Source organism: Cyrtonyx montezumae, unplaced genomic scaffold, assembly GCF_038088225.1.
Source record: "Cyrtonyx montezumae isolate F1298 unplaced genomic scaffold, pur_monq_1.0 scaffold_16, whole genome shotgun sequence".
Taxonomy (NCBI): Eukaryota; Metazoa; Chordata; class Aves; order Galliformes; family Odontophoridae; genus Cyrtonyx; species Cyrtonyx montezumae.
Genome location: NW_027071892.1, coordinates 6976136 through 7090236, shown reverse-complemented (window position 1 = coordinate 7090236; position 114101 = coordinate 6976136). Strand labels below are relative to the sequence as shown.

Genomic DNA, 114101 nt, shown 5'->3' with positions numbered 1-114101 from the left:
AATGTACTTCTGCATGTTTTGTTGTTCAGAATTTGAATACCTATGAGCTATTATTATGGAGTGGAGGAGGAAGGTGAGAACAAGAACATGGCCCCACATTTTCTGTAGGGTATGTTCCAGCAGTGTTGCATCCAGCCTCCCACCACCCCACAGGCAGCATGGAACAGATTCACAGAAGCTGATAGTGGAAGCAGTAGGCAAACTTGTAAGATAAGGCTTTACCTGACCCATCTTGGAGTTTGTTTTTAAGCTTACCTAACACAATCTCACTATATCAGTTCTACTGCTAAAGTAGAATGACTAAATTGCAACTTCGTCTCGCCAAATACACACTAGCACATAACGTTGCTGGCCTCCACCAAAAAAAGAACAGTAGGTCCCAAATAACATATAATCAATTCACAGTATCTTGCCTCAAGTCCCCTAAATAAGAAACCATACCTAAATAGCCACACAAACTTCATGTCAAATCCTTTCTCAGTACAAAGACATTTATATTTATCCAAAGAAGAGCCTAGTTCATGTGAAAACATGGCATTAACTTCACCAAGCACAGTGCAAGCTGCTATGCTAGCTCTCCACCTCCCTGCCAAAGCAAATTCAGCTAGATTCACTAACTTCATTCTCAGGACTCAAGGAGAGGCTGCCTGTGATAGTGGTCTGGGACTTTTTGTTAATTTTCTACATAGTTACAGGGCTAGATGATCACATGCAAGTCAAAGAAAAGTTTTCTCCTGGTTCTTTGTGAGAAGTACTATACACATTTCTTAGCTCTGTTAATTTGAAGTGGACTAGGAAAACTGTTGTCAGTTTCTGTTCTGGCCAGAAATCAACCATAGTATTAAGTAGCATTGTAGTATTAAGCTACAACATTTGTTTGCTTTATAACCACTAGTTTGTGCAACAGTGCTAAACAACATTACATCTATCACTACATAGGTAGGGGACACTGCTAGTCTAACTAGCTCTTAAACTACGTGACTATGAAATTGAAAACCAATTGAAAACATTCTTTTGGAGTGCTAAAAGAAACATCTGTGCAAGGGGTCTAATGACATTCCTGTGAAGTTTTTCCCTCTTTTTGAACAACAAATTAGTCACCACCAACAGATTAGTCATCAGAACATACAGTGTCATGGCTGAGAAGAGAGGGACTTGTACTTAGATCTGTGCTCATCTATTTCTTCCTTTGTTTTTTTGATACAGCTAAAGATCTCCTTGAAGAGTGCTTTATATTCAGGAAGAGTATTTGTGGAGCTAAGTGATTCTCCCACATTCATGAATTCTTGATTGTTAGCTGAAAGATCATACTGGCTATTTCCCACATTGTCTTTAGAATACTGCTTCAGTGTTTGTACAGCTTTGTGTTTCAGAGAATCTTCATCCATTTGACACTTCTTCAAAAGTTCCTCGTATTTCACTTTCAGAGCATTGTACTGAGCATCAACTTCATTGAGTACAGAGATTCCTCGCTGCTTCACAGCTTCAGCTCTCCTGATACACGTTTCTTCATGGCCCCTTAGGATGTCTCCCCCTGCAGCACTACTCAGGAAATTTTCACTGCTGCTCCGCTTCAGCGCCTTTTTATCAAGTTCAGGGACAGTCAGAAGCCCATCATCAGACAGGTTCTGACCAACCTCCCTTTCTAAAGATTCCTTAAATGAAATGAAAAAGGATTCTGGCACCAATTTCTCTGCATTATGGATTGTGTTTTCAGATTGAAGCATCTGTCGCATTTCAGCCACTTCCACTTCTAACTCCTCTGCACGAGCCCGGTACAAGTCAATATCAACAAGCCTCTGTTCAAGGTCGCAGTTTTCTTTCACCACAAGACTATATTCCTCTTCCATTGTTACCCTCTTCTTTTTTTCTAGGTCGAGTTGGGCTTGCAGAACTGTAACTGCCTTCTTCAGGTTCTCATTTTCTTCTTCCAAAGGAGTTAGCTGACTATCCATTGAAGTAATCTTTTCTGCAAACACGTGATCATAAACAAAATACCTGAGGAAACAGAAGCAAGGATTATTATTGGGAAATACAGCTGACCACACCTAAAGTTTTCCTGCCCTAACTAATAGAAGTTTAAACTCTACATTAACATATCTGAAAGTATAGCAGTCATTTTGCCAACGTAACAGTTCAGTTAATAATCATGATTGGAATCTGTAGATACTTCACACACCATCAAGCCTCTCAGCTCAAGCAGGATGGCAGCTTTTTAACAATCTCAAATTACAGACGAGTTTACTTAATAACAAGATCTATAATTTAAGTTTCAAAGAATACTGCCTTCACTGGTACTCTCTGACCTTCAGGTTTTTACCACATCTCTCTTACAGTATGTTTTACCAATAATTGTAGAAACAAACTTCAGAATGGACAATGAAGTTCTGCAGAGTGGCAATTCCACAAACCTTTCACAGTTCAAAATAATTCCCTTATCTTTTGAATTGTCACCAAGTAACTCCTTGCTTACACTGTTAATTCCTCAGCACTGTGTGTAATTGAGACTGGAAGCCCAGACACAAATCCCATTCTCCCTAGCTGCAGAAGTACTTTACTTCTTTTATTAGCTTCTAGTAGCGAAGATGGAGACCACACCCCAGGTGACTGCTGATGGGCATACAGTGCAGTTCAGCTGGGTAGAACTGCTCTAAATTAGAAAGCAGCCCAAAGCTCCAGACACCGTTTAACCAGCTTAAGCACTGTTTTATCCAGCTTAAAATTAGAAAAGCTACTGGAGCAAGTCCACCTGAAAAGGAGGTGCCCTCAGATGTCCAGGGAAAGAAAGTTAGAGAAAATTTTGTTTAGGATAATTTACTTGGCAGTTATCTGTGTTTGTGCGTTATCTGAGTGAAAAGAAGGAGGTTCAAATTCTTGAAGGCTTTCTAGGCCAGAAGCAATGACACCACCAAACACTGCACAACTGTGCAGATATTTTCTGCTGCCCTGTTACACATCCATGCTTGTATCTAGTTTTTGAAACTTTGATTTAAATTATTTCAATATCATGGTCTGCTGTGCAAGGTAAGTCTCTTACTGGCGAAGGTCATACAGCTCCTTCAAACACGAGAAGCTGTGCATTGATCTCGGCTGCTCAGATCTCTCATGGTTCATCCGGCCTCGTCCAGACTTTTTCAGTTCTTCTACTTGCCTTTGCAGGTCATCTATGTGTGTTTGCAGATTTTCAATAGTCTCTGTCAAGCTAAAAGTGAAGAACTGCTGTTAAAACATTTAACTGTTTAATTGAGGACAGATTAGATCCCATCCCTTCACATTCCAGCTTCTCTGAAGACTGCTCTTCGGCCACAAACCATCTTTAAATAAAACTTTCAATTTAGGAGTGTTGTAGAACAACACTAGCCAAACAGCCATCAAAAAAACTGCACATACACACCAGGATTACTGCTTTTTGTAGTATCTGTTAAGGGGAGGGGAGAAGAGAGGATTGAGCTTAGGTTTGTTACCTTAATATCTTTTGTTGTGACGCTTTGCTCTCTGCAACTAGTTTTTGATTAGTGTCTTCTAGTTCCCTTGCAGTCACATCCAGCTGTTCATAAACTTTTGCATGCTGATCATTCATTTGACGCAGGAGCTCCACTTGCTTTGTGAGATACTGCAAGACAGCACTGCTGTTACAAGTCTATACTAGAAACACAGTGATAGGACTCCTATTCTGCTGTTTTGTTCACATTCATTAAAAAACTGCTATGTTTTAGAAATGTATAGGTTCCAGTGGTTGCTTTGGTTACTACCCAGTTGAAAAGGTGCAATCAGTATCTTAGCTACTTCTCTTACCTTTGTGACTGAGGTCAGGAAAGGCTGATCAACCTGTCCTTTATCCACATGAGTTGGGTTGGTTTGTGCAAACTATGTTTATGTGTTTAGCTATCCTTGCTGCACTTAAGCTATTCCCACTTCTACCACAGACCCATCCGGTCTGAGTTTGTGTTACTGCAGTCACAGCTAACTCAGCCACAAACCTGGATTTCCACATGGTTCTTTATGGAGTCCTTCTAAAAGTTGCAGTGAACACCATCATAAATTTTATAACAATGTTGACCCAACGATTTTAGCGTTTAAACTGAAATATTGGGTGGCACCATCTTGTTTTTTCAGCTTGCCTATGTTTGAATCAGCATCAGGTTCAGCAAAACGTTTTAGGATGTGGTCACACTTGAGATTCTGTGGACTACTATGTGTCAGGAAGTAGAACTAAACTGTTGGATACAATCTTTAATTACCTACAGGGAACTATTCCAGTCGCTGTAGTACTGAACAAAAGTCTCCTGCACTTTTTTTTTCAAATACAGTTCCACACAAAGCCATCTCATTTTAATCCCCTTTAGTTTTATAGTTAACAAAATTGCCTGTTAAGTTTCTAGAATTTTTTCAGAAAGCCTGGAATTCTCCATGCAAAAAGTTAACCATCACCTAAGACTTGGAATACAAGTGTACCCTTGTATCATCCCACCTAGGGTAGCACTGAGCCAGTTTAAAAAATAAATAAAACAACCCAAAGAATTTGTATTAATCAGACTTGAGAACAAAAAAAACAAACCCTTAAATATTAAATACTTGGTTGTTACATAGAATTTAGTTCATAAAGTAAATTCTGTATTACTACATACTAAATGTATGAACATCTATTGGACTTCCAAGCAGAAGTACATGTCAGCATACATACTGTTACATACTCAAAACTTCTAATATTCTACTTAACCTTTTACCTCCTTAAAAGATCGATGTGTTTATATTTTAGGCCATTTAAGAACAGATTATAAGCTAATCTAAGACTAGTAACTGCTGCATAGACTTCCAGAAGATCAACATGATAGCACTTCGCGAGATCCTTCTGCAGCCTGTGCACACGTGGCAGGATTTAACAGAAATAGTACATGGATTAGCAGTAGAATCTCAGCATGACCCACTCCAGATTAAGTTTTCCTCTTGGTCACTCTCAGAAAGAACTAGAGATCTTCATATTTTCTTTAGTAATATAAGAGTGTCTGAACGCAGAAACCAAGGTTTGGGAGGCAGAATTTGATGTCACCACTTCTCACAGTGGGCTTTTGTGGAAGTTTTAGTAGCTGAATGGAAGATGTGAAATGCTCATCTTGCATACTAAGCATCTTCAGTGCTGCTATCAAGTTGGCCTCACGTAACCAGAACACCAAAACAAAGTGTAGCTCTGGCAACACCTTAGGAGTTTGCATTTGTTCATCCTGCACAATTGAGCACCTGCCATGAAGCAGCAGTTGAGACCAGGCACTCTACTGCACAATAAAAGGAGAACCAGTTCTTTTCGCTCAGACCTCAGAAGTACTAAGATGCCGACAGGGATAAAGCTGCCCTTTCAATCCAGCATTTATTACATCTGCTGCAATTAGTTTGTGGAACACGTGTCAGTACAGAGGTCAGATACAGCAATACAAGGCAGTAAAACACTTAATATGTTAACTTTTAATAAATCAACTGTAATCTTCAGCATCCTAAAGCTTTTGACCATTCATTTTTTAGTGCAGACAACATAGAAAAATTAAGAAATCTTTCTGAAATATGGTACTCAGAAAAGTCTGAGAGTTTGCTACCTGTAAGGTATGAATTGGGGGGGGGGAATTGTTTTTTGAAATGAAAACGCTTGTCTAAAATCTGCCACAGTAGCTACAAGAACACCTCACAGAGCACCTGCATTGCAGAGAGAAACACTTTCAAATTAGGAACATCAAGCATAAACCCTGGAAATAGCATTTGCACAGTGAGGAATTCCTGATTTCCATTGGCTAAGCCAAGCAAGTAAAGAGAATAAGTAAGTCTGTCTGAACATATAAGGACATGACCCTGCAACATACCAACTACAGATCACTGCTAGAAGGAAAAACACTTCTGACCGTGTCCTTGTGCTACAACTCTCATGTAGAGAACTGAAAAAAACAAAACACAAAGCCCAAACCAAAATGAAACAAGAAGGTCTTAGTCAAATAAATGGGCTAAAACCAAATGAAGTACCACATCCTTAATAGCACTGGGCTATTTCTGTAATTAAATGCAACCTAGCAATATGTCTTGTTCCTATTTCAAGATGCCATTACAAGACAGCCACTGATGAAGTAGCTCTGCTCAATCATAGAATCACAGGGCTTGGGAGGGACCTCTAGAGATCATCAAGTCCAACCCCCTGCCAAAGCAGTTCCCTACAGCAGGTCACACAGGTAGGTGTCCAGGCAGGTCTTGAATATCTCCAGAGAAGGAGACTCCACAGCCCACCTGGACAACCAGGTTAGTTGTCTACTGCAAAGTTAGGCAGTGTTATTTCAAAATATGATTTAACTGTTAAACACTTCCTTAAACATGGTTCTCATACGGGAGTTGTACCTTGAGTAGAACAGTATTTGTATAACACATCTTCAAGTGTGCTCTCTAGATCTAAAGAATCAATCTTTCCTGTAAAAGCACTCATGGCAATGAGTTAAGTCTCTGCATAAGTGGAAAAAAAAACACCAAAAAACACTATAGGCACTGGTAATAACTACAGGCCTTTCCAACCACTGTGTCATCAAATGAATGTGATGACAAAAAACATAGTTTGATTCTTTCCACTTAGTGGAAACATCAAGGTATAAAACAAAAGTGTTGAATAAAAACATAGCTGCTTATTTGTATCAGTGTGACTATTTTAGGAAACACCTATATATTTCTAAGTCTCAAGTTTAGATTCTTTTAAGCTGCCTATTGCTACAACAATGATAAAGGTTTAAGTCCTAAGCTCCAGCTGTACAAAAATAAATACCGTGACTGTAACCACATAAGCAGTACTTGCACAAATGAATTCAGATTTTGTAAGAATTTAGCATACACCAGTCACAGCCTATTCCCTGTGATTCATACTACAGCCAAACTGAAATGCCAGACTACACTCCCATTACACTGCCAGTGTAATGGAGAAGTACTGAATATTTAATAAATGTGATTATCAGAAGCTGTACATTGCCCTCAGTTGGTAAAAATATCATTATATTGGCAAATGTTGGCTCTGCAAGAAAATACGTACCATTAAAGAAAAGAAATTGCCAAAAATGGCTGGAGTTCTCCATAACAAAGATGAGTGTTTCCAAAAGGGCAGTTCTGATTCTCCCCCCAAAAAGATGTGAGAACACACCCAGAACATTCTGCATGGGTACAGTTACATGTGTTCTTGTTGGGTTTTACTTTTTTAACTGAACTGTAGCTCCCTTTACCCCACTGCAAAGTACATATCCTCAAATTTTACTTATATCTTTATTATGCTTTTTTGTTGAGCATTTAGATTTCAGTGCAGTAATCATTAATGAATAAAATATGAAGATGCTAATTTATTGATCATATAATTTCACATCATTTTTACCCATTAACACCAGCAAAATTTGGCAATAACATTCCTGAAATAGCTTGCATTTATACAAAGAAAAAATATCAGTCGTGTCATTACACAAGCCAAATCCAGCAGGCATTTTGTGCCACAAAGACTCCATTAATGAGACAAATGGGTCTAACAATGATCAAAGCCTGTGTAAGTTTTTGAGGTAGCAGAGGCAGTTAAAGGCTGACACTTTCAAAAGAAACACCGAACAATCAGATGTGAAGAAATCAGATCTCTCTGCTTAGGTGCTGTTCTGCTACATGACTTACACCTGGATATTTACCTCTATCTCCTGCAGTTGCTCTTGATTTGTTGCATACATTTGCTGTAAAGATTCCTCTAGTTCGGTGTTCCGGTCCAGTAGTGTCTTCCCAAGCTCAGCGGCAAGGTGAAGATCTAAACAAAGAAGTCATTTCCACATGAGGTACGAAGCCAATAGCATGATCTATTTTTAAAGTATTTTAACCAATACTGAGTGGAATTTTTTTTTTTAATGACTGTGGTACTTAAAAATGAAGTTAGCTTATAGATGCATTGGCCATTCAGATACCATCTGTAAGTCAAAGTCTAAGTGAGTCCTGAAACCTAGAAGATAGTATTAAGGACTACTTCATGGCCCTTCCTTGGGTCCTGCCTCAGGTCAGACACAGGCAGCCACCTTCTGTTTGCTCCCCTGCACCTGCCCTGCACCTCTAATCCCAGCATCTCTTAACTATTTCACCGTGGCTACAACAGTCGTGCTTTAGAAGAATACACAAAAGGCTCATCAGCTGAGACTCAGGCCAAAGCTGACTGCACCCACATTTACTTGGCTGTTTTTCCCCATTACCCCTTCACCAGAGGGCTCAGGTCACACAGGATCAAGCATGAGATGAACGTTCCAGGCACTTGATGTTGAATTAGTAATATCAAAGACGCAAAACTGTTAAAGAAGTGCAGCTATTCTGCTTTTCAAGCTCATAAACCTAGGAGACAGCAATTGCTTTGCATCATTTTAAGTGTAATTTGTTCTCAGGCACTTAATCTCTATTTCACTTCAGTCACCTCTGGAGTACATAGTTGACTATAGTTGTTTCAAATTAAGAAGTCATCTGAACACCCAGGTTCTTTCTCAAGGGAGGCAGCATGAGTATTGCTGGATGTTTCATATTATGTTTAAAGTCACATGCAGTTTAAAATCTAATGTAATGTGATGAAATCAATCCAGTGTTATTGCTAAAACAGTAATTACTCTGCAGCTATTACATGTTCCAAATCCAACAGATTTCTAACATCTTACTTTTCATCTCCTTCCCATCACCTGGGCCTGACCAGGTTTCTCCTGCATGCAGGACAGCCTTCTCAGTTCTCACATAGGTATGACTAGCATCACTAATGGGAAAGAGACATAAGGAAATTCAAGAGAAACCTAGATTGTCTTCAGGAAGCCTTAACAAATGCATGAGACATACTGCAACACCCACGGTTGTACTTCGGCAAGAAAACATTTTCAGTTTTCATTTGATCAAGATGCCCTTGTTTTAAGGTGTTTCTTGCCTCTTTGCTGCCCTTTCCCAGTCCCCTTATCAGCTGGTTGCTGTGGCAGACAGAAGGCCATTCCCAGACAGCTGTGCTAACCTTCAGTTTGGCAGCAGGTCTGAAATGATCACTTGATCCAAATACATAAACCAAAGACTGAATTCAGACCTAACAGACAAATGCTTCTGCTCACTTGTCTATGTAAGCTGTAAATGTCCAGTTCAGGACAAACAACAGCTGTAGCAGTCATCACACATTCTTTAAGGTAGGAAACAAAGGACTGTAGCTGTCAGACTCTGACTAAATTCCACAAACATTATTTACAAGAAGTCATCATGTACACAAATTCTTGCTGGAACCGGGGCAGCATGGCTCACTGCCTTACACTTAGCAGTTTATCCTCACATAGCTTTCCTGTTATAGCACCCCTTGCTAAGAAACAGCCTACTACAGAGCTTTTTCCCGAGGTTTAAAGTATTTGGATAAAGAAACTTTTAAGTTTTTCCCATTTTAAAACAGAGCTCATGCTTTGCTTATCCATGGATGGATCACCTCCTAAGCAGCCAAACACCAAGCTGTTCAATCACATTACAGAGTACTGGAATCTTCAAACCCACTCAGTCCTGCTGGGAACCAGGACTCTGACTGTCAAAGTTCGCACACTACATAAATTTTCACTGGTACCCACCATCTTTAAAGTGCATCAACAATATCAGAATCACTGAAGACCATTCTTTTATATTAACAGAGTAGAACCTAAAGACCTTTAACATAACCCTCAATCCTTCCCAAGATTGAAAGCATAATGGTGGTATTACTTGCTGCCACTTCCCTTCCCAAAGGGAAAGTTTCTTTTCATGTTTAGATACATTTACAAGTAGATAGTGCCATTCTTAAATGTCCCCACACCTACGAAATTGAGAGTCATATCCACACAGTGCTTTCAATACAATGCAATAACAGAATTCACTACACTGTACTTAAACACTCATTCCGTTCATTAGGATGGCTGAAGCACAGCTGAGTTACCAAAGGAGAAGCATACTGTTTGGTAACGATGGCAGTACAGTAACATGAGGAAACCCTAACTGCTGCCCCTAAAATCTGAACCAATCTGACCCGTTCTGAAGCTAGCAAACTGCACACACATTTCTCTACATCACAGAGCACCTGCACTCCCTATAAAGAACAAATTTTAACTCAAACGTAGAATATGTTCTGATACAAAAGAAGAACTTAATTTGTCTTAAAGTCATTGCAGGATGCTAGAAGCACACAGCACTTTTACGTAAAGTATTTGTTCTATGTCCTGCAACAATTTTGCATTTTCCCTTTACACTGTGAAGATGTAAGCAAAGAGGCTTTTAGTAATGCTGCTCAGTCTTACTCGTGCCATCTAAGAGCTCCATCAGAAAACCAAATCAGACTTTGGTGACAGATCTTCTGTGGTGTTGAGAAGCCCTCACTTACTAGCACTCCTCCACAGCCTTTCAGCAGTGCTTCTGTAGTTGAGAAAAAGATAGAACATGGTACTAAACTCTTATTTCATGCTTTCATAACCCACCTAACAAAGCAATTCAGGTGATTTTTATCCTAAAAATAAGTCAATTCTTTTCAATAGCAGAATGTTGTAGTAGCATAAGATATTTAAGTAAGTTGAAGTTTAACTGTAAAGTTAAACCCTTTGTTTTTTTCCTGATCTCATACTCTGTGTTCAGATTACTCTGCTTCGTTAAAAGTAGCAGCGAGATGTAAAGAGCAGTCCTGTAGAAGAGATCCTTTCCAAAGGTCAGCGTGCTGCTGAAGATGGACCTTGCAGGAAGGAAGGCTGTTCCCATCCTTATAAGAATTCCATAAAATTGTTTTCACTGACACACGCCATAGAAATGCAGCTCTCGCCAAAGCAAAAGCTTTTGCTGCATACAGAGGCGGTGGAGGTGCTGCCCTGCCCTGAGCACCTCGGGCAGGCTGGCACGGGCAGCAGGCTTGCAGTGTGTTCAGTAATGCATTCTCACAAGCACACTCCTCAGTTTCTAAATGTGCACTGATTGTTTGGGTTGTGACAAGTTTCACCAGTGCCTGGTAAACAACCTTGCAGCTCCGTTTCCATGCACTGGTATTGCTTGGTTTTAGAATGAGGAGCACTGTAGGAGCCCAGTGTAACAGCACATTTTGCAGGTGTTCCCTCAAGGAACTTATCTGCGTTTCTGCTCGCCCATCAGTTTTTCTTCCTTTCCCTTCTAGCAGGCTGTCAGTCACTTCCCATCAGGCTCATGGGATAATCCTTTGTAAGAGATGGTTCTGGTGCTGGGAGAGCAGTCAGTGACCTCTTAGCACACCAACCCCTGGCACAGAGCACTGCCTGCCAGCTCTGGCGGAGAGCCAAGGGCGAGTACTCCACTTATTGTAGGAAAAAGTGAAGTTAAAGCAGTAAGAGGGGAGGTCTGTCACCGCGCAGCACGGATGCACCCTGCGGGTCTCCTACCGCACCATCCCTGACATGGTTAAAACAAAAAACAACAACCCAACCTTCAGATTTTCAACTCATCCTTTCGACAGCAAACAATGGCTTCAGGCTCTGACTTAGATGGATCGCTTCATAACCTGTAGCCGCGGCAGCATCCCTGCGCGGCGCGGGGCGGCCGAGCTCGGGCTGCACTCCGGGACGGGCTCCGCCAACACGGAGCGCCGTGCGGGATGCGCCCGCGGCCCGGCTGCCTCCGACAGCGGCTTGCGGGGCAGAGCCCAGACGAAGCGGACACCCGTCCCGCACATCAGCGAGCTCCGAAGGAAACGGCACGCCCTTCCCACGCCGCGCCCGGGGGACTTTTAACGCAGTTCCATCGCCGCGTGCCCGCGACTCCACCGGTGGCGTTTCGCCGTTATGCGGGGCCCCGCCGGGTGCAGACCCTGGAGCCGCCCCGCCGCCTGCAGGGGCTCGGGCACGGCTGCAGCCGCCGCTCCGTCAGACAAAGCCGGCCGCGCCGTGCCGGTACCGGCGCTCCGCACCTCCCGCCCCCGTGTGCGCGCCGCCGCCGCCGCCTCGCGCCCGTCCGGCTGCCCCGGCCCCTCCCGCCCGACCCCTCGGGTCCGCCGCCGCCCCCCTCCTCCCCCGCCGCTCACCTTGCTGCAGGTCCTGCTGGTCGTACCACGGCTCATCCTCACGGATCTCGAACTCCTCCACCAGGCTGTCGGCCAGCATCGCTCCCTTCCCTTGCGGTCAGGGCACGACGCTCACTTCGCACCGGGCGGCAACGGGGCAGGGCGAGCCGGCGGCCGCTCCTCGCCTTAAAAGCCGCCTCCGGCCATTGCCGAGCGTTTCCGGACTTTGCCGAACCTCTCCCCCTTCTGGTCGGGTTGCGCGGAGCCACCGGGGACAACGTGGCACGCTGCAGCCACCCGCCCACCGTCGGCCCGCGATTCAAACGTTACGCCCTCACCTCCTCTGCGGAGAGCCAATGGAGTGCCGTCCGCCGGGCAGATCGAAATGAGGGCCGACCAACTGGGACGCGCGCCCGTGCCGGGCGGCCAATCAGAGACAAGGAGGGGTCGGCCCGCGCTCGCCGGCCCCGCCCCTAACGACCCGCTGCGCAGCCTCCGGGCGGAGGAGGTCGGTCGGTGGCCGCGAGTGGGGCGGTGGTGGCGGGGCTGGGCGGGCTGCCGGTGGGGGGCTGTGGGGCGGCGGCGGCGGCGGCGGCACGGCGTGCCCGGGTGCGGGGAAAGGCGTGGCACATCGGCGTCCACGCCGGGAGTCCTTGCGGTGCGCCGCAAGGCGGTGCCCGGCCCCGCGGCTGTCTCCACACGCGCAGCCCCTCACCGCCTTCCCGCCGCTGCTCGGGAAGCAGAGCGGTGGGCGCGGTCCCCGCGGGTCCGGTGGGCGCTCACTGCGCGCGTCGTCCCAGGGCGGAGAGCCGCGCCCCGCAGCGCCCGTACAGCCGCCAGGCTCGGGAGCCCCGGCCCGGGCAGCCGCGGCATCACGGCGGCCGCGCGTAGGGACGCGGCGGTGCGGTGCCGCCCGGTGGTCCGCTTTCCCCAGACGCGTGCTCCGGGCTCCGGGAGGTGCGGCTCTGTCCGGCACCTGTCAGCTGAGCGTGCCCCGCTGAGGGCTGGCTGCTCGCACGGGTGCTCAGCGTCTCATCCATTGGAGAGCGCCTCCATGGGGAGGTGCGGCCCCTCAGCTTCTCATCGAGCCGCTTCGCGGTGGAGATGCGGGACCCGATGTGCAGTTAGCGCAGGGGGCCGTGGCAGGTCCTGTGTGCTGTTCTGAGTCACGGCTCTGAGTTGCATTGTGAGGCTCCTGCGGGAGAAACGATGCTTGAAGTTTTCTGAGGTTGTGGGAGCAATTTCTTGTTTGTGCGTAGGAAGGAACTGAGTCAGATTGGACGAGAGGAGAATGTAAACGCCGAGCGCGTTTATCGGTGCTCGTGGGTTCTGAGGGAGAGACCCCGCAGTTCCACGCCGGGAACCCACGCAGGGTTACAGCTGGACTGCAGTTCTCCAAAAGCCCCAAGATCTAACACTGAAATCACGAAGTGCATTGGTGAAGGCAGTTTTAAAAAGAACACAATGCTTAGCAATAATAAACCCACCATTTTTGATATTCCCTCTTTTTAAGCATAAGCATTTCACACGGGCTTCTTCTCCATAACCTTGTTCTCCTTTGTAGGTTTCTCAGTTCAGTTTATGAAAACAAACTTGTTACAGAGGTGCAAAGTGTAATCACCTGGAAATGGAAGATTCCATGAAAATTAAACGTGACAACATGCATGACAGCCACACTCAATCATCTGAAATTGAGTCATATTCGTACAAATAAATGGCCTTTAGATGGTTGTTTGAAAATTGCATTTTGGATAAAATTGTTAATGTGCGAGGGAGGAAAGGGTGAGCAGTTGGCAGCAGGTTGTGTAGCTCTGAAGTTAGTGTGAGTATTAAGGCTGAAATGTGAACCTGAATCACCTCCAAAGGAATGGCAGATAGCTCCTCTCAAAAGAGATGCTGAGGTGGATAAAGCCTCAGTTAAAAAGAGTGAAGAAATATTTTTGTCTTGGGATTCTAGAATCCAATCTGATCAAGAGCCACAAAGGGAATCTGCTTTAGAAGGTGGTGCTCCCTGGGGCTGGCTGTCCCCACAGGTGCTTTGCGTCACACACACTTCAGCTACTCGCTGGAGGTACGCAGAGCTCAGCAGCTTAGGAAGTTGTTGGCTGAAGCTCTGGTTTATCAGACAGCTCTGTATTAAAGAATCTCTGCTATTTAAACATACTTGAATGCTGTGCTGCTCTGCATGAGTCATTTTCTGGATTTTATTTACGCACTGTCTCTAATATGAAAACGTTTAGACTGTTAAAAAGTGTTCTGATATCTCTGTGGCTTCTGTTCATCCCTGATTTGTTTTGTAGGTGTAAGTATTGCTTCCATGCTCATTAACTATTTCATAGCATTTCAAAATACAAAACCCAAACTTTACATTTGTTGTGAAAGGAATGCTCATCCAAGCATTTGCTGCATTTGACATTCACAGCAATGGATCGTGTGGGGCTGTGGGCTGACTCACTTCATTCCTGCTTACAGCTTCGTAGCTTTAGAACTACGTAGCTAGCAAGATGTAAAATGTGTGCATTTACTTTGACCTCTGCACCAGAATTAGTGCTTGCAATAACAAATTTTTATGTGCCCAGTGCAGAAATTATTCTCTTAAAATTTTGTCTACTCATTCTATTGACTTTTCACTGATTAGGTTAGAAATGTCACTGAGATGATATTTTGCTTGGTTTTGTGCTCAGTGTTTTACGACTGGGAAGGGAGGACGTGGAAATTTTCCAGCTAGAATCTGTCTCTACACCACTGAAACAAATCTTCCTGTATCATTTTACTTTGGAAAATTACTTAACCAACTATTGCAGTTCTTTCTTGCACCTTGAGGAAGAAGAGGTTCACGCGGTTGGGAAGATGAAGCTGGCTTTGGACATCCACCCCAACGCTCTGGCATACTCCATGACCACGTTAGGTGCAGGAATGATGAACAGTGTCTTTAATTTCTACTACGTCAAGCTTTTCCTGAACCGGTACCGGATTTCAGAAGTAGCCTTCCATCAAGCACAGGTACTGTGCACTGGGCTGTTTGATTTCCCTGGTATGTTTGCATCTGTGTAACAAAGGTGAAGGTTTTTGATTTGTTTTGTGGTGGCATTTCTTATTAATTCCTTTAGAATGCCAGGCAAATAGTTATGCAGTACCTTTTATTTTTTTTTTATTTCATATGCAAATGAATGTCCATATGAAACACATTATTTACAATCTTTAGAAACTCAAACTTTTATTTGCTGGAAAGATTTGCTTGAAGTAATGTTTTAAACTAATACATCCCAGCTGCAGAGGTACGTTTGACTTCAGTGCTTTCCTATGGGTTGTTCAAGTACTTAAATACTGCCCCTGTTCTGCAGGTCGTTAGCAGGGTGTGCGGCTCTTGCTGTAAGTTCTGGATGGCACTGAGCTAGCTCATGTTCTCATGTTCTGGATCACTTGTGGGGTTTGCATGGTGGAGCTCAGGTGTTGGAGCTCTCGAAGGAGTGAGGCTGTAGCAATGGTGAATTGCCTGTCATTGGGCACTGCCTACTTGTTTCAGTTATTTTGTTTTACTTCAGAATTGCTGTAAACCTTTAAATACCAATGATAATTTGGTCTGGAGTCTGTTTTTACTCTTTCATCTCCTTTTACTCTTTGAGTAGAGATTCATTACGTAAATATGGTGTTTATTACTTCTTTGTATAAACTCAGCAGAGGAATCACACTGATGATAAATTGTGTTGCATTTCCTGCTTGTTTGTCACAGGTTGTATTTATGATATGGAATGCCATTAACGATCCTCTTTTTGGCTATATTCAAGATAACTCCAGATTGGCATGCTGCTCGAGACGCCAGTTTTCAATTCTGTATGGAGCTCCATTATATGCATTAGCCTTTTTGCTTCCTTGGTTTCCTTGGAAACATTATGAAGAAGGTGACTGGCTAAGTGGTCTGCACCTCATTGTTGCACTGTGTGCCTTTGATGGCTTGCTTACTTTTGTGCTGCTAGCGCAGTGTGCGCTCTTTGCAGAAATTTCAACAAGACATGAAAGCAGGCTTCAGCTTATAAAATACAACCAGGTGGCAACATTGATCGGATCCACAAGCGTTCTCTTTTGTGGCCTGATATCAGATAATATGGAAAATTTTGCTTATTTTCAGGCTTTTGCTGTTCTGATTGCAGCATTAGCAACAGCTTGTATGTATTACACAGGCAAATACAGTACCAGTCAGTATGAGCAGAGAGGAATCCTGACCGAGAACGCCGATCGAGAAAGTGGTGACAGAGCTCTCTCCTGGTCCTCCGTAATTTCACTGACCAAACAGATTATGACAGAAAAAAACTTCTTATTTTTTGTTACTATGAACTTCTTCCAAGTTTTCCACTTGGCGTTCTGCAACAATTTTATGATGATCTTTGCGGATAACCTCATTCCTCAGGATGTCCTTTCTTCTTCAGTAAGAAGCATCATGTATGGAGCAGGCTTCATTTGCCCTCAGGTAGGCAGGATCACTTCATCACTTTTTAAATTTCAGAATACAGGAATGTGATGTTTTATCTGTCCTCACTGGATTAAGGTGCCCATTTACGCTGCTTGTTGAAAAAATGCTGTATCCTACATCCACAATTGGCCATACTGAGAAACAAATGCAGTTCAGTAATGCTTTAAGAGAGGGAGGTACCCATAGGTACAAGCTGATGTGATGGAAGGCTGGCTTGGGGAGCAGGCAGGCCAGTAGAAAATCATTTTACAAGAAGGTGAAATGTGAACATACCAGGAGTCCTACAGGGTTCGTAGTACCAAAGTATAAATGAGGAAATACATGACCAAGATAAAAACTTTCTAGAAGCAAAATTATAGAATTTTGAATACTTTTCTCTTTGGTGTTGATTTTCAGTATATGATGAAAAAATAATCTCTTCTTCGGTGAGTTTTTGAAACAGTGCACAAAAAAAAGACTGGAAAGTTTATCAGTATTAACAGCGTTGTTGAAATTCATTTCTCAGTCATAGGGACCAAACAAAGTTGGCTGCTTTTGGAGAATAATACGATCCCATTTGTTTTGTTGTTTGGCTGTGTACACTTGGTATGGAGACAGAAAGTTTCTGGACCCCAGACAGTGATGGGAGTAGGAGGAATGAAATGTGTAAGAAGAGAACCCAAACTACTAATGTGTAAGCAAAATAAAAGCAGCAAAAATGTGTCCCACAGAATGCAAACATTCTTGTCTGCAGTGAATAAAAAAATCCTGTTTCTTCCTTTCTAACTTTTTGCACTGGATTTTTAAAACTTTCCCTGTGTTTACTTGTTGGATTTCTGCAAAACTGAGAACACAGACTTCCAATGCAGGCACTGTTGGTGCTGGGAATTTCTGAAAATTTATGTTCTTAAAGTCGTAATGCTTTTCTGTAGGAAGAACTTACAAGAAGGAGCAACTGGAATTCACCATTCAATTTCAGCTCTTTTCTGGCTTTTGCATGTATAACATGGAATAATAACTTTTTTCCTTCTCAAAGTCTTTAGCATACCTTTTCAGTTCCATAAATTAAATATTAATCATCCCAACTGTAATCTTTGCCATAGGTTTCAGGGTTTGGGGTTGCTTTTTTTTTTTTTTTTTGTCTGTGGCTCAAACAAGTACAAACTTTGGAAGTAAAACAGAAACTTCAGAAGTAAGGAAAGCTGAAATATGCTCAGTATATAGCAGTCCCCAGTGCTGAGGAAATCAGTGTGACAGTGTGAAGGGAACAATCTTTCAGAGGACGTTTGTCTCTGCTCCCCAGAGACGCTTTGTCTCAAAGGTCACTGAACCATAGAGAGTGTGCTGTGACCTTATTTGTCTCAAGTTTTGTTCCTTTGAGTTCAAGATATAATAAGAGAATTCTCTGGTGGCAGCGTCCTGAGCTTCACATACTGGAAAAGCCCCCATCCCCTGTAAAACAAAGCCCTTATGGATGGTGCTCCAGAGGCCTGTGCTAAGATGGACTATAGCTTCTCTCTCAGGTTACTTTTAGCAGTGGATGTAAAAAGTAAAACCTGCCTTCCAGGGAGAACCTGTTGCTGAAACAAAGGCAAACAAATTTAATGTAAAGCATTATATAGTTGCTGTTTTTCTTAGAAACATGCTGTCTTAGAAATATGCAGGTAACAAGGGATTTTCTAAAGTGCTTCCTGAGGCAGGGTTGTTTCTCAGGTACAGAGAGAGAAGATCATGATTCTTACATTAGCACATTACCTAACACCTTAGAATGTATAGTATAAGCACATTTGTGCAAAAACCAGAGAGCAGCCTTGGGGGAGAGTATGTTCAGTTTCTTTCAGTCAGATTTTCTTACTGTATTAACTTCCTGGATAGTTAACTTCTCTGATGACTGGTTTATGCAGAAATTTTGAGGTTTAAAATTGTATTTGCCATAGTAATTTCTGTCTGATGGTTTTATTTGTTGTGTCAAAGCATTTAAATGTGAGAACAAATGTACAAAGAGATTGCCTTCTTGTTTTTCATCTGAGCATCACACTGACCAGGGTGGAAAACCAATCAGCAGTTAAAATTCAAATAGCAAGATGCTTATTTTCAGTTAGTGTACTGCAAAGTTAATTGTTTAAGGTGTATCATACCCATAAAGATCATGGGCATTAAATGATAGTTAGGCAGTGTGGGGAGCAGTACTTTCCTTGGGTTGTAATGGTTCTGATTTAGCTGGAGCAACAGGACCATTCATACCTGGTAAGGGTAACCGAGAATGATCCAGTAAATAGATCTCTGTTCAATTTGTGTCTTTATTTGGTTTGTACTTTTTAGGGAGCTTTTTTCCTTCTCCTTTAATGTGTAGTAATGATTTATTCACATCTGTTCTGTCCTTAAAAGATCTCTTAATGCTGAAATACTGTCTATGTCTTTTCCTCATATATTTATATATGTTTTCTTTTTAGTGCCTTGTTCTTCTTAGTCACGCTTCGTTGAAGAAGTTTGGTTATTACAGAATCATCTTGTTTTCCTTTTACTTTGAAGGAGTAGCTGCTGCTGTCATGTTTGTTCTAGGGCCAGAACATTATTATCTCTTGGCATTTTATCTTACAACAAACATGTAAGTAAGTACCCTTCTTTTTTCACAGATGCTAGTTAAACTCCGACAGAGTGGACACCTGTTTCTATAACCTGCAGATTTAAACACTGATGTATTTTTTTTCCTTTCTGTTCTGTTTTGTCTATCAGAGGAAACTCAAAACTGGTTGCAACTTCTCTCAGCTTTCACTTCAGCTTTTAATTTCTTAATCCAACCAATTAAAAGAAAAAAAGCAAAGCAAAATAAAAAAAAAAACAAACCCATGAAATGTGCAGAGTAACTAAGGTTGGCAGCCAAATCCCTCCAGCTGAATCTCTGTTTTAACATAAGACAAATTCAGATTCAGGAGAAGCAGTTCTTCTCAGCCACAGACAGAGATCTCAGTAGAGGAACTCTTCAGAAAGCATTTGCTGGAGAGCCTCAGACCTCATTTGGTACTGAATGAACACTTGTGGATTGCACTGCAAAACAAGTACCAAAAAGTCCACTGCGTAACCAAGACTGAGTCACGTTTTCGGTGGTAGTGGGGAAATATGATGCCAAGAAATAGAACTTAATTGAGGAAGTATATAATGACATATGCATAAACTTAATTAAAAATAAAGACCTGCTTGTGTACAATAGTTTGTTTTTCTCTCATTTCCTATTTCATTGCTGCACTTCTACATGTTCTTTCCTACCCTTTTTTTTCTCTTGTTTTCGTTCTCATTTTCAGTATTTCATGTGCTACTGTACACTGAGCTGTGTGGCCAGTAAATTGCATTTCATTACCTGCATACTTTAAATGATGAAGATATATTTGGATTTCCCCAGGAAAATCTTATAAGGTACTTAAAGGCTGTATAAAGTGTTAATTGTTCATACCTCTTGTAAGTAAAAGCTTATAACACAGCCAAAATGTAACAAAAAGAAGAAATTCTATTATTTGAATATAATAGTTTCAGTTCAGCATTTAACTAAGATCATATTTGTATATGTATGTACATACATAAATTTATACGTATGCAAAATGTGAATGTGTATAGGTATGCATCTAAGTTTTTCTTGTTCTAATTGTACTGAGAAGTTTCTTACATGCAGTCTTTCCAGTCTTTTCCAGTCCTTCTCAGATTTCAAGAGGAAATTTTCAGTTTTGCTTTCTTCTATAGAGTTTCTTCTCTTCATGTCATTTCAGATGATATTTAGAGATAACATCAAGCAAGTATTTAAGACTTTTTTCATCAGTTTCCAGGAAAAAAAGCCCTTTTAGATATGCATATCAATTTCTGGTTCACAATTAAGAACAGATCTAACAATGCTTTCAGAATTTGTTTCAAGACATATTGCCATGTTTTAGTGTCAGCTTTGTATGTTTGCAGAAATGTTAGTACGGTTGGGTGTACGTGTCAGATTAGGCATAGATTACCATTTTTTAATAGGAAAATGTGTACTAAAATATCCTAAATGTTTTGTCTTCCTTTAGGGTAATTGTACAAGCTTCATTTAGTTTGTTCAATTTGCCTTTGGCAGATATTGTTGATGCAGATTTAATCAAGCACAAGCGGAGGTATGTCAGTCTTTACTGTTGTTCTTGAAGCATGTATATATATTTGCCATCCTACTCTTCAGTAAGTTAGATTATGTCAGGGTTAAGGCAGTAAATGATCTTGGGTGCTTGTCACAGAAGTACTTTCTGTGAGAACAGCTTAGCACAAATAAAGATAAGAACTTGAATGAAGTTTTCTGCAGTTATTTCAGCAGAATCATCTGAACAATTTATTAGGTGGTTTCCAGTTTTAATTGCACTATTGTATACACCAACTTCTTCATGTTTTTTTATCTGTTTCTTGTCAGCTTATTTCGTAACCCAATGCATCTGTTGTCACCTTTCTGATACAGAAAAAGAGTTTAAAAAGTTTAACCTGTGCTACTCACAGTGCAAATTTCAAAGTCTGAGTGGCTGCTGTTATCTCTCTGAAAGAAATCAAAGATAAAACCTGCAGAGACCTTGCATATGACAACTCGCAGATCTTTGGGTTTTATATCAAAGTGCAAATAACTTCCTGCTGGTTCCATCAATGATTGTATTAGTGCAGATTCAGTCTCGGTCAAAGGGTATTATTATTATCACAGTGCAGGTGACAGAGCACTGGCACAGGCTGCCCAGAGAGGTGGTGGAGTCTGGACGCCTACCTGTGCAACCTGGTCTAGGGAGCTGCTTTGGCAGGGGGGTTGGACTCGATGATCTCTGGAGGTCCCTTCCAGTCCCTACAATTCTGTGATTCTGTGAAACGACTTCACCCTCAAAGGTGATAACTGGTACAGCCCTTTTTTTTGGCCTCACAAATGTATTCTTAAATTGTAACTGATTTTCCATGCAGTGTTCAGGTTAGCTTAGTTTCAGAGCTAACAGTTGAACTTAGCTCCAGTTATGACTTGCACCCAAGTTGTATGAACCCCAGAGATGTTTTACCTTTCATTTCCACAGAAACTGAAATTTTGTTGTGATAGCTGGTCAGTGTATGACATGTATGAAATACAGCAGCAGTGTATGAAAGACAGAGCTAACTGTCACGATAGTTAGCGTTTGCACATTAACAGGATTTGAAGTATTGCTATTGTAATTGAGTCTATATACCCATAATACAGTGTTGTGTATTTATTTTTATTTTCTAAAATATTTAGATCACCACTGTCCTCTATGGTTTTTGGTACCAATGCTTTATTTACCAAGCCTGCTCAGTCTCTGGCTCCAATGCTTGTGGTTACAATACTAAATCAATTTGGCTATGAGAACTTGAATAATGAAGTTACTCATCCTGATCCAAGGTGAGTTCAAAAGGGGTACTTTTAATCAGAGGAACTGAAGTGAAATAATTCTCTCATACAAAAAGCATATTAATCCACTGTTTGTTTTCACCAACTGCACTTCAGAATTGTAAGTGCTTCAAAAACAGTTTTCAATGTGTTTTTTTTTCAGATAGAAATAGGAATGTTTTCTAGTTTGTTGAGGTTTTGTTTGTTTGTTTGTTTGTTTGTTCTTTGTGAATAAACCTTCTATCAAGCAATGCTCTTGAGGATATCTACCTAATTTTGAGGGGGGAAGAAAGGATACATTGCAGTATTTGACCACCTCTGGTTTCACTGTGGAAAATAAAAAGAAATGTTTGAGATTACCAAATGCTACCTATTAAGATAGATCCAGTCCTGGCTGCTGTATTTTGTTGTAAGTCTATTTCCTTAAGCATATAATCTTAATTGGGTTGCAGTTAAGATATATTTCTTATTTGAGAGAAAGCAGTTTAATCACTGGAGGGAGGGAATTTCATTCAAGATGAGGTATCATTTTGACTTCAGTACTGCTTAACATTCTAATGCTAATGATTTCATTGCTTTCCCTAGAGACCTTAATACAGAGCATAAAGCTGTGGTTGCTAGTTAACACACTATAAATGCATGGGCTTTTATAAAAACAAATTATCAGGATTTACACTAAAAAGGTCATAGACTTTTATGACCAACAAGAGGAAGTGACAACATACAGAATAACCAAAGTCAGGACTAAAAGGCAAAAATCAGTCTGTTTAGGATTTGCTTGAAAGTACAACGTACATATCCTAGGAACTACATAGCTACTCTAAATTCTGAGTAGAATTTACATTTGAGGAATTTTCTAAATTAAAAAAAAAAAGAAGAAAAGCACAGCATAAAAGGACAGCGGGTGGTCTTCTGAAGAGCATTCTGGCATAAGGAAGGCTTAAGTTTAAAACTGTGCATTCCGTAGACAGACAGACAGAGAGAAGATGTGAAGAGGATATGAACCTCATTATAGTGTCCAGTAAGATATTGCTACTTTCATAAGAGCATTGTGATTGAGTGGATGCTGGATTGTTGTTGAATGTATCAATCTGGAATGTTCAGAGAAGTTCAGATTTGAAGCAAGAAAACTGCAGATCTGATCCAACTTAATCAGAGAAATGATGTCTTTGTGGATAGTTTTAAAATCACAGTCGTTCTAAGTAGAGTCTGGACTATAGGAACAATAAATTTGTTGAATATACAGTTGAAATACTTTGCTCACTCTCTGAAACCTGTATTTTCCATTGAGTGATGTTGAAATTGGATTTATTTAATTAGTGCAAGGAACAGGTACAAAGCTGAGATTCAGAGAACATTGCAAACACAATGTCTGCCTGTCTATCATCATATCTATCCCCTCAAAAATAATTTCTGAAGTATGAAGCAGTCTGCATGCATTGTCTGCATGTGTGTATCAGTGCATATGTGCACGATACCCTTAAAATTTGAGGACTGGCTTGTAGGTAGAGTGCTTGTAGTTGTTTGTTTTGTTTTTTATTTTTACTCCATCACCGTAACAACAAATATTACCTGTCCCATACGGCTTGATTTTTACTTATAATCATTTTATTTTATGTTTTGCTATTGGAGAGATACATAGTTTAAAAACTCCCTCTTCTGGAGAGCTACTGCAACAGCAGTTAACTTCTACAAATTTGCTTTTCAATCCGTTGTTCATTGAAGAGCTCTTAGCGGCACTTTAAACCGCTGATGCATTTGTATTGAATTGCTGGACTACATCACTTTCTATTCAGACTGAGGGAAGCCTGGGGAAAAAAATGTGCAAAAAATGACTGAAGATGGGAAACTTCTGAGGTTACTGGTACAACTCATTACTGTGATGACATGTGAGCTCTGCTCTTGATTTATCCCAATCCCTTCATGAAATATTTTCCCCATTCATTGTTCTCTACTATATATATTTTCCATAACTTGAGGTTTTAACACAACAATTGTTATTTTATTAAACCAGTATTGTTCCACTGAAATCAAATCAGGATTGCACTAGTGAAAGTCAGTAATTTGGCACACGTTCTTTCTCTTTTGTATAAACATGGAAGAATTTGTATAAACACGGAAGAATTTAGTATTCAAAACTGCAGTCCTCTTCAGCATGTAGAACAGGCCAAGTACAAATCCCACCATGCTCTTTAACCATGTTTTAGTTCTGTCTTCAGCTTCAGATAGGTAACAAATTTGCCTAAGGCATCCCTGCCAGCACTGCTTATACCACTACTCATTGGCAGTTGTGATGGCGGTGTGTATGATGTGGCCCTTGTTTACTTGTGCTGAAAATGCAATTGAATATGGGCCAGTAAACTTCCAAGTGGTAAACTGTTGCTGCTAATAAATGTTGGCTGTAGACCAGTGACCTGCTAATTAACAGTTTGCATTTCTTAAATGCTATTGCCTGAGTAAGTAATTCATTTGAAAGCCTGTGTTGTTGGTTTTTTTTTTTAATTAATTAATTTATTTCTTTAATGTAGCATTAGCACGTACATGATTTGAGATAAATTGTGATTGATGTGGGTATGTGCATGTATGTACTAAAGAATAAATCTGGGTTACACTGGAGATCATGAGCATTTTTCTGTTAAATACAGTGAGAGATGAATTGATTCTTTTATGATTTAGATAAACTCTTAGATTTTATTTAAATCCCTGATCAATTTTACAGGACTTTTGTTTACAGATTTCAAGGTTTTTTTGCATCATGTCCATAGCTGTTCTGTGAGTCTCCAGTGTCATCCCTGAATACTAAGAAAAAAGTCAATAATAACATAAACTGGTTTTCTGAGAGAAAGATAATTTTGGTCCTGTTTCTCGACTTGAGGTGACTTTCCTGATATTAAAGTAATTAGAATCCAGTAATGAACCGAATGTCAGTAGATTATTCTAGTTACTAGATGAATGCCAGAACGTGTGCTTTGAGATGTCAGAAGACATACTGGATAACAGAAGAAGAGTTATTTATCTTTCATGTTCTCCTTTTTGATTCATAGTTGCCGATGCTTTTGTTCCTTAAGATTTAGATCAAGGAGTACCATTCATCCAGGAGAATAAATGAGAATCTATGTATCATGTCAGTGGTTTATGTTATCTTGTAATCATTTATTTCAAAACAGTGAGATGAAATTCTTCTATTTCAAGCAGCCAGTTTATTACACCATACCTGAGTTTTGTGCATTGTGACTCCCACCTAGCATTCAGCAACTGCAGTAATATACTGCATGGATAGCAAGTAGTTCAGATGTTAAACAATTTCATATTAAAATATTTGCTCCTACTACTGTTTTTGTTTCTCTTCCAGATCTCTCAGTCTCACTAAACCTTCTCAAATGCTCTGTTCTATAGTTGAATCGTACTGCTTTAAATTAATTTCTGTATTAAATAATACAGATGTGTAGTGGTTATCTCATTTCCTCCAGACTATTATGGGAGAAGTAACGACTATAAAGTATGTATTGTTTGTAGAATCAGAAAATATAAGTGAAATATATTTGATATCTGAGATATTTCCTTTATTTAGAATTGTTTGTTCACAGTAATGTGTGTGTGAATATTTTTAAAGCATTCATCTTATATATTTTGATATAAAATGACCACGGAAGTAAATTCTTTATCTTCTTCATCTTGAAAACTGTGTTTTCATGTTTTTCACCAGTCTGTTTTTAGGTCTTCATGATGCCATGTTCTATTTGATCTGTCTGGTTCCGCTTTGCATTGCAGTCGTACAGATCCTGACGTGGACTCCCTTTTCGATCCAGAATAGTCATATGACCTCTGCACACTAAATGTTTACCTTTTGGTCATGAAAATATCTGATGAACCACACCAGAAAAGACTTAGCATATTTTAAATGTGAAAAAGCAAGATTGCCGTAAGTGGACTATTAGACCAAATACAGTTTGGGCCACTTCAATTACATCACACCCTTCTCTGTAATGGAATATAACAATTCACATTCAGCCTTAATGATGAGCCTGTGTAGAGATGGGGTTTGAGTTCAGATATTAGAATGTATTGTGCTTTATCCATAATGACTACTAAAATCATTCCTGGTATATACTGGTCACTGTTACCTGCTTTGAAGAATGGATATGGCATATCAGGTGAGGGAATGCCAGCTCAGCACTTTGAATTCAAGGCATTCATGTTCTTAATGTTACTGAAAGGTGGTGGATGGATTCTGCCATACCTGATAAAATGTCAGCTCTCTGGGGTTAGTCCACAAGAGTCCAGAGGGATATCCCTCAGGGATGGCAGAGAGATGAAGAAAAAGATGGAGATGGTGTCCAGCTGAGCAGAGTCAAGTCAAATCTGCCAGCTGTTACAGGAAGAGACAACAGTAATTAACCACCCTGTAAAAATCTCTAAAACTAAATAAGAAAACGATCAAAATGTTATTCAATTAAGTAATATGGAAAAGGCTCCATTTTGGCTTTCAAAATGTCTGCAGTTGGTGGCAGGTAGATGTAGTTCCTTGATTTTTGAATGGGAAAATGGTTTTGAGGTATGATGATGTTAGTTTATACAGAATGTCATTGTGGTTATAAAAACAGCATATGGATACAGCAGTGATAAGTTAGTTGGGACAATTCCTGGTGCACACATTAAATCAAATTCTACCTGCTTACTAGTTTTAGATCGGCAAATTCATTGATGTGCTTACCGTTGAATTTAAGTAATTAATGATTCATCCAGTTGATGTTAATTTCTGATTTATCCTTTCCAAAATCTGTTTCAGGCAAGTTTTGAAATGGATCCTGTGATTATTTTTATTTTTTATTTTTTGTAGAATAAAGGTTTATTTAATGCAATTTCAGAAACATTGAATCCTATCTCTATTTCATGCATGCTGTCCTATTTCTCTTTCTATGAGGGCAGGAAAAAGAAAGCATGTTTCATCACACTCATAACTGATCTAAAAAAGAAGTGAAAAACTGTTTAAATTCAGGTGGTGGTCTTACTACAAGAAACAGTGATAGAAGCTTGATGACAGGATTTTATGATTGACGTAATTTGTTGTCCATTTCTGTCATTCATTAAACTTTGTTATCCTTTGCAAATCCCACATGGTTGTTTTTGGCCATGAATCAAGTGAAGGATGATCAAATTCAAAGTTCAGTGTCTTATAACAGCTGGTTTGCCTGCTTTCTCTCCCTGTTAGCTCATAGTATCTGAGTTGGAAGTCTCACTGCTGGAAAAATGCCACAATTTATTCTTGATAATTTAGGAGTGTTTAAAATAGCTTTATAATGATAATGGGAATGTAAGTATGTATAATATAAAATAGGAAGTGCTTTGATAACTTCAGAGGATGGGAAGTGTGATGCTTTAATCTCATTTCTTCATAGAGTTCCTTTATAAATTCTGAGATTTTTGATCTTAATACACAATATGACGCAATAATATACAATATTACAATATGATACTTATTGAAAATTGATATGGTGTCTATCAAATTTAAAAGGATGATGAACCTATGAACCTATGTTTATTACTAATATGTTACTATACTGTAATTACTACATATTATAGTGGTAATATGATAGGATTACTTATGAACTGAAAACAGAGTAAATGACATCAAAGAGTGTTTAAGTAGGAAAAAAACATTTTTTTTTTGTGGAGCTTACAGGCTTGGCTCTGTTCTGATTTTGTACAAAGTGGCCTTTTTAGTATCCTGCTGTGACTTTGGAAGTGCTCAGTAATTCATGAATACATTCAGTTGATGAGGCTGGTGGGGTGTTTACATTTGAGTAGAGTTGTGTACCTTAATCAGAGCTGTTGGGAAAGACAAGAAGGAAGGGAAAGGAACAGTTAAGATAAGCACAATATAATAATTATGAGATCTATCCCATAGCATTACATCAGCTGAGAAAAAAGTTCTGTAAAGGAACATAGAGCCAGGACTTGGGGAGACGCAGTCATGTGCGGTCTTAGGAGCTGGAAGGACCTCCAGACACCAGGAGGCATTTGTGAAAGAACTGGATTTCCTAGGTTACCTTATTTAAAATCCTTCATCCTAAAGGTATCAGTTTTGATTATCTTACAGCCCTCTTTCTGGTAGTCACTTTTTTACTCATGATAGTAATAGAAGATGAACTTGTTATTAATTGGGAAAATTGCAGGCTTTCATCATGAATAGTTAAGACTGTGCAGCTGGCCCTGTAGTGAGTCCTGCTCCACAGGACAAGGTGCCTCGTGATAACACAAAGCAAATACGGACTGTCTTAAAAACACTCCCTTCTAGGTAAAAAAAAAGAAATACTACCTAAAAAGAACCCTGAGAAAGAACTTTGAAATGTCTTCTTAAAACATACCCAGGTTCTATTATTAACAATGCAAAGGTAAAAGTTAATCTCTTATTCAGTATGAAACCATCTGTATTATTCCCAGAGGGAAAAAATAAGTAGATTTCCAAGTCTGGATTTGATTAGTGGTTGATCAGAGGACTTTCCAGGTAGATGCTGTGTCCTGCAGTGGTTTGACTTGCCATGTCTTTCTACCAGGAAATGAAGGTGCTGGACAGTAGACGTTCGAAGTGGATCTGAAGGAAAGAGATTGATTTTTGTTGTTGTTGTTTAGTGGTGGTTAAGAAGCATTCTTCTGAGAGACTAGAAGCTATAACGCTGATACCATTCACTGTTGGAATTTCAATGAATGAGACGGGCTTTGTCTAGGTTTGCATTTATTTTCAACTGGATGCAGTATTCCTCACTATCTATTGCCACAAATAACCTAAGTTGATCCATACAGAAAGGAAAAAGAGTGGTATAACGCGTAACCCAAACCCCGAGAGTACGACTACCCGCACCCCTCACTCGTCCCTCCGCTCCCTCGCACTCCGGTGCTTCTGCGCAGGCGCGCGCGGGTGTGAGGGAGGGGCGGGGCCGAGCACGTGCGCGCCTGAGGGAGGCGGCGCGAGCCCCGTGGGTGGGGCCACCGCCGTTGCGGGAGCGGCGCGGGTAGAGCGCCGCCGTCCGCCGCTCTGCGGTTCGAGCGCGGCGCTCCGCGGCCCCGCCCGCCCCGCGATTGGCGAGAGAAAGGGACGGAGCGGGTGCGCGCCGGGCCTCGGCGTGTCTCAGCGAAGTGGTCCGGCCGGGCCCCGCCGCCGCGGCGCCGCGTTCCGCCCCGAGGTGCGCGTGCGGGCCCTGGCGGGGCGCCGAGCTCGGCGGGCTGCGCGCCGCCGCTGCCATGGACAGGAGTGGCGGCGGCCGCGGGAGGGGGTGACTTCGCGCCCCGTCCCCCGATGAGACTGTGGCTGTGCTGGCTGGGCTGCTACACCCTGCTCCTGTGGGCGCTGAGGAGGAGGATGTGGGCCGGCCCCGCCAGGTACCTGCGGAGCCCTTTATCCAGGTCCCTCTACGCCAATATGATGGGCAGCCACGGCCCGCCCGCGCCGGGCGCCGCGGAGAACCACCAGGTACGGCCGAGCGGCTCCCGCCCGCCCTGCCCGCCCCTCCGCTGCCCCTCCTCGCGCCCGCCGGGCCCCGGGGGAGCGGGGCAGCGCCGCGGGAGGGGGCGGGCGGCCCGAGGTGCTGGGGATGGTGGTGGGAGGGGGGGGGAGCGGCCCTGTGCCGGCTGAGGGGTTCCGGGCCGGGCAGCGCCCGCCTGGGCGAGACAAAGAGCGGCGGCGGCCGCGTCCTCCCGGAGAGAAAGTTGACGTGTGCTCCCCGGGTGAGAGGCGGCGGGCGGGCGGAGAGAGCTGTGCCGGGGCCCCGGTGAGCGGTGCCTGAGCTGCGTGAGCCGCCGCTGTGCTGCTCGTCCCGGCCGGTAACCGCCGCCTGAGCGAAGTCCGCGCGCGGAGGTGTGTGCGGGGGGTTCGTCTCAGTGCCGGCGCGGCTGAAGAACCAACGTGCGGCTGCAAAAAGCTCGCGACAAAGCGCGCTGAGGCCTTGGAGCGGTGGTGGCGGGCGAGCGAGTAGGAGCGAGCGTGCGGGGCGAGCGGGCTGCGCCGAAGGGCAGCGCCGTGACGCGGCGGTGGAGCCGTACGGGGGCTGTGGGGTGGGACCGCCTTTAGGATGCGTTCGGGTCCGCGCTACAGCGTGCTGAAATGCCGCTGAAAATCTGTCAGGAGTTCAGAAGGGCCAGGAACTCGTACGGAGCTGGAGGGAGGTGTTATAAGTCAAACATGCGTAGCTCAGCTGATGAAGGAGGTGCAACGTTTCCGTACAAAGGAAAAAAATGTCCTTTTACATCATAGCTCCTCAGGTTGATCTGATGCTGGAGGGTTTTCGTGCTCTGAGCGGGCAGTGACACCCGGAACGCTGCTGCCGAGTGAGCCTGGTAACTGCAGGGAAGGCTCAGCCTGCAGTTTGGGTCGCTCAGTGGACGGGTGCAATGACAGAAACTGAGGTTGGGCTCACAAAGAAAACTTGCAAGTCCTTCCTGTTGTTAAAAAGTATGGAAAGACAGACAAGTAGATAAAGAAAATGTGCTGTGAAGGCAGTGCTGTCATTCACAGGTAGGTTGTCTGCAGTCAGCAGCCTCTGCTTCCACTTCATTGGATTTGGATTTCAGTTTTAATGTATGGATCATTCAGAAAGATTCCGGATTACAGAGTTGGGGTTACTCAGAGTTGAGATCACATGCTGAGGCCCGTGGTACTGGCACTCAGCAATTTTACTGTAAGTTAGTTTAAAAAATATACTTTTTTTTCCTCTTTCACTCAGGATTAGGCAAGACTTTTCAATAGTAATTTTTCTTATGTAACTTAAAACTTCAGATTTCTTTAATGTGCTGTAGCTTTCTACTATTGTGCTGTACCAGGTTGATGCACTTTCTGTTATGAAACTAGTGGCATGAAAAAGAGTTGTTCAGGAATTGGACACAGAGGGATACAAAAGCAAGTTCCGTTTTTAGGAATTAGTTCCAGAATGAAGCAGTTTTTCACCACTTCTTTTACTTGAATTTTGGATTGGTTTTGTCTTTTTTTCCTATAATTTGGTATCACTTCTAGTATTTACTAGTGCTATATAGATAGTTACAGGTATTTTAGCCTGTGCTGTTATTTGCAAGTTTAACTGTGAAGAAGCTGGGCACTGTTCACAGCCCTCCTCTAAATTCTGGAAATAGCTCTTCTCACCATTGTTATGCCAATAGTTATATTAATATACACCAGTGTTCAGAAGTCTTAAGGACAGGGATTGTAGGGTAGTCGGTCTCTGTGTTTCATCCTGAAACTACCAGTAAGAGAGTTCAGTGCAGAACGAAGGTGAGTGAGCTCAGGTACAGCACATGGACGTTAATGATGCTTAAGAATCAAAGTCTGTGTTTCCCACAGCTTTGGTACTGCGATGCATGTCCTTCTCCATTGGAAATGGCAACATAAGGAGCTTCTCACGCCTGCCTGCTGTGGCTAGGCAGCAGCCTCACAGGAACTGCTGGAGCTGACACAGGTCCCAGCCTGCTCCTCAGCTCTATGAGATTGTGCACTTCTGCCATCTACAGATGGGTAGGCAAATATGCTGGCTGCTGCCTGAGTGCTCTTGCATGATTTGCTTAGGATTCCTTTTGGGAATCACCGGTCTGTGCTGATTCATTCAAGTGTCACGGTGCTGCACTGAGAAAAGACCTAAACTGGTAGATCAGCAGTCCTGAGGATCCTCACAATACAGAGCAGGGTTTCATAAAATCTGGGTTTGAGAGGAAAAGATTGTTTGAAAGTACTGCTGAGGGCTTGGTTCTGCCAGAAACTTATCCAGAGTGCACGTTGTTTTCAGAATAGTCTTAAGCTGGAGTATGTTCGCTGCACTGCTGGGAGGCCTTGGAGCACCTCGCTGTGTAGAGGCTGTGGTGGAGCCTCTGTTTATGAATCCAGCACTGTGGTTCTGTTGTAGCTGTCTGCTTCCCTCCACTTGCCAGCACTGTTACTGTGAAACAGGATTCTGAAGTGAGAGTCCTATACCCTTATTGTCAGTGTGACAGTAGTGGCTGGAGGTTCCACTGTGCTGCTCAACACTGGAAACATGCGGTAGCTGAGTATTATGTCGTGCAACAAGCATGGGGAGACCAGGATGTATTTTCATAGTATGATGACTACAGGTGCTGTTTTAGGTGAGAATCATCATGCAGTTACCCTAGCTGGCCATGTGCTGTCCTTAGCTCTGCACCTTTAGAAGACTCTGATGAAAATCTGCTCATCTTTTTAGCATACTTGTGACTTTTTATCTGCACCATAAACACAGGCAGCCGGATCAAGGAACATCATTGTGAGCTTTAAGGGGGTATAAGTTTGTATAGGACTGGTTGTTAGCAGGTAACACGAGGTGAGAATAATCATGAGCTTATTTTTACTCAGGCTTTGTGTTCTGCAAATAAGAAAGTATAGGACTGTCAGCTGATACTGATGATTTTGTAGATGTGGGAACCTGATTACTTTACTAGTAGAGATAATGGGGGTAAGCTTTATTGACAGCATTGTTCTGAAAGACTTGTGGACATTCTTGTTGGCACCAGTAGGTGAAGTGTAGGCCAGTAGTGAAAAATGACAGATGAGCTGTTTTTTAAAGTGTTGACTGGATTCTTTATCTCTTAAATATATAAATATATATATTGCAAATGCACTTCCTGATGTCTTTTCAGGGAATATGTAGTGCCCAATTAAGAGCAAAGACGAAGTGGTATTGTCCTGGTTCCTACAGGGGGGTGCTGTTCGTAACACTTGCATTAGCTTTCTAGTGAAGTTGTTTTATAACATTCTTTAAAGGACAGCATAAAGATTAAGATAAAATTTTTAAGTGTTATTTACATCTGTCCTCACTTGATTACAGTTCCTGTCTGATTTAAATTAATCCTGAAGCTTGCTTAAAAGTCTTGAGGGAAAACTAAGTTTTTATATTTACATAAACTGATAGTAGCTTTCTTTGTGTTCAGTTTCTTTTTAAAGACTTCTATTTTTATATTGCTGAAATTTTTAATGATCCTTTGTCTCTTTCTCTAGTGGTATGTCTGCAACACAGAGCAGTTGTCTGAATCCCTTCAGCCTATTTTTGTCCAGAGTTACCTTGACCAAGGAACGCAGATCTTCTTAAACAACAGCATTGAAAAATCAGGCTGGCTGTTTATCCAGCTCTATCACTCTTTTGTGTCCTCAATTTTTAGCCTTTTTATGTCTAGAACATCTATCAATGGGTAAGTGAAAAGCCAATCTTAGGTAAACTAAATACGTTTTGGATGAAGGTTTTTCAGGTGTTCTGCCCTATTTCTTGACCTGTCAGCCTTTTTTTACGTTTCTACGCTTTTCCCTTTGGCAGACTAACAGATATGCTAAGCCTTACTGTGCTCTTTCCCTAAACCCTCTTTAACAGCACTGTTTCCAGTTTGAGCATGGCAGAGGGAGTGTTAGCAATCAGTCAGGAGATTGGCAGAGGGCACTAATTGTATTTTATAACCATTGCTTAATTTCCTTCTGATTATTCTCTTAAATAAGAGAGTATTTTCTTTGTGTTAGATAATGTCCTCCTCTCTCCTTTTTTACTCTTCTTCCTTGCCCTTTATCTGCTGCCATATCTGTAGCATTTCCCATTGTGAATGTCCTCATTGAAGGAGGCTGTGTCCAGTTAGTTCTGTATTGCATCTAAGCCTTATAGGCATACCTGATGCAAATGAGGATGATCTTTTCCTGATCAAAATTAGGCGGATTTCTAATCGATTAATTAGTTGCTGAGTTATGTCTTGTACACTTATGTGGAATGGAATTCTATCCTTTCTCTTATCCTTTAAAACTTAGTTTCATCATGGTTTGTGTATAAGCTGTACTTGAGCAGGTGGCTTCTATTGTGGCGTGTTTGACTGGTGAAACATCAATGAGGTGGGAATAGAGAATTTTATAAACCATCACTCTCCTAGACTCATTGCATCGGCCTTTCCTGTGACTGACAGCATGAAAGGTTAGCTGTTTATGGCTGCTTTCATGTTTTACCCAAAAAAGTCAAAGTTTCTGCTCAGTTCTCTTTTGCTCATTCAGATGTGTGTAACAACTTAGCACTTCTAACTCTATCAGAAATGCATTTTGTTTCATTTGCCTCATTTCTCTACTGTTCCCACATCTGTGCATATTTCAGTACAGCCTGATTTGAGGATAGTAGCTGGCTACTAAGGCTAGGAAAATAATCTTTATTTTCTAACCAGATGTCTCTGAGCTTCCCTGTGGTGTTTTTAGTACTTGTAGGCTTATATAAAGGTTCCTTTGGTCTTCTCATATTCCTTTCTCTTCCTTTTTTTTTTTTTTCTCCAAAGGCTCTCCAGTGCTTTGAGATACCTCACTGTGCTGTTACACATAATAGCCATGATCCAGTTAGACAGTGTGGACTGACATGAGTGTTCTGCAAGGGGGTTCTACATAAATTGGTTGTATTCTGTGTTTTTTTTTTTGTTCTGTTTGTTTTTTTAGTATATTTAATAACCTACTTTAGTTTCTTCTACATACCTATGTAGCCTATCCTTTTATTGGAGGTGTTTGTTTTTAATAGTCTATCTAGACCTCTTTATTTTTCAGACTTTTTATTCTTTCATCCTTTTTATCTGTTTAACTTTTTTCCTCTGGATCGTAAGATTCATGATCATTTTCTTTCTTAAATTCACCTGCTATCCAATGTGCGTTTAAATAATATATATATTTTACTACCTTTAGTTCTATCATTGACCAATTCTTTCTTCTTCTCCTTGTTCTCCTAACTCTTTCATCTTCTGAATTCTGCTATGGCAGCAGAAATCTGTCACTGTAGCCTTCAGTCAGTTATGGGCGTGTGTGTCATTGACTTGATCCATAAAGAATCCAAATGTCACCTCTACCCAGTACTTTAATGAGTTACCTATTTTCTTTTTGACAGCTCTTCATGCTATTGCAGAATAGCAGCAAAAGCCATTGTAACACACAATTAAAAAGTCTTTTCTTCTATCACTCTGGCAGCGTTTTCCCTGTGCTTTCTTTAAATCTCTTCCCTGCCGTCCCTCCTGGTTCCAAGTCCTATTCTTCATTCTCTGTGCATGCTTCTGTCTGCAGCTGTTTTGCTGTTTCCTTTGCTCTGTCTTCTTTCTCCTTTTTAGGCAGGTGTGAGAGATTCAGATCTGCAAACATGACAAATAAGACTCAGTCTATATCTTCCCCCTCCCTGCTTTTTTCTGTGTGATCTTTTTCTTGCTGTGCAGCCCGTGAGCTCTTCTTTTCCTGATCAAATTCCTCCTGAAGACTTAGGCACTGAAACTGCATGTAGCAATGTGTTTGTGTGACCTCTGACAAGTAGAAGGCAAGTTTAACTGGATTTGTCAATTTATCTGAGCAGTGACCTTATCTATTTTGTGTGACTGATTGCTGCCGAAGCACATTCTAAATTACTTCGTTGTCCGTCCTGTTCAAGTCTGTATGAAATTGAACATTTCTCATCTTTACCTTTCAGGCTGCTGGGAAGGGGCTCAATGTTTGTGTTTTCCTCAGAACAATTTCAAAGACTGCTTAAAATAAATCCAGAATGGAAATCCCACAGACTTCTTGATTTAGGAGCTGGGGATGGAGAGGTTACTAAAATTATGAGTCCTCACTTTGAAGAAATCTATGCCACTGAGTTGTCTGAAACTATGATATGGCAGCTTCAAAAGAAAAAATACAGGTATTGTTCTGAATGCTTCCTACATTGTTTATATCAGGCTTTCAACAAAGTAATCTTTGTAATATTTTATAAACGTCCAGCATTTTCAGTTAATTCATCTATTGCTTGATCTTTATGGAAAGGGTTGAACTGTACAAAAACAAGAAAGCAAATGCATCTGATGTTCCTTGTTACCAGGGCTTTTGGTATGCACATGTTCCCTGTTACCAGTTCAGACAAAATTGGCAACAACTGTTTTGAAGTCTCTTTTTTCATAGTTGTGTAAATGGCTTTAAGCAAGCCTATTAGTGAGACAAAATTTGGATACTGATGAATGAACAGTCCAAAATTGCAAGAGGGATTGCAGAGCAAGCAAACTGAATCCTGGTTATAGACACAGATTATTCAGGTATCTCCATCTAATCACTCAGAAAGTTATGATCATAGAGCACTATGTAAAGAATCTTCTATTGTACATAGCTCTTGCTATTAAGATCAAACAGTGCTTAGTAACAAAAAGCTCATCATTTTCAGAACTTTATTATGCTCTAGTCACAGCTGTTGGAAGTTCTTGTAGGCAGCAGATCTAGTCTTGTTGAATAATGGTTAGGATCTGAGGCACTGTATCCTTAGACTTCAACCTAAAGAATGAAGGAACTCTTCATGTGTGGATTTCTTTTCTTTACCTGCCCATAGGTGTTAAATTAATAGCGACTGGTTTTGCACACTGGTAAGTCAGTGTGGTTAAAATGCTGCAAACCATTAATCGTATTTCAGCTTTGTTGTCACTTGAGAAGTATATTTGGTTTTATTTTAAGACATAAGGCTAATAATATGTTGGTGTTTATAAGGCGGTATGAAGGTATGACTGAATCTGTAGCCATCCATATTGCTGAATAGTTTTCTTCTTCCGTGAGACTTAGGACAGTGTCTACCTTTCCTCACTGCCTGGTCAGCTTTCCTTTCTGTTCTGTCAGCACATTCATTGGGAATTTCTGTTCTTGGGGACTCTCTAAACTTAGTTCTGTATCTCTTTCTCTCTCTGTAGGGTGCTTGGTATAAATGAATGGCAGAACACAGGATTTCAGTATGATGTTATCAGCTGTTTGAATTTGCTGGATCGCTGTGATCAGCCACTGACTGTATTAAAAGATATTAGAAGTGTACTGGAGCCAACTCGAGGCAGAGTCATTCTAGCATTAGTTCTGCCCTTTCACCCGTACGTGGAAAATGGTAAGTACATGGATTAGTATCTGTGTAGGCAAATAAAGAAAACTTTTGTAGGTTGTAGTATCCCCAATTAAATGTTTTGGAAGTAATTGACATTTTTATTTGACTTAGTAATAAATATTGTGTATTTTGTGTTGAGAAGTATGAAATGATAGGTAAATAGCACACACGAGGTAAGCTGGTTTTTAATTCCCCGGCATATGTTGTTGGCACCAACAGAAAGCTCAGATATTGAAGTCACGTATCCTGTTCTGCAGGTTGCCACATTTGAGCTGTGTTGGAGCAACATGGGAAAACTGATCTCTGATTAGGGCCCTCTGCTGCTGTCACATAGGTAACCCCAGTTGTCTCTAGCAACCTTTGAACAAATCCATCAGAGTGTCTGTAGTGTTGAGTAGAGCAGCTTAGCTCAAAATGTTTCAAGGGTTCCAGATGAACTACACCTAAAAAATACAAGGAGATAATTTTTGCTGTCCAATATGGGCTCTCAAAGTGAAATATAGACCATGTCCTAATGTTAAGCACCAACCATTATTAATACTGCATTAGTAACTGGAACAAGAAGTGAAATTTGTTTTTTAAATTCCAAATAGCAGCATTGTCTCACTAGACTTTTCTGAGCGTATTAGAAGCAGAAATTGAGAAGTGATTTGTGTCTTTGTGTTGTTTGTGTGCCCTCAATACTCTGTATCATTGTGTTTTGCAATCATTATTGCACACAGTATCTACTCTTCTGCATGTTGTTGGGTAACCATGCTAGACCACATGTAACTTCCTCACTCAACGGGAGGTAGGTAAATTAAGGAAGAAAAAAATATTCCGAATCCATTTATAATCCATTATTAATTGCCTGCAGCTTACTGGGATTGAAATAGGTTATTAAATTTATAAATCCTGAGGGACTAGAAACCTGTTCTCTGATTGTTGGTCTTAGAACAGATTTCCACTTTGAACAAGTAAGAAGAGCTAAGATGTCCTGTAAACCGAGGTCAGACTTTGGTTTATTCTGGCAACTTGTAAACGATTAGTCATGAGTCCTGGCTAGTGCAGTGATGTTGTTTTGAGGCTTTCTGTGACCTGCAGTGTGTGACAGATTAACTTCAGTGTGCCTTTATAAGTTCTGGCTGCTCCAGTTGGTAAATACCTACTGAAACTTCAAAAGTTACTTTGTTCACCTCTGTCATGGGTGTGGGCCTATGGAAACATTTCTAGCCAATGCAAGTTACTAAATGCACGTGTTATTGGCATTCCACTCAAGCTTTCCTGCTGATCATCTGTTTGGCCGTAGTCTGGAGAAACAGTGAAGTGCCATACTGTGCTCATCACATACAGAAGGTTTTAAATCTCAATATTTTCATTCAGTTGTTCTACAAGATGATGCATTAAACAGTGTTACATTGTGCACATTGGCTTTATGATTAAAAAAAAAAAGATTGTATGGAGCTGGTTTCCTCCTTGCATCAGCTAATTTAAAAGGGGTGGACGGATGGAGCAGGGATGAGTCAGGTAAGGTGTTAGATCAGTTTTTGGATTTGGAGATATGAAACGAGATAGATGGGTTACTACACTTAACAGTGCAACAGCAGTTGCAGAAGTTGCCAGTGTGGATGGAGCCTGTTCAAAGGGAACAAAGCGAGGCAGAGTAGGAGGAAATTTTTTTTTTCTGTGCTTTCTGTTCCTGGAATTACAGTGACACCTAGAGTCTGAAGCTGCTTAATCATAAATTAGGCTCTTGGAAGTTTTATTTTCAACAAGTAGAACAAGTAATGTGCTTCCTTTTCATGTATAAATTTGTCAAGTAAGCTGTATGAATCATGTGGCATCATAATAAAACATGCTCTTGTGCGACCAGTCTAACTTGGTAATTTTGGTAGGTGTCCCATAGGAGGATTATAAAATGCTCTGTATTTCCTAATATACACATAGCATCTGGGTAAAGGCGATACTACATAATATGAGTCCAAAATAAAAATGTTCAAGTCACCATAGTGCAAAAAGCAATCAACATTACCAGCCTGGGATTGTGAGACTTTCTTGTTTAACACATTAATGTTTATATGATTATTTGATAGGGATAAGAAGAAGAAGGTGCATTTTTCATTTTCCCGATCTATTTGGTATTATGGTGACGTGGGAACACAGTACTGTGCTAGGTGGGGCCTTGCTTTGTCTGATCTGTCAGTTCTCATGTCACTGAAATGAGAAGTAGCACTTGAGTCATTGCTTCACTTAAATGGTGTTAGAAGCAATTGTTCCTGATCAGGAAGTATGCTTGACATCAACAGGTCACTTCTCAAAGTGCTGATTTTGTACATTAGCTAGTTAGTAACTTCTGTGTGTTCTTCTGTGTTCATGTCTGCATCTGTTGTGAGCAAAGGTTGCCACTCCAGGCAGTATGGGATGTTAGGGTTGGAGGAAAGGAGTTGTCTTGCTGGTGATTGAATTTTAAAGTTGCTAGAGCAACCTTTTCACAAGGACCTCCATCTTCCTTTTCTAAGTAGGCTAGGGGTAAGTTCCTGTCCCAGATGGGCTTTTACATGCCAGTATTGTGTATCTGTATTATTTTTTTTTCTGCCTGCCTATCTACAGAGTATGTTTGCTTTGCTCTTGAAGCTGTTATAAGACTCAGTAATTTTCCACCTGCCTGTCCTTATAACTGTCACACTGATATAACTGAAAACAAAACGCCACTGTGTAATGAGTTTTATTTTGTTGCTGCTGGTTAATAAACATCTTACACGAATGCACAGTTCACGTACAGGAAATGCACTGAAATTCATGTGAAAATCCATAAAATTAAATCTGAACTGAAAAGGGAAATTTTTATGAAGCATTAACAGTTCTCTTGTGAAAGATGAAGTCTTCTCCCACTTTTTATTCTTGCGGAATGGGAAGTAATGTGTAACAGACATAGCGTTGGTTTTGATGATCTGTTCAGTAAACACTCTTGAGGAACACTGCCCTGTACAGTTTTATCCTCGTGTTTTATAGAAAGTAAGTCTGTGAAAAAGCTTTACTTCTTCATCAGCCCCTTTGGTGGCATCAAACATATCCAACAAATTGGAAACACAGCACATACTCATCTGTTCTGATAAACAGTGTCATCTTCCAAATGATCCTAGGGAAAAATGTGTAAGTCTTTAGTTACTGATACAAATGTTTTTGGCTTTCTTAAAATGCAGAACTTCCTTTTTGAGGTAGATTTCACCCTTTACTATTTCAGTGAGCTCTTTCCCTCCCTGTTAATCAAGTTACTTATCTGGCTACGTGGCATCTGCAGGTTTCTAAATGTTCCTTTTTCCTCTTACCTTCTCTTAATCTTCAGAGAGCACAGAGGCATTGAAACATACCCCATTTTTTCACTGTGTTCATATCTGACACTCAAATCAAGGATTAAGTCAGCAGGGACTTGAAGTCTTCCTCTCACAGAGGAGATCAGTTAGGGTAATACAGAGATAAAGTGAAAATGTTTAGAGGAGAAGTGCTTTACTTGTTGTTCTATTCCTTTTTCTTTCACATCGCATCTCTGAAATAGTTCAGTGTAAGTTTAGAATAGGAAAGAATTCATGTTTCTCAAGAGAAGCAGAATTTTTTTGAAGGATTACTTTGAAGCCATCTTCTCTGCTTGTAAGTGCATCCAACCTCTGAAGTTGTCTTCTGTAACTTTGACAACATGCAAAATTTTTTTGTCATATTGTCACTCAAGACTTAGTGCTGGAAATTTGGAATGATGAAGTTGTGTGGCTTTATCCACTGATACTTACCACTTAATTTAGGCTATGTAAGTACAAGTGGGGGATAATACCTGTAAGAATGTTACAGAGTTATTTAGGAATGATTTTGTTAGGTTCTGTCATTGAACCACCCTGGCCTAAGGCCACAAGAAGAACTGCAAATGAAATATTTTCCAGAATGAGCTCCAATTAATTTGTTTTATCCAAGTCCAGAACAACTTGCTGGAACAACTTCTTGGCAAAATACAAGCTTACGGAGGTTCCACTGTTTAATGTACATATATGTGCATGTGTATATATATGTATGTATATATAGAAATACAAAAGTGTATCTGTATGTGTGTATCTATTTTTTTCCCATATAGGTAAAAACTTACGGGCTGCCGGCCGTGCTCAGCGTAGTGCTGCTTTTGAAGTTCTTGGGCAATTGCTCGAAAAATTTTTCGACCGCTACTGATTTTCTGTAAATTATTTAAAATATGTTAGGTTAGTGCTACATTTGAGGTTGGGAGAAGCATCTTTTTCTACATTTTTATAGTTCTGATTTTTCTCCCCGTGTGTATCTTTGGGGATGTTACTAAATGACACTCTAGGAACTTCTTGTTTGGAAGCTCAAAGGGTTTAAATTAGATCAGTACGACATCTCTTAACATATGTACCGTCTTTAATGGATATTTAAATAGCAAGGATGGCTTTTTATTACTCTGTAAAGTATAGGTAAAGCAGACAGTGATGACATACACAGTTCTCAGTTCTCTGCTCTTCATTCCCACTTTTCTTTAGCAACTTTCGTTTTATCTGGAAGGAGAGAGAAGAAAAGATTATTAAAATGAGATGATTTAGCAACAAGTACAGTAGCTGAATAAGTGTTGCCTTGTTAAGGTGAAAAATATATAAAAGTGAACTTAATAGATTGGTTTCTATATCATTGAAAAAAATCAAGAGATTTTCAAACATATAAGGCCTTTTTTGTTTTCTGGTAGTAGAATTTGTAAATATTTGTACATTGGGTGCAACATAACCTTCCCTGGTTAAAAAGGTGTGATTAATTTTTCCCACAATACTACTTCAGGTAAAGAAAACAAAACAAGGACAAGCTCCCTCTCTTTGTTTAAGACAGCCACCACTACAGCAAAGAGCCATGCTGTAACACCCACAACTGTGAAATCCATATTAATGTCGTGTTCGTATTTGCATTGGTTTTACTGATGTCTAGTTTCTCTGATTGTACAATGTATGAATACAATTTCTTTATGGAAGTAAAGTCAGTTTACTTACTTTTCAGCTCATAAATATTTTGGCATTGAATTTAAATTATTTTGCTTCCAATGGAAATTAATATAGAGAGATAATGACTTGCAGTGGTAATTTCTAGTTCTACTTTTTGAGTGTGCATTAATAAATGCACTCTTCAACTTGCTGATTACACTCAGTATAATTTTAGCTTTATAATTTAAAAAAAAATCAGGCTTTTAATTTAAAAATGTGGTTGCTGTTGCAGACAGGTATGGGCTTACAGATGCATGCAGCATGTGAAGTTCAACCAACCACGTCATTAGAATTTAATAATAGGAGTGGAAGCTGGGAATGTCTTTTCATTCTCCTTATGAAGGTGCTAGGACTGCTTAAAGTTAAATAACAAGATCAGTTTGAGCCTACCTTGTAGACTGTAAGGATTGTGAATGCAGTGATGCAGTATAGAAGCAGCAATGTTGAGATGATGATCATGGAGATGAATTCTTCAGTATTGTGCCTCTCTGCTAATTAGTTAGAAGTGAGTGTTAGAGTAATGAGCAGTTTTTATGACACATATAATTTCCTTAAAACTCTGCATATCAGCCCCCTTCCTCTGCAGAATTAAAAAGCTTACATCAATATCTTTTTTTTTGTTTTTTACTGATTAATTTACAGTCTAAATTTCTTAGCAAGGACATCTGCAAGGGCAATGGATACTAGTTATTTTTTGATCATAAACACATCCTTGGGGGTTAGATTGAGAATAAAGCAGTATTCTTCTGTAATTAAAAAACAAATTAATAAAGCCATTTAGGCTTCTGTTTAGAAATAAAACTAGGTTGGGGAAGGAAGGATAGATGGGAAATAATAATCTTGCTAGTTTTCTTCTATTTTAGCCATGTAAAACTGAAATGTGATTGTCTCATCATCTTTTAACTAGATAATGAACATTGCAGAGGTATAGGACTGAAACTTTTTGCTCAAGCTGGCACTGTGAATCTCCAGTTCTGAAACCTTATTCCCTGTTGGATGCATTTTCAGTAAATGTTAGTTTCTCTTGGTACATCCTTTCTAGTAGCCATCGGAGTCTTGATGTAAGAGGGCATAGAGTATGTATGGCTAGGCAGCAAATTTCTTTCTGTAGTGGAATTCTGGAGTTGTTTGCATCATGTGACTGAACAGTCTAGCAAGCAAATGACATTAAGATGCTCATTTGTAGAATCCCTCCATAGCTTCACAATTATTATTTCAATAAAGTCTTACTTCTCCAACAGTTCTGTTGGTTTTTCTGTCTTAAATGCTATTTCAAGTGTGTAAACAGAGTATTTACGAAAGAAAATGTACTTCTTTTGACAGTGTTTCATTAGAAATGGATAATCAACTGACCTGTCTTTGTCAGTACTGTCCCATCTCCTGTTTGCTTAGAGTGGGGTGAACCTGAGTCTGAAAATGCTATCCCACAGACATAAACAGCACTGTCATTTACAGTCAGGTCGTTGATTTGAAGCGAATAGTGATTTTCAGATGATGCCTGTACTTTGAACTTCTGACGATTTATGCATTCGGGAGTGCAGAGATCCTCATGTTTGTTAGTAAAAAAGCGAAACCACAGGACTTGAGGCTGAGCTGGGGAGCATCCTTGGGCAGAGAAAACACATGGTAGGAGTGCAGTGTGTGCAGAGTGTTCAGCTTCCTGAAACCTGGGCTGTGTTACGGTGACATGGCAGTTATCTGTAACACCTGTGGAGAATAAATGGTGAAAGCAAAGCGTAATTTAAAACAAAAAAGTTGCGTGTGGTTCATGCAAAGGGGTGGGTGGAAATGGAGGCAAACCCATTTCAGACTTTGAATTTTAAAGATGGGTAATGGGGTAGGTGACATAACCTGGCTACTCAGTGATGTGTTTCATGTAGGGTTTTTCTCTCTCCCCCAAGGTCTGGGAGTTAAGTGAGGCTGCCTGATGGAGGCAGTGGAAATGTCAGAAGTTGAGACATTTAAAACTTAGCAATTTTGTAACATTGGGAAGAATTCTTAATAATTCCAAGACATTCTTCCACTTTGTTATGCATACTGACTCTGGGTTTCTAAGGATAACAATATTGCTTGTTAGATCTGACATTTAAGAGTATGTGTAGAGAAAACAGGAAGATTAATCAGGAAAGAGAATGCTAATTAAGGAACTGAAATGTTAGGCTTAATGTGACTGCTCAGGGAGATTTACTTTTGTTTTGAAGTTCAGTAAAAACATTGTTGAAATACTTTTGGTGTATCTCACTTAATTCACATTGCTTAATTATTTTGAAAATGGAATTGAGCTTAGGCAGTGAAAATGAAAATAGTAGCTTGCCAGTGTCCTCTCCTGTGTTCCAGGAAGTAACAAGTTAGAACGAGAATAAACTGATGTCTGTCTTAATCCACTTGCTGAGACACCATCTGTAAGGCTCTACTGTGGACAGTCAACTGTAGCCCCTTTATTTTTTCCTCTCTGAACGTTTTATGAGCCAGATTCAAGCAGATCCAGTGCCTGTTACTTCTACAGGAGTAAAATGAAATTCTGTTTCTTTATCAAGTCAGCATCAGAGCCATTCCATAGCAGCTGCAGCAAAGTGAAGGCTGTAGCAGTGTAAGTTTTCGGTTACGTTCTGTGTGGTGAAAGGCAGTATGCTGTGCTCCTGCAGCTGATCATCTCCTTTTACAGCTTGCTTTTGTGCTCTGGCCTTGCAGGGCAGAACTATAGCTTCAAGTACATGTTACTGGCTGCTGGGCTGCCTAAAGCCTCCTCCCAAACAAGCACAGTGGCACTGAAACCATGCTGCTGCTGCTGGAACGTTCCTTGTAGGAGAGTGCAGTAGGATTTGACCCAGAAATCATAGATTACAGAAGCATTTCAGACTTTTGGAAGAAAAGCATTTGTTAGGAGTCATTTGTTTTGAAAGTTGCGTGAAGACAGAAGAAATTAACTCTTAGCAAACTGTTTTACTATACTTCCAGCTATGTTGCAGATCATAATCACAACTTTTTTAACCCTGTATTTTCTGTTTCATGAGGAAGTAGAAGTTTAAGAAAAGAAGTCTTACCAGCACTGTACAGAATCCAGTCAAATGCCAGCATTAGCACTTGTTGGAATTTGTTGAAAGATGCCATTTCTTGTATCTTTCTGGAAACAATTCTGCTCAAAGGAAGAGGAACTTAGGAAATATTTGGAGTTGCAGAACTCTCTGAATCACGAGATTTAGAACTTCCTGTTTAGAAGGAGTTTTACTATTGCATTTAGCAAACATGTTAAATGTGCAGCACAAACCAGGAAATGTTTCCACGTTACTTTGAAAGTGAGTGAACACTTCTTAACTTCGTACTGAGTTGTGCCTGTAACACTTCAGATTTATTCACTGTATATAGAAAATAACAAGATTCTCCAGTGTAATACATGTATTCAGTTTCTTAATTTTTACGTGGCCCTAAACTATCCTTGTTACATCAGCTGGTAGATGACCACTGCCACAGCAGATTCTGTAGCCATCCCTTATTTAACTAATGAAGTAATCTGCCATTGAAAACTTCCCAGCAAGTCATGATTTTCAGCTTGCTGTCTCTGTGTATGTGATTACCTGATGGGAATTTTTTGGGCAAGCTGTAGGCATAAAGAAAAAAATAGAATGCTGGAAAAGATCTTTGTTAAATTGTCTGTCTGTCTGCTGAACGCCAGTCTCAGTGATGGAAGGTGCTTTTCAGCTAGTTTTGGAGCAGCTTGTTAAAAACGTATCAAAAGGACACTTTAAGAAGGGGTTTCTTCTGAACTCTTGAAAAGACCTTGAATTGATCTAACAACAGCTCTACAAATGGCTTGTCAGCCTTGTATTTGAGTGGAATGGATTACAATCTATGTAGTGTGATTTCTGAAAGAAAATACAGCACGCAATTAAGTTTACTTTATAATTGAAACAAAACTTGTTTTCTTTTCTCAGTAGGTGGCAAGTGGGAAAAGCCCTCAGAAGTTTTGGAAATCAAAGGGCATACTTGGGAAGAACAGGTTAATAGCCTGCCAGAAGTTTTCAGTAAAGCTGGTTTTGCCATAGAGGCTTTCACCAGACTGCCATACCTGTGTGAAGGTGATATGTATAATGACTACTATGTACTAGATGATGCTGTCTTTGTCCTAAAGCCGGTGTAAGAGTATCTGAAGTAAATCTCCAGAATCAAAGCCAAGAAGCAGCCTCTGAAAGAGAGATTTGATTTACGGTTACGTGAAGGGAGGGAATTTGTGGGATTGCCATGCTAAATAAATACCTTGTAAGAATTTTAATGGCCAAAATACTAATGTATTTCTTTGTAGTGTGAATAGGAAAATTTTGTTTGTTTCTAATTTTTTAAACAGAGTGTTCGGATGAGAATTTCTTTTTTTACCAGCTCTTAAACCAACAATGCATTCTGCAGTCCAGCAGTAATGGGGGATATTTTTTTAATTCTTACCTGCAACAGGAACCAGATTAAAACAAAAGCAATAGTCCTAGTGAGGAATCTGATACAATGCATATTGTTGTTCAAGAAGTCATTTGAAATCTGGCAATAAAGTTATCCGTTTATTTCAAACCTTGCTGTTTATAAACTGTTTAAATGGATATTCTTCCATGCTGAGTTACTCTCTCTCTTACTGTCATTCTTCACATTTTTATTCATGCTAATAAACTTTTTTGAGATGACTTTTTGCATTAACTTTTGTGTTCATTTTTGTAACCATAGTCATGCTTGTCTACAGCAACAGCTCTTTGTGTTGAGATTTGAGCTCTCAGTAGCAGCACAACCTTGAGTTTATTAGAACAGTATTTAAGTATTGCTTAAAGAGATAACAGTCCACAAAAAACTGCATCACTTTTGGTTGGGTTTCTTTCATGTTCCTCTCAGTGCCTCATAATTTGTCATTACTTCTGCATATGCCATTTTCCAGCTAAAGAGGTTATGGTAGAGCTTGCTGAAACTGCTCAGCTGAAACTTTAAACTGATGGATTTGATAATAAACTTTCAAAGTGAATTGTTCCCATAAGTTTAAAGAATTCGCAGGCAGGTTTCTTGCAGATGTTTTGTAAGTCAAACTGCCTCTGAGCCTTAGGCCTCAGGGGACCTGATTTCAGAGGTTTAAATAGCTTGGAACTTTTTTTTTTTCTTTCCTCCAGGAACACAAAGTATTTGTTTTAACATGTCTTATTTCAAAAACCCAGTTAATATGGCTAGTTTCTGGCAGTTGGGATAAAACTTTCCTTTAAATCTACAAGCAGTGTCACCAGGAAGCAGTACAGAACTGGCAGGCCTTTGTCTTGTCTTGCTTGGGATCTAAGTGCTGCGAGACAGCAGAGAAACCTCAGCTTGTAGATCAGCTGGTAAGTGAAGCAAGAACTGACTTATCTTTTGCTTTCAAGTATAAACAAGATATTTATGTAGCAATTGGTGATCTCATGCCAGGTATGATGTTTCAGCTTGTCTTCTCAGATTTATCTTTGACTTCCTTTACCTGATGTTTAGTGATTTCTCTTGCAAAGTTAATAGCCTTTTATTCTCAGTTGTCTTTGTGAAAGATTAAGTGTTCTGTAGCAAGGGCTGAGAGGTTTGACTGGTGAGGTATTTTTTCAACAATAATTCAGGCTCAGAATTATTCTGATTTCAGCATCTGTTACTGAGTTTAAGCACAGCATGCAGTGAGACTCCTCTGTTGGAAAAATGAGCTCTATGTGCTTCAGAGTGAACCCATTTTTTTCTTTTACTTTATTGAGACCTTTTTAGTAATGGGAAAATTCGGTCCTCATCTTTCATTTAGCAAATTTATATTAAGGTGAAATTCTTAAATGGCACTTGAAAGTTTTGCTGTCACAAGTTATAATCACATGAGAGGCTGTGTTTCATATCTTTTAGTATTGTAATTTAAGACATCTGTTTGTAAAAGCTTTTGGATATTTTGAGTAAGAAAATGCAATGTAAAAGTTTTTGTTTTTTTTTTTAATTTCCTATATTGTTTTCCCAATTTAAACAAGTATTGTTACACTTGAGATGCAAAATTAAAACACTGAAATATGAGCAGTGACGGGGTATATAACCAGACTAAGCTTAAGGTCTAAAGGACTGAGTCTTGCAGGAGTTGGTGTTGGTCTTCAGAGAGCCATAATTACTCCCAGTTTTTGGTAGAGGACTGCTCACAGCATGGGAAGCTCTGCAACAGCTTCCTTGCTTAGTAACTGTCAGGTTATCTCCAGACACTTGCCACACACGCATTCGTATGGTCATGTTATGTTTGTTACTAAGATGAGCAACATAGTGAAGTAAGTTAGAGCACCACAAATATATTGAGTGTAGGTATTAATCAAAACGAATGTTGTTCTTAATATTCTCTGATAGGTTTGCCATGTTTTCCTTTCTGTAGTGTAGCTGTTAAGTACACAGTCACACAGCAGAATGAAAATGCTCAGTAGCTTTGTCCTGTAGAGATAAAAGTCTAGGTAGAAAATACACGCAGTTGCCCTTGCTCTGTTTGAAGGTAATCCTGAAGTATTTTATGCATCTGGTGCTTATCCTCAGAAACCCCCTTAGACCTGTTGTGCAGAGTAGTCCTGAAGGATGGTACCTACACCCCTACTTCTCAGGGACTTCTTTGTATAAAATGACCTTGTGAGCCTGTCTGTGTGCAGCAAACTGCTTGCACATCCTGTGCAGAGAAACCATTTTGTATCCAATTGTCTAAATTCCCTGAAATTATTTGAGATTTCATCCAAAGGGACAAGTGTGGCCAGTTTGATGCCCTGATATTTTATTCCCGGGTTTATTGTTTTCTGGTACCCTTGTCCTGCTCTGGGGATGGTGGTGGGTAAGTTGATTCTTTCTGTTAAAACAACCACTACTTTGCCTTGGAGAATAACTGAACTATCTATTCTGTCAGGGTGGCACTGGATATGTTGCATCACAGGAGAAAATACACGGTGCAAAAGCGTGGCTTAGTAGCAAGCTTTCAGCAGAAATTTGGCAGAGATTCATCTCAGAGAAGCCACAGGCCCCATTGTCTGGGTGGCCCCAGGTACAGTCAGTTCCAGCCCTGCTGCCACGAGCTCAGTGTGGGGAGTTAAAAGGTATCAGGCCACACCGGCCTGGCCCAATTTATTGCCCCCATACATCCTGTTGAACTCTCTTCATCTCAGGATGAGAAGGCAAGTCCTCTACTGCCTGCTGTAGGAGTCTCTCGCCCTCTGAGCTCCCCCAGCAGGAACTTTCCCCTCCCCTCTGGCTGAAGGCTGGGTAGGCAGCTGAAGCTGTGGGGTAGTCCCCACCCTGCTCTCAGGGGTCCTGGCTGCAGCTGCCTGTTCCTTGCACTGTTGGAGCACAGGGAAGGAGACACACGTGGCAGAGGCAGGTAAAGTGCTTGGCTGTCCACACAGATGATGCAAGAACTCAGCAGTTCTCTGCCCTCCCCTTTCTTCCCTCCCTCTCTCTGCAGCCTGAACCCCCGTGTGTTCCCATGCTGCTGCACATCGGGGCTTTTCTGTGGAGATGCTGAAAGCCTGGCTGCGAGGGACAGAAAAGGCACTCAGTGTGTGAGGTTATCAGCAAGACTTCTGATTATGAGGTTAGTTTTCTAGTTATCAGGCTTCAGATAAGGCACTGGCTGCATCGAAGAGGTGGGTGATAAAGTGTCTAGGATTTCTTGACATGTAAGAGCATGGTGTTTTGGGAACAAGAGCAGGGGCAGTCTGCAAGCTCCCCATAACCTGAGAGTCTAGCAAGTGATGTTTCAGAGATCTGCTCATAGCATGTGCTGCCATGGTGCAAGGAAAACTCTGCAGGGAGATGATGGATGGAAGCTGCAGAGCCACAGGCCAATTTGGGATTGCCTAAAAGCTCCAGGGAACTTCTGCAGGTGGACTGGTTTCAGTGACAAAGTACTTCATCTCACAGATTCTTATCAAGCAGGGCTATTTTGCTGCAAATCCTTTATGCACCTGCTAATTGTCCGCTGCAGTTAGTCAGGAGAGAATAGAACTTCTCTTAGCATTTAATCTCCTTATATATTGACTTGGTATGCCTTAATTATGCCTCTGTGATCAAAGTGAACGAGTCAGAATAAAAAGTCAGGATTGCCACTGATAGCATGATTTAAACCATGCAGAGAAATCAAACCTTACTGCAAAATTAATAGGGCAATGGCAGAAACAAACAAGAAAGTTCATTGTCAAGGAAACCAGATACGTCTGAATGAGAGAGGTGTAGTGCAGCACTCCCAGAGGAGTAGCTGAAAAGGTCTTCAGTGTGTGCAAAAGGACGGGGACCAGCTTCCTAAAGCCTGGTGTTTCAGTGTGTTGTCATCCATCCGTTTGAGTCACTCCTCACAAGGCTGGAGTTATGTATTTGCATTAGGCTGAGTTATTGCTAAGAGACTGTTGACAGGTATTCTCGGAAAAGGGTACCTTGCAGATAGGTGAGATTAAGCAGTCTGAAAAGGTGTTTCTAATTATCAAATGTTCAAATCTGTAATTCAATCCATGGCAGAGTACAACAACAGAAAAAAAGAAAAGAAAAAAAAAGCACAGATCCAAATTCAGCAATGAAAAGAAATGGGGAAAGTAAGTGTGGTGTGGTTAAAGGGAGCGCTCCTCCCCCTGCCTGGGGAACCTAGCACTGATGCTGAAGGCCAGGCCCAGTGCAGGGCAGGTCAGAGCTGCAGTGGTCGTGCGGGCAACTCCATGAGCCAGGGAAGGCTTAAGGACTGGTTGGAGTTTCTTTGTTCAGTCTCTATTTCTTTTCTATTTTATCTGAGTTTTAAAAGTTTGGGGTTTTGTTATTGCTAAATTGCATTTCAGTCATATTTAGTTGGAATGTGGTTTAGTAAGTAAAGTGCTGCTAGGAAGGAAAAAGAGCCCACCATTTACTAAAACGTGGGGGGGAAGCAATCCTGGCTGCACACACATGTCTGGTGGACTTGTATTTACATAAAGTATGTCTCTAGCCTAGAAAAAGATTGAAAAGTTGAAAGCCTGGGAGCAAGCACTTGTAGATCATTCTGATCTCAGTCTGCACTTGGTAGCTTAGACTGGCTGTGACTTACAGCAATGGAAGTTTGGGGTGAACACTGCCTTTTGACTGCTCTTTTTATTTTCTTTTTCAATCTAAATACCTTCTGATGAACACTAGAAGAAATGCTCAGACTTCTGAAGATAAGTTTCTTACTGATATTAATGAATCCTGCTGAGAATACTCACAGTCAGAGCTCTGAAGGTAAGACTAGAAATCCTATGTGGGGAATGTATTCTGTGTAATGGAAAAAGCCATGTTTAGTAAGTAGATTCAGTGCTGTTTGCTAAGTAGGAGGCTATTCTCTGCTCCCTTGGCTTCATAGGCTATACCAGCTATTTAGCAATTTAGACAAAATTGCATATTATTTAGTAGCTTTTTGTTTTCAGTGTTCTTTTGTAAATAAATTTAATCAAAGCTGAAGTAAATTTGTGAATGTAAGTTAAAAGTGTGTTTGTAGTTGTGGTAGCTGCATGAGAAATGTTTTTGTACAGTGATTGAATGGTAAAATGTCAAATCAACTTTTAGTAATGTGATAATCTCTTACAGATTTGCCTCCGTTATTACACAAAGCTGTGGTTAGTATTTTTACTTCATCTCTCTAATAACATTTCTAATATAATCTAAAAATAACTGATTGCACATATTTATCTTTTTTTTTTCTTAAGGAGGAAGTAATAACTGGGAAATACCTAAATGGTAATGTGCAAAACTGTTCCCATTTTTGTTGCTGAAAGGAATTAAAACTCTGTCTCTGACTGTAACTCTTTCTGTTTTATTTTTCACATGTAGCTCTCCTCGACATACTTCATTTTCAGAGGTAATGTATTACTCTCACTGTCTGATTTTCATTGTCGTTGTGCACTTCGTGTTTTATCTGTTTCATTTCCACAGAAGCTGAAACATAGTAAAATTGGTACATGATTACTTGGATCTAGATCTACCATGGGGAATATTTTGTCCTAATGAGGAAAAAGCTGTTTTTTCATACAAAGCATAAAGCAAGCACAGGATGAGGATCTGAATGCAAGCTATCTTTTTCAAAAGCCTTGATAATTAACTTTGTTCATTTATTTCAGAACAGCTTCTTATGGAAGGTAGGTGCAGTTCCAGCCTGCAGTCAGTTTACAGTCCTGCTTCACCTTCGATCCATCCCTCTTCCTCCAGCTCTTGGCAGCTTTTTAATTGTTGTGAATTTTGTCTCAATATGAGAGAGACTAACAGCCTCAAAAGCAATCTCACCCTGAAGTATTTTGAGAAAATCTGACAAGGTAAAGAAGAAATGCTGACATTAATGACTCTGCTGGGGAAAAGGCAGTAAAAATCAGTCCCCATACTTCCTTTGTTTCTGCAGATCAGAACAATCATAATGAGGAGCCTTCACACAGCTCATCTCATGACTGGCAATGTGTCTGAAAATTGTTATTATTAGGGAGGGGAAATGGATTTAGATAAAAACAAACAAACAAAAAAACATATAGGTTTCTCTTCCATCTATTCATTGCATTCAGTATGTTGGTTGTTAATCTGGTTAGGCCAAAAAGCAGAGTATTTGTGTCATTTAGTTGTTACTGATAATGTTTGGTTCTCTTACTGTCTTGACTAAATCAGCTACTGTATATGCTGTAGTGTTTGGCTGGTACTTTGGGTCCTGTTTTCTCTTGCAGTTCTAATGCATGGACAGCAGATGTGGTCACAAAAGTCCTGGCATATTTTCATGCCCGAGAGGTTAAGGTTACTCTTCGCAGCCTACAGGTTTGTGTCACCTAAAATGCATCAAAATTCTTATTTTAAAAGGAATTCTTATTTAAAAGTCTGTACTCAAAGCTAGGTTGTCTATAATAGAAGTAACTAATAGATCTGGAGTGTAGCAAAGGTGTAGGAAATAGGAATACCTTTTTTTTCTTTTTGCCCCTTATAATTGCAATATTATGCAAGGGCTAAATAATAAGATGCTTTTGTGTCTCTTCTGATGGTAAGCAAAAATGCAGTTTTCTGACTCAAAGTTTGTTTCTGAATTGGGTATATGCACATGCTTTTTCACCATAAAATGGCAGATTTCTTCCAGATGTTGACAGTTTGCATTTCTTCTGATGGAATGAGGGGCTGCAGAGCATCATTAAAATAAAATACTTCCAATTTATAAGGCTCCTCTGAGATATCTTTTTTTTAAATTGTCAGTTGGGAAGTAACATAGAAAACAGTTGGTTTTCTTTACCCTGTGCCATGATGATTGGTTGGGAGCCAAATCTGACAGCCTCACCATTTGAAGTGGAGCTGTAGCTACTAACCCAAATCTAGAGTCCTCCTTGCATGCACATCCATGCACTATGAGAACGTTGAACATGTGACCTGAAGCCCACAGCTGTGCAGTTCCTCAAACCCCATTTTGCTGCAGTGCTCTTCCAAAACTGCATGAGAGTGACACCACTTCTTTCCCTTTCCTTTCACTGTCTTTAGAATTCACTTGCATAGATGAGTTTTATTAACATTTTAAGGCTGTAATCAGCCCTGAACTCCCTGGACAACAAAGACCTAACTGTGTTAATAGGTGGTGGTAGCAATGCAAAGGCAACAAAGCACAACTCAAATTCCTAACCAATTCTGAAGTAATTCTAGTGGGAATTAGAAGGGATTTTCTCCAGTTTAGTGCTAATGAGCCTGGGAGTGTTTTCTGTTCCTCTGCTAGAATTCCCCTCAGAGTTTTAAAAGAGGCATGAGGTTGTTAGCTGCTAATGCAGTTTGATGTGAGAAGGGTTAGTTTTGCTTTATGACCTGGTGCAGACTTTGCCTCCTGTCTAATTGCAAATTTCCTTCCTTTTTTAAGTAATAATAATATGCCCACAGTACCTTATGTTTTGAGCTCTTTAAAAAGTTTATTTGCATAGTTCTGCCATGAAGCAGAAAAACGTTATTATGTTTGTTTTTATGAAGGGAAAAATGGGTATTTTTCTTACATGTCACATTTAAGAGGACTTGCTCGTGACACCAGGAATAGTCTTTAAAAGCTATTGTCTTCCAGCATTGCATTTAGGTTATTTTTGTTTCCATTTTGTGTTGAATGTAGCTACTCTAGTTACTGACAACATGGGCAGTACAGAAAGCTAAGCATGTATCCCTCCTTATGTGAAGATTTTCAGGGAGTAAAAGATGCATCTGGTGGGATACCATCAATTTTATGTATATAATGCCTTATTATTATTATTTTATACTTCAGATGTCCATACAGAGTTACTTGATGAACCTTTCATACCAGCCCAGGCAGCTGCTGTCCACATTTCAACAACTTGATGAACAGCAATTCCAGACTGCCATGAAGTATCTCTTCAACAGCAGAAAGGACTATCTTGTAAGTGTCTGCATGAGAAATAGAGCTACTCTCAAAGGCTTAGATAAAGGGAAAAGGACCAGACTTGGGGTCTCACCGTGGATGTTGTGCTGTTACTTGGCTGGCTTGGAGCAGATTGCAGGAGCCCCTTTCTGTAGGTCAGTGTCTAAAGGTTGGGTGCCAGCCCCAAGTCTGGATTTTCTGTCTACTCACTGGAGACACACACGTCTCCAGAGAACAGTTTACCTTCCTGCACAGGTGCTGTGCAGTGGGTAGGACCACTTGTTCTTTGTGAGTTTCTGTTTCTTTACATTGGCTAGGAAGAGGCAAGATGACTGAAGAAGGTAAAATTAATTGTCCTGCTAAAGCACTGTTCAAGCAAATAATCAGGCAATTGGGAGAGGAAGCAACATAATGTTTTTCTTGCCTTTGTGTTGCATTATATGGGTGACCCATCTTAAATGTCTCACTCAAATCTAACGAGTGCCACTCAGTGGGGATGGCCTCCACCTGGGTGGGATGGTAGCTTGGTGGTTGGCAGCAATTTGCATCCTTCCTGTGGGCCTCCAGCATGGGCATCACTGCAGGGATGCAGAGTAACCTGGGACAAAGGCAGAGCATTTCCCCAACCTTGTGAGGTAACTGCCCAGGACAAACCCTGGACAATGCACTACTCATGGAACAGCGGTGCAGCTTCTGCTGCTGAAGCATACCTGATGGGTGTATAGCATGTACTGGGAGGAGGAGCAGCAGAGCGTAAGCCTGTCAATAAGCTGTGAATTTTGTCTTTCCAGACAGTGCACCTAGTTCTTCTGAGATAGGTAATAATTACAGTAACAGATAACCAGGCCTGGGACTATCAGCTCTGACCTTGCTGTCGTAGGAATGTTGACATCTGAGAAGGAGCAGCCCAATGATCACACCCTGCCAGGGTGGCTTTTACCCGCGCTTGTTTCTTTGATGTTGCATAGTGTCTTGAAGGGGATGTTTGTAATAACAGCTGATGAAATACTGCATGGGAAAAGATCTGTTCTAGAGTTGCCTACATACTAAATTACATACGAAATAATAACCACCCTATTCCATTATGTTCATTTTTTCAAGTAACTAACTCTTTCATGAGAGTGCACACTGTAACTTGAGCCATTTGGCTTTTTCTGTTTTTCATTTTGATTTTGTAACAAGACTCAAGCTGGTCTGTGGCCAACGCCAAGCAGGAATTATCTGAAGAAACACAAGTAGGCAGTGTTTTGCAGCTATTTTTCATGAGAATACCACCATATTGTTTGTAGAGTGCTCTCTGTGAGGCTTCAAAATGAACAATTTATGGAATTAATCAGAAAGACATTATTTTAACCCTGTGTTCTTTACAGGAAATAGGAAATGTTATTCTTGACTGGGACAAGACTCGGGAGAGAATTTTCCAAATTCCTGGAGTGAACAGAACCTTGTTTCTTGTAACACTGGAGAAATGCTTTCTGGTTCTGAGGTCTATGGACTGTGTAGATATCCTAAGCCAGATTTTGCGAATGTCAACGGTGAATTATCTCCAGCCTGATGTTGTTGGGAGTCTCCCAAATGATCTGCAGGAGGATGCTTTCAGAAACTTGTGAGCCATATATTTTCCAGTCATCACAATTAGTAATATGTAGCATTTTCCTGGTTATATACACTTAAAAAAAGATTACTGTGTAATCTCACTGCTTTATGAGCTATAGCTTTCCACTTTTATCTTGTTTCTAAAAACATTTGTCTGTGTGCCTTTTGGGTATTTTTTTTTTTTTTGCTTACTCCTTAGTGAATTAATATACCACTGTATCACTTAGATCAACAGTATTTAAGGACCTCTATGACAAAACCTCAGCAAATACACAGAAAGCTCTGTATGGCTGGATGAAGGAGATTCTACAAAAACCTTTTAACAGAAGTGGTAAGTTATGCACAACCTTTTCTTATTGCTTGTCACAGGAGAAAAACAGTCAACAAAAGAGATGTCTATTGTTTTGAGTTGTTTCTCAGATTTGACACAGGACTGTTATAGTAGCCCTCTGCAATGACTTTGCTCTGGACTGCAATAAATGTAAAATATTTGTTAATCACTGCAAACAGCTCTCCAAAGATACTTGTTCTTTACCTTCTTTGCACAGAGATGTACTCAAAGTCTCTGTTCTTAAGTTCCTTTACTAAGATTTAAATAGGATGTACTGTTTACTTCTGAAATTAGAATAGATCTGTCTGAGAGCCTGTTGTTTAAAGAAAAAAAAATCAATCCAACTGTATGCATTTTCCTATGTCTGTTTGCCAGGCTAATATATCTTAAATAGCACAGCTGGGACAGTGCAGGAAATGCTCCACGAGAGGGCTGTAATGCCAACATATCAAAGCCAGTGTTTGCATTTCCCTAAACATGTCAGTGTATGTTCTTCCTCTTCCTCTGGAAATGAAAGGCAAAATGCCCCCTTGTTTCAATGGAGCAAAATCTGGTTCATGGGACCACAACTACTTCAAAATACCTGCATAGTGAGTAAAGTCACAGGGAGAAGTTCACTGCTCAGCCATGATGCATTCTGTCATGCACAGGACTCACCTCATAGTACTCAGCAGTCCTGGGAAGATCCCACAGCATCAGGCATCATGCCTGAAATATTAGTGAGCCCTCAGTTAAAGAGAGATCACCCATCTCAGGAGGGACTGCGAACTGCCATGCCTCTCTTATGTCCTAGTTGCTCTTTCATGTGCAGAGCAGTGTGGGTGTGGGGAAGATATCATGTTGAATAATCAAGTTAGGACACTTTGGGAAAATACCATCTTTCTATCTCAGATTACCCAGCTGATCTGTAAATACTTTATTCTCAGGGATCCAGATTTCATTTAAAATACTTTTTGAGAATGTTACTAGGGAAATGACATTTATTAAATGTTAGGCAATATTCTGTGTTTTTGCTAACCTTTTTCCATGTAACTGTATGAATAATTATTAATTTTCTCTATTATTGCTATTGCATATTACATAAATAAGTTGAATTATCAATAATAATATGTAAGATACATCAAGAGTTACAAAATGTCATGCCTTCCTGATTTTCTTAAATAGCGTATTTGATTAGGGAAACCTAAGTTTAAAAAATGCTGCTTCTTACTTAATACTGTTAGTATAATTTTGCCTGTCCTGTACTTTATCCATTTCTCTTCTACAACATAAAAGATTGTTTTCATAAGAGAAAATTTGAGACATTTGCAATACTATTTCATTTTCATTAAAAAGTGAATGAGTTCATAAAAATGTGGTGCTAATAGCCAGCTAATGGGGGGAACCTGACTCTGTCTGCAAAGGACTTTTCTGATTTACAGCTATTCTTTGATGGCTTACCAATAATAATATACTGGATATGATATTTTTGAAAAAAAAAAAAAAAAGACTTTCCAAATATGTAGTAACTATTTGTTCAAAACAGATTTCAATGAATCAACTTCATGGGTCAGTGCAGAAAACTTATGGATTTTGGGAAGATACATGGTCCATCTGCCTTTAGAAGAAATTCTGAAAATTAGTCTCAGTGAAGTAAGTAAAAGAATGTGGTTGGATGTTTCATTGTCAAATGATGTCATCTGCAAAAGGTGTAAGCACAAATGCAAACTTAAGTATGGAAGAGGAGTTTATATATTTTAATTTCTTAAGTATGATGTGAATATATCTAACTATAATCCTCTCTTATGTAATTCAAAGGGACTTAATCAGTGTTAAGTAGTGATTTATCTGTAGCAGGCTTCTGTGACTTGTACTGAAAGGACCAATGGTAGAAGACCCTCAAATTATTTGACAGTTTGTCAGTGTTACCTTCAACAAAAATACTGCATATCCAAATATTTTTTCTTTCTGTAAAGCATACATTGAGTCAATTAAATTTATAGTGTCAAACATGTTTTATTAGATGCAGTCACTCCCTAATCCTGATGAATGACTTTGTTTGCACTGATCAGATAAAACTATTCATTAGCTACGACAATGCAACAAAGCAGTTGGACACGGTGTATGATATCACACCAGAGCTTGCACAAGCCTTCCTGGAAAGAATAAACTCATCAGGATTTGATGTGAGAAACACTTCAACTGTCTACAGGCAAGACTGATGTTTTTTTTTCTTGCTGTATATGTGGAGAATGAATAAATAAGTAGAGAACTGAGAGTATAAGAAATGAGTAGCTGATGAGATTGTTGATGTGTCATAGCTTTTTCCTTCCAGCAGAAAAACACAGGCTGAAATCTAGCCCTGGTTAGCAACAGTGTAGAACGGCTACTTTATGAATTTGGAGGTGTGCCTAATTAGCTGATACTTTGTGTCTGGCTCTGCAGTGAGGAGTTGTCAGCAGTATCAGTAACAGGACTGCAGCAGTGTGTGGGGCCCCAACCCGTATGGTGCAGCAGCTAAAGAATTTGGAGTAGAACACAAGTCCTGTTAGCTATTTGAATTACAGAAAGTGGAAGTGTTTTGTGAAAATCACATTACAGTTAGGACTTAAGGGGGAAATCTTAGCTCGTGTCAGCCAGGGCTGCAAGTGGTGTCCAATTGATAATGTCACCAGAGAGATCACAAAGTGGAGTGACCATCCTGCTGTCTTCTTTACAGGTGGTCCTGCTCAGCAGGGTGGTTAGGAATTTGTGTCTTCATGTGTGCAACTGGAAAACTGCACTCATAGGGCTGTCAAATTAGCACTGAACTGACTTTGAAAAATTAAAAAATTTAAAAAAATACATCTGCAACTTGCTTTTATTCATAAATATGCAGTGAGAAAAAGCTACCTGAAGGGAAGTGCTGTGTTCTGCATTTACATTACACTGTCATGTAAGTGGATGTATTTAGTTCTAAGATACCACTGTCTGGAGTTATTTGTAGTTTCCTCAGAGAATACTTCAGAGTTTTAAACTAATGGAGAATGTGGCTTCAGAGCTTCTATCATTATTGTAATGTAACTCACTGACTTCGGTGAAGTACTGTTGATTGTTGGGGATGTAAGTGACTGAATTATGCCCACGCCCTAGGTTTCAATGTTAAAAATCTTAAAAATGATTTTACCACTCATGAGAGGTGCCAGATTCTCACCAGTGAGAGAAATACTATGTTCCATAGTCCTTAATATATTCCATTTTCACTGCATACTTATTTTATATTACTCATTTTAACCACACTGACTGTTTAAATGCATTTTTACTTCTAAGAAGTAGCATTATTCATTGTTGCCAATCCCAGAGGAGAAGAAGAGCTCTTGGTGGTTATGGAATAATGCATCAGGAGGTAATTGGTATAAAAGTGCAGTTATAGATAATTCTTTGATTTGTGTGTTAGTTTGATGATGTCCCATGAATTTAGATGGGCTGCTAAAGCGGTAGGTTGTTATATCATTAAGGTAGTTGTTGCTGAGGCACTAAAGGAACAAAAAGCAGAGATGATGTACACAGCAGATTTTTACCATCTTCGTGATAGTGCTGCATGCAGCATTGTGCACTGTTGATCTTGTTCGCATCTGGACAGGGGTCTCTGGACTCCTACACCTGCATCTGTGAATCGCTTAAAAAGTGCAGTCTGCAGCAGGAGAATGTGCCCACATCTTTGGATGACCTTGCATCTTTGGCCCACATCTTTGGATGACCTGCATAAGTTAATGGCAGTAAGTAATCACCATGCAGAAGTCAGGAGGCCACCTGCAACTCCTGGTGCGAGGACCTCTTTCCACTATGGCTGTGATTGCACTTCTCAGAAGTTAATGGAAATGTTAACAAGTATCTGAGGTAATGTGAAGAAAAACGAGCACCTCATCTGGTACATGACACATCCTTGCTGTGCTGGCACAACTGAGATGGTGAACCACAGTACAGTTTCTCCTAGCCAGCACTGTTGTATTCAGCCAAGGCCCTGTTGTATGGATAAAGAACCATGTTTGATGGGAGATACAGCAGGCTTTGTTTAAACCTGAAACTACAGAGAAGCTGCGTAATGCTCTTGCTGCTGCTCCACCATATTAATGAGTTTTGTTACAGGTGAAATCCTAGCAGGATGAAATAGAGTATAAAATATTTGCTGAACCTGGATAAGAACTCAGCACGCCGCGTCAAGACTTCCTAATTGCCCTCTATCCTTTTTCAGGTGGAGATTAACTGCCAGTTCTGCCAAAGGCAGTGGAATCTGGTAGCTGGGAAAATCCAGGCATGGACAAATGGAACTGTGAAACTTAATTTTTTTTACAATGCAATCAATCTGAGTGGAGTATAGATGAATACAGAGAGCACTGTATGTCCCTCATATCCACATGTAAAGCCACATGGAGTTTTAAAATGGTTGCTTTAAAACATTAGTGACAAACAAATGACTCAAGTTCTGAGCACAATAGTGTATACCATACCATATTTCACATTCCTGGGAGAGACAGCTGTTATCTCAGAAGTTAGCTAATGTGTTTCTTCCATATAGGCTAGGTTTGTTGGTTTGCTTTTACGATGACATGGAACAGATGGATGCTGCTGTGGCCCGGGCTTTACTTCATCAAATGATTAAATGCAATCAATTAAAAGGTTTCCAGGCCAAGGTTCAGAAGGTGGGTACTATGCTCAAACTTCCTCCTACTTTGTTGTCAGGATTCAGAAAGGACTTTCTTCTTGAATTCAGAAAGATAAGAGTGGAAGATTACTGGAATCTAAGAAATAATGAAATAGTTCTTGAGTATATAAGGCAAAATATAAAAGCTTTTTTTTTTCTCACAGTTCTCATTCTTTTCTTGTTCTGTTTCTTCCTTGTTTCTTTGACAACTGTCATTCTACTTTGGGATTTTTATGAAGTGTGCAGTCTCTAAATGCTTGCCAGTGTCTATTCCAAAAACTCCAGTTGAAGTTTTGGGTGATAATTGGAAGTTGGTTCTTGGCAGATTTGTTTCCCATCTGTTTATTTTTTGTTTGTTTGCTTTAGCTTAAATCTCAGCTCCTGAATATTGCCATGCAGAATCAGACATTGAATGATGTCCTTGGATCGCTGTCAGATGCTGTGGTTGGTCTGACTTCACGCCAGCTGGAATCTTTGTCACCCGAAGCAGTGCACAATGCTATTGCAACACTAAACCAAGTATCTGGGTGGGCAAAAAGCCAAGTTATGATTTTATCCAGTAAATACCTCTCTTACGAAAAGGTACCTCTGATACAGCCTTCTTATCTTCTGTTACTGAAAGTGGAATGGCTTTTACCTCCCAGCAACTGTAAATCTTGAAAAGTTTCATGCTGGTTTGAGACTTCTAGAACTGTTGGTGGTCTGAAAAATCTGTTTAAATAAAATAAAAGCATTCCCAAGGTAATGCTGCAGTAACAGGGAGAGTGCATATTTGCAGCTGGCAATTGTGTATGTTATTTTGTCTGAATCACTGCCCCACACAGCAGAATTAGCGTGATCCTGAACTAAATATTCTTATATACTGTAATGGAAGGCGTCAGGGTCCTCTCTGGAGTTTCCAAAAAAGGGAACCTTGGCGAACAAATGGGACAATTTCCCCAGAACAGTCTTGTCTGAATCAAAAGATATCTGAGGCAAGTGAATCCCTAGGCAAGAGAAAGTATTAAGTACTAAAAAAAAACAACAATAATTCATTAACCTTTGATTTTTAAATAAGTACTTTATGCACAATCCAGAAGACTTTGTTTTCTCTGTTATCTCTGCAGGTTTTATCATTTTATAACGTCAGCCAAATGGGTGCACTGGTGGCTGGTATTAGCACTGAGTCGTTCTATGGAATGAACCCAAAAGAGCTTTCTCAGGTCATTCGAGGCACAACATCCCAGTACTCATCAGACTTATCTCCTGCACAGCAGCAGGGGATCCTCAGGAAGGTAATTACAAACTCCAGTGTGTAGCAGATTCTCTCTGCACAAAAGCACAATAACCAGATATGTGGAGTGTGATTTAAAATGTTGCCGAGACTTGGAATAAGCTCAGTGGTTAATATTTCTAGTGTTCTGTTGTTGTGTATTTTTGGTGTGTTTTTTAGTACTAGGTATGTTTTGAAGGCTCTCTTACTTCCAAGGTATTTTTAATCCTGAAAAATTTTTCTCTTATACTCTTCAGAGAAATATTACACAGAATAGAAAGAAAGACAAATCCTGTAAATCTGAGCATCGCTTCTGAAATGTCATGTATTTTTCTCTTGCAATTTTTAGATAGCTTCATCTACAGATTTTTCTTCACTGGTCACAGATATACAGGGAGCCTTCTTTAGAGAAATATCTCTTCCTGATTTATGGAAGGAGAATGGATATAATTCTTCAATGATGAAAGAAAAAGAGCTAAGAAGCAGCCAGGTAAAAAGGAGAAAACAATAACAATGAATTTTCCATTCCACTGCAATTTACTATGGTGGGAAAACAGAAAAATTGTTGTAATATATATGCGTTGAAAGAACAGAGGCAGAAGGAAGGAACTGCCCCAAATATGTTTTCATGTAAGCAGCCAGCAGTCACTTAGAGCCAAGGCAGCTTTCTGAGACAGTGTTGTGAAAAGGAAAGCATTGATGTGCACAGTTTTAACATCTTCAAGATTCTGCTGCATTAAGTTTTTTTCCAGTTCTGTATACTAGATGCTTGCATGTATAGCCAGTCCTTTGGCTCTGTCCAGAGATGGAAGTTTAGACCACATGACCTCCAGAGCTCTCTTCAGTCCTTAATTATTCCATGACCATGTGCCAGGAATGTGCTTATCATCATCCTACAGTGCCAGTCACTGATGGGAAGAGCAGGTTCAGAGCTGGGTACCAAACCTTGTGGTTGACACTGAAAAGGCTTTTAGATACATGATAGCATTAAACATTAGAAAACCTTGCAGTTGTTACTGTATCTTTCAATTGTATTACTGAAGTTTACTTTAAATGTGGTGGCTTTTATTTCAGGCCTTGTATCTGTATGAGTTACTATCTAAGAGAAGTTCTTCTGTTGACCTCCTAAGGTATGGATGATAGTCTAGTTCTGTTACCAGAGCAACTTTAAGGTAAACTTCATGTGACTATTTCATGTTTGTTTGTTTGTTTATAAGGTTTGATAGCCTTCAGATTACAAGAAAGGAAAGAGAGGTGGTCTTAGAAGCTAAACCTTAGGTTATGGGGAGTAAGGACTAGATCCTGCTAAAACTATTGAAAAGATTGTACTTTGCTTTCCCTATCAGTACAGGACAGCTACTGAAAGGAGTGACTTGTCAGATGATTGAAAGTATGGGCACAGACTCTTTTTTAAACCATTTCAAAATCTTTGAAAATAATCTTCATCTGCTTTCTCCGTATCAGGTAAAACCAGTAAAAGATTTTGTATGCATAAGTATACTCAGTAGCCAAACTGCAAGTAAATTGGAATTTGATCTTTTGTCAGATTTTTGTCCAAATCTTGTACATGTGAACTTGTCTGTTAACATATTTCATTTAAATCTTGTATACATTAGTTTGTTCATTATCATGCTTCATTTGGGCAATTTCATTTGCTTAAGAATTGCAAGAAGTTTTTACAGTCATTCTAACTTGATAATCTATAAGTGATCTTTTTGGAAATATATATATAGCTTTTGGAAAAATACAAGCACTCTTATGCACCCAGACATGGAATGTTTCACCTCTGATATTTGTAAAAAGTAAACTCTAAACTTTAAACGAAAACAAAAAGGCACAGAAAATTCCTCTGTGAGGATATCACGCAGTTTTCTATGTGCCAGTGTACAAGGTAGATTTCCACTCCTCAAAAATAACAAATGCATGAGAACTTTTTTTGTTGCTTTTAGGTTAATTGTTTGGCTTGGAAGTTTTGGAAAGTCTCCAATGCATCTATTCCTCCCTTCTTCTTCTTGGTGCTTCCGTAAGTTACATCTCACCATATCTTAAGTTACCACATCTGCAGCAGTACGTTTTGAATTGTTCTTTGAACACTTTTTTTTATAAACTATAATTTATAATTTTGGAAGTTCAGACTCATCTCTGAGGTTTTCTGTCTTCACACATTTTAGGGGTGTGGATGTTGGCATCTGAAGGTCAGGTTTGCATTCTGAGATCGTTGTCATTCTTTTGCAGGATTGAGTACCTGGAGTACGTTTCAGGCCCTCTGTGCGTCCCTTTCATTGAAAGCCTTGGGAAGACTGAGATGGACCTCTTGAGTCCAAGCTTTCACAAAAAAGAAACTGTGCTACAGAAAGTGCAGGAATGCTTGGTAGGCATGGTTAGGTGGGTCAGTGGTGGAGGGGGGGCTGCACCAGAACCCACTGAAAATTCCAAGAGAGTGGCTGATTAGCTTTCAGTTTATTGTCATATGGTGCATCACAAAGTCATACTGCCTGCTTGTATTCTCCAGGGTGCACAAAGATGCTCATGGTCTCCTGTAGATGGACATCAGCTGGAGTCACTGGCTCTCCTGCTCTGTATTTGTGCAGTGAAACTGTAGCTGATGCTTCTGGCAGACCAGAAGGCAGTAACACAGCTTGGCAATTTCTTCATCATCACGAGCAACAGCAATTTAAGACTGTACCATCACTTAGAGAAAGTCTGAAAATCTCCATGTTTCAACAAGGATGCTTTTCTTGCTTAGGATGAACTGTACTGACTCCTTTGTACAGGGTTCCAAATTAGATTTGCTGCCTAGAAATACTGGGAAAAATAGACATTTAATTTAAATATTTTAAAGAAAAATACAAAAACAACTTGTTGGAAGTTCCAATAGAGCTTAATCCTAAGACTCAGTCATTGTCTTTGTTTAAAGTACAGAAAACAGTTGGTGGTTTTCTGGATTGTACTTGTCTACAGACAGTGATACACAGTTTTACCAAACTCCTAATTTATTCCTAGCAGAGGCCTGGTGTCTGTAAGATTTCAAAGATCCCTGTTATGCCAGAGCTACCCAGAATTACTTTTGAAACAGCTCTGCAGTGAGGATTTGTTATAGATCAACATAGAGAGTTCATGAATTTTTCATGTAGATCAAAATAATGCCTCTGTTTGTAATGTGTTCTCGTGGAGAAGAGAAGGCCCAGGTGAGATCTTACCAATGTAAGATCACAAAGGCACAAACTAAAATACAGGAAATCCCTAGTAAATATAAGGAAAAGGCTTTTGTTACTGTAAGGGTGTTTGAACACAGGGACAGGTTACTCACAGGGAGTCTCCACACTTGGAGATGTGCAAAATCCAACCCAGTGAGGTCCCAGGCAACTGGCTGTAGCCGACCTGCTTTGAGCCCAGGGTTTGGGCCAGGCAATCTCCAGAGCTCATGCAGAATCAACCATCCTGTGGTTCTGCTTGTACTCATTGCTGCACTGCATTTCATACAGAGGTGTCAGTCAACATCTGCGTAAGTTTTATGGTCTTTCTTGTTTGTATTCTTGTATTTCATTCCTGCGCTGTTTTGATTTTATTGTTATCTGACTAAGGAAACATTTTTTATTTGCCTCTGTGAGCATTACAAAATATTCTCAGGTTATGTTTTTAACCACTGTGAAGTGTCTGGGACAGCCTCACCCTACCATCCCATTTGCAGCTGAAATTATTCCCTCTTGCTCCAATTGTTGCCACTCCTTTAGAGCTGCATGTGGCTCAGACAGGAAGATTTTATGACTTCTGCTCATTTTTGTAGGGAGAGGTAGTTTTTGATGCAGCTTTGAATATCCAAGTTCTTGCATATATGGAACAGCCCTGCAATCCCTTGTGTTTTGGCTAGAGAAACTGCAGAGTGAAGTTTTGTGGTAATGAGAGCTTGTGGCCCCTCCTGGCAGGCAGAACTACACTGATTCTGCCCGTTGAGTGGAGTCTGTGGCAGGCATTTTGCATTATTTTTTATGTGTGGTTCAATATGAAATAAACAAAGAATGCATTAGAGCACAACAAATGCTTATTAATTATCACCAGTTGTGTTGGTAAGAGCAAGAAGTATAATGTGGCTTCAACAGAAACTGTAGATTAAGTTGCTAGTGCAGACTGTAGTGTCTTTGTTCCATAAAGGGTCACAGAGCTTAAATGTGTTGTGATGCAGTTAAGTGATACAGAACAAGAGCCAAGATTAGCTCAGTCAGCAAAGTAAATGCTTCTTGTTTCAGAATGGCTCCATTGCTGATGAATATGATGTTGACCTACTTGGAAATCTAATCTGCCACTTACCTCCAGCTTTTCTACATGGCAGAATGTCCCTGAAGGCAGTGGCAGCAGCCCTTCATCAATTCAAACTCTGCCGACAGCTCAGCCATGAGCAGAAGACTGAAATTAAATACAAACTCCTTGAGTTATATGGGTAAGGTATTAGGTATAGTTCCTTGCTTCTGCTGACAGTTAAGGCATGCAGGATGTGAAGGCTGTGCGTGCTCTCTGTTCACTAGAATGACATTTCTGTTCAAGTGTGTAATGTGATAACTGCAGAACAAAATACAGCTCCAGTGATACCCTGGATAAGTTAAGTCCCAGAGGAAAAAAAGAGAGAAAATGTAATGGTTGAAGAAGGATAGGCAACAAGAATCTCTGGTGTGACAAGAGCCAGGGGTTACTGGTGAAGTATGGTACAAACAGACAAAGAATTCTCATGCCTGTGCACTGGTTTGAGAAGAAAAGGATGACTGTAGGCACCTGTGGCAGCTGGAGCAAGCCAGAGGAGGAAACAGAGGGATATTAAGTTCAACCAGTTGAAGCAACAGGGAGAATGTTTCAGATATCATTAGTGACTCAGGTTAGGAGGCTGACACTTCTGTATCAGTCATGCTAGAAACAAAGCTGTCCTTTGGTAAGAATATGACATTTCTCTGTTTAATAGTCTCTTAGAGATATTTGGTGTCTGAAGGCAAAGACTAAAAACTTAGTTTCTAAGCATCCCTTTAGTCCCAAAGTCTGTCAGTGGGTGCTTGCAGTCATTTTAGTTGCTCATTCAGCTTCCTAGTTGTCAGGATCCAGTTGTCAGGATTTTTCTGGAAATGTTGTAGCTGTATTTTCCAACAGATGGTATTCCTGCATTAATCTTGATGCAAATTCATTTGAATGAATAATGACACATTGTGCTAAATAATGCTTCATTTTATTATTAACATAATACCTGTCTAGTCAAATGTCCTCACAGCAGGGCAATAAATCCAGCAATGTTTTCTGAGAGAACACATGCTTTTAACAGGCTGGTTGCACTACTACCTTCTACAGAATTTTCCATGCTGAAAAATACTTATTCACGTGCTGTCTTAAGTTAACCACCAAATGGTTTGGCAAACATTCGTCAGTTTTGTGTCAAACAGCCCAAATAAGCATAGCGCTAAGCATCGTATATTTTGAAACACCCTGCATCACTCAGAGCTGAACTTCCTATATAATCCTCCAAATAATTTAGCATGTTAATTCAGGAGGTGTAGTACCTATCACAGAAAGAATTTCTATACAGAAATGGCTGAGGTGTCATTAGACTGGGTGCTCCAAAGTGTTAGAGCTGCCTTTATCTCCTCTTGGATCTTACAGATGAAGGAGATAGCTCTGACAGTCTAACAGGGAGCCAGTAAGGTACTTACGTGATTTTTTTGTGTCATCACCTATGTTTCTTGTTTCTTTCCCTTCATTTCAAAAAGATTGAGTCACTTTCCTGAGTTACTTCGTGTATTTGATCTCTTCAGAATGAGAGGGGAAACTGTCCGCTTTCCCTGGGTGTGCATGGGCCTGTTTTTCAGTCCTGCTGAGCATCTACCACTCCCACTGGCAGCAGGGAAAGCTGCAGTTGCCCAGTAGCAATGAAAACAGTTCCTGTAAACCTGCAGATAGTTCAATATTGCATTATATTTTCGTTTGTTGTTTTGATTTGATTTTGTTAACTTAGAGAAGCAAGTACTTGCAAGTATTGCCTGCCTGACTGTTAGCCAGGTTGGTCCTTAGGTAAGGTATTTGGAAAAAGGATCATTGTGTTTCTTATTTGGGTTCCATTTAGTAGAATACTATAGCAGTATGAATCTGATAGAAAATGGGGAATTTTAATGGTTCTGAAAAGAACTGTCTCTCCTTGATTGAACACTGTAATGCTAAGAATGTTCCAAACATTGAGGGAGGGAGGGGCAAAGTAGTGTTTGAAGGCTTTCTCTGTATGTCCTTAAAATTCTACTAATGCTCCATATGTCAGAGAGTGATGAGAAAATGCAGTCTGATGTTAATCATAGAATGGTTTGGGTTGGAAGAGACCTTTAGGATCATCCAGTTCCAGCCTCCCTGCTACAGGCAGGAACACCTACTAAGGCAGGTTACTCCATATGCATGAATCATCACACTGGTATATGGCCATCTGTCTTTGCTATATGACACAGTATAAGAAAAACTCTGAAGTTTCAGTGTAATTTTAATTGCAGGCATTCTTCATTAATAACATTTTCCAAACTATTTTTTTCAGCTCTCCAAAGAACTGGACAGCTGAAACAACATTAGATGTTGGACCATTCATAACCCAGTTGTCAAAAGGAGAATTAAATGTCCTTTCTGAAAAGGTATGTTCTTATTTTAATTTCTAAATTTATTAAACATTATGTTTGAATTTGGGTTTGTGAGTGCTGTAACAGCCTAGACTGTGTAACCTGAATATTAAACTAGGTAAATAATTATTTTGGCAAGGAACCATGTGTTAATGCTTTTATTCATTTACACACTTTTGACTCTGTCAAAATTTCTGAGATTTCTTCTTTATCCCTGGCAGTTACTTGCACATTACAGTGATAACTGCACACTGTCATGGACAAAAAAATATGCTGTGTTTAAAATGATGTAGACACAAACATTTTTAGAACCGTATTCTGTATAGCATTGTTTTCTCCATTCCTCTGTCTTCCAACCATAAAAGTTATGTTTCTTATCCTGTTAATAATGGGCTCATGCTGATCAAATCAGCATTTACTCAGGTGGCCCTTTGCCCAGGGGTCGGTTTGGCATACATAACGACAACAAATAGCCTCAGCATTGCATCCTTTAGTTTCTTTTCCCTCTTTAGTTCATATCTTACAACTTTTTATGTATAAGGATAAACTGTAGTGGAATGAGGAATTCATTATTTTGCAGAAATATGTGAGCACAGTCATAAAATTTTTCTAAATGTCAATAATTGACCAAATAGAACAGGACTCTTCAACTGAAAGGGAGGTGTCCAGCAGGGTGGAGAAGAGATACCAAAGCATCACAAAACCCTAAAAATTATGAAAAGGTAAAAAATTAATTTTTGTAATTTAACTAGGTTCCTGTGCTCAATTTTTATATTTATTTGACAAATTCCAAACAATCAAAAAAAGATATTTTCCATGCTGCACATTACAGAGGAGTTTGTTGCTACAGTAGAGTCTGGACACAGTCATCAATCAGGCAGTGCACAGATGTTGCCAGAATCTGAGAAGACATGATAGAGGGAGAATCTCTCAGAATTTCTTCTTTTTTTTTTTAGTATTTTTTTCCTTAAACATCTGCCTGTAACTTTTCAGAAGCAGCCAATTTATTGTCTTTTGCTTGCTAAACATCTCGTAAAGATGGGGGAGGCTGAGTTGTTAGTAACCTCCATTTTGCTAAGGTCTGCACAAATCTCTCCAAAATTACTTCTTTTAAAAAAGGGACAGACATCTTTTTTTTCTTTCCTTTTGAAGTTCCCAGATATCATTTTGCAAATAGCAAAGACAATTGAACCAATTTCTTCAGCTGAAGAGCTTCTATCAACTGTATTTGAATCTGTCTCCAGTGGCACCACCAATGTGGAACCACATCTCACCACACCAGGTGAGTGTTTTACCTGGTGTCTGTGTAGCGTCAAAGTGCCAGATTTACAGTTCAAACTGACTTTTTTTTTTCCCTTGATCACCATATGCATTCCAAGGACAATGAAAATGAACACATTCAGTAGCTCAACAGTCTACTCACATAAATAGTCTTTGCTCTGTTGCCCATCATCATCTGATGCAATGAACAATTGCTGAAACACTTGATTTCAGTACTGCATTACAAAGTTAAGTATCTGCTAGAATGTTTGTACTTACACTAAAGAAAAGGTTATTGGAATTGAATTTTTTGTTGAATTTTACCTTTTTTGTCTTCCTTTGTAATATAAATGAAGCTCCTTGAATTAAAAAGCTGTGGAGGTGACAAGTTACTGTTGTGCCAAAAGATTACACATTGTTAATCCTTTGCCAGACATGAGCATATGTTGACTCAGCTGTTCTGAAATCTGACATTGCTTGTGGCACTGTGTTTTGTTATAATCTAAAATTTATTAACAGTCCGTCTACTAGAATCTCGATGACAAATGGATCATTTTCTCTGTAGAAGGTCCATACTTTGACTATATTCTATAACAACAATTCTTTCCCAGGCAGAATTTTTAGGCCATGTCATCTTGTGCTGTGGGGAGCAACCTTGCTGTGGGGGAAGCTTCTGAAAGCACTGATTAGCATTTAGCACCCAGCAGTTTCAGGGAGGCTGCCTTTGAAAATCTACCCATCAGTTCTGTCTGACAATACAAGTCCAAGCTCTCAACAGGCCTCTGTGCCTGCATAGCAATTCTCTCACTTATGTAACAGCAAATCTGGATGATGGCTTTGGCATCCCTTACAGTGCTGTGTTCATATACAGGAGATAAGTGCTCTACAGAGCTGTATTTTTGCATTGGCTAAACAAAACCATGACCTCTATTGAGCAGAGGAGTCATTACAAATTATCATGCTCTAAAAAAAGCAGGATTAAGCTGATAGAGTAGCAGAGTCTAGTTGTATGGATCAAATTCACTCCTCTCTGAACAAGTAAACCATCAAATCATTAATTATTAAGACATTTGTGTCCTTACAGATGTTTCTTTAGAACTTCATCACAACACCAGCAATCCCAAATACTCTAATCAAACTCACGTCCAGTGCAGTTGCAGAGCTGTCTCATCTGCATTGCAAGACCAATATAAACCTGCCAGAGAAGCTAATGGCCTTTGCCAAAGGATGACAGGGTTCCAAGACTGCTCTCTGTGCACTCAGGGTGTGCTGCCACAGCTGGGAATGGGCCTGGAAGATGGAAAATGAAGGAATTGTTTGTGCTGGTCCAACAAAAAATATTTCTGCTCTTCAATTACGGTGTTGTAATTCTGTTGACAAGCAAAATCTCCACACAGCTCATGTTGTAGTTTCAGTAAGGAATGAAGTTTTATGGCTGATTTCTAAATTACTAGAAAATGCAGCATTAGAAGGATTTGGAAGCTCCAGGATAACGTGGATGCTCTGCATGATGCCAACCTGCTATTTGATATTTCCTATAGGTTGTGAGCAAATAGTAGTAACAGTAATAATTGCAAGTGACAGTTCATACATCTGTGCTTATACCAAGGGAAAAACAGAGGTGATGCTTAAAGCAAATTGGAGCACGAGGCAAAATTCAGGAATGAGATGCTACCAGAAAGCAGCAGCAGTAGTGGAAAAAGAATTCAGGTTGCTTAATGCACAGCACTGTGATGTTATGTTAGCTATGTAGTATGTTCTTCATCAGACTAAATATGATTATGTAACAGAAGAAAGAATGAAGTAACATCAGGTACAGGAAGCAAAGCCAGGCATCTAATTAGTATTTCCTCTGTCACTGTGCCAATGTATCTGGTGTGTTGCAAATAAAAAGTCAATGTTTTGTTTTTCCAAGAACAAAACAAACAAAAAAAACACGAGGTTTTCACGACTTGGGGAAAGGAACTGCACTAGGCAGTATTTACATGAGAAAAGCTGACCTTTTGCAGAAGGGGAAAGTGAAAGAATGCAGCTTCACCGGAGTGGTGCATAAGGGAGAGCAGAATGTCAGCTGGTACAGTGCAAACTGAACAATGATTTTGTTTGCTCAACAGATTCAGTCTTTTCAGTGTTCTACCCACTCCTGCAGCTTTCTTTGGTGGAAATAAACCCCTCTGCCTGCTTTCATAGTACAAATCTACTTTATACGTCCTCACTTCAGTTTATTTATCTGGGGGAGTTTAGCTCTGATGCAGCATCTGTGGAATTCTTGTGTTTTACTGGTAATGGCTGTATAATATCTATATATCTTCAGGTTTGGTTTAGGTAATCATTTAATGAGGTTTTCCAAAATTAGTGACAGGAGAGAGAGCATTAAGCAAGCATGCTAGGACTCTAATTTCTGTTTTCCATCAGTATGAGATGTAGATTACACCAACAAAGGCCAGGATTTCTTGAAACACACAGTGGAAAAATCTCTCATTTGATCATGCATGGGGCCGGAAGCTGACCATAAATCAGATTTTTAAATGCAGGTCATCTGTCCAAACAGTTCTGCTGTAAGTGAGACACTCTCTCTCATTCCTGACATTTTAACAACCTGCTTGACATGGAGAACAAGCAGCATGCTTCTGTGACACATCCAGTTGCTGTCTCCACCTTGTTTAAATGTCAGGCAAGTTTTACAAGCCGTATATCTCTGTCAGGGTACTTCAGCATGAAGGGATCTCTTGTGTCTGTTACTTTCCTGTTGAGCTGGATTCAGAAACAAACTGTTTGAATGTAGAAAGAGTTCATTCAGCTGCTATATATATATATAAATTTTAGTCTTTCTGAGAAGCATTGGAGCTAGCTGGAGACTACTGCTGAGGCCATCTCAGAGATCTGTGTTTGTTTCCTACTGCAGCACGGCTCCAGGAAGCAGTGCCTTTACTACAGACAAAGCCCTTGCCCGAGTTTCATTCCTTTAGGCAACTGGCCTTGAAAAAAAAACTTGGAAGATCTCAGTTGCTCTCCTGTATTGTAACAGTTCTGAAATACATGCTACTCCTATTTTCTTTTCCAGCATGCACCGCCTTTGAAGGACAAAGACTATAGTTGAATCTCACAAACTAGGCAAATTATAGTTTTATGTCCAAGATATCAATGATGTAAATATTTAAGGAAATTATTTAATTGCAAGATTATTAATGAATATTATATCAGTTGCAGTTAGTCCATAGACCTCCTAACTCTTAAATCTTCCTATTCAATTTCTTTATTTTGGTCTCTTAGAAAAGTATACCTACTATTTGACTTTTTTTTTCCCCCAGACTGCCTGGGAACCAGAGCCCCTTCTTCAGATGACATTATTAAGTTAGCAGAAGCAAATGTCTATTGGTCAGCTCAGGAACTGAAATGCATGGATGCAGGGACTTTTGACAAAAGTGTGGAACTTCTTGGGACTGTCTCCAATTTTAGCAACTCACAACTTATGGCCTTGAAGGAAAAAGCCAAGCAGGTAACTATCCTGTATGTAAAAGAAAATTTAATCCATGATTTATCTTGCTGCTATTGAACTATGTAGTTCTAAAGTAACTGTGCTGTGGTGATGTCCCTACTGTTTCAAGAATATCTGCTGTTTATTAGAAAAATCACATGAGATGGTGGTAGAAGATTACTGCCTTGTTTTAGAGTCAACAGGCAAATTGTTCTGAATTATTGGCTGCAGTTTTGCTTTTCAGTGGCTTTTCAATTGGTTGATTCTCACTTTTCTTTCATAAGTGGAAAAAAACCAGCAATCTGTACTATAGGTTGTTGGTTAGCCTGCTGAGAATTCAGCTGAGAGTCTACATGTCTACATCCATGTTAAATACAGATTACTGTGTAATAAAACCAAATTGACTGAAAGAGAGGACACTTGGGGTGGGTAAGCAGCAGGTCTGCGCCCTGGTCCTTGGGCATGTGTGGTGCCAGTGGTGCATGCCAGAGCATGGGGCAGGGTTGGGTGCCAGCACTATACGTCTGTGTTGGGGTAAAGCATCAGCTGTTTGTGGACTCTGTGCAGTGCTGCCTTGGTTATCTGTGGGCTCCTAAAAGCCAGACTTCACCCACCGCTGAGACTGGTGATGCATTCCTCCTGGGAGTCACCTGCTTTTTCTACTTGCTGGTATTGTTCCAAACAGACTTATGTTTTAGTCAGGAAAAGCCTTAGGGTGCAGCTGTACCTATTGTTTTGGCTTCAGAGGAACCAGAGATGAAGAGGTTAGCATGGCCAGGCTGTCTTCAGCTTCATCTCACCAATTGTCTCCTCTCTGCCTCCATCTCTCCCTGGCTAGCTTTTCCTGAATCCTGTTCTGTCAAAATGATGCGACATCTTAGAAGTCATTTTTAGGTTCCATTGGATTTTTGTGACAGAACAAGGTTAGGAAGTGTCCACAATTGCAAGTAGAGACAAGTGCAGATGCTTGGAGATCTGAAGGCTGTGTCAGAGTGAGCCTGGACAGCATCTTTGTAAAGCAGCAGTTGCAGCCAAAGCAGTGGAACTTTGGGTAGATAATCCAGAAGTGCAGCTTTTAGCAGTGCAGCTCATCTTCTAAAACTCCCAAATTACAGATGCCTGAAGAGAAGAGGCACTAGCCAGATATGTGACTGACTGCAGCTGTATCTCTGCTGTGGCAGGACAGCAGCTCACTGCATCAGATGCTTTGTCCCAAGATAGTTTCCCTCTGTCAGTGCAGAGGCATGTGGGTGGGCAAAGGAAAAATAAAAATATTCTAGACGATGATAAAACTAATGCTCATCTATGATGGTAGAAACTAAAGTATTCTACAGAGTGCAGCATAATGTTGTGATTACAGAGTGATATCTGCTCTAGAGGAATTGTCACCAAGGTTGATATGCTCCTATATTCAACTGAGATGCACAGATCTGTCGTGCACTGAATTTTGTATATTTGGTCTGTGTGTGCTCTGGTGAGACAGGCTGCTGCTAAACAAGGACAGTCTCTGTATATTAATCTGACAGATGCAACATGCTATTAACTCAACAGCAAGCGTGAGAAATCAGTACAGGCAAAGGAACTACAGCTCTTTGAAATTATTTGCATAAGATGCTGTTATATTATTAACTAAAGGGCATCTATGATTAAAGGTTTGATTAAGCCAGATTTAATTTCTCCTAAATTGATTTATTTCCTCCAAAATAAACTGCATACTACTTATGGCTGCAAACTAATTCAAAAAAGTCTAGTTATCAGATTGTGTCTTAATGAAAGTAAGCAGCTTAACTCACTTGGAAGTGGAAGGTATCCAGGCTCTGTGATAGTAACAGATGCACAGTTTTGTAGTTTCTAGGTGAATGAGGACAAAGGAGATGTTCAGTTTTCATACACTGTGTTGTTCATACCATTATGTCTGAGATTTCTCCAGCACTGTCAGATAATGCTATTTATGAAGCCACTCAGATTCTGTATTTTATGACCTAGATCAGGAAACGGGCACACAACATTTTCAACTGTACCTGTTTTGTGTATTTCTTAAGCTAATCAGTAGCTTTAAAATTGAGGTAATGCTTGTTTTTTCTTTGAGGTAATGCCATGTCTTTTCTTTGGAGAAGACTGAAGTTTCCCAGACTTGGGCTATTTTCTGTTTCTTTATGGCGCTGTAAAACTGACATAAAAGATCTAGTGGATACTCAGTCAGAGGTGTGGGCCTGCCAAAGGCTCTCATAAACAAATCCTTAACCTGAGAGTCATAGTTGAGATGAAACACCTCGACAGCCTTGGGGCATCTCCAGGGTGTGTGGTGGCACGATCAGCATGCAGCCCCCAGCTCTGGGTGGGGAGTACTTATTCCAGAGGTCTGGCCCTTTGTGTTCTGTGGGCTGTACAGCAAACACCGTCCACATCCTGAGAGACACTGACCACTGATTCCCAGCTTCTGTAATTCCTAACTGAACACAGTCAATAGTTCTGGGCTCTGCAGGTTCAGCTCTTCATGACCATTCGTTATTCCTTATTCAGACAGATCTTCTCCTGAAATTACAGTTTCGTTGGGGCTGGTCTGTGACAACTTCTGAATCTATACTGTAACTGTACTACAAATAAAGCTAAAAGAAAGAAGAGGAACTCATCAGTATAAGTACATTGTTTTGGATAGTTTAGATAAACTAACCATTATTATTTCAGTATTTACCTTCACAGTATCCAATCTCTGCCTTTTGTGTGTGGAGAAACATATATCAGGTATTTGGACTTCTAAAAAGAAGTGTTTGAGGAATGGTGTACACAGAGAAAGATTCACAATGGTCTAACATAAATTAATGAATCTGTTTTAAAGGTTTGGGGGTCGCTGCTTGGCTGGAAGAGCTACCATATTGTTTCTCTGGGGCGCATTGCACTGGCGCTCACTGAAAGTGAAATTGAAGAGCTAGATTTACATTCAATTGACACCATTTCTGTCCTGAGTCAACAAGCAGAATGGACTCTTGCCCAGGTAAGTACATTACTGAATTTACCACTAAATGTATGTCCTCTGGGATGAAAGTCCCGGGATTGCCTAGGGAACTGATACAGCACCCCCTACCACTCCCTGCTGGTTGTCTTCAGCTGTGGCCACCAGATGAAAGCTGGAAGGTCAGCACTGATGTCTGCCTGGTGTTGGCTTCCCCAGTAATGGTCAAGAGGATGTCAACCAGTATTAATTGTAATAACTGCGGTCAGTCAGTGAATCGGTATTAATCGTGGTGGTGACCAGTATTCCTTAGCCCTGGCTCAAGTAATAAAAGGGGTCAGTAGCTCCTCTCACACTGGTCCCTGAAGAGATGCTGCTGCTAGAAGATGCAGGCCTTTTCTCACTAAGAGTAATCACTGACAAGGTACTGTACACCCCAACCCTAGCATTTGCTGCCCTAGAAACCTAAGTTGATGGCAAATATGCCATTTGGGTGCTATGTTCCTTTCATCTTCCTTTCTTTGAATAACTTCTGGTTACATCAGTAGATTTTCATATTAAATTGAGAGAAAGTGTCTGTTAAATAAGGCAAGACAACCTGATATTAGAAAACTTAAAGAATTCATATTAATCCTGTCGATTGATTTGTACTTCTTTCTAGCAATTTAACTGAACTTGGCAGCTCTGTTAGGCACTTCAGTGCCCATTTCTTGTAGGGAGGTAGTCACTTGTGACCAAGGGAAAACGTACTGAATGCTTTTAACTTGTTTGTGTTTGGGAAGTGGCTGTATAATCATGCTCTGCTTGAGTGCCTCAAATAAGTGGTGCCAGTGCTCCTCCTGAAGGCCATGACAGAACTCCTGTTAACTTCATTGGAGAGGCTCAGATTATATATGGTCCCTTCGTAACACTCTGTAGCTTCCAGTAAGAGTTTGTGCTGCTGGTAGCAGTATCTTCAATTGTATTTACTCAGTTCACACCTAATATCTGCTTATTTCTGCAGGCAAGATCTATTTTGCAAAGTTTTCTAGAAGATTCTGGGCAAACAATGAGTACACTAAAAAGCTTTGATTTAGTTGGATTGGGAACTATTCTCTGTGCTCTGAACTCCACAGAAATCATGTCCATAAGGACTGCTGAATTCAGGTACTGCATGTGAAACGTAACAAAATTGCTAGTAACTCTACTGATAAAATGCAAAGCTGTTTTCCTTGAAGATTTACAGAGCCTAAAGGGCTCTTTTTGTTTGCATTTGTTTACTTCAAGAAAGGCAGTAGCTGTCACAGAAAGCATACAGTGTCTGTTTAAAATTCAGTCATTTTAAATTTTCTCTGCCATTTGTATCTCACCATTCAAGCATTGTGCTAAGAGACCTTGTAACCTATTGTAGGGAGCTTGCTTTAGCAGGAGGCTGGACTGGATGACCTCCAGAGGTCCCTTCCAGACTGTGATTCTGTGAAACCTGGGTTTTTGCTCCAAGCATTAAACATTTGCTTGCAACGTTTCTAACGTTTCTATGTATATTTTAACTCTGAAATGGGATTATGTTCTTGCTTCTGCAGACTCAGTATATTCCCAGCACTTTTAGTATTGCCTGAGGTTGCAGCATGTCACATTAACCTTGTCTTTTGCAGTGCTGCTGTTGCAAGAATTGGCCTCTTGCTGTGTAGCACCCCTGTCCTGAGGCAGTTTAAGAAGATAACAGAGTCTGTGTTTGGAACTGTGAGCAGCTGGAATGGCTCTGTGTTACAGGAAATTGGTACTATAGCAGGTAACAAATTTCAGACTGCAGCTGGGGATAGTTGGGAAGCAGTGTTATTAAGTGTTGAGTGACAGGTTAGTATAGCCATGTACCTTTCTGGACTGGCAAAATATACTGCTTCTGGAGAGGAGTCACCTGCAGGGATGGTCCTTCAGCAACCTCTACAGCACAAAGGAAAAGTTGTGGCAGTCTCTGTAAGGAACCTCCTGCTGTGCTTTTTTTAAAGCCTTCCTGCAATTTCACTTAATGCTCCCTAAATCTTCCCGTTTTAGAAGCTGGTATGAAGAAGCATTCCCTAATAACACTGCTTCTGACTTCATAGATTTTTATCACATCTCTCCTCTCTGTCTCTTATACAAGCAGGAGAGTTATTTAGTGATCCTTCAGATAGAGTACACTCCATGCCGATGGCAAGGACTTGTAATGTTTGAATACAGTGTAAAAAACAACAAATAAAGAACCAATGTTTCTCAATGAAACATAGAGAATAAATACATTTATTGGATATTTTGCACAAGTGTTAGCCTAAAAGTCAACCTAATAAAAAAAAAGCTTATTACCTTTGCAGGTGGTTTGAATGAGGATGAATTAAAAGCTTTTGATATAAACCTGATGCCATATTTCCAGCCAATTGCAATAAGAAGTATCCCTGCTGAAATTTTCCAAGTAAGAGCTTTATAAGTGAAGAAGTAATCAAATTGTTATTGTTTTTACTCTGGTATAAGTAAAGTGTAGCATGGGTTTTGGGTTTCAGTCAGAAGTTTTCTATGGTTTGAGAGACAGTCAGGGATCTAAAACATAAGCTTTCAGCCACATTATCTGTACTTGTGATGAGCATAAAATATGTTAAGCAAGCTTTGTTTTTTTTCTCAGAATGCGTATCAGGGAAGAAGCAAAGACCTGGGGTCAGAAAGCACAGAAGGGACTCTCTTTCTTTTGACACTGTATTCAGATTTGAGTTTTCTTCTCTGTTTATTAACATTTGCAGAGATACTATCATAACTACAGATTTCTCTGCTGACTTAGGTAAGAGCCTTTTTATTATCCTAAGATCTGGCAACATTTCCCTGAGTTAGCTCTGAGGAACAGATTGTACAAGCAGATACGGATCAGAAAGGAATTACATCTAATTACAGCCATTCTGAATGTGGACCAGAAATTAGAACGTGGATCTTGAGGTCGTTGCCCCAGACTTCATTTGACTCAGTGACAAGATTAATGTCCTCCCTAGTCTGGTCTCTTTCAGATGCTCATGCAAGTGATGTATTTATGGCCAGATGAGCTAAACAGGTAGTTAACTGTGTCAGGTTCCATAAATGAGAACAACTCCTTGAACAATTACTGTTTTGCACAGTTCCACTGACAGTTTAGATAAGAGTGAGATGTTCTTAGTCAAACTATTTGTCTGGGAAACAGGCGATGGTGAATGTCTATGGCATCTTACAGAATTTCTTGCAAAGAGCATACTTTTTTGTTAGTAAGAGTGGTAATGATAATACAAAACATGCTTAAAAAGTTACAGGGAATCTTCCCAGAACATTTTGCTGTATTTGAAAGACTCAAAGCAGAATTTGTTTACATAGCTTCTATGTTATTTTAGAGCTACACACATTATTCAGATTTTGATTTTTGAAAAACTACACTGCATAATGGACGTTAATTTAGTTTAAAAGTGGCTCATAACTACATTTCTGGCGTTTACATGAGTTTATGATGTTTAAGAGGGCACATCATTTGCTAGACAGTATAAAACTGGGAAAGGTTTGCTCCGTGGTCTGACCTACCTGGAAGGGAAGAATATAATTCCTTACAAAGTAGAGCTTGGATGCAGAGCTGTTGCAGCAAAGATGGCATGCTGCAATTCTTGTGACTGCAAATTGTTAGCTGGAATTGAAGCCATCCAGTATGGCCAACACAAGGCAGACTTTACCAACAGGTTAATTTCTGTGTAATATAATTACTATAAGGTTATTATTTCCATATTCATTTTTAAGCAAAAGTTTTAGTGTGACAAAACTTGGAAGATTTGCAGTCTAAAAGAGAAAACAATAATGAGATTAAAGCATGTTATTTTTCAACTCACTGCTCTCTGTACTGATAACTCCAATCAAGAGTCAAACACAGATTCAGGAGAGGTTGCTTGGGAGCAGAGGTGAAAGGAAGTACACGAAAACACAAGAAAATGCACAGTGTCATTGGTCTTTGCACAAATCAGAAAAGTGACTGGAAAATGAAACTCCTGTTACATATTGAAGCAGTATCCAATATAGTGTTAACACAGAAAGCTTCTAAAGCTGTAATGAGTCAATCAGCAAGTGGCCAGTGAAGTAAATGAACAAATGGGTTTTTCTAAGCTCTATTGAGCTTTCTTATAGAACTACAATGTTGAAGGCTATTTCTCCTCATTCCTTACCTGTGTGTAATTGGCAATCTAAATGATGTTTTCTGGCTTTTTCCCTCACAGGCATTGTCACCAGAACAAATAGCAAACCTGGGCCCTGAAAATGCTGCTATGGTTACAGGATCACAGCGTGAGCGTCTGACTGCACCACAGCTCCAGAGCCTTCAGCTGGCACTGGATGGAGCCAGAACCAGCACCCCAGAGGCACCCACCACAGCTTGCATACCAGTGTCAAGGCAACCCCCAGCTCCAGGTGGTGAGTACAGCCACTTCTGCTTAGAGGGGAGGGCACTGGTTGCACCAGTGTGACGTGCATCTCAGCACCCACTGATCACACCCATATTGTAAAGGTGGGCTAGAATGAATTTTGTAATCAACTTTAACTCCCACCAGCAGTCTGTGCCTGACCTAGAGGAACAACAGGGATGCTGCTGGATTTACCCACAGCATGGTGAAGGAGAACTATTAGCTGGCTAGTGTATGACACTGTGCTAAGCACTAGCTTGTGTAAAAAGAAAAAATAGGCTGAAACAGGGAGCTTTCCCTAATCCTTCTTTCCCATATTCTTTGCCTTTAAAGTTTAAAGTGAGGCCCTGGTTTGCTGAGCTGCAAATAGGAAAGGAGGTAGCACTGGGATGGATTAGCATCTTTATCCAAACTGGACCTAGGGCCCTATTTTCCCCTGCTGTTCCTAACCTGTTTGGAATGAAAGCCTAGGCTTCAGTGGTTTAACTTATTACTTCTTCATATTGCAGTTTATACTGGGCAAGTTGAGCTGGTAAGTATATATGGACATTTTACAGTTAGTGGTAGTTCATATACAGTCAAGCCTGTGTTGAGAAATTATCGCTATCAGGCAGCAAATATTGTTCCTTCCACTGCTACAAGTGAGAGATAAGCTGTTGAAAAAAAAAAAGAGGGATGCTGAGGTGATAAAGAAGGTGTGAGGGGGACTAAATTGCTACTGTGCCCTTGCTGGAATTAAAGTACATCTTCCTGGAAGCAGGTGAACTGTGCTGTCAGCCCATGTCTCATACACGTGGCACATTTTCCCTGTAGATAATGCCACAAGGAGGAGTTTCCTGGGCAAAGATCACCTGAGTTCCTAAGCTTCTCATTCATTATTCCTGCTTGCCTATTGTTCCATAGTACCCCTATGAAATGCTTCTCTTCGGAGCCATGTATGTTAAACTTGAAGTTGACCATTCCAAATGTTGTCATTTTTTGAGCTGCTGAATTTAAATAATAGGACTGAAATGTTGTAAGTTGCTATACCTCTTTGGGCTGGCTGGATAGCACTAGACTGAACTGTGTTATGACAGTAAGGCATAAAGCATTCTGCTTTTCAGGTGCTCCCCGTGTGAGCGGCTTCAGCATCTGGTTGTGTGCTCTGCTCACACTTGCATGTGCCTTTCTGAATCCATGATTATTTCATTTATGGTAAGTTACGTTTTCAGCTGGAGGGATCTTTATAACAGTGACTTATATCACATGTAACAGTGAGGGCTTAGCAGTAACATGAAAGGGTGAAGGACTGAGACCCCCTTTTTGCTTTGAAAACTGAGGTAACAATTTCTGAATAACTTATTTGTATTGCAGAAGTGTCTTGTAACTCTGTTAGAATATCTCAGACTCTAATCAAAGGTAAAGCACTTTATCTTATCTTTAATATAAGGCCAGCCTTAACAAAAGTATATTTAAAATTCCATGTAACACCAATCAATTTGTGCAATTTTTTTAGGGCATGTTGGTATTAATCTGTATTTTGCTTGTTCTGCTCCATTGATAAGATTTTATTCCACAAGTGCTGTGATAACCTCCAGCTAAACAAATGTTTTCATTAACTTTTATTGAATTTTATAATTTTAACAGAATAAGATTTAACAAGAGCACTGATGGGCTTCAGTTAAAAATGCTAGTTAAGCAAACTAAGTGCTCCAGTATTCCACTCAGTGTTTAAGACTGCAAATCAAGTTATGTTAAAGATAGAATAGTTTTATTTGCTTTTTAATTTTCAGTGTTCTGGAGATTATGAAAAGGAGGTGCTGAAAAGCTGCAGCTTAGCACAAGTAGCAGAAAGAAGAGGTGCTCAGATGCCTGAGTGGAACCTGATTAATTTCTTAAAAGCAACACCTTCATCTGGCATCGAGATGTGAAGTAGCTCCTTTGCTTTCCTTTACCATTTACAAGTAAGGTGGGATCCCTCCAAGTACTTCAGAGCAAATTTCAAAATCAAAAATGCCTTATGTGTATCATAAAAGTTACTGAAAGATAAGCTTTTATGTTAGAGAGGAGCCTGAATGACACAGAGGACAGACAACTGATGTATTTTATCCCAGTCCTTTTTATTCTGGCTTACTTGGTCATGATATTTTAATCCATCTGTTGTATTTTCTTCTTATACTTTATAGCCTCAGGACAGAGGTTATGTGACATACTAGAAGCCACACTAAAAGTTACTGCTGTTGCAATAAAATCATTTCATCTCTGGGACACTAGTTTAAATCCTGCTCAACTAAGAAGTGGTCGTGTGATCTTATTTAAGCATTTTTAATAAATGTATTCCCCATGGCTGCATGTATACAATACAGAATTGTTACCACAGTGGGCAGTGCAATACTGTTAGCATTTGATGTGACAAAGTGCACCGTGGAGAACTTATTATTTTAATCATAAGATGACCCTCCACTTTGGCCAAGGTTTAAGGATACAGCTAGAAACTGTAGGAGAAAACTGTTCACTGGGACTGTGTACTACTAGGACTGTCAATCCAGCACTTTCCACAGGGTCTATAGTAATTAATTTCTCATAACTATAAACCACATATAGTTTGTGTCTAATGCTTTTGATGTCAGACCTCGGTATTTTAAACTATGGAAAAACAGATCAATTAAAAATTCTCTGCATGTAAACATACATTTTTGTGTTCATCAGCATGGTTTTACACCAAGAATTCATGGTACCATTTTCCATTCTTCCATTGCAAAGATCTTTATTCTGGAATTAAAAAAAGGCATTGAACAGTCTTAAAAGTTCAGCTTCTCCATTTAGGGCTGTGCTGTATTAAATGTCTTTCAGACTTTTATTTGTATTTCTTTATAGCAAACATCAAATCCAGCTCCTTAGCTGAAAGCAGATTTGAAAATTTACTACACTTGGGGAAGGGATGGGAGTAGGGCTGGAAAGAAGCAGCTTGCAGCTTCTTGCTGGGGAAGGGTGAGCTTTTGCTGTTGGTGGTAGTCAGAGTTCCCACTACAGTCCCAGATAGTCTGTAATTCCTGCAGCAGCAGCAGGGACCAGCCTAATTTTCAGGACTCTGTTACTGACAAAGGAGGCAGTAAGAACATGGCCATTTTTCACCCCATCCTGTTACATCTTGCCCTTTAGCAATCTGCTGCTTTAGGAACTGCCTTTGCCTATCTCTAACCCTAGAAAATGTGACATGATGTTACAAACAATACTATATACTTTGCATTTTATGAGCAAAGAGCTACTGTTGCTGCAAGCTGCCTTGCAAATTTTCCTCTAGTACTAATGGTAATATACCAGCTTCTTCCCCACTGCATTTCCTTTTCTGCATGTAAACAATAGATCGTGGCATTTCTTTAAATAGAAAAAATAATTGTATGATCAATCCCATCAAATACACGTGAGCACCCACAAAAGCAAAAAATGCTTTGATGGTTCAAATACATTATACTTATCTCTTTTCTTATCTGAAAAAGTCCTGCCTCACTGAAATGTGAAAGTGCTGAAAGATTGTTTGGTTTCCATAAATTACTTGCCTTGAATTTCATGTACACTTCTGTGAAGATGCAGGGGAAACATTGTCATAGTCAAGAAGAAAGACAGCATTTCCAGTTCAGCTGTGAAAGTGAGATATGTGACTTAGCTATACCAAGTGCTTCAAAAATCCATATGAGCTGAAAATAATCTTCTGTCAATGTACCTGGGAGTGATTTTATCTGCAATTATGAGAGTCAAGAGTTCAGCTTTTAATTGGAGCAGGAATGAGCTCTTTGTTTTGTGCCATCTGTCCTGTAATTTCTTTCAAGCACAAGAGCTTTTAAATAGCTGAACTTCTTGATTAATTATTAATTTTATTAATAATCATGTTAGTATCTTCATTGCATTTACATTTGGTCAAAGGCTTACCTATTTCTTGTAAGAGTAGTGTAGAAATTGTAAATGCAGAGCTCCTAGTGGATGCTGAATTTGTTTCATGGTGAGAGGACAAGTCCTGTTGGGTTTATGTGATGATGTGAGAGCATCTTGGATGATGAGCATTGTAGCAATGTTAATTTTACTTTTGCCAGTGTACCTCTTCTGAAGGTCAAAGATGAAAAATTTCATTCTGCAAAAACTGTGCATGATATCCCTATCTCAAAATTCTTGAAAATGAATTTCTGTGAGGAGAATACATGGGGGAGAGATTTGGAGAGCTCAGCATATAGTGTGCTCTCTGTGTATGTAATCCGTTGTCTGTTCACAATCTGGCATGCTTCCATTGCTAATAAGAAACCGAAATGAGCACTTTTCTTTTTACTCATGTAAACCACAAACTCCTTTAATGCAAACTTATGACATGTGATACTGCTAGGCACAATTTCCTCTCACCTCTGCCTGTGTGTATTGTACACAAAATGCCCACTTCACTGGCGTGTGTTCATGGGAAAGATGTCTCACATTTCCTCTTTTCATGCCACTAAGGTTTTGGGGAGAATATGCTATGGGAGAATATATTATAGTTTTCTGTGATCCTCAAATGAATGTTGCTAATTATTGTAGATGTAGGTAGCATTTGTTTAAATCTAAGTTCTAATATTAAGTTGTAATATTAAGTTCTAACGTGCATATTTGAGAACAGTATAAAAAAAGAACACTCCAGAGCAGAAATGTGCTGTGGAGTACATGTTATGACTGTAGTTTTTTGCATATTGTGAGAACTGCAGCTCCTCTCTCTTCCTACTCTGATGTTTCCTATGCACTGCCACATGTACTGCAGGATGTACATCCAACTGTGGACAATCTGACCTAACTCGGGAATAGGCCAGGTTCTTCTCAGTGTTGTAAACCATGTGTCAAGCAGCCCCTCCAGCAGTATGTCAGAGGAGGCATTTGTTTAATTCATTTAGTGGGATGTAGGATTGTTAAGAGGTTGTCAGACAGAACAAAAATGCTCTGTCAGCTCATTATTTCAGAGCCTACCACCTTTGTATTCAGAATTGTTAGAAAAGAAAAAGGAGCCACTAGTTCTGAATCGCTGAGGGAAGAAAATATCCTTGCCTCCTGGTACTGAAGAAATCTCATGTTTCTGGTTTCTCATATTCGGGAATTTAAAGATAACAGCTACCCATTCACAGCTTCTGAAAAATGTCCCTGTAAAGCTGGCGTTATGGCTGTTGTCAGATTTTGTACAGTGTGTGGAATGTGATCTCAATCTGTCACATCTGAGCTAACCAACACCTATCAGTGTGACGTTCTTTAAATATATATATATGTATATCCTTCCTTAATTTTAAATTTAAGAGGCCTTTTATGTCTTTGTATAATCTGCTCAGATACTCCAGAGGCAGTTATGCACTGCATCATGGCACATTTAGTTTATCACTTGACTACTGTGCCTGTCTTGGGATCATCACCACCCAATTTGGTTTCCCATAACACAGCTTGCAGTCCCATCCTATTTGACTGGGATATTGTTAGAAGCCCCATTCTGTCTCCCCATCTTGAAGCAGATGTGACCGTGCCTTCCAGGTGCGCCAGCTGAAATATGTGGGGAAATGGGAGAGATCCTACTAACTCAACTCCTGTTTCACAACTCAGGAATAAAGTTTTTAGGAAGAGCTGTAGATACACGGGCCTAATATTTCAGGAGAGCTAAGAACCTTATTTTACTCCCTTGTAGTCCCTGATTAGTAAAATACTCACTCCTGTGTCATATGATGTAACACAACCACATGGACTGCTTACTCCACTGCTGTGAGGTCAGGGCTCTGTCTTCCCTCTCCAGTAGGACAGGAAGGAGACTGGACAGAAAAATCTGCAAAGAATACAAACACAAACTTGTAATGAAAATTAAACTTCTCTTACCCCCAGAAATCTGAAATCATTCCTTGGAAAGAATATTTTGTCAGACAGCATGCTTTAAAAAGAGCGGATAAAGGCCAAATTTTTCAAACAAATTAGCATACCATCTTCATACATTTTGGTAAAGTGTTTGGTCCATTATGAAATTTTATCTGCTCAGTTCCTGAACAGAGAAATTAGGAGACTAGTTCAAATACTCTGCCTGTCCTTGTCTGTACTAGGACCTGTAGCAGTTCTTTACCATACAGTATTTTTTTGTCAAAGTTAACATCTTGTTTATTTTGCCCAGACATATACAGTCTGGAAATGCATTACATTTTTTCTGCTCAGAGTACCAATCAGCCAGTGCACATCTGTCTGTTCCTGCTCTTTGCCGTTTAGCATCATTCTGCTTTTCTGGTCCGGATTAATAAGGATTTTCTTGCCCTCATGATACAAGAACACGTGGCATGCTCAGAATTTGCAATCCAAGTGACTGTGCATTGCAGTATTGAGTGGAGAAATTATGATCAGTGGATTTCTTGCTTTGCTGGCAGCTGTGTAGTTTATTTTCTAAAATTTTAGCTGGTATTAATTACTCTAATAGATATTTAATAGCATCTCAATATCTGAAATCTTCTCTTTGGAGGACTAGAAGAAGAGATGCCAGAAGTAAATTCCTAGAGGAGAAATAGGACAATTACAGCATGGTATTTTTTTCTGGTAATATTTTCCCCAAGAACTGTTAGCCATTGTATAAAAAAGAGCTGTATGAAGAATAGGCATTGCTGTAGCCAAAATCATGTGTTGATTTAATGCAGAAAGTGAAGCTGCCCTAGGTCATCTCTAAACAAGGAGTGATATGTTTTGATACTTAATCAGATGTCAGAAAACAGCTCAGACTACAAACAAGCTCTGAATATATAGTGTATGAACTGAAAATAATTATTTATTCTTGTCATGGTATTGTTCATTCCATTGCTTTTGAAAGAGGTGAAGCATTTCTGTGTTTCCATAACTTGCATTAATCAGAGGTTTTTCTGTGCAATAAATACATGTCACTTTTTCAAGAGGGAGGCATTCTCTCTTCATTATCTCTAAGTCAATCATTAAGATTGTGCAGTTTATTTCTGTATGGGGCCCTTTTCAAGCTGAGAGAGTCTTTTATTTTAGAAATCTGAGATATATTCAGGAAGAGATAGGTGGATGAATGCAGCATATATTTAAGCTACAGGAGAATACGTGGCCTAACATGAGGTTTGTCAGTATCTGAGTCAATGTCCATTGAAGTCTGTGGACAGCTTCACCAGGATTCCCTTCCTGAGACCTTCAAGAAAGGACACTGAAGTCTTTCAGCTGGCAGAGGATGCAGTCTGTCCACTTAATGCTGCTGCCCAGGATAGAGTATTTGTCCCAGGTAATATTTCATGCTCTATTATGTCTTTCTAAGGGAAGATGCATTTGTGATTAAATGGTTTTTAATTCTTCAAACCAGAGCAGAGTAAAGGTGCAATGCTGTACAGCCTCTCTCTCATGAGACATTGATTTCAGGAAGTACAGACTTCAGCACCTTGCTGTATCCTATGACAATCTTTATCCACTTCTGCAGTGTCCTTTGCATCACCTGAGTACCCTGAGCTCTGACACCAGCGCACCTTTGAGAAGCACAGGCTCTCCAGTAAAGTATCAGATGTGCTTCTTGCCTTCCACTTTCTTCATTGACAAGGCAAGTGAAATGTCAGAAGCCTGGAGCTTCAGTCGAGGGCTGAGGAAAGGTGAGAATTGTTCCATTTCACCTGCTTCTGGCTGCGGCTGAGCGCAAGGTGTCCTAGGTAAGTGGGGTAAATTTCTGCAGGAATACCGTGTAGTCCCTGTGCAGGGAGTGCGGCTGCACCCCAGGGAGCCAAGCCACGAAGGGCTGTTCAAAGGAGCATCTGGGCAGCAAGCGCCAGGGAAAGCTGAGCTTGCCTGGCAAGCCTGTCCCGAGGCTGCCAGGGAGCTCTGCTTCCTCTCAGCTGCAGGGAGATCCAGGGAGGGGATGGTTTGCTTTTGCAGCTCCTCGGCTGAGGGGGTGGTGGATCCAGGAGGTGAGGAGGTATGCCCGGTCTGCAGACACTGTGACAACACGTCTCTTGTTTCAGGGCAGCTTCTGATGCAAAGCTGAGGCTGAAATGTGTAAGGCCTTCTCTTCGAGGGGAGTGGAAAAGACCTGTTAACTTTTACATTTTCATTTCAAGTGCTTGTAGCTTTGCCTTCAGTTGCTCTAAAAGGTTTGAGATGCTCCTTTGTCTGACCTGAAATACTGAAGAGCTTGTCAGAGCAAAGAAAGTAAAATGAGTTAGCTTATTATTGATTCAGCTTATTATTGATTCAAGTTTATCATGGCTTTACCCATTTGTTAATACTGTTGAAAGGAGAGGTTTGCAGACTTTTCAAAGAAATTGAGAAAACAGAACTTTGAAGAGGGGAGTGAAAGCAAACTCGAAAATGATAGAGATATCTAAGGAGATCAAGAAAAAAAAAAGCCACAACAGAAATATTCAAAGGATTAAAACTAAGCAAGTATTTTTCCTACTTCTTTTATGGGTCTTGCTCATGTCTGCCCTTTTTCAGCCAACTGCAACCGCTGGTACAACGAGGGGGCTGTCATATTAGCCCTGAGTGCAAAGCTTGTGGCCAGACTGGTCCTGCCTGCGGCCTGCCTCGTGCTGCTAACACAGGGAGCTGTGTCCTCAGCTCTGCGCTGTGCAGCGGTGCTGCCAGCTCTGGTGGGAGGCTGCAGCCCTGCAAGTTTTGTGCAGCCTTTATACAGCATGGTTCTGTAAAAAGGGTCTGTAGTAATGGTCCCAGCTTTCTTTGTTATTCTGATTTTAATACAGACATCACTGTAGAGTTATCAGAGATCTGCCTTAGGGCTGGATGCGTAGTGGCAGTGGCCTTCAGCAGGATGAACACGAGCCAGCAGTGTGCCCAGGTGACCAAGGACGCCAATGGCATCCCGACTTGTATCAGAAATAACGTGGCTTGCAGGAGCAGGGTGTGATCAACCCTTTGTACTCAGCATTGGTGAGGCTGCACCTCAGTGCTGTGTTCAGTTTTGGGTCTCTCACTACAAGAAAGACATTGAGGCTGTGGAATATGTGCAGAGAAGGACAATGGGGCTGTGAAGCATCTGGAAAACAAATCTTAGAGAGAGCAGCTGAGGGAACTGGGATGGTTCATTCTGGAGGAGGCTCAGGGGAGACCTTACAGCTCCATGCAAGGAGCTTGTGGTGAGGTGGGGTTGGCCTCTGCTCCCAGGTAACAGTGATGTCATGACATGAGGTGATGGCTTTAAGTTGCACTGGAGAAGGTTGCTTCTCAGCAGAGCGGCCAAGCAGTGGCACAGCTGTACAGGGAGCAGTGGTCACCATCCCTGGAGGCGATGAAGAACCGTGGAGATGTGGCACTAAGGATGTGGTTGGTGCCATGGTGGGGGTGGGCCAGGGTTGGAGTTGGTGGTCTTAGAAGTCTTTTGCAACCAGGATGATGCTGTGATTCAAGGACGCAGGTCCACAAAGATGCAGCATTGGCTTGTAAACCCTTAATCGTGGAAGGAACAATTCCTTTTTTTTTTTTTTTTTCTTCTGCTTTGGAGGATTTGTGAGCACTCCTGGGCTGCTCAGCATGAACCAGGCTCATCCCTTGTTTACACATAGCGTAACAACCGCTATCAAATGGCAGCCGCAGAGTCTGAGCGCCGCATTACACAGCCGCTTCCTTCTCCCACTCATCGTCCCGGTGGGCGCGCAGGCCCACTCCCCGACGAAGGAAGAATCTCGAAGCTGTTCGGCTAAAGCGCTCGTGAGGAGCGCGGAGCGAGAGCGGGTCCCGCACCCCTCCCAGCCCTCGGCGCGGGGCGGGGCGGTGCGGCTCGACGTCCCGGACCCCCCGGGCACGGTCGACGCCGCCTCCGCGCTAACGGCCGCGGGCGGGCGTGGGGCGGGGCCGTTCCCTCGGCTTCCCGGCGTGCACCGGGCGCGGTGGCTGTCTGGCCACGTCCCCGGGCCACGTCGCTCGTTGCCCGCTGAGCTTGCGCCATCTTCGCTCCCCGGCTCCGGGCTGCGCCTCCGCCGCTCCGTCGCCATGAACATCTTCCGCCTCACCGGGGACTTGTCCCACCTGGCGGCCATCATCATCCTGCTGCTCAAGATATGGAAGAGCCGCTCCTGCGCTGGTGCGTGCGGAAGGCCGCCGGGCGGGCGGGCGGGCGGGCGGGGGGGAGCGCGGCGGGGCAGGGCCGAGGGCCGGGCGTCGTGGCCGCCTCCTGGCCGCGGGCTGGGGCCGAGTGGGCCCGCAGCTCGGCGCGTCCCGAGGAGGGGGCGGTGGGGTGCGATGGCACCCACCTCCTGCGGCCCCAACTCCCCAGGCGGCCGCCGCCGCCGGCGGGCAGGGTGGGCGAGTCGAGCCGCGCGTTCTCCTCCCTGCAGAGGGGCACCCGAGAGAGCCGCGGTTTCCCTGCGGGCCCGACGCCTGCGGCGCTGAGTGCTCGAGCTGCGCTGCCTCGGCCGCCCCCTTCCCCCCCCCCCCGGGGAGCTCCTTCTTTATGTAAGGCCCGGCCGGCGCGGAATGAATGGGGAGCCGGGCCCGTGCTGCTCTGAGCGGGATCCGGAGCGCGTTGCGTCGCGGTTCCCGATGCGCGCGGCCCTGCCGCTGAGTGCCGAGCCGTGCGATTGACGTTCCTCCGTTCGGTACGCGGGGCGGGCCGGCGCGCTCTCCCCTTTGTTTTCCTGCAGTAAGAGTTACGTTGCCACTCGTGCCGCTGCTCCGGGCTGAGGAGCGCTGCCGGGTCCGTGCGAGCGGCTGCGGCAGAGCTGGGAGGGAGAGCTGCGGCGCACCGTGCTGCCGGCGGGCCGTGACGTGGCAGCGGGAAGGAGAGCTGGGAGGGCAGCGAGGGCTCCTCAGTCGGTGGATGTTTGTGTGTGGGATTGGTTTGGGCTGCAGCCCGAGAGAGATGAGAATGGAGAGATGAAGTCTCCTCCAGCTTACAGGTAAGAGGGAGCACGGATTCTCTTGTTTCTGAATCAGGTCACTTGATTGCTGACTGCCTGATAGTGCAAAAGAAAAATCGCAGTGAATGAACAACACTGGTTTCTAGCAGCGTTTTCTTCGTGTGTTTTTTATTCTTGTGGGGCATATGAGGTAAATGACTGCCGTTTCCATAGGGTACTCAGCAGAAGGTCATTTTTGAGGCTGAGGAGCCCAAGAGCTCTTTCCTGATGGCCGTCCCATCAGGAGCGCTGCCTGCCAGCTGGCAGCACAGGACGTGGCCTCCTGCTCTTCTGCAGAACATGAGGAACACTGTCAGAGTTACAGCCAGCCAAGGGTTAACGGGCTGAGAAGGAGCGTCTTACAGTCTGAAGTAGGGAGCTGAGGAGCTGTAGTGCAGGGCTAAAATTCGAGTAGCACTTTAGCTAGGAGATTTGTAGGCGACCTTTGGACATGAGGTAATTTTCACAGAGTAGTACGGCATAACTGAGTTCCATGTTTCTGTTTAGAAGGTGCTCTGATGTTTTTCTTGGGTCAGTTATGACTGAAGATCGCTGTTGTTAGAGGCTTATTGGGGTGGAAGAGGAATTGTACTTGTCACTGTTTCTGGTACTGCATGGAGAAGCTGCTGGGCAAATCTGTGTGACCCATCAGCCGCATCTTCAAACAGCCACGTGCCTGTGCTCATTCAGCTGAAACAGCCTGATGCATTTCACCTTCCTCAGCTGAACACTGAAATGGGAATTTATTTGTGTGCGGTTGTTGTCTGGCGTCTTCTAGTTCTGCCTGAATCATTAGGATTAATGCAGATTCATTTCTCTTCTGTGGGGTTAGTGTTGGAGGCCTGAGGAGCTGGCTGGAAGGAGAGCAGCCTCTGAGGAGCCTGGGATCTGCACTGAGGGCAGCTACCTGTGGCAGCTTCTTGTTGTCAGCCGTCATTTCTGGGAATAAAAGCTTGATAAATACGTTTACCTGGAACATGTTGTGAAGTCCACAACAGCAGCCCCTGAATGGTTGCTGACTGACGTTCAGTACCTGCTAGGTGCCATTGTTAGGGGGCTTTATGTGATGCTGTTATGTGGTCATTTGAGCAGTTCGTAAGTTAAATAAAATTACACCTTGTGGTTATTGGTGACTGGGGAGACAGAGCAGGCCAGCGGGGGCTTTAAGCGCGCGCTTCCCTGGCAGTAGGAGCTTAGAAAATAAATAGGGGCCTCTCAGTGACTGCTAAACCGTAGGCTGTGATCCATGAAGAGCTACGAGCCGCATGGTGCCGGCTCCACGTCTCGCTGCATCTGTGTGAGCCTGCAGCCTTTGTTCAGGCAGAGCTGCAGGCCTGTGGGAGCAGCTGCAGCCAGGCAGCCCCGCGCAGCACGCTGCTTCCTGGGGAGACCCCAGCTCCTGCTTCCTTTGGGGCAAAGCTGTGCCACGAAGCTCCCTGCATTGTCAGTGTTTGACAAACTTCATCTCTTTATTTTTCCTAATTTGGTCAATATGCTAAGCAGGTAACGAGGCAAAAGCAAACCAAGTTGTGATTTCAGAGTTGGCAGGGAGACAGTTTTTTTGCATGACTGCTTGTCTGAGCTGCTCCATTGAGGACTGGGGAAAATGTTCACCACTCCAAAGAACAGCTCAGAAGTAATTTCTGGGAGCAGTGGAGAATGCTGTAGCTAACGTGTTACTGACTCTCATGTCATAATTAGGAAACTCATGAGACTTGAAGAATATTCTGCTTTCACACGTTGTCGTGATCAGACTGCATTTTCTGATCTGTTCCAAGTCAAATTAGATGGTTTGTGCTGTGAATTACTGCCTGGGAATTGATTTACTTCTCTCTGTCATTTGTCAAGTGTTAAAGGTGACCTGCAGCAAATTACATGCTGAATCGTCTGGAAAAAAAAGTAGAGTAGGTAATGAACATGGGATGCTTTTGCTGAGCAATGGAGCTGTCTCATAATTTCAGGTATCTGCAATGGACAGCACCTTAAGCTGAAGGTTTTACGCAGTACTTTGCCAGTTTGTCTGTTTTCTCCGAAAATATTGCTTTAGGTAGATCTGGAATTTCATTTATCTTTTTGAAAGAAACTTTTGCCTTTCAGTTGATAAAATTGGAGTTTAGAGTTAGGCTGGTTACTGTTTCTTCAGCAGACCCAGAGGAGTTGTGGTTCTGCGGCTGGTGCAGACTTCATGCTGAGTTAACTGGTTTTTATTAAATTATTCAAGAGTATGTGAGGGCTCCGTGACAAAAAGCTGGCCTTCCTTAGGAAAGCTTTAGCCCATGGCTTTCATGCCCATGATACGCAGTGGCTGAGTGCCCTGCGGTGCCTCTGCTGCTGCCAGCCCCACCAGAGCTAGCTGCGGTGGATGCCGCCGTGCTTGGCCTGGCAGCAGGGCTGCTGGCTGGGGAGTCTCCAGCTATTGCTTTGAGCCAAGCTTGGAAGCAGGAAAAGAAGTTTTTCCATGCACGAGGATAAAATAAAAAGGAGAGGTTTCACTCCTGAAAATTGGAGCTCGGGGCTTTGGGAAAAGAAATGGAAATGCATGTGGTTAGCTCCAGAACAAGGTAACGTTTGTGGAAGTGAAAGGAGAGGGAGGAGGACAATGGCAGCGTGGTCTGTCACAACTGCGAGCCGTGGGCCTGGCCAGCACTGTGCTGGTGTAGCCAGTCATTAAATGTGGTGTTCACCCATGTCTGTCTTGCAGCTGTGCTTGTTTGTGGAGTTCAGCACCTACCCAGCCTGCCTGCACCCCGTGGGCCTTTGCTGTGAACTCTGGACCTTGCCTGCTCTGCCCTACTTACCTTGGAAATCCATCTGGCCTTGGCTCTGTAGTGTGTTTCCAGAACTTCTGGCTATTCTCGAGATTCAAAAGTCAGTAACACTGAAAGCATTAATAAAAACAACTTGATTCTAGGGGGAGGTGAGGGTGCAGTTCTTGAGAGGAGTTTGTTGAATGTATTACGTGATTACACTTGTATTTATGTGACAGCACACCTGGATCCAAACGTACAGCAGTGGCCAGTAATGAACATATTTGACAGGCTCTGTATTGCTGCATATAGTTGGTAACTGAAAGAAAACAGCACGTGAAAGGCTGTACTGCTGCTGTGCACGGTGGCACGGCGTGGGCTGGGGGCTGTGCTGTTGGGAGGAGTGCTGTGAGTGCTGCTGCCCTGTGGGGTTCAGAAATGACAGATGAACTTCTGCCTTAACTTTGGAAAAGTGTGGTGGCTGTTTTTTGCTGTTGTTCTTTTAAAACAGGGCTTCTGTGTGGTCACTTTGCAGTCTACATCATGAGGCTTTGGGGTCTTACTGTTTGCTGTACTTGCTTAACCACTGGGGGCTGTTAAGAGAATACTGAGTAGGACTCACCTAACGTGGCTTACAGTGGGGGGTGCAAGTGCTGCAAACAGAAACCTTTCTAATTGTTAAGATTTCAGCCATTCCTGTGCCGCATGTATAAATATCCAGTCCCTTCTTTTGGGACAGCTTAGTGCTTCCAGAGCATTAATCACAATGAAACTATAGCAAATTGCATGTTTTCTAATTGTTTTATGGCACTGTTAAAAAAAACCCATCCTCAAAAATACATCTGTATAAAGGGAAAAGGATCTTCAGCCCTGTATCATTACCATTCTCTAGAGAATGTTTTTCCCTGTCTTGTTTTCCTGAACAATGTTTTCATGCTTAGCTACACAAATCAATCTGTTTTCACCCTGAGTGACTGAAAACAAGAATAATTGGAATAACAGGATGAAGGCTTGGTGGTTTGGTCCCCTTGCTGTAACACCAGCATGTCAGTGTTAGGAAGTGATGCTTAAATCTTCAGAAGTTTTTAGTGACTGATGGTGCAAAACTTCAGTGGGGTGTTTAATGGGTCAGTGGTGCTGTGGTTGTGTTGCTGGCTTCAGAAACTCAAGTGGCCAAAGTACTGAAGCTGTTGTCTGGGCTTTGGCCTAGAGTTGTAAGTTACTTTGAAGAGGCTGTGCAGGTGGATGTTTCTTGAGCTCTTGATGTAGTAATATCTGTTTTTGACTGTTTGATAGATTTTCTTTCTACCATTTGGCCAGTTAAGTTTCAGAATTGAATTACCTTGATTCTTAACATCAGACAATTCCTTTAAAGCCACATGATTGGTGCTGGCATACTTCCTCTCTGGGGCCATGGTATCTATGGTACTTTACACCGCTCCAGGTGGGGATAGCTCTTTGAATACTAGTGCAGCCTTGCTGCATGGTGCCCAGGGGTGATGCAGAACAGGTGGCTCACAGGTGGTATTTTTGGAGATAATAGAAGCTACTGTGAGTGACTTACAAGTAGTGCCAGTAACTTTTCCAGTACAGTAATGTGTAGGTAACTTGCAGCTGCGCTGCTGAGAGAGGTGAATGTACAATTCTGTTCGTACAGCTTTGCTCTGGAAACCCATTTTTTGTCTTGATTTTGCAATCAACTTGCATAGAAATTCTTCCTCAACCTTTGCATCGAGTGTTTTAAAGAACATTGTGCTGTTTAAAGTAATTATTTCCTTTATTGCTTTAGGTATTTCTGGGAAAAGCCAGCTTCTGTTTGCACTGGTCTTCACTACCCGCTATCTGGACCTCTTCACTTCATTCATTTCATTGTATAACACATCTATGAAGGTAGAGTATACTGAAGAGTCAGAAAAGTTGGTATTGCTGCATGCAGAGTGAATAATTTTATGCATCAACAATTGCTGTGCTCTGCATGCAATTATTTTAAAACTGTTTGTGTGGGGACTGTGACATTTACAACAAATGCCTCTTTGGTTCTTGAAAATAGAAGCCCTTAGCAAAAATACTTTAAATAAACTGTATTTCTCATTTGAGACTTTAGGAAAGACTTAAGAAAAATCTCATTTTCGACACGGGAAACTGTTATTCAGAATGCACAGTGAGAATTGCTGGTAACGTCTTGTCAGAGACTGATCAAAAGTTTGCAGGATTATGCTTCAGGAATGTGGCTTCCATCTGATTTATTCCCACTGTGCTTGTCAACTGAATGTTAGTCAGCTCAAGTCTGTTTTTGTTGGCGCTATTTGTGCAAATTCAGATGCCCAGCACAAGAAAATAAACAGACTGGAAGAGTACGGCTTGTTTGGCATCGTTGGTACCAGAGCAGACACCTTCTTAATCCAGTTCTTTATTCTTGGATTTTTGTGATGCTTTTCAATTTTAGTTCAGAGGATAATGTAACTTGGCCAAAAGGAGTGACAAGATAGTTAATAATGTGAACAGTACTGAAGAATTGAGGGAATTTCCTTCAGGTTTGGTTTTCTGTTTCTGTTTGCTTGCGTTATTAATCAAACTATAGGTGCCAGCTTGAGATGTATTTACCTGGGAGTGGTCACTGGGTATATAAAAATAGGGGTTTCTTCTGTGCTCTGGGAACATAGGCAAGGTGGTACTAACTGCCTTTCTTACTGATCTGCAGACTTCAGTTTTTCTTGTTCGTAGCATTGTGCATCACACAGTTGATTTCACATATAATGCCTCTGAGTATAGGCAGCTCTTCTTTTATTTTGGTGTCTCTGGAAACTTTCTGATTGGCCCAGAGCATACTATTCTCATTAAGTAACTTTCAGAGAGGAGTTGGGATTCACTGACACTTAGTGTCTTCTCTGACCCTCCCAGTTACCATTAGCCTGCAGTTGGAGTAGGGGTTCCTTAAATGTGATATGTTGCCATAGAATCACAGAGCATCCCAAGTTGGAAGGGACCCACAAGAATCATCGCATCCAGATCATCACTCTGCTCAGCACCATCCAAAACCCAACCCCATGTCTGAACCATTGTTCAGATGCTCCTTGAACTCCAGCATCCTGGGGCTGAGACCACTGCCCCGAGCAGCCTGTGCCACCTGCAAGCTGTGTTTTTACTGTTTTCTGTTTGTTTAAATCTGTTTCTTTTCTGTTGTGAAGAACCTATACCAAATGTAATGAATTGTTTGGAACACTTTTCTTTATGGTGAAACTGATGCAGATGCTAAATTGTCTAGGCTACTGTACCAGATTGTCTTCAGGACAGGGTGAACTCTGTCTGGTGTTGGCAGAGTGCCCTTCAGAAAGTGACGTATTCTCTCTGATTCTGATTTCTTGCTGGTAAAATAAGGCTACTTACCTATCCCGTGGGGAATGAGTGTATGAAGTCTACTGTGCTCTATAACAAGTAAAAATGCTAAGGTTCAACATCAACTGAAATTGAAACTGAGTTCCTCTTCAGTGCTTCTGGCAGCCTTTTAGCTCTTCGTTTCATGGCCTGTTGGTTTCAGAGCACACTGGCTGCTCTACGGATGTAAGAGATATTTGAAGCTGTATGTCAAATGAGTTGGTTTGTTTTATTAAATAGCTGAGTCTAGGTGGGGCTTGATTCAATAGCTTTCTGATTGCCACGTGAGCCACCACACCCCTAAACTTACTAAATGAAAAGGAAGCCCTCTCCCTGTTGTATGTATGCGTATGTACGTTTTTAGCTGAAATGCTTGGGCCAGTGCTCCCCTTGCAGTACTGAAGCAGTCTTCCTTTCCCAGTCAGTTGTGCAGTTGTTTCTGCTCAAGGAAGGGTCTCTGACCGAAAGAAACTTTTGACAGTCACTTCGTCCAGAGGCAAGGTGATGCTTTAAAACATTATTGGCTCATTGGTTTTGAATTACTCCCTGCTGAGAAAAGCTGAATACCAGCACATAGCATGAAATTGGAATTGCAGAAGCATGTAAGCAAAAAATACCAACTGAAAAAGGCAGCTTATTCCTCTTAGTACTCTTAGTACCTGGGAAATAGCTTTGTTCAGCAAATTTAATGTAATCCTGCAACCTCTGTGGGTATTTCTTTTTCTTTCCTCGCTCTTTAGCTTATCTACATTGCTTGCTCATATGCCACCGTGTACCTGATCTACATGAAATTTAAGGCCACCTATGATGGAAACCATGATACATTCAGGGTGGAGTTTCTGATAGTTCCTGTTGGTGGACTCTCCTTTCTTGTCAATCATGACTTCTCTCCGCTGGAGGTGAGTTGGTTATGGGCAGGAGGTTGTACTTTATTTTCTAAAATACATAGTATGTGACAGTGAATGTTTTTTAGCAGAATGAGGAGTGCTCTGAAAGATGCCTGTGTTCAGCAAGTTCACACCAATTCTGTAATGCATCTTTGCAGCATAGGTGCCACTGAGAATTCAGAGCACTTCAGGAGACTAATGTTCATAATTAGCTCTGAGTATTTTATTGAGTAAAAAACTGTCTTGTCACGCTAATTCAGAAGAATCCTTCATTTTGTTATGTGTCTTAAGGAAATAATGTGGAGTGTGAGTAGTTGGTGCCACCTGGTGAAATCAAAAGAAGTGGTAGTACTTGTTAAATTTTGTAGAATCACAGATAGTCTAGAGTGTTACATTTGAGATGCAGCTGTGTGTTCTGTCAGGACAAAAGTATGCAATTACAGAGTTCAGGTCAATGTTTACACAAAACATAACTTTAGATGCTTATTATAAGTGGACTTGCATTTTTATATTCACTGGAATTGCATGATTTAATTAGCAGAAGAATTTGAAAAACATTTTGAGATACTGTTTCATAACTTGTACTGTGTTAACTCATTCTTTAAACCAGTTGCTTGATTTAAAAAGTTGAAAGAACATGAAAGAAGGAGGACTTCATCTTCACACAGCTTTTCAGAGCAGCAGCTCTGTGAGCTGTATCTAATGGTGTTGTATATCCTGAACTGATAGATGAGTAAACTTGTGTCAGGAAGCACACGGGATATTGGGAGAGTGGTGTCTGAAGACTTGTTACCTTGTACCATTCCTGGATTGATCACTAAGCTTTTTTTTTCACTGGATCAAGGATAGTTTGCCAAAATGCTGTTCCTGTTCCCAACAGAGTGATTTTCAGTGATAGTGCATGACAGGGGAATTCAGATACCTCCTGTGCTTCTGTTGACAGTATGACAGTTGAATTATCTGTGGTGGTGTTGTTTTTTCCTTACAGATATTGTGGACTTTCTCCATCTACCTTGAGTCTGTCGCTATTCTCCCTCAGCTTTTTATGATCAGCAAAACTGGGGAAGCGGAGACCATCACTACTCACTATCTTTTCTTCCTGGGTCTGTACCGTGCCTTGTACTTAGTCAACTGGATTTGGCGTTACTATTTTGAGGGATTTTTTGACCTCATAGCTGTTGTTGCTGGTGTGGTCCAGACCGTTCTTTACTGTGACTTCTTCTATTTGTATGTTACAAAAGGTGAGTAGTGTGATAACTTGGAGCTTTACGTAATGAAATGTAGCACTTTGCAGATGCATATCCACTTTATACACATTAATAAGTTGTTAATTCTGTATGCAAGTTATTACTTAATCTCCTTTTCAGATTTATCAGGAACGTGTTCTACAAGTTCAGGGTGTTTCTGAGGACAATTTTTAATGCAAATAAATGTATAAATAGTCTGGTGAACTTTATTGACAGATTTGAAAAGAAGTGTGACTAAATACGGGTTGCAGTCTTCTGTCAACAGGCGTGATCTTCATGCTTCTACTGACAGAGTACTTTTTGTGCAGGTGTTACACTTACAGACAACGTCTTCCAGTGCGTCCAGAGGCTGTTGGATGTGTCTGCAGATGCTAAGCATAGAAGCAGTTGTTTCTATTGGATCTGTTACTAATTCTGCTGTTACTGGTATTCCAGCATCTATCATAAAAGCACAAAACTTTGTACATGTGGCTGTGTTAGTCGTTACTCTAAAAAAACACAGTCAAAGGATAGTATGTCCAGTGAAGCTGAAAAGTGAGAAATCCAGGGTTGGAATTCTGACTTCATTGTAGTTTTGCTGATGGATATTGAATAGGGAGGCAAGTTTAGGAGGACTAAGGGCAGTGTACCTTTTCTACCAAAGTGACTGATAGGTTTTGATCCCTTTGAAATTCTAACAGTTGTGTTTCTTGGTCACATCTTTATATTGCTAACTTTTAATCTTTTCCTTTCCTACAGTACTCAAGGGAAAGAAGCTCAGTTTGCCAGCGTAAGTGCCAAAAAAACATCACCAGCATCTGTCCTTTTGGATGCTTGGACAGAACAATCCTTATCACAAGCAAAGGTGAAGATGCTTGAGACAGAAAGTCAGAAACACAGCTCTTTATAGTGCAGGTAGTCATCAGCGGCTCTGTAAGAACGGAGGAAAAACAACCAGCAGATTTCTGTTTGATGCATCTTGCCTTTATCTTTTTTATTACTATGTATAAAGATTTTTTACATAAAGAAACTTATACTGTATTAATAAATTCAGTGTATGGTTTCAATTGGAATAATTCCAAAAGTGAGATTTTTGTGAGATTGTTTATGACCAGGAAAAAGTGCAAACTTTTTTTTTTAATTTTCAAGAATTTCTTTGAAATGACTGATTTTTTTTCTTTTTTTTTTTCAGTGCACAAACATGTGCATCCTTGATGGATGGTAGTCATCTGTTCTTTCCCTTTGATTCAATTTTCATTCCACTGTATTTATTTTTTTCCAAAAGGTGAAAATATGTCAGCTTAAATCTAAAACCACCAATGTTTGATGTGATGTGCTGGTGCCCAATCCTTGTGCCATCTGCTGACGTGGAGTTCCTTATTTAAAATGTATGTTGGTGCCAGAAGGGGAACAGTCACATTCTGTAGTTGTCCTCCTTCTAAAAAAGGCTGATGGCAAGAGGGCAGTAAGGAGATCTTGTGGCCACAAGAAATTGGCCTTTCCTGTTTTGCCATTATGTTTGGGAAGGTAATCCCAATAATGGTAGCACTTGGCAGTGCAAGTAGTGAAGAGTTGAAGTTATGGTTATGTTGCTTAGTGGCAAGTGCTTGTAACTGTTCTTTGTTCTGGGTAAGGAGGTTAAATATCTTGGACGTACAGCCCTGTGACACCATTGCAGCTATAGAAATGGGAGACTTGTAAGTTGTTGATTACAGTAATCTGTAGGTGATCATTTTTAAACAATATCTAAGTTTTCATTATAATGAGTGCTGTATAAGCAACATCCATGTTCAGCTTCCAGTGGTTTCTGATGTCACTTTTGGACAACTGATATTTTTTTAATAGACTTTCCAAAATCAGCAGCACCAGTTACCATTCTTTATCCTTTAAATGATTCCCTTTTTTTACTGAGCTGTTGCATGATTTATCCTGTGTTACCATCCTCAATAAACACTTTATGAAATGGTGAAAATGTTATTTTTATTATTCTTGAATTATTTTTTTCTGTTAGTCTGAAACTGGGAAGAAGTTGTAGTAAGGATGAGTTGTTCAGTGTCATTGTCGCTCTCTTGAAATACAAACTTCCTAAGGATAGGAGAGGTGCTAACTGATGGAAACTGTGGTGAGTTGGTTCTGCCTTTTCCCAGAGCTCCATGCACAGCCTGGTGGGGCGTGTTGGAAAACAGATTCGTAGATTCATAGATACATTAGGTTGGAAAGGACCTACAAGATCATCTAGTCCAACAGAGCGGTGCCATGTGCCAGGTGGGGCCTGGATGTGAGGATTTGTTGCTCTTATGTTTTTAAATGTTTATGAAATGGATACAGTAATCTTTAGGAAGTCATTTGCCTTCTCTTGGTTTACCATAGTATCCCCAGAGTTAGGGGTGGTGATCCTTCCTGGTCGGAGCTCTTCTCTGCAGCTCGTGCAAAGAGCTGTAGCGCTGGGGATGCTGGGTACGGCGGTACGTGTTCTGCTGCGCACATCTGACTGGAGCCAGAACTGTTCCCGTGAGGAAACGGGACGGCCCGGTTCCGGCGGTACCCCCGGGATGACCACGCGGGTCAGCAGCGCCGCGTTAGCGGTGAGCGCGGTTGTGAAGGGCCCCGCCCGGCGCTGTTCGCGCACCTCCCGGAAGTGCCGGGGGCAGCGCTGGGCCGGGCTGTGAGCGGCGGCGCAGCTCGTGTGCGCACGCGCCCGAGCTCAGGCCTCGCGAGGCGGGCTTTCAGTGTCACGTGACCGCCGCTCACGCTTAGGACGCAGGGCGCGTGCGCGGCTCAGCGCTGTGGGGGCGGGCGGGCCCTCAGCGGCGGGGCCGGGCCGGGCCGGGCCCTCGGAGGCGGCGGAGCGGCGCTGCCCGTGTCCGCGGGATGCCGGGGCTGGTGGTGTTCGGTAGGCGCTGGGCCATCGGCAGCGACGACTTCGTCCTCCCGGGGGCTTTCGAGCTGTTCCTCAGGCTGCTGTGGTAAGGGCCGGCTCCTGAGGGGTCGTTCGCGCTCGGCGGTTTTCCCCACAGCGCCGCGGTTTATGTAAGCGTCTCCTCCCGCACGCGTGGCTGCCGCAGTGCCTCAGCGCCGCGGCTCCGGGCGCTCCCCCGCCCACCTCCGTTGTCCCGCTTCCCTGCAGGTGGGTCGGGATCCTGCTGCTTTACACCGTGCACAAGGGGCGGTTCAGCTGCCCGGGCGGAGCGCTCCTGCACAGCTACCTGCTGGTGCTTCTGGCGCTGCTGGCTGCCATCATCTGCACGCTGTCCGCCCTCGTGTACGTCAGCATGCAAGGTACGTGGGACAGAGCTCCGTGCGTCTGCACTGCTGGGACAGCGCGCGTTCTGTTATTCGGGGGTTGCCGCGGGTAGACGTGCGTCATTTCGCACTTTAAAAGCGCTTGGAAAGCGATGTTTTTTTCTCCTTGTGAAGGATCTCGTCACCGAAGCAATCTGAAATCGGCACGTGGTCTAGAATAGCAGAGGAAACCCTGCAGTCTCTCATATGTTGGGTTCTCACAACACACTGTAATTAGAACAGTATTTAAATTATTTAAGTGGAAGGAAGTGTGAAAAGAAACTGTGGCAGAGCAGAGGTGTGAGTGATAGTACTCACCTTGAATCTCACTGCTGATTCTCCTTCAGTTTCCAGAGCAGTGGAAGGAAGTGTTAGCTGTGTTATGCTGGTTTTAAGTATCAAAGTCCAGAAGGTGGGAGAGATAAGTGTCATTAGCACAGGGAAAAGAGCCTTCCTTGTTCAGTGTAAAAGTGAAATTAGAAGAACATTCTACAGTGGAGTAATCCTGAAGCTGAATTTTTGGTAGAATTAATAATGAAATGTTGTGGATTGTGATTATAATGCATGTGATTTGGTAGCAGCAGCCCTAATGCAGTACTGACATGGGAACTAGCAGTGAACCGAACTGAGGAACTCACACTGTTGTGCAGGGAGAGGAAAGTTGTTCGTAGAAACCACAGTTTTCATCTGATTGTGTCCATGTAAAGAACGGTGCTGCTGTGAGATGGTGTACAAAATGGGGATGGGGATAACCAGCTGGGGCTGGGACTCTTCTCATGGCTTTGTTACTGGAGGTGAACTTTGCAGTATTGCAGCTGGAGAATAGTTTCAAAAGTCGTTTTCATTCAGCAGTGGTTTAAACCTTTACAAGTTACGCTGCCTGCACGTGAGTACGCACACCCTACCACTGTGTTATCTTGCCATCAGCAAACTGGTTTAAGGAGCTGAGCCAGCCAAAAATTAATTATTTTTTTATTGCTTAAGAGTGCTAAAAGGAAAAGGTTATTATTAGCTAACAATACAGAAAATAGTCTTAGGAAATATTTGGCCTATGAACGGTCCTGTGTTCACATTTTTATTATGGGAATGAATTTATTGCTTCATGTCTGAAGTGAGGGAGCGGAGCCTTGCTGCATGTGGTCCACCAAAGGAGTATCTCAAATTTCAGTATTCAGCCAAATAAAAGCTGTGTGGAGTAATCATAGAAGCTGGCACTGACAGCTGTACGGTGGTGTCCACGAGCCAGCGCTCCGACGTGCGTCGTTGGGTCTGGTGGGCACTGCACCACTGCCTCAGCTTCACTGCAGAGCTGTCTCTGACCAGAGTGACTTTTAAGTATTAGTGGAGCAGATAGTAAGAACCCTGTAAACCAACTGGTGTTCTTAATTTCTCAGCTTTAGTGGTAGCTTTCCATTAAATTAAAATCACTTATATTTTCAGTTTAGTTTCCATATTTTCCAGAAAGTGTAGAAGGCTCATATATTTAGTTGTGTAGAATTGTATGTACCTGAGACACATTCATAAACCATTCTTGTTTAAAATTCTCATTATTTCAGGAACAATTTCTAATCCAGGCCCAAGAAAATCACTTCCCAAGCTACTTTATACTCGCCTGCTTCTCTACTTGCCTGAATTTATCTGGGCTGTTGTAGGAGCTGTGTGGGTGTCAGACAGCAGCGTGCACTGTGAGAGCACTGTGATAAATGTCGTCATTGGGACAGTTATTGCAAGGTAAAGGTGCCCCTCCACCACACACACACAAATTTAAGCTCGATAGTGCACATGAGACAGAAGATAATGCTTACGCTTGTTTTGGGTGTGCTCAGCAAAGATTTTTCCAGCAGGTTAGGACTGCTATTGTTTATAAATTATTTTGCTTTCTTATAGAAGGGTTTTCTTTTTGTAGGCTCAATAACAAAACGTGCACCATTATGACACTAACATGATGTTTTATGGTGTTTCGTGCCTTACTTTGTTTTGTGTCTGTCAAGACCTGCAGCTGTGTTCTCACACGTGTCAGAAATGCCTGTTTTCACCCTGCTTCCTTGTGTTTTGCAGCTGGGTTATCATCATCTTTACCATCATTGGGGTGTTAATTGTCTTTGATCCCCTCGGGGGGAAAAAGACGTTTTACCTCACCGATGGTTTAGACCGGAACTTGGAAAGCAGCCAGTCAGGGCAGCTGCTATATAACGTGAAGAACACTGCTACCAGAGTGTGGGAAAAAAGAATCAGGTTAATGTGCTGTTGTATTGTGCAAGATGATGACCATCGAGTGGCATTCACGAGCATCGCAGAGCTTTTCCGCGCCTACTTCTCGGTAAGGTGGAAAACTTTGTTTTTTCTTGACTAACTCTGAGTTTCCAGGTGGTGCAGAAGGTGTAGCTGTGTTGAGCCGGAGGCCCCTGATTGAAATCAGGTTCTGAATGTGCTAACTTCAAACATAAAGATGATTCGTGTAACAAAACATTCCGTGTGTACAAAAAGTGGGGAGAGGAGGGCAGTTAGATGCTGGTGCAGCCATCTTCTTTGATGCGTATTGTCTCTGAGTTTAGTTAGATAAACTGAAAAAAGCATCTCGCTGTGTTTTCTTACAAGATAGCTCTGACGTGATGAGCTGTGGGACAACACTAAGTGCTCATTTCTTTGTACAGGACACTGATCTGGTGCCAAGTGACATAGCAGCTGGTTTGATTCTGCTCCATCAAGAGCAAGATAAAATGGAAAATTGCCCAAAAGACCCAGAAGAAGTCCTCTGTCACTCTCCATCATCTCCTGTGGTAAGGCAAGACTGCTGTAGCATCTGGTGCAGCTGCTCTAGGAGATGCTGACAGGGAAATTGAAGTGTAGGTCTTTGTGCAGATATTTGGGTTTCATTTGTTTTTACAGAATTAAGCACTACAGTAAAAATTTGCTATTTGAATTGTTAGTAAGTACAGGGAGAATAGAAAATACTGTGATGAGTTTGCAGCCAGAATTTTTCAAGGGTACTTAATCTATGTCCTTATGATAATTAACTGGAGAAGGGGTATGTTCAAAAAGCAGAGATGGCTGACACAAGTTCTCAGTGTGTATTTGCTGATACCAGGAGTGCTCCTGTTCCACAACGTTTATGAATGAGGGGAATTAGGCACAAAAAGGAATAATTTCAGACAGTCATTTCTGCAGAGATCTGAGAGAAAATGAACAGAGAGAAAACTATTTAGTACTGTGCATAGAACTGAGAAGCTAGTCTTCTAGCAATGTCTGTATAAATCGTTTGGTGTGTATATCCAGACAAGATAAGATGAAAAACAAGCATTTTTTAAATGCTTAGAGATGATGGGTTACAGTTTGCTAATCAGTTTTTGCTGTGGTAGAACAACTTTGTAAATAGTTTTATCTTCTTTTGGCCTGTGTTACACAAAAGTATGTAATTCCACTTCAACCAAATAATTTAAATCAAATTCCATTTGAATCTGGGCAGGATGAAATCAGTCTTAAAATATCTCTCTCAGGGATATCTGCTACAGACTCCTTAACCATTCCTTTGACCCTTATCAGTGCGTAAGTGTTGGAAGAATATAATTTAATGAGAGATTTTCAAGATTCTTAAGTTTTGTAGCTACAGAAACAAAAGTTGTTTTCCTGGAATATGAGTGGCTGTCTTTTTTTTCTTTTAGATACTGCCTGTATTTTCAGTAGTTTGAGTTTGGGCTTTATTCAAGGGTGGCCTAACACACCTTTCTTCCTCTTCATTCCCCATGTCCATGCAGGCTGATGATTTGGATACTGAAGTGGAGAACGCCGCTCACTATATGCTGTTTGCTGCAGCTGCCTATGGCTGGCCCTACTACATATACACCAACCCATTCACTGCACTCTGTAAGCTCAATGGTGACTGGTAGGTTGAATCAAGAGCTTAGAAACACACAGCTTCTTCTTCATTAACTCTCGTTTGCAGAAACAGACTGTCTTCGATAACACTGCTTTTGTGTCATTAAATTATTTTATTCATGGATGTAGAAGCTTGACTTCTATAAATACAGTGCAGGCAAAATGGCAGCATCTGTCCGCCCTCAGAAACTGGTCAGAATTGTTTGTGATTGAGATAAAATCCATTTAGCAAAGTGGCAAAGGAATTGGAGTTAAACCAAAAAAGATTTGGAATCAAGTAATGTTTTAAAATGAGGCTTTATAGAGCTCCCTTTTGGGCAAATACAAGTGGAAATAAGTGCATCAGCTGTTTTCTCACTCTGAAAAGGAATTGGGAAGTTACCTGTACCTCCAGTGTCCATTTCACTGCATTTGCCCTCCTTACTCAAAGTCTGCCACACTCAGTATCACAGTGTGCATAATGTGTGCCATTACCATGTATTTGAGTGACCTCTGAGATTTGTGGCTTAACTATAATTTTCTTAATAATTAGCATCAAATCATTTGACCCTCTGAAATATGACTTGGGAAAGAAATCACATAGTACAATGCATAAAACATTAGATCAGCCTACTGCAGAGAATTTATTTCAATTTTACTTTTTGCTTTCTGTCTTTTGTTGTTGTCATTTAGTCTTAATTCTTTTCTTACTGTCTTGTTTGCAGTGGTGATAATCCTGTAGCAATGGTGTGTTGCTTGTCCTGAACTGAAAATGTGGTATGCTGCTCAGACAAAGCAGCTCTGTGGGCGAGGATAGCATTTCATGCAGACTAATATTACTGGGAGGAGCAGGTGGGGGGAAAGTAGGTGAACTTGTGATTCCTGGCACAAATTGTTCTGCAAATGTAATCGAGTTTGATTCCTGAAAGGAATCAAAACGAAAGTTTTTCTCAATCTGTGTTTGTTAGCTGCAGAAGTAGACCAGAGGATTCTGATATAACTGGAAGCGATCGTCGTAACTTTCACTTTGGATCCATCCTAAGAATAACAGGATTGCAGTACAGAGACTTTATTCATATCAGCTTTCACAACAAGGTAAGCAGCCTGGACAGGCATTGAGCAAAAAAGCCATAGTGATGGTGAGGGAACTGTTAGGTCACAGCTTGAACTGGTGATTGAGCACCTGGGGAAGGGCTGTGGCTGCCTAGGGAGCACAGGTGGATTGCTTGCACCTGTGTTCCCCAGGTGGCCAGAAGGAGAGCACCCAGGGTGGAGCTCCCCTGGGCCTGGCACTGAAGGAAGGGCTTCTCTTGGACTTAGGCTGCTGCAGGGGTGTGCTGCATAGTCAGAGATCCCCTTCAGCAGCTGGCTCTTTTTATATATGACAGTTGGCCTGCCTGTGCATGCTTTGCCTGGTGTCACCAGATCATGTCATGCAGTTCTGCTGCTTTGTGAGCAGAACTGTGATTGATTCAGTGAAAGCAGAGAGTGAAGTTTCTAGTTTGTTTTCAACATTTATGAAATGAAAGTTCAAAACAAGTGAAGACAGGCCCTGAAACGTATTTTTCAGTTCTGATTTTTTTTTTCTTTTTTAAGGAATACCCACACAGCCATTGACATAAATCTCAGCATTGCTATAAAGACACTTATCATAGCTTGATAGTTCAGCTTCTGTCCATGGTACAGGAAATTCATTAGAAGGGCTTTCAGAAGGTGAGAACAAATGCTTACACTTCTGAAAAACTGATGTCTTTACTGAGTACGTTTTTTTCCTTTGCAGATCTATGAGATTCCATTTTTTGTTGCTTTGGATCACAAAAAAGAAGCTATTGTAGTTGCAGTGAGAGGAACGTTGTCTTTTGAGGTACTGTCCATCTAGTGTGTATAATTGGCTTTATAGATACGGGTGAACTCCTGGTGTCTAGAGGAGATTGTGTTACACTGGTGCATTTAGAAACAACTTACTCATGGGTATGGGTCCCTTCAGGCTCATAAGCTGTAAGCCCTTCTGTCCTCAGATGGGCATTATTCCCTTTGCTTCTGGAATGGACTGTGGAGGGAGGACAGTGGTAATTCTTTTGTACTGTGACTGAAAGTGTATTCGTGATGTGTGTTTGCAGCTTGAAAATAGTTGCTGAAATCCTAATCGTGATTGCTGTATGTGTTTGGCTGGTGTTTTATGGTCAGTTGTATTGGGCTGCTCCACACTTCCCCACGCAGCCTGTGCCCGTGCCTGACCTCTCCTTCAGAGGAGAATTCTTCCTAATATCCAATCCTATAAGTAACAGACATGAGCCGTGAAAACCCACGGAGAGGTGTGGTTAAAGCTGTCTTGTTTTCAGGACATTCTCACTGATCTGTCAGCAGACTGTGAAGACCTGACACTGGAAGATGTTCTAGAGAATGGCTTTGTGCATAAGGTGTGTGCAGTCTGTGTCTGTTTAGAATTCATCTCATGCAATAAGAAAACTAACTTAATTCTTGGGGTCCTTTAGTTAAACTGGAAGAGTATTACGATATAGATCACACAAATTATTTCAGTGGCTTGATTGTTGCATTGAACACTGATCCTGGCAGTTTGTAGTCATGTTGTCTGCCTTCATGTCCTTACTAAGTATTTGGAAAGCTTTTTAGCCATTATGTACAGGACCACTTGGTTATGGTTTGTTCTGTCAGAAGCATGCTAAATTCAAGAAAAAGGTTGTTCTTTGTTGGTGTTACTTTGTACATGTCTGTCACGTCAGGTTAAATACTGCCTTTCTCCTCTAACTTAAAATGTTGTCTTGCAGGGAATAACTCAGGCTGCAAATTACATCTACCAAAAGCTAATAAATGATGGAATTTTAAACCAGGCTTTCACAATTGCTCCAGTAAGTCATCTTCCAAATGCTTTGGTTTCCAGGAAGGTTGCACATATTTTTCTGTGTTTCAGCCTTCTCTTTCTGTCCATAGGAATACAAACTTGTGATCGTTGGTCACAGTTTGGGTGGTGGAACAGCTTCTGTGTTGGCAATCATGCTCAAGAACTCTTTCCCAACATTAAAATGTTATGCTTTTTCTCCTCCAGGAGGACTTCTAAGGTGAGTATGAGACTTATGCTACTTGGATCTCTAAGTGTAAAAAAAAAAACAAAACTTTGAGACAGCTGACAGATATGACGGCTGCTCCAAAAATAGTGCCTCTGATTTTATTTTGTTGGTCTGTGACATCAGAAGTGGCTGTTGGTGGGACGGCAGCAGAGGTTGAACCTTCCCACCAACATCCCATTGCACGTCGTTGCCGTGTGACAGATGGCAGCAGTGGGGCACTCTGACACAGTGGTGTCTGATATAAAAGCGTGGTTGAAGCAGAGTGGTGTCATTGAATTCCTCCATGTGGAAAAAACGGCACCTGTGGTCATTCATCAACGCTTGCTGCTGTTTTTGGAGACCAAGCAGTGGATGCAGCGCAGTGAGGTGCTGCTGGTGCAGACTATTACAGGGGCACCATGCAGGCTGCTGTTTGTCGCCGGTGAAAATGCACAGTGAATGGTGGTTGAAAATGCTGAAAAACAGTGCTTGGTGGCTGTAAGCTTGCTCTCCCAGGTAATGTTCCTGTGCTCTCTGTATCCATTGTAGTTTCCATGGAAGTAAATAGGAGGCATTACTTTTGGAGCACCCCACATACGTTAAATAATTTTGCTTGACTGTTAAGTTTGTTTATACATTCTGTGGTAGAACTGGATTTGCTCCACCTGGGGTTACAGTTGTGTTCCTGAGGGATTGTGTACATGTTTTAGAAGGGAGTGGCTCACCTGGCTGGGGGGGGGCTGGGACAGCTGCACACAGTGAGAATCAGCACTGCTGTGTGCCCCGAGGCACGCTGCAGCACTGACTGCATTACTGCTGAACAGGAGTGGGCACAGTAAAGTGAGCCGTGCATCTAAAGCTTGTCTTTTCTTAAGCAAAACACTTGCAGAGTACTCGAAGCGCTTCATTGTTTCGATCATTCTCGGAAAGGACCTCGTTGCAAGGTGAGATGGAAATATTTTTAAATGCTTGTTGTTTTTTGTATTGAGAAGTTAGATTTCATGAAATGGGAGGCTTTTTTTTTCCTGAGTTCTATATGTGCTTGAACAGGTTAAGCATGCCCAACATGGAGGACTTAAAGAGAAGAATAGTGAGAATTGTGGCAAACTGCAACAGGCCCAAGGTAACTAAATGCAGCTCGTGGTTGAAGTCAGTGGAATTGTCAGCTGAGTTAAGCCCCAGCTTTAATGCATTGACGTTTGGGGTATGTTTTTTTGGTTTGTTTGGGTTGGTTTTTTTTTGCTTTTAATGATGGGACAATTGGTTTTTGGAACAAAGTGCTTTTAATGACATCTGTGGCAGCTCTTACCCTAGAGAGCTGTCTTGGTGGAAATGGAGATTCCGTGAGCCCTGGGGGAACACAGTGCACAGTGTTCAAGACCCAAACTGATCTGTTTGCTGGTATTGCTGTTAAAGGAAACTTAAAAGAGATGAAAAATGAATAGATTCCTTACTTTCATTAGTAACCACTTAGTATCAGGAAGTAAATTCATGGTTTTGTTCCAGTTTTTCCTTTCAGAATTAACTTGGAAAATAAATATTTTGCTGTTACAGTGCTCACTGCTTACCTCTCCTCCTTACTTTGGTTAGAAACACAGTTTTGAGGAGAGGTTTGAAGATTGTAAACAGCCATCTCTTATTACCTGGAGATAAATCCATGGTCCCTACAAGATTTCCTTGTAGTCCCTGGAATAGGAGTCATGCACAGAGCCTGGATGACACCGTAGATAGACGATAACGGACAGTTGGAAGCTGTAGGTGCAAGGAAGTTTAAATCTGTACAGTAGAATCCACAGAAGAATTCACCTGGATGAAATACTGTTTTCCGTGGCATTCCTAGTGAATTGGGTGGGTGTTGGTGAAATAACATAGAACTGTTGGGAAATGCAGTAAGGAGGTATTATCAAACAAAACTTCTGACATGTGCACAGGGCATTGTTAACTTCTGATTTGTAGTTTCAGGTGATGTGTGTGCAATGCATGCAGCTAGGGTAAGGCACTTGAGGAGATGCTCAACCTCAGTTCAGCTGTTTTTCTTTCTGAATTCAGTACCAGATTTTGTTGCGTGGGTGTTGGTACGAAGTATTTGGAGGGGATCCAGATAACTTCCCAACTGAGATGGATGGCAGGAACGACGATGCCCTGACGCAGCCTCTTCTAGCTGAGGAAAGCTTAATGGTTCATCGGTCACCTTCATACAGTGCCCTTGATGGAGAATCACATTTAAATTCCCCACCACAGTACCCTCATCTGTATCTTCCTGGAAAAATCATCCATATTGTAGAAGAATCCAGCTCTAGGAGGTAAGTGGAATCACAAATACCACTATCTTGTCTTCCCGAGGTCTACCTCAAGCTTCAGGCTGCTTCTTGCTTTCAGAGTACGTTTCCAGTTCTGCTTCTCATCTCCATCTCCAGCACACTGCTTACTACAAATTGTCCCGCTTTTGTGATCGGTTTTTTCTGGTTTTTATTTAGCTTTCTTTGTTCCACACCTCCCTTTCTTTCTGCATCTATCTCTGTGTGCGTGCCCATCCTGCTGTGAAGACTGCTATGTTTAGCTCTGGCATGGTGCAGTTCCTGCACGGCACTGCAAATGCTGCAGTATTGCATCCTGGTCGTGGTGAAGCTGTCTGCACAGCTCTGTGGGTGCTGCCCATAGTACTTGCCCAGCAAGGCTGGAGGGGTCCATTTGCACCAGAATTGCTGGTCAGCCTTTAGATTCCTGCCCCTTGCCTGCTACAAGCTCAAAGTGCTGGAGGGCTGCGGAGTCCGGTTGTGTGGTTTTAGAAGCTAGATTCTTCAGCACTTGAGACCCAGAAGGTTTTCTTGATGGCTGCTATTCCACTGTACATCAGTGAGTTCACTTTTCTCCATTTACTCAAAGCACAGCAGCTAGTGTTTTGTTTTCCTCAATTACTACCACAGCAGACCCTCCGTGTACCATAAAATAAAAATCCCGAACGTGGTCCATGCAGTGATCAGTCTCATGTCCAGATGTCCAGCCTCCCCCTGCTAGCACTGTGATGGTGCTGCCACATGAATGTGCTGCTCCACCTCCCCCTTTGTCTGAGCAATGACCTCTGCTTTTTGTGAGCAGGACTATGGTGCCTTCATGGTGAAAGAAACTGTAGTTGGGTGTAGCTTTGCCTCGAGGGGCTCTCAATGACAGTGTTCCCATCTGATTGCTGAGGTCAGCAGGATGGCTCCTTGGAGGCTCTGCCCCTTTTCTCCCCAGGTGTGGTGGCTCCATGTAGTACAGAGCCTTTGTCTTTATGTTTTTTAGGTTGTGCTCTTCAGATATTAAATACTCTGCAAACTGGTCAAATGAGAGAGTCTTCAGCAGCATTTTGATAAGTCCCAAGATGATAACAGACCACATGCCAGATGTTGTGCTCAACGCTCTCAACAGTTTGTCTCAAGAACATAGATCTTGTATTTCTTGTCAAACAAAATAATTTAACGGGATCTGGTAGGTAGCTCAAACAGAAGAGAAAAATGCAGGTTTCAGGTGTCCAGGATGCGTTCCACTTTTGTAGAGTGGATTTCAGTACTTTTCTCATCTTGTGTAACAAGCAAGAGGTCTCGGTGCCCCTGTCTCTGCAGTGATCTCAAGCAGCACTGCGATGGGTGAAGCGCATGTTCTGCATTTATGCCGAAGCTTGAGCTTTTCCAAAAGTGGAGCAGTGCACAAGTGCTAGCTGAGCTGCTGCAAGCTGTCACCAGAGAGCCGGGCCTCCTTCTGCACACGGGACTGAGGTGAGGGCGTGAGGCCAGCTTGGCTGGCTCACCAGTGCAGGGTCCTGTCAGGTTAAAAACAATTCCAGTCCTGCTTCCGAGTCACTTTGTTCCACTGCTCACAGGCGTCCTGCTCCCTGCTGCTGCAGGGTGCCTGCCTAAAGGTGCTGCTGCAAAGCAGCGTGACAGTGTGAGTGGGCTGCAGCTGAGTGGCAGGAGCGTTATGGCTTTATGATTTTGGTTATATTACTGATGCTACATGATGTTATGATGTGGAATATCAGTAATATAACCAAAATCATAAAACCATGATGAGGAGGTGAGTAAGGGACGCAGTCTGGCACGTGGGTGCGTGCAGGCAGGCCCTACCCTTGTGTCAGTTCTGTTTTAATCAGGCAGTTCTAGTTGCACTATTTTGTTTTTAAGGGTGTGTAGCAT

At 41.4% G+C, this 114101-nt stretch overlaps 7 protein-coding genes across 12 annotated transcripts; 5 read left to right on the top strand and 2 right to left on the bottom strand.

The window, feature by feature from the left end:
- Positions 1–266: 266 nt before the first annotated feature.
- CDR2 (cerebellar degeneration related protein 2) lies at positions 267–12353 on the bottom strand. Its single transcript, XM_065732593.1, has 5 exons — positions 12038–12353; positions 7680–7792; positions 3465–3613; positions 3038–3202; positions 267–1998 (listed from the first exon to the last, which is right to left on the bottom strand). The coding sequence occupies exons 1-5, from the start codon at positions 12114–12116 to the stop codon at positions 1134–1136; spliced, it is 1371 nt and encodes a 456-aa protein (XP_065588665.1). The 5' UTR covers positions 12117–12353; the 3' UTR covers positions 267–1133.
- A 2330-nt stretch (positions 12354–14683) lies between these two features.
- LOC136046179 (transmembrane protein 180-like) lies at positions 14684–26665 on the top strand. Of its 2 annotated transcripts, none has more exons than XM_065732599.1 (6): positions 14684–15019; positions 15750–16484; positions 18920–19074; positions 20516–20599; positions 21718–21861; positions 25556–26665. In XM_065732599.1, the coding sequence occupies exons 1-6, from the start codon at positions 14867–14869 to the stop codon at positions 25683–25685; spliced, it is 1401 nt and encodes a 466-aa protein (XP_065588671.1). In that variant the 5' UTR covers positions 14684–14866; the 3' UTR covers positions 25686–26665. The 2 variants fall into 2 exon arrangements, with proteins under 2 accessions (XP_065588671.1, XP_065588670.1); XM_065732598.1 differs by having other exon boundaries at positions 14781–15019; positions 25621–26665.
- A 2253-nt stretch (positions 26666–28918) lies between these two features.
- METTL9 (methyltransferase 9, His-X-His N1(pi)-histidine) lies at positions 28919–46386 on the top strand. The gene is made up of 5 exons (XM_065732609.1): positions 28919–29320; positions 32840–33030; positions 35298–35507; positions 36535–36719; positions 45652–46386. Exons 1-5 carry the CDS (start codon positions 29147–29149, stop codon positions 45855–45857), a joined length of 966 nt encoding a protein of 321 aa, XP_065588681.1. The 5' UTR covers positions 28919–29146; the 3' UTR covers positions 45858–46386.
- Positions 39426–44899, bottom strand: IGSF6 (immunoglobulin superfamily member 6). Of its 2 annotated transcripts, none has more exons than XM_065732611.1 (6): positions 44764–44899; positions 43073–43426; positions 42110–42210; positions 41192–41248; positions 40828–40911; positions 39426–39834 (listed from the first exon to the last, which is right to left on the bottom strand). In XM_065732611.1, exons 1-6 carry the CDS (start codon positions 44828–44830, stop codon positions 39796–39798), a joined length of 702 nt encoding a protein of 233 aa, XP_065588683.1. In that variant the 5' UTR covers positions 44831–44899; the 3' UTR covers positions 39426–39795. The 2 variants fall into 2 exon arrangements, with proteins under 2 accessions (XP_065588683.1, XP_065588684.1); XM_065732612.1 differs by having other exon boundaries at positions 42110–42207.
- Positions 46387–50689: 4303 nt separating the features above from the next.
- Positions 50690–84717, top strand: OTOA (otoancorin). 3 transcript variants are annotated; one of them, XM_065732552.1, is made up of 30 exons: positions 50690–50935; positions 51281–51309; positions 51400–51430; positions 51524–51551; positions 51811–51828; positions 52399–52486; positions 53949–54080; positions 55433–55668; positions 55886–55989; positions 57515–57621; positions 58041–58180; positions 60527–60650; positions 61019–61234; positions 61759–61926; positions 62254–62394; positions 62979–63034; positions 63251–63368; positions 63854–63927; positions 64140–64275; positions 66152–66342; positions 68455–68548; positions 69686–69815; positions 73105–73292; positions 76111–76266; positions 77228–77370; positions 77859–77995; positions 78555–78652; positions 80451–80643; positions 81737–81827; positions 82406–84717. In XM_065732552.1, the coding sequence occupies exons 1-29, from the start codon at positions 50857–50859 to the stop codon at positions 81811–81813; spliced, it is 3432 nt and encodes a 1143-aa protein (XP_065588624.1). In that variant the 5' UTR covers positions 50690–50856; the 3' UTR covers positions 81814–81827; positions 82406–84717. The 3 variants fall into 3 exon arrangements, with proteins under 3 accessions (XP_065588624.1, XP_065588625.1, XP_065588626.1); XM_065732553.1 differs by lacking the exon at positions 51811–51828; XM_065732554.1 differs by lacking the exons at positions 81737–81827; positions 82406–84717 and adding an exon at positions 78860–79012 and having other exon boundaries at positions 80451–80530.
- A 5762-nt stretch (positions 84718–90479) lies between these two features.
- On the top strand, positions 90480–100732 carry KDELR2 (KDEL endoplasmic reticulum protein retention receptor 2). The gene is made up of 5 exons (XM_065732517.1): positions 90480–90672; positions 96023–96123; positions 98349–98507; positions 99484–99736; positions 100481–100732. The coding sequence occupies exons 1-5, from the start codon at positions 90582–90584 to the stop codon at positions 100513–100515; spliced, it is 639 nt and encodes a 212-aa protein (XP_065588589.1). The 5' UTR covers positions 90480–90581; the 3' UTR covers positions 100516–100732.
- Positions 100733–102569: 1837 nt separating this feature from the next.
- DAGLB (diacylglycerol lipase beta) lies at positions 102570–113883 on the top strand. 2 transcript variants are annotated; one of them, XM_065732515.1, is made up of 15 exons: positions 102570–102687; positions 102849–103000; positions 104560–104734; positions 105062–105323; positions 105658–105783; positions 106759–106886; positions 107827–107953; positions 108639–108722; positions 109201–109278; positions 109648–109728; positions 109811–109938; positions 110802–110870; positions 110977–111049; positions 111976–112229; positions 113212–113883. In XM_065732515.1, exons 1-15 carry the CDS (start codon positions 102593–102595, stop codon positions 113381–113383), a joined length of 2004 nt encoding a protein of 667 aa, XP_065588587.1. In that variant the 5' UTR covers positions 102570–102592; the 3' UTR covers positions 113384–113883. The 2 variants fall into 2 exon arrangements, with proteins under 2 accessions (XP_065588587.1, XP_065588588.1); XM_065732516.1 differs by lacking the exon at positions 102849–103000 and having other exon boundaries at positions 102621–102687; positions 113212–113882.
- The last annotated feature ends 218 nt before the right edge of the window (positions 113884–114101 follow it).

Excerpts from the sequence above, each read along its gene's own strand:
- METTL9 (XM_065732609.1), top strand. The coding sequence starts at position 29,147 with ATGAGACTGTGGCTGTGCTGGCTGGGCTGCTACACCCTGCTCCTGTGG. Across the intron at positions 35,508-36,534 it reads CTTCAAAAGAAAAAATACAG|GGTGCTTGGTATAAATGAAT; the intron begins GTATTGTTCTGA and ends CTCTCTCTGTAG. Across the intron at positions 36,720-45,651 it reads TCACCCGTACGTGGAAAATG|TAGGTGGCAAGTGGGAAAAG; the intron begins GTAAGTACATGG and ends TTCTTTTCTCAG.
- LOC136046179 (XM_065732599.1), top strand. The coding sequence starts at position 14,867 with ATGAAGCTGGCTTTGGACATCCACCCCAACGCTCTGGCATACTCCATG. Across the intron at positions 19,075-20,515 it reads TTTTATCTTACAACAAACAT|GGTAATTGTACAAGCTTCAT; the intron begins GTAAGTAAGTAC and ends GTCTTCCTTTAG. Across the intron at positions 20,600-21,717 it reads TTAATCAAGCACAAGCGGAG|ATCACCACTGTCCTCTATGG; the intron begins GTATGTCAGTCT and ends TAAAATATTTAG.
- CDR2 (XM_065732593.1), bottom strand. The coding sequence starts at position 12,116 with ATGCTGGCCGACAGCCTGGTGGAGGAGTTCGAGATCCGTGAGGATGAG. Across the intron at positions 7,793-12,037 it reads CCAGCAGGACCTGCAGCAAG|ATCTTCACCTTGCCGCTGAG; the intron begins GTGAGCGGCGGG and ends TTCTTTGTTTAG. Across the intron at positions 3,203-3,464 it reads TCACAACAAAAGATATTAAG|CTTGACAGAGACTATTGAAA; the intron begins GTAACAAACCTA and ends CTTCACTTTTAG.
- IGSF6 (XM_065732611.1), bottom strand. The coding sequence starts at position 44,830 with ATGGCATCTTTCAACAAATTCCAACAAGTGCTAATGCTGGCATTTGAC. Across the intron at positions 43,427-44,763 it reads CTGGATTCTGTACAGTGCTG|GTGTTACAGATAACTGCCAT; the intron begins GTAAGACTTCTT and ends TATTCTCCACAG. Across the intron at positions 39,835-40,827 it reads CTGAGCACGGCCGGCAGCCC|GATCATTTGGAAGATGACAC; the intron begins GTAAGTTTTTAC and ends ATTTTTCCCTAG.
- OTOA (XM_065732552.1), top strand. The coding sequence starts at position 50,857 with ATGCTCAGACTTCTGAAGATAAGTTTCTTACTGATATTAATGAATCCT. Across the intron at positions 51,431-51,523 it reads AACTGGGAAATACCTAAATG|CTCTCCTCGACATACTTCAT; the intron begins GTAATGTGCAAA and ends TTTCACATGTAG. Across the intron at positions 66,343-68,454 it reads AAACTCCTTGAGTTATATGG|CTCTCCAAAGAACTGGACAG; the intron begins GTAAGGTATTAG and ends TATTTTTTTCAG.
- KDELR2 (XM_065732517.1), top strand. The coding sequence starts at position 90,582 with ATGAACATCTTCCGCCTCACCGGGGACTTGTCCCACCTGGCGGCCATC. Across the intron at positions 90,673-96,022 it reads GAAGAGCCGCTCCTGCGCTG|GTATTTCTGGGAAAAGCCAG; the intron begins GTGCGTGCGGAA and ends TTATTGCTTTAG. Across the intron at positions 98,508-99,483 it reads ATGACTTCTCTCCGCTGGAG|ATATTGTGGACTTTCTCCAT; the intron begins GTGAGTTGGTTA and ends TTTTCCTTACAG.
- DAGLB (XM_065732515.1), top strand. The coding sequence starts at position 102,593 with ATGCCGGGGCTGGTGGTGTTCGGTAGGCGCTGGGCCATCGGCAGCGAC. Across the intron at positions 103,001-104,559 it reads CGTGTACGTCAGCATGCAAG|GAACAATTTCTAATCCAGGC; the intron begins GTACGTGGGACA and ends TCATTATTTCAG. Across the intron at positions 109,279-109,647 it reads AGAATGGCTTTGTGCATAAG|GGAATAACTCAGGCTGCAAA; the intron begins GTGTGTGCAGTC and ends GTTGTCTTGCAG.